Here is a 144,179-nt window from a genome sequence, read left to right as displayed (position 1 = left end):
GTAATGTGTTTGAAAATCACTATATCTCTTCTTTTTTAGTAACCAGAGTATAATCCTGATGTTGAGGTCATGTCCTGGTTAAGACAGGCATTGACTGAATTTTGCAGGAAGGTTGCTGCCTCCTCTTTTAGGCATAGTGTTTTGTATACTGTATAAAGTTTAACCTTGGTTATTCAAATGTTGGTTTCTCAGCCCTTGTGTCTTCTTTCAAGGTGGGCATAGCACCATAATGCTTATACCAAGAATCTCCTATCTCAAGTTTGTGTAACCAGCTCATACCATTTATTGCCTGCCATGTCAATAAATACTGATTGCCCAGCAGCTGGGCATAAATAGAGAATAGGGTAGATACTACTTTATGCCCTGGACTGCCTACAGTATGACACTAACTAATTTTGGGGATTTGAGATGAGATGTTGTGGAATCAATGGCTCAGATTCCAGGAACCAATGAGAAAGCTGCAACAAACTCTTAGGAACTCCACCACGAGTTTGTTCATTAATCCTCAGGGGTGCCCTTTATACCTTCCACCCTTGTTCCACTGATCCCAAGTAAGTATTTCTTCAAGTCTGAGTTGCCATTATTTAGGTCTTCACTTAGCTCCTCATGCAGGAGTTGCCTCGTAGGTTGAGCAGTTCCCAATATTTATGTGGAGGCAGCCATGTTGGTTCCTCCTACATTTCTACTCTTTTGTTTTTGTATTTTGACAGGCTAGTGGGAGCAGTGGTGACATTGTCTCAATATTGTTTATCCCACCTTAAAGGTTTCTCAGTATACTGGACTGTGCCTGTGTTAGGATGACCAGTCTTCCAGGATCTTACCCATCAACAAATACCAACCCTCAAAAAGACATCACTCTGGAGACATGTCCCACAAGGAAGAGAAGAGGAATAGCTTACATGCTGCTCTTACAGATCTCTACCTCCAGGCCTTGATCACTTCCTTAGGAGGTCTGCAATCAGGATTTTCAAGAACAATCAGCACCCAGAGGGTTACTTTTTATGGAGCACTGCCTGGAAATATGCTGTGCAAGACACTTAAACAAAATAATTATTAGTATAACAATTCCTCCCATCATAGAATAAGTGGCTTTCCACAGGGGACAAAAAGCCTCTTAATAATGTCCTACCTTTTCCCAAGAACCCATCTTCCAGGGAAAGCACAGATACTCTGGTCATATTGAGGTTGGCTATATTCTCCCTTAACAGCACAGAATAGTTAAGGAATTTTTCTGACCAGATACCTTTAAAATATTGAGCCGTTTTCAGGGTTCAGTGGTGTTATATACCTGGTAATGGATTAGGCAAATTGAGTGTAGCCTGGGGTCACATGGCAATACAGATATGTCTCTAACAAGGACCAACTCTTCTGCCAGTAAGTAAAATGTTGTAAAATGTGTATGGCTTGATAAAGATGTTAATTTAATCTCTCCTGTGTCTGTAGCACCTCAGGTGACTCAGAGACTACTGCCTGGACAGTCTCTGGCATTGTGGCTGTCTGGGTCAAGGCTACAGCAGCTGTTGCTATCCTGGCAATGCCTGCAATGATTGCCACACTGTTGGCAACCATAATAACATAATCTCTCTTTTCCCCAGTGTGGAGCTTGCAAGTGAGTGTGGGCCATCAGAATGATGGCATGGAAGTGAGTCATATTTATCACAGGTACTCAAATGGTGCCTGATTCCCTCATCAAGACAGCCATTGTTGAATACACATTCCTACAGGCAATCAGGAGACACTCTTCATTAAAGCAGTTAAGGCTGTCTCTGATAATGGAGGCAATGGAGACCAGAAAGAAAAAGGGAGGTCGAACATAGACTGGGATTGCTTTCCTGCCAATATGGCTGCTAATGGTCACTTTTACAGGGGTTGCTCTAGTCCACATTTTTGCTGATCAGTTTAAATGGAAATATGTTCCTTTAAAGAAACTGCCACCTTTTAGGAGAGTGAGGGGGTGTAAATAAAGACAATTAAAGGGGCCACATGAATCTCAATGGCACATAATAGTGTCATATTGGAATCAAATGGTATCCCTTTTCACATAGGGAGTAATATTGTAAGCATCATGCGAGGTAAACTTCCACAAGCCAAGTGTGAGGTTAGATAACAATATTGGGTAGTCCTTAGTGAATCTTATACCTAATGCATGCTGGCAGTGCTCCAAAGGGTTAGGAAGTCCCAAGAACATGAGCATTTGAGAGATCCTTGGACAAGGCAGGTGTGGACATGATATGCTTGAGAGATTCTTTGGGGATTTGTAATCAGTAAGAGGAACAATAAGTTCCATGCCTAACATGGTACCATATGTTAGATTACCATGGAAGTCCCCTGTGTATATATTGTATAGGTGGATACAGAGGCAAACAGAGGAGACATTGGTGGTAAAGTGGAGAATTTCCTCCATGGGCTATGTGTCTTCTAACCATCATGTAGTAGTGAATAAGTCCATGAAGGGCAAAACCAAACTCTCTGGAAGAGAAAAGAACAGGGTAGGCTGGGGAGTTCAATGCCACGAACAATAGAATGTGGGGTTGGGGTACCAAATCCCAGAGTTTATCGGCCATCCCAGGCTGAAGAAAAATTAATCATCACAGTATGTTCATTACATCTCCTGGTCCTGGTCTTCTCCTGACTCCTTCCTCGCCCCCTGGTCCATGGTCAGGCAAAGACCTTTTGAGCTCATTAATATTGGTGTGGTTGCATCCTGGGGAAAAACACAAACATAATCTCACCCCCTTGTCAGAAGCAGAAAGAATGGTTGCCTTTGAGAAATTATTGGTTCCCTCTATCTGACCAATGGTGGGGGAGGAGTATCCATCAGCAAAACTGCCCCATTTTGTAAGCAGAACTCATCCCTTTCTAATCAAAGGATGAAATCAGATGAAACAAGACTTCCAAATAGGTGTGGCTTTCTTTTGGATTCCAGTAAGCATCCCAAAGTAGTGACTGATCCTCTATGAGGATAAGAAGGTGCTGAACTGCTGAGATGAGTAAGCAAGTCCATTGTCTGTCCTGAGTGCCCACAGCTCTCCCATTTACAGCATTGCTGAGTTCATGGCCTTAATTGCATGAAATAACTTTTCACATGCCATGGCCACACCATGTATGAAGTTCAAGCAAGTATCTACTACAACACATACATTCCTGATTACCAAAGCCTGGGAATTGTGTGACATCCATTTGCCAGATGCTCCACTATGTTCATAGCAGCCTTATTTATAATAGTCAGAGCTCCCAGGGATCAAACCACTACCCAAAGACTATACATGGACTGACCCGTGGCTCCAGATGCATATGTAGCAGAGAATGACCTTGTTGGGCACCAATAGAAGGAGAAGCCCTAGGTCCTGCCAAGGTTGGACCCCCAGTGTAGGGGAATGTCTGAGGGAGGGGCAGGAATTGGGAGTGAATGTAGAGGGGGAACACCCTCATAGAAAAAAAGGAAAGGGATGGGATAGGGGGACTTATGGCCAGGAAACCAGGGAAGGGAATAACATTTGGAATGTAAATAAAAATATCCAATAAGAGAGAGAGAGAGAGAGAGAGAGAGAGAGAGAGAGAGAGAGAGAGAACTAAATGGCCAATGTCCATTACCAGTATTGCTGAATTTATGGCCTTAATAGCATTAGGGGCCTTTTCACCTACCATGGCCACTGCATATGCAAAGGCCAAGAAATTATCTACCACAACATGTACATACATATAAAATTAACAAAGGCTGGATAATAAATGACATTCATTTGTCATATTGCATTGGTCAGTAGACTTCTAGGGTTAACTCCTGATCAGCCAAGTGCTCTCAATGGCACAAGAGGTACACACATTGCACATGATCTTGTGAAATGTTAACATTGTGACACAGGCAATTCAGGTAGAAGCTTACATAAATTTTGAGGGTAAAGGTGAAATTGTTGGTGTAACATTCTGGTTTCTTCTAACAACTCCACATCTATGACCATAATCAGGGCATCAGTTCTCTCATTTCCTTCTGCTAATACACCAGGCAATTTAAAATGTGATCTTATGTGTGAGATGAACCAGAAATATGCCCTATTCTCAAGAGCCTTCTGGATAGATTACATACATAGATGTAGTAGGGCTGTCTTGCCTTTTAATACAGGAGGACAGGGTACAAACAACCTGTACTGCATATTGACTGACTGAGAAAATATTGACTGGCTCCTGTTGGCAATACTTAAAAATTTTCAGGAGTCCAAATAATTCACCTAGTTGCATTGAGCCAGGATGAGGGAGAATGTGAGGTGTATCCTCCCCTACCTGTCCTGGACTTTGGATAATAACCCCATATCTGGCTATATTAACATCAGAAAAGGCCATAATTGCCTTGGGAATGGGGTGAGAGCTAGGGATGCTATGGGGTTTAACTATAATGGGAAGCTTGGGGAGATCAGTAAGATGGCTTACATGGTGGCATGTGAGTATCCAATGAGCCTGTGAATCTCACCACCATTACTTGAAAGCTGATGGAATCTGCCCATAATTGTTGAAAATATAATAGGGAGAATGGTAGAATTATTTTATCTGGTCCAATTATAAGTTCTCCTTGTCAAACCTCTCACTTTAAGGGCAAGACAGAAGGCAATGTCAAACTTTGAGATAACCTTAAGTAAATTAGATTGGGACTGGTGTAAACACATAACACACCTAAGACCCTCTCAAGGGACCACATAATTATGGCCAGGAATGGTTTCCTTTCATCATGTCTTTCCAGGGTTGATAAAGAAAGGAATGTCATACTTTTGTAGTAGGTTTCTAACCTCAGATGTTAGTTTAACTGAAGTGGTGGGGCTGCTAGGTCCCTCCAAGATAAAAGAGGTGCCTCATCTCCTGGTCCAGAATAGACAGAAAGAGTTTGAATCATTTGAGGTCTGCACTCAATCCCTGTAACTTTACAAAGGAGTAGGTTACTTTTGTCATGATGGAGAAGGCCAGGAGCTTAATCCTGTTGGAAATGGAAAAGTTCAGGAAGGCACATGGGGGAACTCTAAATACTTTCAGGAGGAAACTTCAAGCTGAGTTTTCTAAGATAATAATTAAGAGGACACCCTTTTAAGATTAGTCAGGCTAGGGTGTAAGCATAATATCATCCATGTAATGGACTACAAAGATATCCCTGGAGACTCCACGTACAGCTCCAGCCACATACAGCTGACAAATGGTCAGGTTATTCTTCATGCTCTCAGGCAGTACTGTCCACTGATATCTATTGGCTGGTGATTCATATTAGGCTCCCATACTGTAAAGTCAAAATGGCATCTATGCTGGGGAGCCAGAGATATCTGGGAAAGCAATCCTTAATATCTAGGATCATCACATAGTACTTGGGCAGGGTAGCACTAGGATGATGCAATCCTGCTTGATTGGTCCCCATTTTATTCCATATGTTCATTAATGGGTCTCAGGTCCTGTAGAAGCCTAGATTTCCCTGACTTCTTTTTAAAGACAAAAATGGTAGGATTATGTCTGCTAGTCAAGGGTTCCAAATGTTCCAAAGCTAATTGTTCCAAGACCAGTTCCTTGAGAGCAGAAACCTTAGTTTCCAAAATGGGCCACTTGTCCACTTATATATCAGCTTCAGGCAGCCAGGCCAATGGTAGACCTTGATGTCAAATGCTATTGGGTGAACAGTGGGTATTAGAATTGGGGGTGATACTCAACTTCAGGATTTATGAGGCCCAGCTGGTCATGTTGTCTAACATCATTAAAAAAGGTATGATTGTCATAAAGACCACACTTTAGTTTTCTAGAATATCTCTTCCCCAAAGATTGTGGGGAATATCAGCCACAACCAGTACGAAAGATCCCTGACTGCTGTCCAAGTCCTGTCAATAGACAGTTTAAGTAGTCATATTGGTGGCCTGTTAGCCACCAACTTCCATGATTGAGGGACCAGGGCAGAATCTCCAATGGAGGAACCACAAAGATTCATTTTTTTGTTATTATAGTGACATCTGCCCCTTTGTCCACCAACCCTTTCATGGGTACACCATCTAAATGTAAAGTCATCATTGGGGAGAGAAGAAACACAGGCCAGTTCCAAAAGATTTCTAGCCAAGTAGGGTTCCCGATTACTTGCAGGGCTGAGGGTGTGTCCCTTTTGGAATTTAAATTGTCTTCCTGTTTTTGAAAATGGAAATCCCTAGCCCAATGGAAACCTTTGTTACAACATGGACATCTGGCCTTGGGACTAGCCAAGAGGTAGTACCACCTAAGGTATTAAGGCTTGCCACAACCCCAAGAGGTGTGGTCAGGGGGTCCTTCAGGAGGAGGTCAGGTCCTCTGTACATGCTCCATGACCAAATCATCAATGGAGGCAGTCAGGAGACAGTGGGATAACACCAGGGTCCAAGTAACAAGTGGCACAACCCATTTATGGATATCATCATTCCTTATGGCTGCCACAGCATTGCAGATGGGAGCATTAAGGCCTTCCCATGTGAACTGCTTGATTAGCATGACCCTATTAGGCCAGTATTGACCCATCTTTCTACTGCCTCAGTCAAATAGGACAGAAAGTCCATGAAGGACTCCTCAGACTGCTGGACAAGGCTGAGAAAGTAAGCAGAGGAGTCTTGAAGGGTGAAGGCCTTAAGAGCCTTAAAAGCAAGACCAGCCACTTGGATAAAGTTAGTATGCAGTCCAATAGAGGCCTGAGTGACAGGGTTAATATATGACCTGATTCTCAAACAAGCCATGATACACAGACTTCCAATTAAGAAACAAGGTGGAGCCAAGAACCACCTTCAGTTGATTATACCAATTGTAATAGGTCTAGAGGTGCATGTCCCATTGCTTCAGTACTTGTTCAAAATAAGAATCTGGGCCAGAATCATTGACATATTTTCTGAATAATTCCAAGTCTCCCAGATGATTGGTAGTCCAGGGCCTAATCTCTGAATCAAGGCCATGTTTGACAGGCCTTGATATACCTGAGGAGGATGAGGCCTGTGGGGGAGAGGCAATCCTGCATGAGGGACAGGCATCTCAGGAGTGACAGAGGAAAGACAAAGTACCCCTAGATCATGTCATGAGTAAGCTGTGGGTGCCGCCAATGGGGCAGGGGGAGGAAGAGCTTGTGACCGAGGGACCCGGAACAGCAGTGCTTAAGGATAGCTTGGAGCCTGACAGTTGGAGGTGGGGCAGGTGCAGAGGCACCCTCTTCCTCATCACTGAGATCAACCTGTTTGCCCAAAAAAATGGAGACAGAGTCAGGAATAGAAAGATGTGTAGAAAACCTGATCTTTGCAGTGTTTGTTATAGGTTGCTGCCACAGTGGAAGAATTCTTAAGACCTGCAATGACTGCAAGGAGTATGGGGGCAAGGAATAAAGGAGGGGTAATCCTAGACTGTATGTTGTGCTTGCAGATGTGGGAGAGAACATGAACCCAGAGGTCAAGGTCCCAGAGATATTGGTGGGGGGCAGGCAAAATAGTAGCCTCCTCCCAAAATTTGTCCAGATCATGAGTTTCAACTTTGAGACCTCATGTCACCAGAACAGTTTTCAGCTGCCTAATCTGGGGGTTCTTGTGGGGGAGGGGATGGAATCCATAATGTCAAGCATAAAGAAAACAAAGGATGAGCAGACACATATGACAGGCTAGGCGTCAAAAACCCTGACCTAAGTAGGGGATTCTTTCAGATGTTACGCCGAGGCTGTATAGGTTATATAGATGTCTGCTTGCTTCCTCAGGCAAGGGTTGCGGGTATGGAGGGGAGGGAAAGGCCTTTGGGAGCTGATCCTAGTAACCCTGACTGGGAGACCAATCCCTATTGGAGGAACCAGGAAGAATCCAAAACAAAAGTGAAAGTGAGTAGGTAGAGATGAGCCTACAAAGAAAAGAAGACAATAAACTCACCCTCTAACTGAAACCAAAAGTTTCAAAGTTCAGAAAGTTTGTTCTGACAACGAAAGAAGGAAAGATGTCTATACTTCATTTTTGAACCAAAACCGAAAGTGAAAGTGTGGAAGTAACTGGAGCTATCAGACGAAAAAAGACAAAGAAAACGGAAAAGAGGTCCGCGTGCACACTTTGGTGGAACTTGCAACAGAAAACACTAAGGGAGCAACAGACCAAATAAACAAGCGAAGTGGGCACAATAGCAGTGCCATGACAAGAGCAGATCAGGTTCAACAGGCAGAAACACGACTCCCTCCCCCTCCAAAAAATAAAAGATGGTTAGCAAGCAGCTACAAAATGAGGACAAGTAAGTAGTCCATAGACCATGTTGGGCACGAGATACTGCTTTGTGTCCTGGACTGCCTGAAGTCTGACCCCACCTGACCTTCAGAGTAGAAGATGAGGTGGCTCAGAATCAATGGCTCAGACTCTGGGAGCAGGTGAGAAAGCCATAGCAAGCTCATAAGAATTCCACTGCAAGCTCGTTTAGTAATCCGCAGAAGTGCCCTGTATATCCTCCATTCTCATCTCATCGCACTCAAGTAAGAATGTCTTCCAAGTAGCAGTCCCGATAGGCTGTCATTGTCTGCATCATCAAGATTTAGGCTCTCAGGAAGTCTTCAATTAGATCCTCATGCAGGAGCTGCCTTCATAGCATGCAGCCCCAATATTTATGTGGGTCTGGTCACTACCGTTCCTCCTACAGATGGGAAGTCCACTGTCAAGAGGGAGGAGAGAGGGAGAGGAAGGTGAAAAAGAAGGATGAAGGGAATTTGAGAAGGGATCTGAAGAGCCAAGTCAATAATAATATGCAAATATCATTGTATAGGACTGGGAGATAACCAGATTAGCATAGAAGTTTAAGGTACATCTTTAATTGCTCAGTTATTGAGGTACATTTTAAAACAAATCTTAGTTTCCTATGAAGTTATTGGATATTAATATACATTGAATAAATACAGATTAATTCACCATTTACATTTCTATTAAAAATAAATCATGGTGTCAGCTCTTGGGGCCTTCCCTTGAGCTGGACCCCACTTTGGGCCTGTCGCTGGACCTTCTTTTCCTCAGGCTCTTCTCCATTTCTATCCCTGCATTTCTTTAGGACAGGAAAAAATTATGAGTCAGAATTTTTACCTAGGGATACCAACCCTATCCTTCACTTGATGTCATGTCTTTCTGCTGGAGGTGGGCTCAACAAGTTCCCTCTCCCCACTGTAGGTCATTTCACCTATGGTTCCCCTCTTTGAGTCCTGAATCTCTCATTTTCCAAGTCTCTGGTACATTCTGGATGGTCTTCCCAACATCCTTATGTTGTTATTAGGTTTTCAAGTATCTTGTAACATAGTAACTTACTCTCAATATATAGAGAGTGTTGTTTTGCATATAGAAACTGTTGAACTAATTCAGGAGGATTCCAAATTGACTTCACTGATTATTCAACTGCAATGAGTGATAAGAAATAGAAAATCATCCCTTGTATATAGCACATAGCAGACCCATATGGGTGCAGTGGGCCCTCTAGCCCACAGTAAAATTGATGAATTGGTGAAATTGATTAGCTATTGATAGCAAGTATGATAGAAGCCTCAGAATTTTTTTAAAACCCACAATGTTAACAGCAAGGCTTTAAAGGAAGAATTCTCTATCACTGGATAATACTCCAAGGAAATGTTCTGCTTGTTCCTTTTATAACCAAACTCCATTGTCTTCAGGAAATAACCTTAAAGTTAATCAAAGTAATGAAATTTGGCAAATTGGTGTATTTTATTTTACACAGTTTTGTAAACTGAAATATGTTCACCATACTATACACGTATATTCAGGATTCCGATGGACAACTGCTTTGAGATCTGAAAGCGCTGATCTGCTATTACTCATTAGAAGCTATAACAATTATGTGTATCCCTAGACAAACCAATACTGACAATGCTCCACCATGGTTTATAATAAAATTTAAGAGTTATATATTATAATACAAAGCATATTACAGGGATACCACACAATCCTAGAGAACAAACAGTTGTTGAAAGATTCAATTGTACTTTAAAAGAAATGCTTAATAAACTGACAAGGTATCAAAGACCCCCAGAGATAAATTACATAATGTTTTATTGACTTTAAATTTCTTTAATGCTAATAAAGAAAATGGCCACTGAGTGCCATTGGATTCCAGAAGAAAAAAAAGCCTGCTGAGTTGTATCAGCCTCTTTATTTCCAAGATATATTAACCTTAGAATAGAAAGTGGGAAATATGTTACACTGGGGAAGAGGCTTTACATATGTTCATACAGGAGAAGAAAAATTATGGGTTCTGTCCAAATTGACAAAACTCATAGTTGATAGAGGAAGATACTCTCGACCTGGAGATCTTGGCTGAAAACAGAAAAAAAAAGAATTCAAGAATATCAAACAGAACAGGTAACATGATTTACTGATCCCTCTACATAGGAACAGCCCTGAAACTGACTGAGACACAAAAATGTCTCTAGCCAGAAGTTCAGCTATACATAACCAGTGGATCTTGTTGGCTTCAGAGTCCTCAAGATTCATCATAACTTTTGTTCAAATGACATTGAACGAAGATTTATATTGCAGTTTGATTATATGATCAACCTAAGATCTAATAAAGATAGTTGGCTTTCACCTGCTCAAGTGAAGACCAGGAAATATTCCTTAATTTTTAGGATGGTAACGAAATTTAGTATAGAAATTGAGTTAAGTACAAAACTTTAAAAACACCAAGATAGGATAGATAATAGAATATGTTCTAAAGATGAAAAACACTATGGAATGGTAATTGTGAATGTATAACACACCACATAGTTTTCTCTTCTTTGTTTAAAATTTTATTTATTTATTTATTTTTACACTCCAGATTTTATTCCCCTCCCAGCCCACCCCCTAACTATGCCATACCCCATACCTCCTCTCTGCCATCCCCCCCATCTCCACAAAGATGTCCCCACCTCACCCACCCCACCAGACCTCTAAACTTCCTGGGGTCCCCAGTCTTTTGAGGGTTAGGTGCATCTTCTCTGACTGAACCCAGTCCTCTACTATATATGTGTTGGAGGCCTCATCTCAGCTGGTGTATGCTGCCTGGTTGATGATCCAGGTCTAAGATATCACAGGGGTCCAGGTTAATTGAAACTGCTGGTCCTCCTATATGGCTGCCCTCCTTCTCAGCTTCCTCCAGCTTTTCCCTAATTCAACCAGAGGGGACAGCAGCTTCTGTTCGTTGGTAAAGGGCACATATATGCATCTGACTCTTTCAGCTGCTTGTTGGTTCTTTTGGAGGGCAGGCATGCTAGGTCCCTTTTTGTGAACTCCCCATAGCCTCAGTAATGGTGTCAGGTCTTGGGACCTCCCCTTGAGCTGAATCCCATTTTGGGCCTGTCGCTGGACCTTCTGTTCCTCAGGCTCCCCTCCATTTCCATCCCTGCATTTCTTCCAGACAAGAATTGTGGGTCAGAGCTTTGACTGTGGGATAGCATCCCCATCCCTCACTTGATGCCTTGAATTTCTGCTGAAGGTGGGTTGAAAAAGTTCCCTCTCCAACTGTGGGACATTTCAGTTAGGGTCCTCCCCTTTGAGTCCTGAGAATCTCTCACTTCCCATGTCTATGGTACATTCTAGAGCATCCTCCCAACATCCTTCCTCTCAAGGTCACCTGTTTCCATTATTTCTGCTGGCCCTCAAGGCTTCCTTCCTTTTTCCCATCCCAATACCAGATCACATTCCCCTCTCCTCCAAGCCCCATCACCTTTCACTCCCATGTCCTCCCCTCCCTTCCCCTTATGGTTGCTTTCTTCTCCCTCCCAAGTGGGACTGACATGTCCTCACTTGGGTCTTTCAGTTTGTTGACCTTTTTCAGCTCTGTGGATTGTATCTTGGGTATTCTGTACTTTTCTTTGGGGTGGTGGTGGTAATATCCACTTATTAGTGAAAACATATGGTGCATATCATTTTGTGTCTGAGTTACCTCACCCAGGATGATATTTTCTAGTTCCATCCATTTGCCTGCAAAACTCAGGATGTCCTCTTTCTTAATAGCCGAGTAGTATTCCATTGTGTAAATGAACCACATTTTCTGTATACATTCTTCTGTCGTGGGATATCTGGCTTGTTTCCAGCTTCTGGATATCACAAATAAGGCTGCTATTAACATAATAAAACCTGTGCCCCTGTGGCGTGGTAGGCCATCTTTTGGGTATATTCCCAAGAGTGCTATTGCTGTGTCTTTAGGTAGGTCTATTTCCAATTTTCTGAGGAACCTCCAAAATGATTTCCAGAGTGGTTGTACCAGTTTGCAATCCCACCAACCGAAAAAGTGTTCCTCTTTCTCTATATCCTTGCCAACATTTGTTGTCACCTGAGGTTTTGATCTTAACCATTCTGACTAGAGTAAGGTGGAATCTCAGGGTCATTTTGATTTGCATTTCTCTGATCACTAAGGACTTTGAACATTTCTTTATGTGCTTCTCAATCATTCAAGATCCCTCTGCTGTGAATTCTAGGTTTAGTTCTCTACCCCATTTTTTTGATTTGGTTGTTTGGGTTTTTTGGTTGTTAGCTTCTTGAGTTTTTTATATATTTTGGACATTAGCCCTCTATAGGATGTAGGGTTAGTGAAAAAATTTTGCCAAATCTGTAGGTTGCCAATTTGTCTTATTGACTATGTCCTTTGCCTTCAGAGCCATTCCAGTTTCATGAGGTCCCATTTATCAATTCTTGATCTTAGAGCATGAGCCATTGGAGTTTTGCTTAGGAAGTTTCACCTGTGCCAATGAGCTCAAGGCTCTTTCCTACTATCTCTTCTATTAGATTCAGTGTATCTGGTTTTATGTTGAGGTCCTTGATCCACTTGAACTTCAGCTTTGTGCATGGTGACAAATATGGGTCTATTTTCATATTTCTACAGACAGACAGACAGACAGGTAGACCAGCACCATTTATTAAAGATGCTTTCTTTCCATTGTATAGTTTTGGCTTCTTTGTGAAAGATCTAGTATGCATAAGTGTGTGGTTTTATTTCTGAGTCTTCAAATCTATTCCATTGATCAACCTGTTTATCTCTATAACAATACCATGCAATTTTTATCACTATTGCTCTGTAGTAGAGCTTGAGGTCAAAGATGGTGATTCCCCCAGACATTCTTTTATTGTCAAGAATTGTTTTCACTATTCTAGATTTTTGCCTTTCCAGGTGAATTTGAGAATTGCTCTTTCCATGTCTTTGAAGAATTGTGTTGGGGATTTTGATGGGGATTGCACTGAATCCGTAGATTCCCTTTGGTAGGCTGGCCATTTTTACTGTGTTAATTCTACCAGTCCATGAGCATGGGAGACCTCTCCATTTTCTAAGATCTTCAGTTTCTTTCTTGAGAGACTTGAAGTTCTTATCATACAGATCTTTCACTTATTTGGTTAGAGTTACCCCAAGATAATTTATATTATCTGTGGCTATTGTGAAGGGAGTTGTTTCCCTAATTTCTTTCTCCACCAGTTTATCATTTGCACAAAGGAAGACTACTGATTTGAGTTAATTTTATATCCAGCCACATTGCTGAAGTTGTTTTTGAGCTGGAGAAGTACTCTGGTAGAAATTTCGGGGTCACTTATGTATAATATTACATTATCTTTAATTTTTCTTTGCCAATTTGTATCCCCTTGATCCTTTTTGTTGTCTTATTGTTCTAGCTAGCACCTCGAGTACGATTGAATAGATATGGGAAGAGTGGACATCCTTGACTTGTCCCTGATTTTAGTGGGATTGCTCCAAGTATTTCTCCATTTAATTTGATATTGGCTGTTAGTTTGCAGTAAATAAATTGCTTTCATTAGGTTTAAGTATCAGACTTAAACTCCTGATCTCTCCAATACTTTTAAAATGAACGGGTGTTATATTTTGTCAAATGCCTTTTCTGCATCTAAGGAGATGATCATGTGATTTTTTTTCTTTGAATTTTTATATGGTGGATTACATTAATAGATTTTCGTATATTGAACCAACCTTGCATCCCTGAGAAGAAACCAACTTTATACTAGTAAATGATGGTTTTGATGTATTCTTTGATTCAGTTTGCAAGAATTTTATTGAGTATTTTTACATCAATATTCAAAAGTGAGATTGGTATGAAGTTCTCTTTTTTGGTAGGGCCTTGTGTGGTTTAGGTATCAGAATAATTGTGGCTTCATAGAATGAATTAGGTAGTGTTCTCTCTGTTTCTATTTTATGGAATACTATGAGGAATATTGGTATCAGGTCTTCTTTGAAGGTCAGGTAGAATTCTGAACTAAATTCATCTGTCCCTAGGATTTTTTTGGTTGGGAGATTTTTAATGACTTCTTCTATTTCCTTATGGGATATGGGTCTTTTTTTAGACATTTACCTGCTCTTAATTTAACTTTGGCATGTGATATCTTCTAGAAAACCATTCATTTCATCTATATTTTCCAGTTTTGTTGAGTAAAGGCTTTTGTACTAGGATCTGATGATTCTTTGAATTTCCTCCATTTCTGTTCGTATGTATCCCTTTTCATTTCTGATTTTGTTAATTTGGATACTGCCTCTGTGCCCTTTAGTTAGTTTGGCTAGGGTTTTATCTATCTTGTTAATTCTCTCAAAGAACCAGCTTTTGGTTTTGATGATTTTGTATTGTTCTCTTTGTTTCTATTTGGTTAATTTCAGCCCTGAGTTTGACTATTTTCTGCCGTCTACTTCTCTTGGGAGAATTTGCTTCTTTTTGTTCTAGAGCTCTCAGATGTGCTGTTAAGTTGCTAATGTAAGACTCTCCAGTTTCTATACCAGTGCACTTATTGCTATGAAATTTCCTCTTACCACTGCTTCACATAAGTTTGGGTAGGCTGTGCCTTCATTTTCTTAAATTCTAAAAAGTATTTAATTACTTCCTTTATTTCATCCCTCACCCAATCATCACTGAGTAGACAGTTGATCAGTTTCCACATGTATCTTGGTTTTCTGTTGCTTTTACTGTTCTTGAAGACCATCTTTAGGCCATGGTGGTCTGATAGAATGCATGGGATTATTTCAATCTTCTTGTATCTGTTGGGGCCTGTTTTGTGACTGATTATTTCATCAATTTTGGAGGAAGTACCATGAGGTGCTGAGAAGAAGGTATATTCTTTTGTTTTATGATGAAATGTTCTATAGATATCTGTAAAACCGTTTGGTATATAACTTCTATAGTTTCACTACGTCTTTGTTTAGTTTAGGTTTCCATGATCTGTCCATTGATGAGAGAGGGGTATTGAAATCTCCCACTATTATTGTTTGTGGTGCAATGAATGCTTTGAGCTTAAGCTCAAAAGTTTCTTTTATGAATGTGGGTGCTCGAATTAGGAGCACAGACGTTCAGAATTGAGAGTTCATCTTAGTAGATTTTTCCTTTTATGAGCATGAAGTATCCTTTCTTCCCTTTTTTTGATAACTTTTGGTTGAAAGATGATTTTATTAGATATTACAATGACTACTCCATCAAGGTTCTTGGGATCATTTGTTTGGAAATTTTTTTCCAGCCCTATACTTTGAGGTAGTGTCTGTCTTTGTCACTGAGGTGCATTTCCTATATGCAGCAAAATGCTGGGTCCAGTCTGCCTGTCTATGTCTGGGGAAATGAGTCCATTGATGTTAAGAGATATTAAGGAATTGTGATTGTTGTTTCCTGTTATTTTTGTTGTTAGAGGTAGAATTATGTTTGTGTGGCTATCGTGGTTATTTTCTTTGGGGTTTGTTGAAAGAAGATTAATTTCTTCCTTTTTTCTAGAGTGTAGTTTCCCTCCTTGCGTTGGAGTTTTCCATCTATTATCCTTTGTAGGGCTGGATTTGTGGAAAGATGTAAATTTGGATTTGTCACGGAATATCTTGGTTTTCCCATGTATTTTAATTGAGAGTCTTGCTGTGTATAGTAGCCTGGGCTGGCATTTGTGTTCTCCTAGGGATTGTATGACATCTGCCAAGGATCTTTTAGGTTTCATAGTTTCTGCTGAGAAGTTTGGTGTAATTCTGATAGGTCTGTCTTTATATGTTACTTGGTCTATTTCCATTAGTGCTTTTAATATTCTTTTAATATGCTTTCTCTATTTTGTGTTTTGACTATTATGTGATTGAGAAATTTCTTTTCTGATCCAATCTATTTGGAGTTCTGTAGGCTGCTCCTATGTCCATAGGCATCTCTTTCTTTAGGGAAATTTTCTTCTACAATTTTGTTGAAGATATTTACTGGCTCTTTAAGTTGGGAATCTTCACACTTTTTTATATGTATTATCCATATGTTGGGTCTTCTTATTGTGTCCTGGATATCCTGGATGTTGGGGGTTAGGAGCTCTTTACGTTTTGTCAATGCAGTTGAACCAATGTTTTCTATGGTATCTTCTGCCCCTGAAATTCTCACTTCAATCTCTTGTATTCTTTTGGTGATGCTTGCATCTATGACTCCTGATCTCTTTCCTAGGTTTTCTATCACCAGGGTTGTTTCACTTTGTGATTTCTTTATTATTTCTATTTACATTTTTAGATACTGTTGTTGTTGTTTTAATTCCTCCAACTGTATGGTTGTGTTTTCCTGTAATTCTTTAAGGGATTTTTGTGTTTCCTCTTTAAGGGCTTCTGATTGTTTACCTGTGTTCTCCTGTATTTCTTTTTTTTTCTTTTTTTCTTTTTTTCAGAGCTGGGGACCGAACCCAGGGCCTTGGCTTACTAGGCAAGCACTTTTCCACTGAGCTAAATCCCCAACCCCTCTCCTCTATTTCTTTAAGGGAGTTATTTATGTCCTTCTTAAAGTCCTCTATCATCATCATCATGAGATGTGATTTTAAATTCAAATCTTGCTTTTCCACTGTGTTTGGATATCCAGTATTTACTGTAATGGGAGGACTGGCCTCTGATAGTGCCAAGTAACCTTGGTTTCTGTTGTTTAGTTTCTTGCAGTTGCCGCCTTCCATCTGGTTGTCTCTGATGTTAGTTGGTCTTGCTGTCCCTGAATGGAGGTTGTCCCTCCTCTGAGCCTCTGAACCTGTGATCTTAAGAGTGAAAGCACTCTTGGGAGACCAGCTCTCTCCAGGCAGGTTTTAGTTCCAGATGACTGTGGAACAGCCTTAGCTGTGGGCACAGATGAAGACTGGAAGGGTCCTGTTTCAGAATGCTCTGTGCTTCCTGTGCCTTGTGTGCTCCTGGTAGGTTCCTCTTCAGACAGTTGGTTAAGCTAAAGTGTGGTCTCACCTGTGGACCTAAGAGTGAGAGCACTCCTAGGAGACCAGCTCTCTCTAGACAGGTTTTGGGTCTAGAGGGCTATGGGGCAGCCTTCGGTGCCTTTGTATTTGGAGCACAGATATTTAGGATTGAGAGTTCATCTTGGTGGATTTTTCTTTTGATGAATATGGAGTGTCCTAACTTATGGTTTTGGTTGAAGTCAATTTTATTCAATATTAGAATGGCTACTCCAGCTTGCTTCTTTGGACCATTCAATTGGAAAGTGGTTTTCCAGCCTTTTACTCTGGGGTAGTACTGTCTTTGTCTCTGAGGTGTGTTTCCTGTAGGCAGCAAAATACTGGGTCTTTTTTATGTATCCAGTCTGTTAATCTGTGTCTTTTTATTGGAGAATTGAGTCCATTGATGTTGAGAGATATTAAGGAATAGTGATTGTTGCTTCCTGTTATTTTCATATGTAGATGTAGGATTATGTTTGTGTGCTTCTCTTCTTTTGCTTTTGTTGCAAGAAGATTGTTTTCTTGCTTTTTCTACATTGTAGTTCCCCTCCTTGTGTTGTGCTTTTCCATTTATTATCCTTTGTAGGGCTGGATCTGTAGAAAGATATTGTGCAGATTTTGTTTTGACATGGGATATCTTGGTTTCTCCCTCGATGTTAATTGAGAGTTTTGCTGGATATAGTAGCCTGGAATGGCATTTGTGTTCTCTAAGGGTCTATATGACATCTCTCCAGGATCTTCTGGCTTTCATAGACTCTGGTGAGAAGTCTGTTGTAATTGTGATAGGTTTGACTTTATATGTTACTTGACTTTTTTCCCTTACTGCTTTTAATACTCTTTCTTTGTTTTGTGCATTTGGTGTTTTGACTATTATGTGACTGCAGGAGTTTCTTTTCTGGTTCAATCTATTTGGAGTTCTGTATGCTTCTTGTATGTTTATGAGCATTTCTTTCTTTTTTTTTTATTAACTTGAGTATTTCTTATTTATATTTTGAATGTTATTGATCATCTCTTTCTTTAGGTTAGGGAAGTTTTCTTTTATGATTCTGTTGAAGATATTTACTGGCCTTTTAAGTTGGGAGTCTTCACTTTCTTCTAAACCTATTATCCGTAGGTTTGATCTTCTCATTGTGTCCTGGATTTCCTGTATGTTTTGGTCTAGGAACTTTTTGCGTTTTACATTATCTTTGACAGTTTTGTCGATGTTTGCTATGGTATCTTCTGCCCCTGAGATTCTCTCTTCTATTTCTTGTATTTTGTTGGTGATTCTCATATCTATGACTTCTGATCTCTTCCCTAGGTTTTCTACCACCAGCGTTGTCTCCCTTTGTGCTTTCTTTATTGTTTCCATTTCCATTTTTAACTCCTGATTGTTTTGTTCATTTCCTTCTCCTGTTTGTGTTTTCCTATAGTTCTTAAGGGATTTTTGTGTTTCCTCTTTAAGGACTTCTACTTGTTTACTTGTGTTGTCCTGTATTTCCTTAAGAGAGTTATTTATGACCTTCTTAAAGTCCTCCATCATTGTGATAAAATGTAATTTTAAATCTAAATCTTGCTTTTATAGTACATTTGGATATCCGGTGTTTGCTTTAGTGGGAGAACTGGGCTCTGATGATGCCAATTAGTCTTGGTTTCTGTTGCTTGGGTTCCTGCACTTGTCTCTTACCATCAGGTTGTCTCTGATGTTAGCGTGTCTTGCTGTTTCTGATGGTGTCTTGACCCTCCTGTGTGCCTGTATGTCAACACTCTTGTAGACATGTTTTCCTGTTTTATTTCAGCCAGTTATGGGAAGAGCGTGTTCTGCACTCAGGTTTGTAGTCACTCCTGGTGACTGCCTTTCAGCTCTTGGCAAGGGCAGCAACATTAAGGGTCCCGCCCCTAACGCTCCTAGATCCCTGTGCACAGGCAGCACATATGCCATTAGGCATTTTCCTCTTGAGTCAGGAATGTGGGCAAAGAGTATTCTTCTCTGGTTTCACAGGAATGTCTACACTTCTGAGGGTCTAGCTCTCCCTGCCCCATGGAATATGTATGCAGGGAGCTGAGGGCCAGGATCCGAAAATTTCCAGCCACAGCCAGAAACCAAATTATTTCATTATTAATAGATATTTTGACTAAAAGACAGACACATATGCTCCTGACAGTACCACCATTTCATTTCAAAGATGATGAACCTCAATACCTCCCTATGGAATGTTTTCAATTGTGGAAGCTAGCCACTGGGCACAGAAAATGTCCATTCTTCAAGACCAGACATTTTGTCTGGAAAAGACGAATGGACACATAGAAGTTGACTGCTAAGCTCTGTCAATACAAGGTAAGTAAGTCCTGAATAATTATTGCTTTATTAAAAAGTCTGCCAAATATATTGGGACAAAAAGTTGAAGATAGATGATCCAACAGTATAGAGAATATAACCCCCGTTGAAGGAATCAGAGAAAGAACTGGAAGAGCTTGAAGGGGCTCGAGACCCCTTATGAACAACAACAATGATAAGCAACCAGAGCTTCCAGGGACTAAGCCACTACCTAAAGACTATACATGGACTGACCCTGGACTCTGACCTCATAGGTAGCAATGAATATCCTAGTAAGAGCATCAGTGGAAGGGGAAGCCCTGGGTCCTGCTAAGACTGAACCCCCAGTGAACTAGACTGTTGGGGGGAGGGCGGCAATGGGGGGAGGGTGGGGAGGGAAACACACATAAGGAAGGGGAGGCAGGAGGGGGATGTTTGCCCAGAAACCGGGAAAGGGAATAACACTCGAAATGTATATAAGAAATACTCAAGTTAATAAAAAAAAAAGATGTTCACAAATCCTTTATCTACATGAAGTTTGGGAGAGATGTTATCTTTAATCCATTTATATATAGTTTGAGGGGATGGATCCAGCTTAATTTGCTTCAATAGTTTCTTCTCCAATTTAAGGAGTGGGAATAAGAAACTCAGTCCCTTTCCTTCCAAAATCTCCAACATTTGATCCTTATTCTGATCATTTTCTGGCAGCATTTTCTGCATATTGACCTTGCTTTGTTTAAAAAGTTCAGCTAACCATTCTTGGGCTTGTAATTTAGCTAATTGTTGAAGACAAAATAAGAAGAGAGGGAAGTGGGTGCCACTCTCCAGTGGTTGAGCTAGTTCTGAAATGCTGACCAAATCTGAAATTATAGCACGAGCCATAAATTGTGCCAAGTAAGATTTCACCAAGGGGATGTCAACCTCCAGTTTGGGACACTGCTCCAATACATTCAGGAAAACCTGCATAAAGTTGTCACTTGCGGCTATCCCTTCCTGTTTGAGTAAATTGATCAAAGAGCTTGCTTTTTCTTTAACTTCATCACTTCTATCAAGTGACAGGATGCTCACTTTGCTTAACATCTCAGGAAGAAAGTGTTTTGGAGCTCTCATTTCTCTCACACCACTGACAGCATTATTGGCATTTCCACTGTTCAGATACTCAGTTAAAACAGCTTCGGTCAGTTTAAGTAGTTCTTCCTTTGATGGTGGTGGTTCTTTGCTAGTCTTGGCAGTCTTTTCCTGGATAAGTGGTGGATTAGTTTTGAGACCAAGTTGAGGTGTCTGTCCCACAGGTGGTGTTTGAGTGCGTGGTGGCTGTGCACTGGGAGGAATCATAGTTATCTGGAGATGAAGCTTTGGCACCTGATTTTTATTCATTAGAAACGACTGAGCAGGCCTCAAACTAATCTCAGCTGCATTAAGCTGTCCTTTCTTAGAAAACCAAGGTGGCATATCCTTCGACTGTCCTTGCAGCTGGGATAAGAGTCCCTGACTCTGGTTATGGTAGAACTGGCTTAGCCCCTGGCTTTTCATAAACTTGCCCCCCCCCCCATCTCTCCAACTGCGATTGCGTGGGAGGCATGATATGTTCCCCATGGCCATTGAAGAGCTGATTTGAACGATGACATCCCATTGTAGGTGAAAATCTATCCTGGATAACTCCTGGACCAGTACCAATTCCACTACCTGGCATTTGTCCAAACATATCGGCGAGTCCCCCAAGTGGGTCCCTATCCATTTTCATCATTGGCAGCATGGACAGTCCCTCCAGGAAGAAGTCATTCCTCCCTTGAGCCATAGGAGCAGAAATAAACACTCCTAGATCTTTTACTGCATCTTGACGGATTTGACTGATCGTCTTTGGTCCATTGTCAAGAAAAGCCTTGCGAGAAACCCAATGGTGCTCTTGCAACTCTACAGTATCCTGCAGTAGGAAATGAATCCTGGATGGCAATTCCTTACTTAACATTAAGGAACACATTCTGGCAAAGTACTGATCCATTAAGGACTTGGCTCGTTCATGGTCTAATAGAGGTCCCACTGTCCTCATTATCTGACAGAGGCACTCCAAATCCTCTCCCATATCTTTGAATTGGACTCTCTTCTTTTCCAAAAGTGTTTTGATGCACTTATGAAGGATACATTCATGAATAAGTTCAAGCTTGCCAAGATCTCCAATGAATTTGATGTTCTCCAACATCTTGATCTTAGCAATGGCTCTCTGTTCCTCCTCCTCAGGGAGGAGGGGATTTTCATGCTTATCATAGACATCAACATTTCTAGTTCGGTTTTCAAATTCATCTTACAATTTGGAAATCAAAAGGCGTCTGAATGTTGTACTTTGCTTCTGTCCTGGTTGACCCTCTGCTGCTGGGCCATCAAAGTTTGGTGCATCTTCTGCCAATCACAGACATAGCTGAGCATACAGTGAGCTATGCTTTGGCTCTTCTACGGTTTTGTGCAAAATCAGCAGTATGACCCATTTAAGGATGAATGTAGACTCTATACCCACATTGAGGAGCTCAAGGCATAGCTTGTCAAACTTTTCAGGAGTAAGCTTATTTATTATGCCTCTTACTTTCCTGAAGATTGCATCCTGAAGATTTCATTTGTGGAGCTGTTTGCTGTAGAGTTGTCATCTTGTCTAGTGCTTCGTGCAGGAATCAATTTCTGAGAGTTTTGCCCTGGGGTTTTCCCCAGGAACTCACTGTTGCCAGCATTCTTGGGATAGTGCTGAGGTGCACCCCTACTTTCTCCTCTGCCCGAAGAAGCACTGAAATGAGAAGCACTCCCTTCTGCAATCGCACTCTCCACTTTGGTGGCTTGACAATGAAGAATCTTCAAAAGAGTAATATTAATGGATGGGGTGGGGAGGGGAGGGGATGGTAGAAATGAAAAGCCTTCACCGAGAATTCAGCAGCTGCTACGGCAGCTGCCTCCTCTGGATCCAGTAGTCAGTAGTCGGGGACTGGGAAGAGAGGGGGAAGGGGAACGGAAAACAAAAAAGGGGGAGGAAGGAAACAGGGATGGCTTGAAACCCAGCTCAGAGGAGTAGCTGCTGCAGCCACCACCTGGTACCCCCTGCCACCTCCATAGAGATCGGCTCGATGCTGGCACTGAGGCATGTCTCATGGCTTGTACTCTTATAAGTGGATATTTAGCCACAGAACACTAGATAACCATTCTATACTCCACAGACCCAAAGAAACTAAACAAGAAGGAAAGACCAAGTGGTGATGCTTGAATCCCACTTAAAAAGGGGAATAAAATAGCCATAAGAAGTAGATGGAGGGAGGGAACCGAGTGAGAGAGGGGAATGGGGAGGGAAGTGGGCAGCATTCAAGATCAGGTATGGGGAGGGACAGCAGTGATGACCAGATGGCCATGAAAATGAATGGAAACCTGCAGTTGGTGGAGTTAGGGATGGGGATGGGGGGAATCTCAAGGACATTCCAGAGACATGGGATAGAGGACTTGCCCAAGAATCAATGGGGGTAAACTTCGTTGTGACTCACAGAATTGGGGATATGAAACCTGAACAGATCACCCCTGTAGCCAGGGAAGAACCCCAGTGGAGCAATAGAGGCACAAACCCATCCAGAAAACTTTCAAACACAAATCTAAAGATAAGGAAATGTAGGGATAAGGAATGGAGTAGAGTCTGGAGGAACGGCCAAGCAATAACCAGCCCATATGCAAGCTAAAATCTCTGACACTATTAATGATACTATTTTATGCTTACAGACAAGAGTCTCCCAAGGCTATCCTCTGAGAGGTTTGACCAGGCAGATGACTCATATAGATGCTGACATCCACAGCCTGACTCTGGATGGAGCTTGGGGAATCTTATGGTAGAATTGGTGGAAGGATTGAGGGCCCTGAAGTGGATAGGAATTCCATAGGACCCTAGGATCTCTTTGAGACTGAGCCACCAACTAAGGAACAGACATACACTGGACCTCGGCATCCCTGCACATATGTATCATATGTGTGGTGTGGTCTTCATGTGTGTCTCAAACAACTAGAGCAGGTGCTATCCCAAAAGCTGTTACCTGTTTGTGGGATATGTTTCTCTAGCTGAGCTATCTCATCTGGCCTCAGTGGAAGAGGATGGACTTACTCCACAGAGACTTGTGCCAGGGTTGGGGGATATCCAGGGAAGTCTCCACCCTTTCAGAGAAGGGGATTGTGGGAGAGGGTGACTGGGTGTAGGGGCAGTGATCAGAATGTAAACTGAATAATTTTTTTAAAGATCCCAGATTTCCCCTTGGTGGCAGAACTTGGGTGATGCCCTCCCCCACAGAGGCTGTCTTATCAACCTCTTTAATCCCAGGGGATACTCTGACTCTAGGTTTTTGTTTGTTAGTCACCAATAGTGATGGGGTCTGCTTCCTCTATGCATAATCAAAACTTCAATACAACCCAGCAAAACTACTTGTTCATCTTAGCATTCAAGAATGACCCTACTTATACTTCCTAGACATCAAACAACAACAACAACAACAACAACAACAACAACAACAACAACACTTTCCATTTTTGGAGGGAACACAAGATCCAAAGGAAGAATATGTAACCCTTTTCCTTCCCTTGCCTTCTCTGCCTACTTCTCTCCTGCTCCAAGCCAGCTGCCCCTCAGAGGTTGTCCTGACCAGTCCCACACACCACTACCAGCCCCTCTTCCATTTATACAAAGCCTCCTCCTACACACAGCTCCTCACTGCCTCACCCCTACTGTTCCAAAAGGCCTTACCTTTCAGTAACATTAAAAACCCTGCCTCTTCAAATGGTTGGAACTGGAAAATATCATCCTGAGTGAGCTAACCCAAACACAGAAAGACATACATGGTATGCACTCACTGATAAGTGGCTATTAGCCCAAATGCTTGAATTACCCTAGATGCCTAGAACAAATGAAACTCGAGACGGATGATCAAAATGTGAATGCTTCACTCCTTCTCTAAAAGGGGAACAAGAATACCCTTGGCAGGGAAGAGAGAGGCAAAGACTAAAACAGAGACTGAAGGAACTCCCATTCAGAGCCTGCCCCACATGTGGCCCATACATATACAGCCACCCAATTAGACAAGATGGATGAAGCAAAGAAGTGCAGACCGACAGGAGCCGGATGTAGATCTCTCCTGAGAGACACAGCCAGAATACAGCAAATACAGAGGCGAATGCCAGCAGCAAACCACTAAACTGAGAATAGGACCCCCGTTGAAGGAATCAGAGAAAGAACTGGAAGAGCTTGAAGGGGCTCGAGACCCCAAAAGTACAACAATGCCAAGCAACCAGAGCTTCCAGGGACTAAGCCACTACCTAAAGACTATGCATGGACTGATCCTGGACTCTGACCTCATAGGTAGCAATGAATATCCTAGTAAGAGCACCAGTGGAAGGGGAAGCCCTGGGTCCTGCTAAGATTGAACCCCCAGTGAACTAGACTGTTGGGGGGAGGGTGGCAATGGGGGGATGGTTGGGAGGGGAACACCCATAAGGAAGGGGAGCGGGGAGGGGGATGTTTAACCGGAAACCAAAGAATTATTATTACGTATTAAATAAATTAAAAAAAATTAAAAAAAAAACCTGCCTCTTTCACTTCAGCCATTCCAGGAACTTGCCCAACTGCCTTGCCCTTGCCATACAGTGCCTGTTGCAGTTTAGAGACTTACTTGCTACCATGAAGGCTTCCCATAAAGTGTTAAGGTCATCTGTCACCTAGGCCAGCTACTTCTCAACTTAACCTGTTCCTGTCCTGAATCTTCAGTCCTGCCTGCAGACTACAACACCTCTCAGCTCACAGCCTTTACTATGGGCTTACTCCAAAAGTTATCTCCCTTTCCACAACATTGCTTGCTCTGGCTTTTCCTCTGGCAAAACTCCTTGCATAACTTACACAAATAATTCCTAGATATTCCATATTTTTCTTAAATAGTGGATATTTTTCTTTATTTACATTGCAAATGCTGTTCCCCTTCCCAGTTTCCTGTCCATAAGCCCATATCCCTTCCCACTCTCACATAAGGATGTTCTCTCCCATCCACCCCCACTTACCACCACCCCCAACATTCCCCTGCACTGGGTGTCCAACCTTGCCAGGACCAAGGGTTTCTCCTTCCACTGGTGGCCAACAAGGCTATCCTCTGCTACATGTGCAGTTGGAGCCATGGGTCAGTGCATGGGTAGTGGTTTAGTACCTGGAATCTCTGATTGGTTGCATTGTTGTTCATATCGGATCTCAAGCCCCTTCAGCTCTTTCAATCCTTTCTCTAATTCCTTCAACAGGGGTCCCATTCTCAGTTCAGTGGTGTGCTGCTATCATTCGCCTCTGTATTTGACATGCTCTGGTTGTGTCTCTCAGGAGAAATCTATATCCGATTCCTGTCAGCATGCACTTCTTAGCTTCATCAATCTTATCTAGTTTTGGTGACTGTATATATACATGGGCCATATGTGGGGCAGGCTCTGTCTGAATGGCCATTCCTTCAGTCTCTGCTCTAAATTTTGCTTCCATATATATATATATATATATATATATATATATATATATATATCCCCCTTTTAAGAAGGAATGAAGCATTTGCATTTTGGTCATCCTTCTTCTTGAGCTTCCTGTGGTCTGTGGACTGCATCTTGGGTAACTCGAGCTTTTAGGCTAATATCCATTGATCAATGAGTGCATACTATGTGAGTTTTTCTGTGATAGGGTTACCTCACTTAGGATGTTATTTTCTAGTTCAATCCATTTGCCTATGAATTTCACGAAGTCATTGTTTTTGATTGCTGAGTAGTATTCCATTGTGTAGATGTACCACATTTTCTGAGTCCATTCCTCTGTTGAAGGGCATCTGGGTTCTTTCTGCCTTCTGACTATTATAAATAAGGCTGCTATGAATATAGTGAAGCATGTGTCTTTGTTATCTGTTGGAGCATCATTTGGGTATATGCCCAGAAGTATAGCTGGGTCATCAGATAGTGAAATGTCCAATTTTCTGAGGTATTTCATATTTTTCAATTTTCTACACTTCAGAAGTCTCTTCTCTCCAGTGGCCATTCATTATGTACACACACTCTCTCCATGTAGGACTACCCAAACCTGATTTATGTATGCTGTCATAGTTAAAACATAAAGTCTGACATAGGAGATAGATGATCCTCAAACTCTTCAGAAAGCTGCAGAATATGGCATTTTAAATGTTTAATAACATAAGAGACATACTCATACCTTTAAATAAAAACTTATTGTCTCTTCATGTTCCTCCTTCATCCCACAAAACCCTCTTCCTCACCCAGAGTCAAAGTTCATAGGTAGTCTCCAAACTCATCCAGCCTCCAGCTCAAACTTGCTATTTCAAAGCCTGTTCCTTTTCCCACTCTTCTGCTCATGCCCTAGTGCTCCATTCTCTGACTACAAATAAATATGTTGCCTGTATCTTTTTAAAAAGTGCTTCTTCTGGTTTCAGCCTGCAACTTGAGCTGACCCTGTGCCACAGTTCTTGTACCCAGACCTCACAGAGAGAGAGAGCTGGTCTCCCAGTAGTGCTGACACAGGAGGGTCAAGCCACTGTCAGAGACAGCAAGAGCAGCTAACAGCAGAGATAAGCAAATGAAAAGAGGCAAGGGCAAGAACCTGAGCAACAGAAATGAAGGTACTTGGCATCATCAGAACCCAGTTCTCCCACCACAGCAAGCTCCAGATAGCCCAAAACAGTGGAAAAGCAAGATTTTGATTTAAAGTCATAACTCATGATGATGTTAGAGGACTTAAAGAAGGACACAGAAAACTCCCCTAAAGAAATACAGGATAACACAGGTAAACAAGTAGAATCCCTTAAAGAATTACAGGAAAACACAACCAAACAGTTGAAGGAATTAAAAACAACAACAACCAGGATCTAAAAATGGAAATAGAAACAATAAACAAATCACAAAAGGAGACAACCCTGGTGATAGAAAACCTACTAAATAAATCAGGAGTCATAGTCACAAGTATTACCACCAGAATAAAAGAGATTGAAGAAAGAGTCTCAGGGGCAGAAGATACCATAGAAAACATTGACACAACCATCAAAGAAAATGCAAATCCAAAAAGCTCATAGCACAAAACATACCAGAAATCTAGGACACAATGAGAAGATGAAACCTAAGGATAATAGGTAGAAAAGAGAGTGACAATTCCCAACTTAATGGGTCAGTAAATATCTTCAACACAATTATAGAGGAAAACTTCCCTAACCTAAAGAAAGAGAAGTCCATAAACATACAAGAAGCCTACAGAACTCCAAATAGATTGGAACAGAAAAGAAATTCCTCCTGTCACATAATAGTCAAAACACAAAATGCACAAAACAAAGAAAGGCTATTAAAAGCAGTAAGGGGAAAGGGTCAAGTAACATATAAAGTCAGACCTCTCAGAATTACACAAGACTTCTCAAAAGAGATTATGAAACACGAAGATCCTGGGCAGATGTCATACAGTCCTTAAGAGAATAAAGATGCCAGCACAGGCTACTATACACAGCAAAATGCTCAATTACCATAGATGGAGAAACCAAGATATTCCATGACAAAAGCAAATTTACACGATGTATTTCCACAAATGCAAACCTACAAAGGATATCATGTGGAAAACTCCAACACAAAGAAGGAGACTACACCACAGAAGAAACAAGAAAATAATCTTCTTTCAAATAACCCAAAAGAGGATAGCCACACAAAAATCATTCTACATCTAAAAGCAAATATAACAGGAAACAATAATCATTGGTCCCTAATATCTCTCAACATCACTGGACTCAAAACCCAAATAAAAAGGCATATACTCCCGTGGGAGGGAGAGCTAAACCTTCAGAGAGGCAGACAAACCTGGGAAGCCAGAAGAGACTACACTCTGCCCACATTTCTGACTCCAGAGGAAAACACCAAATGCCATCTGAGACTCTGGTGTATGGGGGCGCCCAGAAAGGGCGGCCCAGGTCCTCCTGGGTGCTGCCCTCGAGGAGAGCTCATCAGCAACACCCCAAAAGCAAACTTGAGCCTCAGGACCACAGGTAAGACCAACTTTTCTGCTCCAAGCGACCTGCCTGGTGAACTCAGGACACAGGCACATAGGAACAGCTGAAGACCTGTAGACAGGAAAAACTACACGCCCAAAAGCAGAACATTCTGTTCCCATAACTGGCTGAAAGAAAACAGGAAAACAGGTCTACAGCACTCCTGACACACATGCTTATAGGATAGTATAGCCACTGTCAGAAACAGCAGAACAAAGTAACACCAGAGATAATCTGATGGTGAGAGGCATGCGCAGGAACCCAAGCAACAGAAACCAAGACTACATGGCATCATCGGTGCCCAATTCTCAAACCAAAGCAAACATTGAATATCCAAACACACCAGGAAAAAAAGTTCTAGATTCAAAATCATATTTGATCACGATGCTGGAGGACTTCAAGAAAGACATGAAGAACCCACTTAGAGAAACACAGGAAAACATAAACAAGTAGAAGCCTATAGAGAGGAATCAAAAAAATCCCTGAAAGAATTCCAGGAAAACACAATCAAACAGTTGAAGGAATTAAAAATGGAAATTGAAGCAATCAAGGAAGAAGACAAGGAAACAACCCTGGAAATAGAAAACCAAAGGAAGAGACAAGGAGCCGTAGATACAAGCATAACCAACAGAATACAAGACATAGAAGGGAGAATCTCAGAAGCAGAAGATTCCATAGAAATCATCGGCACAATGGTCAAAGATACTGTAAAGCGGGAAAAAGCTACTGGTCCACAACATACAGGAAATCCAGGACTCAATGAGAAGATCAAACCTAAGGATAATAGGTATGGAAGAAAGTGAAGAATCCCAGCTCAAAGGAACAGTAAATATCTTCAACAAAATCATAGAAGAAAACTGTGCTAACCTAAAGAAAGAGATGCCCATAAACATACAAGAAACCTACAGAACTCCAAATAGATTGGACCAGAAAAGAAACTCCTCCCATCACATAATACTCAAAACAACAAATGCCCAAAATAAAGAAAGAATATTAAAAGCAGTAAGGAATGCTGCCGCCGTGGAGAGCTCATAGGCAACACCCCACAAGCAAACTTGAGCCTCGGGACTGCAGGTAAGACCAACTGTTCTGCTGCAAGCGACCTGGCTGGTGGCCTTGGGACACACAGAGGCAAAATTCCTCTAGGACCGGACACTTCCGGTTTTTAGTGGGAGTCCCAAACTCGGGCTCCCTTCCTCCAGCTCACTGCTCCCAAACCCCGTGGGAGAGAGAGCTCACCACCGAGACAGGTGGGCACTCCTGAGACTGCAGAGTGGAAGAGACCACAAACACTGTTCACCCCTGTCCACATCCCTGGCCCAAGGGGAAACTGTATAAGGCCTCTGGGTTCCCTTGGATAAGGGCATAGGAGCAGGAAATCCACTGAGTCTGAGACACCGCTGGAACCTGAAGGGACCGACGACATAAACAGTTCTCTGCACCCAAATCCCGTGGGAGGGAGAGCTAAACCTTCAGAGAGGCACACAAACCTGGGAAGCCAGAAGAGACTACACTCTGCCCACATCTCTGACTCCAGAGGAAAACAAAAAACACCATCTGGGACTCTGGCACACGGAAGCTCCCAGAAAGGGTGGCTCAAATCTTCCTGGTTCCTGCCTCCGTGGAGAGCTCATAAGCAGCACCCTATGAGCAAACTTGAGCCTCAGGACCACAGGTAAGACCAACTTTTCTGCTACAAGTGACCTGCCTGGTGAACTCAAGACACAGGCCCACAGGAACAGCTGAAGACCTGTAGATAGGAAAAACTACACGCACGAAAACAGAACACTCTGTCCCCATAACTGGCTGAAAGAAAACAGGAAAACAGGTCTACAGCACCCCTGACACACAGGCTTATAGGACAGTCTAGCCACTGGCAGAAATAGCAGAAAAAAGTAACACTAGAGATAATCTGATGGCAAGAGGCAAGCGCAGGAACCCAAGCAACAGAAACCAAGACTACATGGAATCATCGGAGCCCAATTTTCCCACCAAAGCAAACAAGGAATATCCAAACACACCAGAAAAGCAAGATCTAGTTTCAAAATCACATTTGATCATGATGCTGGACGACTTCAAGAAAGACATGAAGAACTCCCTTAGAGAAACACAGGAAAACATAAATAAACAAGTAGAAGCCTACAGAGAGGAATCACAAAAATCCCTGAAAGAATTCCAGGAAAACATAAATAAACAAGTAGAAGCCTATAGAGAGGAATCACAAAGATCCCTGAAAGAATTCCAGGAAAACACAATCAAACAATTGAAGGAATTAAAAATGGAAATAGAAGCAATCAAGAAAGAATGCATGGAAACAAACCTGCATATAGAAAACCAAAGGAAGAGACAAGGAGCCGTAGATACAAGCATCACCAACAAAATAAAAGAGATAGAAGAGAGAATCTCAGAAGCAGAAGATTCCATAGAAATCATCGACCCAACAGTCAAAGATAATGTAAAGCGGAAAAAGCTAGTGGTCCAAAACATACAGGAAATCCAGGATTCAATTAGAAGATCAAACCTAAGGATAATAGGTATAGAAGAAAGTGAAGACTCCCAGCTCAAAGGACCAATAAATATCTTCAACAAAATCATAGAAGAAAACTTCCCTACCCTAAAAAAAGAGATACCCATAGGCATACAAGAAGCCTACAGAACTCCAAATAGATTGGACCAGAAAAGAAACACCTCGCAACACATAATAGTCAAAACACCAAATGCACAAAATAAAGAAAGAATATTAAGAGCAGTAAGGGGAAAAGGTCAAGTAACATATAAAGGCAGACCTATCAGAATCACACCAGACTTCTCGCCAGAGACTATGAAAGACAGAAGATCCTGGACAGATGTCATACAGACCCTAAGAGATCACAAATGTCAGCCCAGGTTACTCTATCCTGCAAAACTCTCAATTAACATAGATGGAGAAACAGATATTCCATGACAAAACCAAATTTACACAATATCAATATTACACAATAGAAAGATATTTTCTACAAATCCAGCCCTACAAAGGATAATAAATGGTAAAGCCCAACATAAGGAGGCAAGCTACACCCTAGAAAAAGCAAGAAACTAATCGTCTTGGCAACAAACCAAAGAGAAGAAAAGCACACAAAAATAACCTCGCATCCAAATATGACTAAAACAGGAAGCAATAATCACTATTCATTAATATCTCTCAACATCAATGGTCTCAACTCCCCAATAAAAAGACATAGATTAACAAACTGGATATGCAATGAGGACCCTGTCTTCTACTGCTTACAGGAAACACACATCAGAGTCAAAGACAGACAGTACCTCAGAGTGAAAGGCTGGAAAACAACTTTCCAAGCAAATGGTCAGAAGAAGCAAGCTGGAGTAGCCATTCTATTATCGAACAAAATCGATTTTCAACTAAAAGTCATCAAAAAAGATAAGGAAGGACACTTCATATTCATCAAATGAAAAATCAACCAAGATGAACTCTCAATCCTAAATATCTTTGCCCCAAATATAAGGGCACCTACATAAGTAAAAGAAACCTTACTAAAGCTCAAAACACACATTGCACCTCACACAATAATAGTAGGAGATTTCAACACCCCACTATCATCAATGGACAGGTCATGGAAACAGAAACTAAACAGAGATGTAGACAGACTAAGAGAAGTCATGAACCAAATGGACTTAACAGATATTTATAGAACTTTCTATCCTAAAGCAAAAGAATATACATTCTTCTCATCTCCTCATGGTACTTTCTCCAAAATTGACCATATATTTGGTCAAAAAATGGACCTAAACAGGTACAGACAGATAGAAATAATCCCATGCATGCTATCAGACCACAAGGGCCTAAACCTGGTCTTCAATAACAATAAGGGAAGAACGCCCACATATACATGGAAGTTGAGCAATGCTCTACTAAACGATATCCTGGTCAAGGAAGGAAGGAAGGAAGAAAGAAAGGAAGGAAGGAAGGAAGGAAGGAAGGAAGGAAGAAATTAAAGACTTCTTAGAATTTAATGAAAATGAAGGTACAACATACCCAAACTTATGGGACACAATGAAATCTGTGCTAAGAAGAAAACTCATAGCTCTGAGTGACTGCAGAAAGAAACAGGAGAGAGCATATGTCACCACCTTGACAGCACACCTAAAAGCTCTAGAACAAAAAGAAGCAAACACACCCAGGAGGAGTAGAAGACAGGAAATAATCAAACTCAGAGCTGAAATCAACCAAGTAGAAACAAAAAGGACCATAGAAAGAATCAACAGAACCAAAAGTTGGTTCTTTGATATAATCAACAAGATAGATAAACCCTTAGCCAGAATAACGAGAGGAAACAGAGAGTATGTCCAAATTAACAAAATCAGAAATGAAAAGGGAGACATAACTACAGAATCAGAGGAAATTCAAAAAATCATCAGATCTTACTACAAAAGCCTATATTCAACAAAACTTGAAAATCTTCAGGAAATGGACAATTTCCTAGACAGATACCAGGTACCGAAGTTAAATCAGGAACAGATAAACCGTTTAAACAACCCCATAACTCCTAATGAAATAGAGGCAGTCATTAAAGGTCTCTCAACCAAAAAGAGCCCATGTCCAAATGGGTTTAGTGCAGAATTCTATCAGACCTTCGTAGAAGACCTCATACCAATACTACCAAATTATTCCACAAAATTGAAACAGACGGAGCACTACCAAATTCCTTCTATGAAGCCACAATTACTCTTATGCCTAAGCCACACAAAGACCCAACAAAGAAAGAGAACTTCAAACCAATTTCCCTTATGAATATCGACGCAAAAATACTCAATAAAATTCTGGCAAACCGAATCCAAGAGCTCATCAAAACAATCATCCACCATGATGAAGTAGACTTCATCCCAGGCATGCAGGGATGGTTTAATATACGGAAAACCATCAACGTGATCCATTATATAAACAAACTGAAAGAACAAAACCACATGATCATTTCATTAGATGCTGACAAAGCATTTGACAAAATTCAACACCCCTTCATGATAAAAGTCCTGGAAAGAATAGGAATTCAAGGCCCATACCTAAACATAGTAAAAGCCATATACAGCAAACCAGTTGCTAACACTAAACTAAATGGAGAGAAACTTGAAGCAATCCCACTAAAATCAGGGACTAGACAAGGCTGCCCACTCTCTCCCTACTTATTCAATGTAGTTCTTGAAGTTCTAGCCAGAGCAATCAGACAACAAAAGGAAATCAAGGGGATATAGATTGGAAAAGAAGAAGTCAAAATATCACTATTTGCAGATAATATGATAGTATATTTAATTGATCCCAAAAATTCCACTAGAGAACTACTAAAGCTGATAAACAACTTCAGCAAAGTGGCTTGGTATAAAATTAACTCAAATATATCAGTAGCCTTCCTCTACACAAAAAAGTAACCAGCCCAGAAAGAAATTAGGGAAATGACACTCTTCATATTAGTGTTAAATAATATGAAATACTTCAGTGTGAATTTAACCAAGCAAGTGAAAGATATGTACAATAAGAACTTCAAGCCTCTGTAGAAAGAAACTGAAGAAGACCTCAGAAGATGGAAAATCTCCCATGCTCATGGATTGGCAGGATTAATATAGTAAAAATTATATAGTAAAAATTCCTTGTATGATTTCTCTGGCTAGAACTTCCAGAACTATATTGAATAAGTAGGGAGAGAGAGGGCATCCTAGTCTATTTTGGTTCTGTTGATCCTTTGTATAGTCCTTTTTGTTTGTACTTAGTTGATTTCAGTCTGCGTTTGATTACTTCCTGCCTTCTACTCCTCCTGGGTGTATTTTTGTTCTAGAGCTTTTAGGTTTGCTGTCAAGCTGCTGATATATTCTCTCTCCTGTTTCTTTGTGCAGCCACTCAGAGCTATGGGTTTTCGTCTTAGCACAGCTTTCACTGTGTACCATAAGTTTGGGTATGTTGTACCTTCATTTTCAATAAATGCTAAGAAGTCATTATTTTTCTGCATTTTTTGCATCTTTATTAACTTGAGTATTTTTTTAATTTTTTTATCTTTATTAACTTGAGTATTTCTTATGTACATTTCCATTGTTATTCCCCTTCCCGGGTTCCGGGCCATCATCCCCCTAACACCTCCCACTCCCCTTCTATATGGGTGTTCCCCTCCCCAACCTCCCCCCATTACTGCCTTCCCACCAACAATCGGGTTCACTGGGGGGTTCAGGCTTGGCAGGACCAAGGGCTTCCCCTTCCATTGGTGCTCTTACTAGGCTATTCATTGCTACCTATGAGGTTGGAGTCGAGGATCAGTCCATGTATAGTCTTTGGATAGTGGCTTACTCCTGAAAGCTCTGTTTGGTTGGAATTGTTGTTCATATGGGGTCTCAAGCCCCTTGAAGTTCTTTCAGTCCTCTCTAAGATTCCTTCAACAGGGGTCCCGTTCTCAGTTCAGTGGTTTGCTGCTGGCATTCAACTATGTATTTGCTGTATTCTGGCTATGTCTCTGGAGAGATTTACATCCCGTTCCTGTCGGCCTGCACTTCTTTGCTTCATCCATCTTATCTAATTGGGTGGCTGTATATGTATGGGCCACATGTGGAGCAGGCTCTGAATGGATGTTCCTTCTACCTCTGTTCTAAACTTTGTCTCCCTATTCCCTACCAAGGGTGTTCATGGTCCACTTTCAAAGAAGGAGTGAAGCATTTGCATTTTGGTCATCTATCTTGAGTTTCATATGTGCTGAGCTTCTAGTGTAATTCAAGAATTTCGGGTTATAGCCACTTATCAATGAGTGCATACCATGTGTGTTTTTCTGTGATTGGGTTACCTCACGCAGGATGATATTTTCCAGCTCCATCCATTTCCCTATGAATTTCATAAAGTCATTGTTTTTGATAGCTGAGTAATATTCCATTGTGTAGATGTACCACATTTTCTGTATCCATTCCTCTGTTGAAGGGCATCTGGGTTCTATCCAGCTTCTCCCTAGTATAAATAAGACTGCTATGAACATAGAGGAGCATGTGTCTTTGTTATATGTTGGGGCATTTTTGGGGTATATGCCCAAGAGAGGTATAGCTGGGTCCTCAGGTAGTTAAGTGTCCAATTTTCTGAGGAACCTCCAGACTGATTTCCAGAATGGTTGTACCAGTCTGCAATCCCACCAACAATGGAGGAGTCTTCCTCTTTCTCCACATCCTGGCCAGCATTTGCTGTCACCTGAGTTTTTGATCTTAGCCATTCTCACTGGTGTGAGGTGAAATCTCAGGGTTGTTTTGATTTGCATTTCCCTTATGACTAAAGATGTTGAACATTTCTTTAGTTGTTTCTCAGCCATTCGGCATTCCTCGGCTGTGAATTCTTTGTTTAGCTCTGAACCCCATTTTTAATAGGGTTATTTGTCTCCCTGCGGTCTAACTTCTTGAGTTCTTTCTATATTTTGGATATGAGCCGTCTCTCTGTTGTAGGATTGGTAAAGATCTTTTCCCAATCTGTTGGTTGCTGTTTTGTCCTAATACCAGTGTCCTTTGCTTACAGAAGCTTTGCAGTTTTGAGATCCCATTTGTCAATTCTTGATCTTAGAGCATAAGCCATTGCTGTTTTGTTCAGGAAATTTTCTCCAGTGCCCATGTGTTCCAGATGCTTCCCCACTTTTTCTTCTATTAGTTTAAGTGTATCTGGTTTGATGTGGAGGTCCTTGATCCATTTGGACTTAAGCTTTGTACAGGGCAATAAGCATGGATCTATCAGCATTTTTTAAATGCTGAAGTCCAGTTAAACCAGCACCATTTGCTGAAAATGCTATCTTTTTTCCATTGGATGGTTGTGGCTCCTTTGTCAAAAATCAAATGATCATAGGTGTGTGGGTTCATTTCTGGGTCTTCAATTCTATTCCACTGGTCTATCTGTCTGTCGCTGTACCAATACCATGCAGTTTTTTTTATCACTATTGCTCTGTAATACTGCTTGAGTTCAGAGACAGTGACCCCCACCCCCAGAAGACTTTTTATTGTTGAGGATAGTTTTAGCTATCCTGGGTTTTTTGTTATTCCAGATGAATTTGCGAATTGTTCTGTCTAACTCTATGAAGAATTGGATTGGTATTGTATGGGGATTGCATTGAATCTGTAGATCGCTTTTGGTAAAATGGCCATTTTTACTATGTTAATCCTGCCAATCCATGAGCATGGGAGATCTTTCCATCTTCTGGGGTCTTCTTCAATTTCTTTTTACAGAGGCTTGAAGCTCTTATCATATTGATCTTTCACTTGATTGGTTAATGTCTCACCGAGGTATTTTATATTATTTGGGAATATTATAAAAGGTGTCGTTTCCCTAATTTCTTTCTCGGCTTGTTTCTCTTTTGTGTAGAGGAAGGCTACTGATTTATTTGAGTTAATTTTATTCCCAGCCAGTTTGTTGAAGGTGTTTATCAGGTTTAGTAGTTCTCTGATAAAACTGTTGAGATCACTTAAATATACTATCATATCATCTGCAAATAGTGATAGTTTGACTTCTTCTTCCTCAATCTGTATCCCTTTGTTCTCCTGTCGTTGTCTGATTGCTTTTGCTAGAACTTCAAGAACTATATTGAAATAAGTAGGAAGAGAGTGGGCAGCCTTGTCTAGTCCCTGATTTTAGTGGGATTGCGTCAAGTTTCTCTAAATTTAGTTTAATATTACCTACTGGTTTGCTGTATATGGCTTTTACTATGTTTAGGTATGTGCCTTGAATTCCTATTCTTTCCAGGACTTTTATCATGAAGGGGTGTTGAATTGTGTCAAATGCTTTCTCAGCATCTAATGAAATGATCATATGGTTTTGTTCTTTCAGTTTGTTTATATAATGGATTACGTTGATGGTTTTCTATATATTAAACCATCCCTGCATGCCTAGGATGAAGCCTACTTGATCATGATGGATGATTGTTTTGATGTGCTCTTGGATTTGTTTATCAGAATTTTATTGAGTATTTTTGTGTTGATATTCATAAGGGAAATTAGTCTGAAGCTCTCTCTCTCTTTGTTGGGTCTTATTTTTGATTTAGGTATAAGAGTAATTGTAGCTTCATAGAAGGAATTCAGTAGCATGCCGTCTGTTTCAATTTTGTGGAATAGTTTGGATAGTATTGGTATGAGGTCTTCTATGAAGGTCTGATAGAATTCCGTGCTGAACCCATCTGGACCAGGGATCTTTTGGTTTGTGAGACCTTTAATGATTGCTTCTATTTCTTTAGGAGATATTGGGTTTTTTTAAATGGTTTATCTCTTCCTGATTTAACTTTGGTGCCTTGTATCTGTCTAGGAAATTGTCCATTTCCTGACGATTTTCAAGTTTTGTTGAACATAGGCTTTTGTAGTAGGATCTGAAGATTTTTTGAATTTCCTCTGATTCTGTAGTTATGTCTCCCTTTTTATTTCTGATTTTGTTAATTTGGACACACTCTCTTGTCCTCTGGTTATTCTGGCTAAGGGTTTATCCATCTTGTTGATTTTATCAAATCAAACAAAAAGGAACTAGCTTTTGATTATGTGGATTCTTTGTATAGTCCTTCTTGTTTCTACTTGCTTGATTTCAGCTCTGAGTTTGATTCTTTCCTGCCTTCTACTCCTCCTGGGTGTATTTGCTTCTTTCTGTTCTAGAGCTTTTAGGAGTGCTATCAAGCTGCTGATACATGTTCTCTCCTGTTTCTTTCAGCAGGGAGTAAGAGGTATGAGTTTTCCTCCTAGCACAGCTTTCATTTTGTCCCATAAGTTTCAGTATGTTGCAACTTCATTTTCATTGAATTCTAAGAAGTCTTTAATTTCTTTCTTTATTTCTTCCTTGACCAGGTCATTATTGAGTACAGCATTGTTCAAACTCCATGTATATGTGGGCATTCTTCCCTTATACTTATTGAGGACCAGCTTTAGCCCATGGTGGTCTGATAGGGCGCATGGGATTATTTCTGTCTTTCTGTATCAGTTCAGTCCTGTTTTATGCCCAATTATATGATCAATTTTGGAGAAAGTACCATGAGGTGGTGAGAAAAAGGTATATCCTTTTGTTTTAGGATAGAATGTTCTAAAAACATCTTTTAAATCCATTTGTTTAATGACTTCTCAAAGTCTGTCTATGTCTCTGTTTAACTTCTGTTTCCATGATCTGTCCATTGATGAGAGTGTGGTGTTGAAATCTCCTACTATTATTGTGTGAGGTACAATGTGTGTTTTGAGCTTTAGTAAGGTTTTTTTTTTTTTTTTTTTTTTTTTTTTTTTTTTTTTTTTGCGTACGTAGGTACCCTTGTATTGGGAGCAAAGATATTTAGGATTGAAAGTTCATCTTCAATCACTTCAATTCACTTCAAAAGTGAATTTTTCCTTTGATGAATATGAAGTGTCCTTCCTTATCTTTTCTGATAACTTTTGGTTGAAAATCGATTTTATTCAATATTAGAATGGCTACTCTAGCTTGCTTCTTCAGACCATTTGCTTGGAAAGTTGTTTTCCAGCCTTTCACTCTGAGGTAGTGTCTGTCTTTGTCTCTGAGGTGTGTTTCCTGTAGGCAGCAGAATGCAGCATCCTCATTGCATATCCAGTTTGTTAGTCTATGTCTTTTTATTGGGGAATTGAGTCCATTGATGTTGAGAGACATTAAGGAATAGTGATTGTTGCTTCCTGTTATATTCTTATTTGGATGTGAGATTATGTTTGTGTGCTTTTCCTCTCTTTGTTTTATTGCCAAGATTATTAGTTTCTTGCTTTTTCTAGGGTATAGCTTGCCTCCTTATGTTGGGCTTTACCATTTATTATCCTTTGTAGGGCTGGATTTCTAGAATACTATTGTGTAAATTTAGTTTTGTCATGGAATATGTCGGTTTCTCCATCTATTTTAATTGAGAGTTTTGCTGGATACAGTAACCTGGGCAGGCATTTGTGTTCTCGTAGGCTCTGTATGACATCTATCCAGGATCTTCTAGCTTTCATAGTCTCTGGTGAGAAGTCTGGTGTAATTATGATAGGTCTGCCTTTATATGTTACTTGACCTTTTTCCCTTACTGCTTTTAATATTCTTTCTTTATTTTGTGCATTTGGTGTTTTGACTATTGTGTGATGGGAGGAGTTTATTTTCTGGTCCAATCTATTTGGAGTTCTGTAGGCTTCATGTACGTTTATGGGCATCTCTTTCTTTGGGTTAGGGAAGTTTTCTTCTATGATTTTGTTGAAGATATTTACTGGTCCTTTGAACTGGGAGTCTTCACTCTCTTCTATATCCATTATCCTTAGGTTTGATCTTCTCATTGAGTCCTGGATTTCCTGTATGTTTTGGACCACTAGCTTTTTCCGTTTTACATTGTCTTTGACTGTTGTGTTGGTGATTTCTATGGAATCTCCTGCTCCTGAGATTCTTTCTTCTATCTGTTGTATTCTGTTGGTGATGCTTGTATCTGTGGCGCCTTGTCTCTTCCTTTGGTTTCCTATATCCAGGGTTGTTTCCCTTTGTGCTTTCTTTATTGCTTCTATTTCCATTTTTAATTCCTTCACCTCTTTGTGTTTTCTTGGAATTCTTTCAGGGACTTTTGTGATTTCTCTCTATAGGCTTCTACTTATTTATGTTTTCCTGCGTGTCTCTAAGGGAGTTCTTCATGTCTTTCTTGAAGTCCTCCAGCATCATGATCAAATGTGATTTTAAATCTAGATCTTGCTTTTCTGGTGTGTTTGGACATTCAGTGTTTGCTTTGGTGGGAGAATTGGGCTCCAATGATGCCATGTAGTTTGGGTTCTCTTGCTTGGGTTCCTGCGCTTGCCTCTCGACATCAGGTTGTCTCTGGTGTTACTTTGTTCTGCTATTTCTGACAGTGGCTAGACCATCCTATATGCCTGTGTGTCAGGAGTGCTTTAGACCTGTTTTCCTGTTTTCTTTCAGCCATTTTTGGGAGCAGAGTGTTCTGCTTTCGGGTGTGTAGTCTTTCCTGTCTACTGGTCTTCAGCTGTTCCTGTGGGACTGTGTCCTGAGTCCACCAGGCAGGTCGCTTGGAGCAGAAAAGTTGGTCTTATCTGTGGTCCTGTGGCTCAAGTTTCTCGCGGGGCGCTGCTTTTGAGCTCTCCTTAATGGTGGCAACCAGGAGGGCGTGTGCTGCCTCTTCCAGGGGCCCCAGTGCCCTGGTGTCCCAGTTGGTGTTAGGTGTTTTCCTCTGGAGTCAGAAATGTGGCAGAGTGTAGTCTCTTCTGGCTTCTTCATGTCTGTTCCTCTGTAGGTTTAGCTCTCCCTCCCCCGGGATTTGGGTGCAGGGAACTTTTGATCAGGTCCCTTCAGATCTGGGCAGTGTCTGGACCACAGAGGACCTGCTGTTTGGATGCCCCTTTCTTTCTGTTCTCAGAGGCCCTATACAGTTTCCTTTTGGATCAGGGATGTGGGCAGGAGTGGGCAGTATTGGTGTTCTCTCCTGGTCTGCAGTCTCAGGAGTGTCTACATGTCTGGGTGGTGAGCTCTCTCTCCCTTGGGGTTTGGGAGCAGGGAGCCTGGGCCCTGTAGTCCCAAGGCTGAAGTGGCTCCTGCGGGGCTGCTTTTGAGCTCTCCATGAGGGCAGCAACCAGGAGGGCCTGTGCTGCCTTTTCCCTCTTTCATATTTTTTAAAACCTTTTCATTTGTTCTTTGTGAATTTCATGACAAACACTTAAATTCCACTCATCTCCCCTTACCTCATACCCACCTTCTACTCTTGTAACCTCCTTACCAGCAGAGAAAAGAAACATCATTGTGTAAACTGTACTGTGTCACACTGTGTCCCACAGAATACTCTTCTCCACACATCTTTGCTTTAAAATGTTAATAACTCATTAGTCTGGTAAGATATATCTAGCTTCTGTAATGCTGCCAATATGGGCACTTAAATGGGACTCCCTTCAAATATCCTGTTGCTATCCTGTGCCATATAGATCCTGTACTATTGGATTTGTAGGACCCAACCCTTCTTGCACTCCAGCATTTCATTGATTGGGTAGATATTTGGGTCGGGCAATTCAGAGACCTGAAACTAGGACAGAGAGGTATCTAATTTGTCAGCTTGCTGGCTCTTTCACCCTAACACACTCAGGGTTGGCTAACCAGCAACCCCTACAACTAGGGAGGGCCAGCTTAACCTTGCTGCCCAGGTGAGGTTCAGTGTCCTCTCTCCAAAGTGTCTAGCTGGTGAGGTATATAGCCAGTTCTTTCACTCCAAAGACCACTGAGCCCTCCTTTACCACCTACCATAGATAGGGAGAAGAGGAGGGAATCTCTCCCTTATCTGTGCCACTTCCCAGAAGACAAGAGACAGGGATGACACTCCTGAAACTTCAACATTTAAGGCCAGCTCTACTGCACTGCTCAGGAGAGGTACAGGGCCTACTCTCCTAAATATTGTAGTCAGTAAGGTACAGGCCAACCCCTCTCTGTCTCTCATGACTTCAGAGACTGCTCATGGGCCTGTAGTAGGTGACAAGGGGCAAGGATGGAGGAGAACATATCTCCCTTGCCCAAGATGCTGAATGGCAGACAAGTTGCCAAGCCAGCTCTTTTGTATTCACACCATTGGGCTGTCTTACCTGCAAACCCCATATCCACTGTGTTGCCTGAGTTCTGCAGCAAGTAGGGGACAGGACCAGCCCTTCTATCTGCTGTAGGTAACAAGGGGTGGTGTGACATCTCTCGCTTATCCATGTCACTGAAAGGCATCCAAATGGCAGGCCCAGCTTTCTCACATCCCCTGGACATCCTCACTTGCAACCTGCCACCTGTGTTAGCGCTACTGTGCTAATCAGGTGAGTTTCAGGGCCAGCTCATCTGAATGCTGCAGTCTGTGAGGGGAAGGGCTAGATATCCTGCTCTTATGACTTGGGACAAAGTCTCCTGCCTGCCAGGGAAGGTGAGGGACAAGAGCATAAGAGTATAACTCTCCCTCAACCAGGACACCTCGCAGGAGACAAGTGATAGGCCAGCTCTCCCATACTTGTATCAATGAGGACAGCTCACCATCAACTCCTGCAGAAATATTTCTCTTGAGTACTGCAGCTGGCTAGGGGAAGGACAGCACTCTTGCGCTCATGCCTCCAGGACCAGCTTTCCATCAGTGCCCAGATTAGGTGTGGGGCCAGTTCTGTGCATTGATCAGATATCAGTATATCCCTAAATGGGAGATCAGGCTAGAATCTTGTGCATGAATTTGGTGGTAAGAGACTGCTGTTGCTGCAGGGGCACAGACTTGGATATGGAGCCTGGTGGCAGCACAGGTCAGGATCTCACCATGGTCCAAAGTGTTCCTCACTACTCTAAATCTCCAGTTCTGTTTCTTTTCATTGTGCCCACATCCCAAGGACATATTTTAAAATGGAAATTTCACAGAAAAAAATAGAAAAGAAATAGTCACTAGAAATACAAAATGTTGTAGCAGGAAGGAAAGATGGATGTGATACTAACCTGGATGTATTACTTTGAATGAAACCCATTGGCTCTTACATTTGAATACTTGGTCCCCAGTTGGTGAAAATGTTTGTGATGGATTAGGAAGTATGGCCTATTGGAGGAGGTGTGTCACACCTCCCTGCTCTCTGTCTTCCTCCTGCTATAGATGTATGATCTCAGCATCATGACTATTTGCTTCAATGCTCATGGCCATGATGGTCATGGACTCACCCTCTGAATATATAAGCTCCAATAAATAGTTTTTGTAAGCTGCCTTTGTCATGGTATCCAGTTTGGTTTTGTTTGCTTTTGTTTGCTTTTATTGTTGTTTTTGTTTTGTTGTTGTGGTTTTTAAGATTTATTTATTTATTTATTTATTTATTTATTTACTTTATATGTTTATGAGTACACCGTCTTCAGACAAGCAGGAGAGAACATTAGATCCCATTACTCGTGGTTGTGAGCTTCCATGTAGATGCTGGGTATAAAACTCAGGATCTCTAGAGTGGCCATGCTCTTTACCACTGAGTCATCTCTCCAGACCCCAGACCATGGACTCTTAACAGCACAAGAGAAACTGAAACTTATGGAATGAAATGAGAAAAGATTCTCAAGAAGAGAGCCATAGATAAGACCAAAGATACACAGATGGACAGGGAGTCACAGAAAGACAAATACCTAGAAAATAACATACATAGTGAAATGGAAATAGAGGCTGTGCTGGCTAGTTTTGTATGTCAACTTGACACAAGCTGGAGTTATCACAGAGATAGTAACCTTCCTTAAGTAAATGCCTCTAGGAGATCCAGCTGTAAGGCATTTTCTCAATTAGTGATCAAGTTGGGAGGGCACAGCCTATTGTGGTACCATCCCTGGGCTGGTAGTCCTGGGTTCTATAAGAAACAAGCTGAGCAAGCTAGGGGATCCAAGCCAGTAAGCAACACCCTCCAGGACCTCTGTATCAGCTCCTGCCTGCAAGTTCCTGACCTGTCCTGACTGCCTTTGATGATGAATAGCAATGTTCTCTCCATCTTGCTTCTTGGTCATGATGTTTTGTGCAGTAATACAAACCATTACTAAGACAAGCTGGTACCAGGAGTAGAGTATTCTCCTGTGATAACCAAACCATGTTTTGAGGGGGACTGTGGAAGAACTTTGGACCTTTGAGTTAGAAGAGCCATTGGGATGTAAGAGTACTGTGAGATGTTCTGAAGGAGCTTGGAAGTTAATGTTGAGAAGAGTTCAAATGATGAATGTGTGGCTTATGAAATTTCAGACGGAAGATTAAAGATGCTTATCAGTGCCATTACTGTTTTGATTGTGTAGATTCTGTGGTTTTGTTAGCTGGGGCTGAGTAATCAGCTGTGATTAACAAGATACCAGAACTATTAAAGCAAAATCTTTGTGTTACTGGAACAATTGATGCTGATTAGCTGGAGCTAAGAAATTAGCAGAAATAAAGGAGAAACCAGCATCACTAAGGTGAAATCTTCTGGGAAATGTTTTCTGAGAGCACAAAGAAGCTGTATTTCAATGGCTCCCACAGTTGTACCTCATGTCAGCAGACAGACTTGGAAATGTCTAAGAGTCACCCAGGTGGTATTTGTTTTGAAACATAAAGGGTAGCAGCTGGTGCTTGGCACTGTGAGAGGCCAGGAGAGGCCAATGCTGAAGGTGCAGCCTCAGTGGCAATTGAAAGCTGAGGACTGAAGTGGTCATGCAGAGAAGTTGAGGTTTGACCCAGGGAGTGGCACTATTAGAAGGTGTGGCCCTGATGGAGTAGGTGTGTCACTGTGGGTATGAGCTATAAGACCCTCTTTCTAGCTGCCTGAAGCCAGTATTATCTTAGCAGCCTTCAGATAAAGATGTGGAAGTCTTAGCTCCTTCTGTACCATGCCTGCCTGGATGCTTGATTGATTTTGTCAGTCCTATTACTTTAGAGAAGAACCATTACTAATGCAGATATTGATGTGATTCTTGGGAGATCTAAAAAGAATCATAACAGAAGGTAAGGTAAATGTTAAGAAACATGCAGCTCAAGGCTGAGGAGGCTTCTGCCTAGACAGAAGGTGAATGAAGAGGATACTAAGAAAGATCATGAGAAAGGCTCATGAAGGTGTGTGACTATGGCCTGTAGGATATCGAAAACTAATGTGTGAAGTAGACACAAGACAACAAAGTTCATACACTATATGATCCTGTTTACATGAACCATACATACTAGGCAAACCTGTAGACATAGAATTCAGACCTTATACATAGTCCAATAGCATAGATCACAGAGCATGGAGACCTGATAAATGGGGACTGAGGCTGTTGGGAAGAAGTGAGGAATGACTCAGCAACCTTGGGCCTGGTCTCCAGCAGGTCTCCCAGAATCAGAAAAATGGGGCCATTTTGAACAGAAGTGAGTCGGCTGACTGCCTCAGCACAATCAGCGGGCTACAAAGCAAATCTTGTACACTGGGGCTACTTTGGCTAATCCACTCTCCTTGGGAGTCATATCAATGGTGTTAGGATCCACAGGGCTGGACACTGAGTAGTTCTGGAGGATGGTAGTGAAGAAAAGGAACAATTCACTTCGGGCAATGCCTTCTCCAAGACACATACGCTTTCCTGTGGGCACAGAAAATGAGCCATGTGAGCCTCCAGAGAGTATACAGTATATACAGAGTATATAAGTTTGGACTGTCCCATCAGTAAACATTTAGACAACTCTTCCCATCGCAATGAGTAAGAATGAATTTAACCCTTAACATGCATTTCAAATGAGGATGTTAAGAGATTCCCAAACCTTAAAGAATTGATGCAATGGCCAGTGAGATGTCTTAGCTTACATTATGAGTTCAATCCCCTGGACCCACATGCTGGAATGAGAGAATCAACTCCACAAACTGTCTCCAACATAAACACATACACACATACCATAACACACATGTATGCACATGGAATACGTGTGAAATAAATAAATCAGAAAATAAAGAATGGATAATTGGAGGATGTCCCCATGGTCACTTTTGACAGATTTGTAGCTTTTGTTTGATTACCAGAGTCCTTGCCCCAAAACTGTAAGAACTCACTTAGAATAGGTGCAAAGTGTGTTTGTACACATTTTTATAATGCAAGATCTCTAGTGTCCCTCATTTCTCCTGGGAGGAGATTGATACACATATCAAAGAGCTGCCCTGAGGGTAAAGGTACTGTTTAGAAAGTATCCCATATAAGCTCGACCTGTAAGCACATGCCTGTATTCCCAGCACTTGACAGAGGGAGGAAGATGATGGAATCAGAACAGGATGGGCTACAAAGGAAGACCTCTGTGTTTCTCTTCTTTCTCTGCTCGCCCTATCCTTCATTCCCCCCCTTTCTTTCTTTCTTTCTGTCACGTTTTATTCTTCACATTGAGATTAATGAACTTGAAAAAGTAAATTACCAAACACCATTGTTCAGACAATTGAGAAGGGGCAGGTACATGTGATAAGGGGTCTATGGCTCATATTGGGTTCTCAAAGGTATGAGGAGCCTTGATGGTTTGTAATCTCATATAAGGAACACTAGAGAGCAATGGGAGCCTGGATGCCCATGCACAGGCACTACCACCTGCACTGTACCTCAGTGGCTCATTATCTTCAACTGACTGCCTGGGACCTCCAGGTTAAGCAGGGATTTGCCAGAAATGCCTGTGCCCTCCTAGTTGTTGGAAAATTTTACCTGTATGGGTTTATTTAGAAAAAGTACCTGTCTCTTTGCATATCTCCTTTTCAGAATTTAGAGGATGACCTTAAAATTTTGTGAAATAACAGAAATTAGATGATTACCTAAGAAATTTGTGAAGTAGCTCTCTGAGATAGTTCTCCTAAAACTGGTTCTGTGACCTAAATTTGTCCAGAACGGTTCAATGACCTGTCTTACACTCAATACAATATCGTCATGTCTAGAGCTGATAATTTGGACAAGTTTCAACAGTTTCTCCTCCCTCTCTCTTTCCCTCTGCATTTGCATTTGTCTGTCACTCTGCCTTTCTGTCTCTCTGTTTCTCCACCTCTCTCTCTCTCTCTCTCTCTCTCTCTCTCTCTCTCTCTCTCTCTCTCCCTCTCCCTCTCCCTCTCCCTCTCTCCCCATCATAATTTCCCTGAACCCATCTGTACATATTACCACTGTTTGTCTTTTGATCTGCTCTCTCTGCTGACATGTTTCTAAACTCCCTAGATACCATTCTAACTTGCTCCCCCTTCCTTAAGAACAACTTGTCACATATTCTGTATTCCTCCTCTATTTCTAGTTGTGTTCTCCAACTTTCTTCTTTTCTCTCTCATTCTCTCTGGTTCATCACTTTTCATCTGTCTGAAATTTACTCTTTGATTTTTCAAAATGTCTGCTCCTGTTGGAAATGCCCCTCCCCTACCTCCTTCCCTCCCCCTTCCCCTCCTCCCCTCTGTGTGTGTGTGTGTGTGTGTGTGTGTGTGTGTGTGTGTCTTTGTTGGGATCTGTTCCAATATCCTTGCCTCTCTGTTGTTAACTTCTTTTTGTCTTTTTTCACATGTCTTCCTTTCTAATCTTAGTACTGTTATATGAACAAGTCATTTTTTAACTCACTGACTTATGTTTCTCCAACTGTAAAGATGAAATATGAAAAGGGACAGAGCAAAGAACCAGGCTTAGCCCAAAGCCACTGAAGTCACTTACACTCAAGACTAGACATGAGTTCTTAATTGAGACATGGCTCAACAGAAGAGCACTTGCCTAAAACTCTTCACTGAATGAGGAGGGCAGAGAGGCTAACCAGGAAAGGACTTTCTAGAATGCACCATGTAAGGGCCGAAGGTGGGGACTGTTTGCATGACAACCCTGGGTTCCATCTCTAATAAGAGTATTGATGAAAGAGTATGGCTACCAAAGTCTATAGAATTGTTTCTAGAACATCCCTATCTCAAAAACATAAGATATATGAGCACAAAATTTTCATGGTTACATCCTATAGAGTCCATTCAATTGACTGAATTTGACCAAAGGCAGCTTCTGCATAATAACTAAACACAACAGTCAGCTGAATTACCCAATATCTTGAGACTATATTCTTCCAATGAACTACAAGTCTCATTCACTCATAGCAGTTGACAAACACCAGGATGCCAACTACTATCACTCATAGCAGTTGACCAATCACAGCATGCCAACTACTTCTGCATGACCAAGTAAAACAAATAGGTTTTTCCCAATCAAGCTGTGTGTGCATGCCCAGTTGCCTTTTTTGTCTATAGACCTAGCTATCAACACTGGTGGGTGCTATTACTGTGAACTTTCTATGGCTGTAGATATTATCCATCATGAATGGTTTCTTTACTCAAATAAATACTTATGACTTTCATTAACTTTACAATTTGAAAAGCCAAAGAGTATTTAATTCAAACATAGGCATGAGTGTCAAGACATGTGTCAAGGTAAGCATGGCTAGTGTTCACAGATAAAGTCAACATCTCCTCAGCTATCATGACCCTATCTAGCTCATGGAAGTGTTCATAGATAATGTTGGTTGTTCTTGCTGTTGTTTCTTACATAAATGAATATGTATGCTGCTAACCCACAGATTACTCCCTCCAGACAAGCAGATAGTCTGATTGCAGAAATTCATCTGTCCCTCTGTTCCACCAGTATTGGCTAAGAAATACTTAAAGAAATTCTCAACATCTTTAGCCATCAGGAAATACAAATCAAAACTATTTTGAAATTCCATCATTCACCTTTCAGTATGGCTAAGATCAATGACACAAGTGGCAGCTCATGCTGGCAAGGATGTGGAGCAATGGGAATAGTCCTCTGTAGTGACAGTTTTGAAGTTTTTGTTTCCTTGAAAATCACAGAACTATTATTGAATGTATTTTGTTGTTTGTTTGTTTGCTTGTTTGGTTTTTTTTAGTCCAGGTGTGGGATATAGGGATGCTCAAGATTGTGCATACAAGGTGACTGTGATTTGCCTCATGCTTTAGCCAAGGTGTGGTTTTGCCAGCTCCCGATAGTTTCTGTGAATGTGTGATCTTTGGAATTCTGGGGAGTTTTCAGAGGTTATATAAATGCCAGAGCTTCCAGGAGGCAGGTTCACTTGGTGGGTAGTTGTTAAATTGTTGGGTGATTATTGGTTGTTGTTGATTGTTGTTGGTCATAGTTTATTAAGTATTCAGGTGTTAAGCAGAAACAACAACAAGAAGAAATTAGATATCCTGATGGCAAAGATCAAACTTGCCCTAAGGACCTCAATTCCCTTAAGCAGCAGGAGTCAGTCTAAGAATAACTGGCCCCTGACATTATTTAGGGATCTTTTTCATTTCCACTCTATCAAAATCTCTAGTATCTAGTCTTACATGGTTGAAAGGATAGAAATGTCATTAGTAGGGCAGAAGAAAGAAGAACCCACAAAGTGGCAAAAGTCAGCTACACTGCTCTATTGCTGGTGGGAGTACAAACTTGTACAGTCACTATGGCAGATCCTCAGAAAGCTAGGAGTCAATCTACCTCAAGATTCAGCTATAGCACTCTTGGGCTTGTAGCCAAAGAGTTTTTCACACTACCACAAGGACACTTCTTCAACCATACATTTGCTCTTTTCATAATAGTAAAACTTGGAAACAACCTACATGTTTCTCAACAGAAGAAAAATAAAAAATAATATGAGGCAAATATATAAAAAGGAATATTTCTTAGCTGTTTAAAAACGACATCATGGGAGAGAGAGACCCAACCGCCTGGTCAGGTGGGCACTCCTGAGGCTGCAGAGCGGAAGAGACCACCAACATGCTCACCCCTGCCCACATCCCTGGCCCAAGAGGAAACTGTATAAGGCCTCTGGGCTCCCGTGGGGGAGGGCCCAGGAGCGGCAGGACCCCTGCCTGAGACACCGCCGGAACGTGAGGGAAACAGACCGGATAAACAGTTCTCTGCACCCAAATCCCGTGGGAGGGAGAGCTGAACCTTCAGAGAGGCAGACAAGCCTAGGAAACCAGAAGAGACTGCTCTCTGCACACACATCTCAGACGCCAGAGGAAAAAGCCAAAGACCATCTGGAACCCTGGTGCACTGAAGCTCCCGGAAACGGCGGCACAGGTCTTCCTGGTTGCTGCTGCTGCAGAGAGCCCATGGGCAGCACCCCACAAGCGAACTTGAGCCCCGGGACCTCAGGTAAGACCAATTTTTCTGCTGCAAGAAAGCTGCCTGGTGAGCTTGGGACACAGGGAAGCAGAATTCCTCTAGGACCGGGCACGTTCTGTGTTTACCGGAAGTCCCACACCCTCGGATCCCGGCCCACAGCAGCTCTCCCCCCAGACCCTGTGAGAGAGAGACCCAACCGCCTGGTCAGGTGGGCACTCCTGAGGCTGCAGAGCGGAAGAGACCACCAACACTGCTCACCCCTGCCCACATCCCTGGCCCAAGAGGAAACTGTATAAGGCCTCTGGGCTCCCGTGGGGGAGGGCCCAGGAGCGGCAGGACCCCTGCCTGAGACACCACCGGAACCTGAGGGAAACAGACCGGATAAACAGTTCTCTGCACCCAAATCCCGTGGGAGGGAGAGCTAAATCTTCAGAGAGGCAGACAAGCCTGGGAAACCAGAAGAGACTGCTCTCTGCACACACATCTCAGACGCCAGAGGAAAAAGCCAAAGACCATCTGGAACCCTGGTGCACTGAAGCTCCCGGAAACGGCGGCACAGGTCTTCCTGGTTGCTGCTGCTGCAGAGAGCCCATGGGCAGCACCCCACGAGCGAACTTGAGCCCCGGGACCACAGGTAAGACCAACTTTTCTGCTGCAAGAAAGCTGCCTGGTGAACTCAAGACACAGGCCCACAGGAACAGCTGAAGACCTATAGAGAGGAAAAACTACACGCCGGAAAGCAGAACACTCTGTCCCCATAACTGACTGAAAGAGAGGAAAACAGGTCTACAGCACTCCTGACACACAGGCTTATAGGACAGTCTAGCCACTGTCAGAAATAGTAGAACAAAGTAACACTAGAGATAATCTGATGGCGAGAGGCAAGCCCAGGAACCCAAGCAACAGAAACCAAGACTACATGGCACCATCGGAGCCCAATTCTCCCATCAAAACAAACATGGAATATCCAAACACACCAGAAAAGCAAGATCTAGTTTCAAAATCATTTTTGATCATGATGCTGGAGGACTTCAAGAAAGACATGAAGAACTACCTTAGAGAACAAGTAGAAGCCTACAGAGAGGAATCGCAAAAATGCCTGAAAGAATCGCAAAAATCCCTGAAAGAATTCCAGGAAAACATAAATAAACAAGTAGAAGCCCATAGAGAGGAGACACAAAAATCCCTGAAAGAATTCCAGGAAAACACAATCAAACAGTTGAAGGAATTAAAAATGGAAATAGAAGCAATCAAGAAAGAACACATGGAAACAACCCTGGATGTAGAAAACCAAAAGAAGAGACAAGGAGCTGTAGATACAAGCTTCACCAACAGAATACAAGAGATGGAAGAGAGAATCTCAGGAGCAGAAGATTCCATAGAAATCATTGACTCAACTGTCAAAGATAATGTAAAGCAGAAAAAGCTACTGGTCCAAAACATACAGGAAATCCAGGACTCAATGAGAAGATCCAACCTAAGGATAATAGGTATAGAAGAGAGTGAAGACTCCCAGCTCAAAGGACCAGTAAATATCTTCAACAAAATCATAGAAGAAAACTTCCTTAACCTAAAAAAAGAGATACCCATAGACATACAAGAAGCCTACAGAACTCCAAATAGATTGGACCAGAAAAGAAACACTTCCCGTCACATAATTGTCAAAACACCAAACGCACAAAATAAAGAAAGAATATTAAAAGCAGTAAGGGAAAAAGGTCAAGTAACATATAAAGGGAGACCTATCAGAATCACACCAGACTTCTCGCCAGAAACTTTGAAGGCCAGAAGATCCTGGACTGATGTCATACAGACCCTAAGAGAACACAAATGCCAGCCCAGGTTACTGTATCCAGCAAAACTCTCAGTTAACATTGATGGAGAAACCAAGATATTCCATGACAAAACCAAATTTACACAATATCTTTCTACAAATCCAGCACTACAAAGGATAATAAATGGTAAAGCCCAACATAAGGAGGCCAGCTATACCCTAGAAGAAGCAAGAAACTAATTGTCTTGGCAACAAAACAAAGAGAATGAAAGCACACAAACATAACCTCACATCCAAATATGAATATAACGGAAGCAATAATCACTATTCCTTAATATCTCTCAATATCAATGGCCTCAACTCCCCAATAAAAAGATACAGATTAACAAACTGGATACGCAACGAGGACCCTGCATTCTGCTGCCTACAGGAAACACACCTCAGAGACAAAGATAGACACTACCTCAGAGTGAAAGGCTGGAAAACAACTTTCCAAGCAAATGGTCAGAAGAAGCAAGCTGGTGTAGCCATTCTAATATCAAATAAAATCAATTTCCAACTAAAAATCTTCAAAAAAGATGAGGAAGGACACTTCATATTCATGAAAGGAAAAATCCACCAAGATGAACTCTCAATCCTAAATATCTATGCCGCAAATACAAGGGCACCTACATACGTAAAAGAAACCTTACTAAAGCTCAAAACACACATTGCACCTCACACAATAATAGTGGGAGATTTCAACACACCACTCTCATCAATGGACAGATCATGGAAACAGAAATTAAACAGTGATGTCGACAGACTAAAGAAGTCATGAGCCAAATGGACTTAACGGATATTTATAGAACATTCTATCCTAAAGCAAAAGGATACACCTTCTTCTCAGCTCCTCATGGTACTTTCTCCAAAATTGACCATATAATTGGTCAAAAAACGGGCCTCAACAGGTACAGAAAGATAGAAATAATCCCATGCGTGCTATCGGACCACCACGGCCTAAAACTGGTCTTCAATAACAATAAGGGAAGAATGCCCACATATACGTGGAAATTGAACAATGCTCTACTCAATGATAACCTGGTCAAGGAAGAAATAAAGAAAGAAATTAAAAACTTTTTAGAATTTAATGAAAATGAAGATACAACATACCCAAACTTATGGGACACAATGAAAGCTGTGCTAAGAGGAAAACTCATAGCGCTGAGTGCCTGCAGAAAGAAACAGGAAAGAGCATATGTCAGCAGCTTGACGGCACACCTAAAAGCTCTAGAACAAAAAGAAGCAAATACACACAGGAGGAGTAGAAGGCAGGAAATAATCAAACTCAGAGCTGAAATCAACCAAGTAGAAACAAAAAGGACCATAGAAAGAATCAACAGAACCAAAAGTTGGTTCTTTGAGAAAATCAACAAGATAGATAAACCCTTAGCCAGACTAACGAGAGGACACAGAGAGTGCATCCAAATTAACAAAATCAGAAATGAAAAGGGAGACATAACTACAGATTCAGAGGAAATTCAAAAAATCATCAGATCTTACTATAAAAACCTATATTCAACAAAATTTGAAAATCTTCAGGAAATGGACAATTTCCTAGACAGATACCAGGTATCGAAGTTAAATCAGGAAGAGATAAACCAGTTAAACAACCCCATAACTCCTAAGGAAATAGAAGCAGTCATTAAAGGTCTCCCAACCAAAAAGAGCCCAGGTCCAGACGGGTTTAGTGCAGAATTCTATCAAACCTTCATAGAAGACCTCATACCAATATTATCCAAACTATTCCACAAAATTGAAACAGATGGAGCCCTACCGAATTCCTTCTACGAAGCCACAATTACTCTTATACCTAAACCACACAAAGACACAACAAAGAAAGAGAACTTCAGACCAATTTCCCTTATGAATATCGACGCAAAAATACTCAATAAAATTCTGGCAAACCGAATTCAAGAGCACATCAAAACAATCATCCACCATGATCAAGTAGGCTTCATCCCAGGCATGCAGGGATGGTTTAATATACGGAAAACCATCAACGTGATCCATTATATAAACAAACTGAAAGAACAGAACCACATGATTATTTCATTAGATGCTGAGAAAGCATTTGACAAAATTCAACACCCCTTCATGATAAAAGTCCTGGAAAGAATAGGAATTCAAGGCCCATACCTAAACATAGTAAAAGCCATATACAGCAAACCAGTTGCTAACATTAAACTAAATGGAGAGAAACTTGAAGCAATCCCACTAAAATCAGAGACTAGACAAGGCTGCCCACTCTCTCCCTACTTATTCAATATAGTTCTTGAAGTTCTAGCCAGAGCAATCAGACAACAAAAGGAGATCAAGGGGATACAGATCGGAAAAGAAGAGGTCAAAATATCACTATTTGCAGATGACATGATAGTATATTTAAGTGATCCCAAAAGTTCCACCAGTGAACTACTAAAGCTGATAAACAACTTCAGCAAAGTGGCTGGGTATAAAATTAACTCAAATAAATCATTTGCCTTCCTCTATACAAAAGAGAAACAAGCCGAGAGAGAAATTAGGGAAACGACACCCTTCATAATAGACCCAAATTATATAAAGTACCTCGGTGTGACTTTAACCAAGCAAGTAAAAGATCTGTACAATAAGAACTTCAAGACACTGAGGAAAGAAATTGAAGAAGACCTCAGAAGATGGAAAGATCTCCCATGCTCATGGATTGGCAAGATTAATATAGTAAAAATGGCCATTTTACCAAAAGCAATCTACAGATTCAATGCAATCCCCATCAAAATACCAATCCAATTCTTCAAAGAGTTAGACAGAACAATTTGCAAATTCATCTGGAATAACAAAAAACCCAGGATAGCTAAAGCTATCCTCAACAATAAAAGGACTTCAGGGGGAATCACTATCCCTGAACTCAAGCAGTATTACAGAGCAATAGTGATAAAAACTGCATGGTATTGGTACAGAAACAGACAGATAGACCAATGGAATAGAATTGAAGACCCAGAAATGAACCCACACACCTATGGTCACTTGATTTTTGACAAAGGAGCCAAAACCATCCAATGGAAAAAAGATAGCATTTTCAGCAAATGGTGCTGGTTCAACTGGAGGGCAACATGTAGAAGAATGCAGATCGATCCATGCTTATCACCCTGTACAAAGCTTAAGTCCAAGTGGATCAAGGACCTCCACATCAAACCAGACACACTCAAACTAATAGAAGAAAAACTAGGGAAGCATCTGGAACACATGGGCACTGGAAAAAATTTCCTGAACAAAACACCAATGGCTTATGCTCTAAGATCAAGAATCGACAAATGGGATCTCATAAAACTGCAAAGCTTCTGTAAGGCAAAGGACACTGTGGTTAGGACAAAACGGCAACCAACAGATTGGGAAAAGATCTTTACCAATCCTACAACAGATAGAGGCCTTATTTCCAAAATATACAAAGAACTCAAGAAGTTAGACCGCAGGGAAACAAATAACCCTATTAAAAAATGGGGTTCAGAGCTAAACAAAGAATTCACAGCTGAGGAATGCCGAATGGCTGAGAAACACCTAAAGAAATGTTCAACATCTTTAGTCATAAGGGAAATGCAAATCAAAACAACCCTGAGATTTCACCTCATACCAGTGAGAATGGCTAAGATCAAAAACTCAGGTGACAGCAGATGCTGGCGAGGATGTGGAGAAAGAGGAACACTCCTCCATTGTTGGTGGGATTGCAGACTGGTAAAACCATTCTGGAAATCAGTCTGGAGGTTCCTCAGAAAATTGGACATTGAACTGCCTGAGGATCCAGCTATACCTCTCTTGGGCATATACCCAAAAGATGCCTCAACATATAAAAGAGACACGTGCTCCACTATGTTCATCACAGCCTTATTCATAATAGCCAGAAAATGGAAAGAACCCAGATGCCCTTCAACAGAGGAATGGATATAGTAAATGTGGTACATCTACACAATGGAATATTACTCAGCTATCAAAAACAACGAGTTTATGAAATTCGTAGGCAAATGGTTGGAACTGGAAAATATCATCCTGAGTGAGCTAACCCAATCACCAAGACATACATGGTATGCACTCATTGATAAGTGGCTATTAGCCCAAATGCTTGAATTACCCTAGATGCCTAGAACAAATGAAACTCAAGACGGATGATCAAAATGTGAATGCTTCACTCCTTCTTTAAATGAGGAAAAAGAATACCCTTGGCAGGGAAGGGAGAGGCAAAGATTAAAACAGAGACTGTAGGAACACCCATTCAGAGCCTGCCCCACATGTGGCCCATACATATACAGCCACCCAATTAGACAAGATGTATGAAGCAAAGAAGTGCAGACCGACAGGAGCTGGATGTAGATCGCTCCTGAGAGACACAGCCAGAATACAGCAAATACAGAGGCGAATGCCAGCAGCAAACCACTGAACTGAGAATAGGTCCCCCGTTGAAGGAATCAGAGAAAGAACTGGAAGAGCTTGAAGGGGCTCGAGACCCCAAAAGTACAACAATGCCAAGCAACCAGAGCTTCCAGGGACTAAGCCACTACCTTAATACTATACATGGACTGACCCTGGACTCTGACCCCATAGGTAGCAATGAATATCCTAGTAAGAGCACCAGTGGAAAGGGAAGCCCTGGGTCCTGCTTAGACTGAACCCCCAGTGAACTAGACTATGGGGGGAGGGCGGCAATGGGGGGAGGGTTGGGAGAGGAACACCCATAAGGAAGGGGAGGGGGGAGGTGGATGTTTGCCCGGAAACCGGGAAAGGGAATAACACTTGAAATGTATATAAGAAATACTCAAGTTAATAAAAAAAATCTAAAAAAAAAATGACATCATGAAATTTGCAGACAAATAAATGGAACTAGAATAAATCATCCTGAGTGAAGGAACTGAAACCCAGAAAGATAATTGTAGAATGCTTTCACTCATATGTGGATATTAGCCATTAAAGAAACAAGCTACAATCCATAGCTATAATTCAAAGCCCCAGGAATATTATGTATAGACAAATTGCCAAAGTCATGGACCTCCCTTGAAGGGGAAAATATAATAGATTATACAGCGTTACTAGAGGCAGCAAACAAAACAGAAATGGGAGGATCATATGGGGAGGGTAGATGGGTGTAGTACCTAAGCAGCATGGTGGGGGAGCTGGTGGAAGGACTGGAGAAGCTGAGTGGAATTGCAACCCCAATGGGAAGAACAATATCAGCTGGCCAGACCACCCAGTGCTCCCAAGGACTATACCACCAACAAAGAATGTACAGGGAAGGATCCATGGCTCCAGATACATAGGGAGCAGAGAATGGCCTTGTTTGAAATAAATGGGAAGGGAGGGCCTTGATCCTGTGGAGATTTCATGCCCCAGCATAGGGATGCTGAAGGGGTGGGACAGGAGAGGGTATGTGGTGGGGAGCATCCATATAGAGGCAAAGGGGAGGGAGGAGAGGAAGTAGGTGGGATGGGGGACTTTGTGGAGAGGTAACCAGGAAGTGGGATATATTTGAGATCTAAATCAATGGAATGATGAGAAAGAAATAATAACCAAGCTATAATCCATATACCCAGGAATAAAATATAGACAAAGATCCAAAGATATGGATCTCCATGGGAAGGAAAAATAAATAGAATATACAGGTGGACCAGAAGCAGCAGAAGAAACAGGAATGGAAGGATCAAATGGAGAGGGGAGATGAATATAGTCCCTAAGCAGAGTGAGATAAAAATCCATTAAAGTGGCAGCCAGCCCCTCCGTCCCATTCCAGCTATGGGTGCAATGAGATGTCCAGGCAGGAGCTGTCAAAATAGCAACCTCTGTCAGAATCGCAGCATCAAGACATTTCCTCAGCCTGACTCCTTTGGCAAAGCTGTCCAAAGTAGTTGTGCATCTCCTTTCCTGCCTTAGCAGGAAGAACCCACCAATCACAGAGCACAAAAGCCATCAATCACTGAACACAACAACCTACCAATCCCTGAGATAACCAAACTCAGGAATTGAAATCCCACCAATCCTCAATCTCTGGAAATTTCTACCCTGAAAAGCTTTGCCCCCTAAGAAATCCAATATAAGCTTTTCCCTTTGCTCAACTCCCTGATGTCAACTCCTAGAAGCAGAGGGCAGCCATACCTGGATTCATCTTTTCATAACCTGGACCAACCAATAAATCTCTTTTATGAGAGTTGATGACTGGTGTGACTCTTCCATCAGAAGTGAAGAGAAAAAGAAGAGAAATGGTGAAGAGAAAGAGAGTTGAGGCTCCTGAGCTCATCTCAACTGGGGATTATCCACCCCCCTCGCCCAGAGGTGGAACACCTCTACTGAGGAGACCCGCTCTCATAGATGTTCCTGGGCTCTCACATATCAGGATGCCCTTCAACAGGAATACATTTTCCCTCAGAGCTGTGTGCTTCCTCACCTTCCAAATCACAGGATACCCTTTCAGCTGAACACAAACACTTACAGTGGATGTGAGTGATAAAATGTGGGAAGGTAGAATTAAGGGACATTTGGGAGGTAGGAGAGAAACCTAGTACAGTGGAAACTTCCTAAAATATATGATGGTGATGATAATGAAGTCTCCAATAACATAGTCCCACAAGAACATTTCTTGTTACTAAATGAAGATTTTAGTACTAAGACGGAGTACAATCCAAATGAATTGGCAGCAAAAAGGGGTCCCATAGAAATCTCCAAACAACCCACATTTCTGCAAAGACAAAAGATTATTCTCCACACATGATAGCAAGGCACTGTTGCTGAAGATAACACCCACATAACTTATTGAATATGGAGAGGGCAATCTGGTGCCTACATAATACTTTCACACCCATTCCTTAGTATCTTTGATAGGAAAGGCACACTATAAGATACTGAAACATAAATGCATACATTCATCCAGCCATCAGCAGTGTACAGTGCTGTCCTGACTGCAAAATGTGCTAGGGTTCAATGCTGGCACAAAGCTTGAGGGTGTAGCTATGGAATGTCTGGCTTTAATACCTGACATTAAAGCAAAGACTAGAAAGGCCAGAGATCTAGGATAAAATGAAATGCAAGTAATGAAAAAAGTAACAATAAAATGAATATTAAGGATATGCTGCTATTCTCATAGGTCATTGCTCTATTTAGCCATTGCCAGGCAAATTTCCCCCTAAAGCCAAGGGGAACAAATACAAAGACCCACACTCAGACATTACACCCTGTGAGAAATCTTGGAACATTGATGTATAAAAAGGATGTTTCCATCAAATCCCTGTGCTCAGAGCTCAGAGAATTCTGTGGAAGAGGAGGCTGAAGTGTGAGAGACAGACAGATTTGTAGGACAACAAGAGAACTGGCCTCTAAATCAGCATAATAAAAGCTCAGGTAAAACCATGAATGCAAGCATGGGGGTCTGCAACAAATCAAATTCATATATAATAGAGATTTCAGTTTAGTTTTTTTTATGGGATTTATGAGTGTGTAGATGAGTGGGTCCCTAAATCTTGAGCCTTCTCTTGGGCTCTATTACTTTTCCTTCTGTTTGCCCTGTTCAACTTCAATGTGATGCGATTTCTCATATATATAAGTTGAAGATTTTGATGCAAATAAAAATAAGAAATAGCAGTCTGGAACAGGATTGTTCCAGTTTATACCTCCGCCTGGAGCTAATGCTGTGATTCAGCTATCTGAACTGAGATCCCGCTGGGAGAAAGCTGGTCTCCAGGAGAGCAAAAAGCAGGTCTCCAGGAGGACTGAATACAGGCTTACAGGAGGATCAAACCACTATCACAGACAGAAAGACCAGATAACACCACAGACAACCAGATGGCCAGAGGCAAGCTCAGGAAACATAGCAACTGAAATCAAGGCTACTTGGCACCATCAGAGCCCAGTTCTCCCACCAAAGCAAATGCAAAATATCCCAATGCACCAGAAAAGCAAGATTTGGATTTAAAAATCACATCTCATGATGAAGATTGAGGAATTTAAGAAGGACATAAATAAATCCCTTAAAGAAATACAGGGAAACAGAAGACAGGGGCATTTGAGCGGCAGGTCCCCCACAGTCCAGACACTGCCCAGATCTAAAGGAACCGATCAAGAGCTCTCTGCACTCAAATCCCGTGGGAATGAGAGCTAAACATTCAGAGGGGCAGACATGCCTGGGAAGCCAGAAGAAACCACACTCTGCCCACATTTCTGACTTCAGAGGAAAACACCTAACGCCATCTGGGACCCCTGTGCACAGGGGCTCCAGGAAAAGGCAGCACAGGTCCTCCTGGTTGCCGCCCTCATGGAGAGCTCAAAAGCAGCCCTCCCCCACCCCATGAGTAACGTGAGTCACGGGACCACAGGTAAGACCAACTTTTCTGCTCCAAGCGACCTGCCTGGTGGACTCAGGACACACAGAGGCAAAATTCCTCTAGGAAAGGACACTTCCGGTTTTTAGCTGGAGCCCGAACCTCGCTGATCCCGGCCCACAGCTCCTTGCTCCCAATTCCTGTGGGAGAGAGAGCTCAATGCCAAGACAGGTGGGCACCCCTGAGACTGCAGAGCTGGAGAGAACAGCAATACTACCCGCCCCTGCACACATCCCTGCCCCAAGAGGAAACTGAATAGGGCCTCTGGGAACTGGAAGACAGGGGCACTAGAGCAACAGGTCCCCCATGGTCAAGACACCTCCTGGACCTGAAGTGACCTATCAACAGGTCTCTGCACCCAAATCCCGTGGGAGGGAGAGCTAAACCTTCAGAGGGGCAGACATGCCTGGGAGGCCAGAAGAGACTACACTCTGCCCACATTTCTGACTCCAGAAGAAAACACCTAACACCATCTGGGACCCCGGTGCATGGGTACTATGAGAAAAGGTGGCGCAGGCCCTCTTGTTTGCCGCCCTAGAGGAGAGTTCAAAAGCAGCCCCCCACGAGCAACTTGAGCCGTGGGACCACAGGTAAGATCAACATTTCTGCTCCAAATGACCTTCTGGTGGACTCAGGACACACAAGGGGCAAAATTCCTCTGGGACTGGACACTTCCGGGTTTTAGCTGGAGCCCCAACCTCACTGATCCCGGCCCACAGCTCAATGCTCCCAAACTCCTTGGAAGAGAGAGCTCACTGCCAAGACAGGTGGGCACTCCTGAGATTGCAGAGCTGGAGAGACCACCAATACTGCCCACCCCTACCCACCTCCCTAGCCCAAGAGGAAACTGTATATGGCCTCTGGGAACCGGATGATAAAGGCACTCGAACAGCAGATCCCCCACAGTCCAGACACCACCCAGACCTGAAAGGGAACCTCTCAACAGTTCTATGAACGCAAGTCTTGTGGGAGGGAGAGTTAAACCTTCAGAGGGGCAGATATGCCTGGGAAGCCAGAAGAGACTACACTCTGCCCACATTTCAGACTCCAGAGGAAAAGACCTAATGCCATCTAGGACAACGGTGCACAGGGGGACCCAGAAAAAGGCAGCGCATGCCCTACTGAATGCCGCTCTTAAGGAGAGCTCAAAAGAAGCCCCCATGAGTAACTTGAGCCACGGGACCACAGGTAAGATCAATTTTTCTGCTCCAAGTGACCTGCCTGGTGGACTCAGGACAGAGTACCACAGGAACAGTTGAAGACCAGTAGGCAGGAAAGACTACACACCCGAAAGCAGAACACTCTGCTCCCACAACTGGCTGAAAGAAAGCAGGTATACAGGTATACAGCACTCCTGACACACAAGCGTATAGGAAGCCACTGTCAGAAAAAAACAAGGTAACACCAGAGACAACCTGATGGCAAGAGGCAAGCACAGGAACCCAAGCAACAGAACCCAAACTACATGGCATCATTGGAGCCCAATTCTCCCACCAAAGCAAACACTGAATATCCAAACACACCAGAAAAGCAAGATCTAGATTTAAAATCATATTTGATCATGATGCTGGAGGACTTCAAGAAAGATATGAAAAACTCCCTTAGAGAAACGCAGGAAAACATGAAAAAACAAGTAGAAGCCTATAGAGAGAAATCACAAAAATCCCTGAAAGAATTCAAAAAAAAAAAAAAACCACAATCAAACAGGTGAAGGGATTAAAAATGGAAATAGAAGCAATAAAGAAAGGACACAGGGAAACAACCCTGGATATAGAAAACGAAAGGAAAAGACAAGGAGCCACAGATACAAGCATCTACAACAGATAGAAGAGAGAATCTCAGGAGCACAAGATTCCATAGAAATCATTGACACAACTTTCAAAGATAATGTAAAACGGAAAAAGCTAGTGGTCCAAAACATACAGGAAATCCAGGATTCAATGAGAAGATCAGACCTAAGGATAATAGGTATAGAAGAGAGTGAAGAATCCCAGCTCAAAGACCAGTAAATATCTTCAACAAAATCATAGAAGAAAACTTCCCTACCCTAAAGAAAGAGATGCCCATAAGCATACACGAAGCCTACAGAACGCCAAAGAGATTGGACCAGAAAAGAAACTCCTGCCGTCACATAATAGTCAAAACACCAAATGCACAAAACAAAGGAAGAATATTAAAATCAGTAAGGGAAAAAGGTCAAGTAACATATGAAGGCAGACCTATCAGAATTACACCACACTTCACACCAGAGACTATGAAAGCCAGAAGATCCTGGACAGATGTCATACAGACCCTAAGAGAACACAAAGGCCAACATAGTTTACTGTATCCTGCAACATTTTCAATTGACAAGTATGGAAAAACCAAGATGTTCCATGAAAAAACCAAATTTGCACAATAGTTTTCTACAAATCCAGGGATACAAAGGGTAATAAATGGGAAAACCCAACATAAGGAGGCAAGCAACACCCTAGAAAAAGCAAAAAAAAAAAAACTAATCATCGTGGCCACAAAACAAGGAGAGGAAAAGCACACAAACATAATCGCACATCGAAATAAGAATATAAAAGGAAGCAACAATCATTATTCCTTAATATCTCTCAAAATCAATGGACTCAACTCCCCAATAAAAAGACATAGATTAACAAATTGGATATGCAATGAGGACCCTGAATTCTGCTGCCTACTGGAAACACACCTCAGAGACAAAGACAGACAGTACCTCAAAGTTAAAGGCTGGAAAGCAACTTTCCAAGCAAATGGTCTGAAGAAGCAACTTGGAGTAGCCATTCCAATATCGAACAAAAACGATTTTCAACTAAAAGTCATCAGAAAGATAAGGAAGGACACTTCATATTCATCAAAGGAAAAATTCACCAAGATGAACTCTCATTCCTAAATATCTATGCTCCAAATACAAGGGCACCTACATACATAAAAGAAACTTTACTAAAGCTGAAAGCACACATTGCATTTCAAAAAATAACAGTAGGAGGTTTCAATACCCCACTCTCATCAATGGACAGATCATGGAAACAGAAATTAAACAGAGACGTAGACAGACTAAGAGAACTCATGGACCAAATGGACTTAACAGATATTTATAGAACATTCTATCCTTAAAAAAAAGGATATAACTTCTTCTCACCACCTCATGGTACTTTCTCCAAAATTGACCATATAATTGGTCATAAAACAGGTCTCAACACATACAGAAAGATATAAATAATCCCAAGCGTCCTATCAGACCACCACGGGCTAAGGCTGGAAAATAAAGGAAGAACGCCAACATATACATGGAAGTTGAATAATGCTCTACTCAATGATAACCTGGTTGAGGAAGAAATAAAGAAGGAAATTAAAGACTTCTTGTAATTTAATGAAAATGAAGATACAACATACCCAAACTTATGGGACACAAGGAAAGCTGTGCTAACAGGAAAACACATAGCTCTGAGTGCCTGCAGAAAGAAACAGGAGGGAGCATATATCAGCAGCTTGACAGCACACCTAAAAGCTCTAGAACAAAAAGAAGCAAATACACCCAGGAAGAGTAGAAGGCAGGAAATAATCAAATTCAGAGCTGAAATCAACCAAGTACAAACAAAAAGGACGATATGAAGAAAAACAGAAACAAAAGTTGGTTCTTTGAGAAAATCAACAAGATAGATAAACCCTTAAGGATAAAACATTAGAGGACACAGAGAGTGTGTCCAAATTAACAAAATCAGAAATGAAAAGGGAGACATAACTACAGAATCAGACGAAATTCAAAAAATCAGCAGATCCTACTACAAAACTTGAAAGTCTTCAGGAAATGGACATTTTCCTAGACAGATACTAGAGACTGAACTTAAATCAGGAACAGATAAACCATTTAAACAACCCCATAACTCCTAAGGAAATAGAAGCAGTCATTAAAGGTCTCCCAACCAAAAAGAGCCCAGATCCAGATGGGTTTAGTGCAGAATTGGATCACACCCTTCACAGAAGACCTCATACCAATACTATCTATTCCACAAAATTGAAACAGATGGAGCACTACCGAATTCCTTCTATGAAGCCACAATTGCTCTTTTACCTAAACCACACAAAGACCCAACAAAGAAAGAGAACTTCAGACCAATTTCCCTTATGAATATCGACGCAAAAATACTCAATAAAATTCTGGCAAACCGAATCCAAGAGCACATCAAAACAATCATCCATCATGATCAAGTAGACTTCATCCCAGGCATGAAGGGATGGATTAATACATGGAAAACCATCAACATAATCCATTATATAAACAAACTGAAAGAACAAAACCACATGATCATTTCGTTAGATGCTGACAAAGCATTTGACAAAATTCAACACTCTTTGATGATAAAAGTCCTGGAAAGAATAGACATTCAAGGACCATAACTAAACATAGTAAAACCCATATACAGCAAACCAGTCCCTAACATTAAATTAAATGGAGAGAAACTTGAAGCAATCCCACTAAAATCAGAGACTAGACAAGGCTGCCCACTCTCTCCCTACTTATTCAATATAGTTCTTGAAGTTCTAGCAGGAGCAATCAGACAACAAAAGGAGATCAAGGGGATAAAGATTGGAAAAGAAGAAGTCAAAATATCACTATTTGCAGATGATATGATAGTATCATCTTAAGTGATCACAAAAGTTCCACCAGAGAAATAATAAACTTGATAAACAACTTCAGCAAAGTGGCTGGGTATAAAATTAACTCAAATAAATCAGCAGTCTTCCTCTACACAAAAGAGAAACAAGCCGAGAGAGAAATTAGGGAAATTACACTCTTCATAATAGTCCCAAATAATGTAAAATACCTCAGTGTGTCTTTAACCAAGCAAATAAAAGATCTGTATGATAAGATCTTCAAGCCTCTAAAGAAAGAAATTGAAGAAGACCTCAGAAGATGGAAAGATCTTCCATACTCATGTATTGGCAGGATTAATATAGGAAAACTGGCCATTTTACCGAGAGTGATCTACAGATTGAATGCAATCCCCATCAAAATACCAATCCAATTCTTCAAAGACTTAGACAGAACAATTTGGAAATTCATGTGGAATAACAAAAAACCCAGGATAGCTAACACTATCCTCAACAATAAAAGGACTTCAGGGGGAATCACTATCCCTGAACTCAAGCAGTATTACAGAGCAATAGTGATTAAAAACTGCATGGTATTGGTACAGAGACAGACAGATAGACCAGTGGAGTAGAATTGAAGACCCAGAAATGAACCGACACACCTATGGTCACTTGATTTTTGACAAAGGAGCCACAACCATCCAATGGAAAAAAGATAGCATTTTCAGCAAATGGTGCTGGTTCAACTGGAAGTCAGCATGTAGAAGAATGCAGATCGATCCATGCTTATTACCCTGTACAAAGCTTAAGTCCAAGTGGATCAAGGACCTCCACATCAAACCAGATACACTCAAACTAATAGAAGACAAAGTTGGGAAGCATCTCGAACACATGGGCACAGGAAAAAATTTCCTGAACAGAACACCAATGGCTTATGCTCTAAGATCAAGAATCAACAAATGGGATCTCATAAAACTGCAAAGCTTCTGTAAGCAACAGACACTGTTGTTAGGACAAAACGACAACCTACAGATTGGGAAAAGATCTTTACCAATCCTTCAACAAATAGAGGGCTTATATCCAATATATACAAAGAACTCAAGAAGTTAGACCACAGGGAGACAAATAACGCTATTAAAAAATGGGGTTGAGAGCTAAATAAAGAATTCACACCTGAGGAATGCCGAATGGCTGAGAAACAGCTAAGGAAATGTTCAACATCTTTAGTCATAAGGGAAATGCAAATCAAAACAACCCTGAGATTTCACCTCACACCAGTTAAAATGGCTAAGATCAAAAACTCAGGTGACAGCAAATGCTGGCCAGGATGTGGAGAAAGAGGAACACTCCTCTATTGTTGATCGGATTGTAGACTGGTACAACCATTCTGGAAATCAGTCTGGAGTTTCCTCAGAAAATTGGACATTGAACTACCTGAGGACCCAGCTATACCGCTCTTGGGCATATACCCAAAAGATGCCCCAACATATAACAAAGACATGTGCTCCACTATGTTCATAGCAGCCTTATTTATAATAGCCAGAAGCTGAAAGAACTGAGATGTCCTTCCACAGAGGAATGGATCCAGAAAATGTGGTACATCTACACAATGTAATATTACTCAGTTATCAAAAACAATGACTTTATGAAATTCATAGGCAAATGGATGGAGCTGGAAAATATCATCCTGAGTGAGGTAACCCAATCACAGAAAAACACACATGGTATGCACTCATTGATAAGTGGTTATTAGCCCAAATGTTTGAATTGCCCTAGATGAACAGAACACATGAAACTCAAGACGGATGATCAAAATGTGAATGCTTCACTCCTTTAATAGGGGAAAAAGAATACCCTTGGCAGGGAATAGGGAGGCAAAGATTAAAACAGAGGCAGAAGGAAAACCCATCAGAGCCGCCTCACATGTGGCCCATACATATACAGTCACCCAATTAGACAAGATGGATGAAGCAAATAAGTGCAGGCCGACAGGAACCAGATATAGATCTCTCCTGAAAGACACAGCCAGAATACAGCAAATCCATAGGCGAATGCCACCAGCAACCACTGAACTGAAAATGGGACCCCTGTTGAAGGAATCAGGTAGAGGACTGGAAGAGCTTGAAGGGGCTCGAGACCCCATATGAACAACAATGCCAACCAATCAGAGCTTCCAGGGACTAAGCCACTACCTAAAGACTATATATGGACTGACCCTGGACTCTGACCTTATAGGTAGCAATGAATATCCTTGTAAGATCATCAGTAGAAGGGGAAGCCCTTTGTCCTGCTAAGACTGAACCCCCAGTGAACGTGATTGTTGTGGGGAGGGTGTGTAATGAGGGAAGGATGGGGAGAGGAACACCCACATAGAAGGGGAGGTGTTAGAGGGATGTTGGCCGGGAAACCGGGAAAGGGAATAACAATCGAAATGTAAATAAATACTCAAGTTAATAAAAAAAAAAAGAACGTCTGGGGCAATCACCATCCCTGAGCTCAAGTTGTATTACAGAGGAATGGTGATTAAAACTCTATGGTACTGGTACAGAGACACTCAGGTAAATCAATGGAATAGAATTGGAGAACCAGAAATGAATCTATACACCTATGGTCAGTTGATCTTTGACAAAGGTGCTAAAACCATCCAGTGGAAAAATGATAGCATTTTAAACAAATGGTGCTGGTGTAAGTGGAGGTCAGCATGCAGAAGAATGCAAATTGACACACTCTTGCACCTTGTACAAAGTTTAAGTCCAAGTGAATCAAGGACCTCCACATCAAACCAGATCCACTCAAACTAATAGAAGAAAACATGGGGAAGATTCTCCAACACATGGGCACTGGGGAAAATTTCCTAAACAAAACAACAATGGTTTATGCTCTAAGATCAAGAATCAACAAATGTGATCTAATAAAACTGCAAAGCAAAGGATACTGTCATTAGGACAACACAGCAACCAACAGATTAGGAAAAGGTCTTTACCAATCCTACATCTGATAGTGGACTAATATACAAAATATACAAAGAACTCAAGAAGTTAGATTCCAGAGCATCAAATATCCCTATTTTAAAAATGGGGTACATTGCTAAACAAAGAATTCTTAGCTTAGGAATATCAAATGTCTGAGAAGTACCTACAGAAATGTTCAATATCCTCAGTCATCATGGAAATGCAAATCAAAACAACCCTGAGATTCCACCTCACACCAGTCAAAATGGCTAAGATCAAAAACTCAGGTGACAGCAGATGCTGGCCAGGATGTAGAGAAAGAGGAACACTCCTCCATTTTTGTTGGGATTGCAAACTGGTACAATCACTCTGGAAATCAGTCTGGAGTCAGAAAATTGGACATTGTACTACCTGAGGACCCAGCTATACCTCTCCTTGGCATATACCCAAAAGATGCTCCAACATACAACAAAGACACATGCTCTACTATGTTCATAGCAGCCTTATTAATAATAGCCAGAAGCTCAAACAACCCAGATTCCCTTCTACAGAAGAATGGATACAGAATGTGTGGTACATTTGCACAATGGAGTACTACTCAGCTATCGTAAACAATGACTTCAGGAAATTCATAGGCAAATGGATGGAACTAGAAAATGTTATCCTGAGTGAGGCAACCCAATCACAGAAAAACACACATGCTATGCACTCATTGATAAGTAGATATTAGCCCAAAAGCTCGAATTATCCAAAATACAAGCCACAGACCACATTAAGCTCAAGAAGAAGGATGACAAAATGGGGATGCTTCACTCCTTCTTAAAAGAGGAATCAAAAATATTCATAGGAAGGGATATGGAGACAAAGTTTGGATCAGACACTGAATTAATGGCCATTTAGAGCCTGCCCCTCATGGGTATATGACCCATTTATATACAAGCCCCCATAGCTACATAATATTGATGAAGCTAAGAAGTGCATGCTGAAAGGAGCCTTATATAGCTGTCTCCTGAGAAGTTCAGACAGAAGATGTCAAATACAGAGGTGAATACTGGCAGCAAACCATTGAACTGAGAATGGGGTATTTGTTGAAGGAGTTAGAGAAAGGATTGAAGGAGTTGAAGGAAGGGGCTTGCAACCCCATAAGAACAACAATACCAACCAACCATAGCTCCCAGGGACTAAACCACTGACTATACATGGACACACCCATGGCTCCAGATGCATATGTAGAAGAGGATGGCCTTGTTGGACACCAATGGAAGGAGAATCCCTTGGTCCTGCCAAGGCTGGACCCACCCTGTGTAGGAGAATGTCAAAGTGGAGAAGGGGTGGGTGGTTGGGTGGGGGAGCACCCTCATAGAAGAAGGGGGAGTGTGGTTGGCATAGGGGTTTTATGGACATTAAACTGGGAAAGGGGATAAAAATAAAAATATATCCAATAAAAAATCAAATTCAAAATAAAATTTAAAAATGAAAAGAATTGATGGATTATATTGGTCATTATAGTCCTAAAATGAAGAGTCTAGTGTTCATTTGCATAGGAACTACTGCATTGGCTTTAAAGGCTATGAGCTTCCTGAAAAGGAAATACTTTGCACTCCCATCTCCTCTATCAGCTATTTATTTCTGGAGAATGGTTGAATTCTGTCTTTGCACAGAGTTCATTTTTGTTCTCTGGAAAGATACTCTCTAGTTGGACATTTAAACATGATTAAAGACAAATGTTTTCACTGATTTAAAAAGGTTGTCCACATGAAGGAAAGGTCATTCAGAGACTGCCCCACCTGGGGATCCATCCCATATGCAGCCACCAAACCAACTTACTATTGCAGATGCCAAGAAGTGCTCACTGACAGCAGCCTGATATGGATGTCTCCTGAAAGGTTTTGGCAGAGCCTTACTAATACAGATGAGGATGCTTGCAGCTAGCCATTGGACTGAACAATGGGACCCCAATGGTGGAGTTATAGAAAGGACTGAAGGAGCTGAAGGGGCTTACAACCCCATAGGAAGAATAACAATATCAACCAACCAGAACCCACCAGAGCTCCCAGGGACTAAACCACCAACCAATGAATGCACATGAATGGACCCATGATTCCAGCTACATATGTAGCAGAGGATGGCCTTGTCCAACATCAATAGGATAAAAAGCCCTTGGTCCTATGAAGACTCATTTCCCCATTGTAGTGAATGCCAGGGTGTTGAGGTGAGAGTGGATGGGTGGGAGTGGGTGAGTGGGAGCGGGAGCATCTTCATATAAGCAGGAAGGGATGTAAGATGGGGAAAGGGGATAACATTTTAAATGTAAATACATAAAATATCCAATAAATAAGTAAATATAAAATAAAAAGGTTATCTATTTATAAAATCAAAAAACAAGAAAATGATTTTGCTTGTTTAGTTGGAGGCTTTTGAATAATTCCCCAAAGTCCTTCTGACCAGGAGACTCTTTTAATTCAAGACTCTCCTCGTGGGGCTGTGGGCAGGGTGAATGGCAAGGCAGCTGGGACAAACTCAGTATCCTGGAACCTATTTCTGTTTGTGTGTCTGGTCACCTGCCCTCTAGTGTCTGGAAAAGGAATCAAGTATCTCACCTATGGAGAAGGGCATGAAAGCTTCACATTTCTTCAGTGCCCCATTGGCATCCAGGAAGTGCTCAGGATTGAAGGTGTCTGGTTGTTCAAAGTACTGTGGGTCATGGAGAGCTGAACTCAGGATGAAGTACACCTCAGTGTTCTAGGAGAAGTTATGAGATAAAGATGTCAACATACTCTGATTCCAAATGCAAAACAACTTGTCCATAAGAAACATAGTGCTGGAAAACCACAGACAGGATGAGGTTGGTGATTAGGAGAGTGGAGTATGTTCATGGAGTATCAATAAGGAATAACAGTTGGTCTCACCTTGGGGAGCAGGTACCCTCGGAACAATGTGTCTTTGGTGATTCTGCATGGCAAACCCATTGGAGAAACATCAGAAAATCTCTGAATCTCATGGATGACTGCCTCAGTGTATGGCATTTTGGAGCGGTCATCAAGGGTTGGGACCCGCTGTGAGCCGATCACCTGATCAATCTCCTTTTGGACTTTCTCTGCACAGAAACAATAAAGAGTGTCCCCTTCTCAGAGGTGATGCACAGTGTCCATGGTTTCTGGGATCCAATAACCCAGGAACAGTTCAGAGCTAGGAGACTCACTGAAAACGACACATGGCACTCTCTCTCTCTCTCTCTCTCTATATATATATATATATATATATATATATATATATATATATATATATATATATGTATATATATATATATGTATATATATATATGTATATATATATGTATATATATATATACCAATAATAGCAGTGTGTTATGCATCAACAGCAGCAACAGCTTTTCCAGGTTCTGCAGTCATCTGAACAAAACTGTAGAGACATCCAGCACACTCCATTAAAAAAAAAAAGTAAAAAAACAAAACCCGAGAAAACAGCACAGTTCTGTTATTCTTGTGGTACCTGGCACCATTTTTTTTTTAAATTAGCTTCTCAATCATCATCTGGAAAGAAAACATTCTGAGCAACATCATTAAAAACAGCTCTGATAAAGCACGGTCACTACTACGTATCATAAAGCAGGTACAAGCTATTTTACATCCACAGAGGTATGATACAGTACTGTCCTACATCTATAATACTAGAGGATACAATTTAAAAGGCATTATTTGAGACTTGATTCTACTTTTCCAGCAGAGGGCCCAAAGGATGGTGTGACACAGCTTTGTAAAGAAACATACTCTAGACAGGATTTCCTTTCACTAGTGGCACAGTTCTAAGGATTCATTCTCTCCATGAATGTCAGCTAAAACCGTTATTAAAAAAATGAAATATCCCTAGAACAAAACCGTATAACCACCGGATTCACATGAAGATGGCCTAGTGGAGACAAGCTGGACCTCACCTTACCAACAATCTATCAAATCTGTTATGTTTAAACAGTGAGACCTCCAAGGAAGGAGATGCCAAGTAGTGCTTCAAAGCTTCGGACCACAATCAAACACAGCATCCTTTTCAACAGAAGCAGAAGCTCATCTGAATATGCTCAAGGATGCTGACATCAACATTTAATCATCTCCTCACTCATCCAGGAAGAAGGGGAGAGCAGTTACTACTGTACTTTATTGTGTTCAACCAAATCACCATGTTACAAAAATAGCAAGCTGCCATAATAAAAAATAAGGCTCCTCTATCCAGCACCAGATAGCATCATTTTACTTTCAAGCCTAGAAATTGCACACTTGTATATAAACCAACCAAAGATGACGATTGAGAGTTCATCTTGGTGGATTTTTCCTTTGATGAATATGAAGTGTCCTTCCTTATCTTTTTTGATGACTTTTAATTGAAAATTGATTTTATTTGATATTAGAATGGCTACTCCACCTTGCTTCTTCTGACCATTTGCTTGGAAAGTTGTTTTCCAGCCTTTCACTCTGAGGTAGTGTCTGTCTTTGTCTCTGAGGTGTGTTTCCTGTAGGCAGCAGAATGCAGGGTCCTCGTTGCATATCCAGTTTGTTAATCTATATCTTTTTATTGGGGAGTTGCGGCCATTGATGTTGAGAGATATTAAGGAATAGTGATTATTGCTTCCTGTTATATTCATATTTGGATGTGAGGTTATGTTTGTGTGCTTTTCTTCTCTTTGTTTTGTTGCCAAGATGATTAGTTTCTTGCTTCTTCTAGGGTATAGCTTGCCTCCTTATGTTGGGCTTTACCATTTATTATCCTTTGTAGTGCTGGATTTGTAGAAAGATATTGTGTAAATTTGGTTTTGTCATGGAATATCTTGGTTTCTCCATCTATGTTAATTGAGAGTTTTGCAGGATACAGTAACCTGGGCTGGCATTTGTGTTCTCTTAGGGTCTGTATGACATCTGTCCAGGATCTTCTGTCCTTCATAGTTTCTGGCGAAAAGTCTGGTGTGATTCTGATAGGTCTGCCTTTATATGTTACTTGACCTTTTTCCCTTACTGCTTTTAATATTCTTTCTTTATTTTGTGCGTTTGGTCTTTTGACAATTATGTGACGGGAGGTGTTTCTTTTCTGGTCCAATCTATTTGGAGTTCTGTAGGCTTCTTGTATGCCTATGGGTATCTCTTTTTTTAGGTTAGGGAAGTTTTCTTCTATGATTTTGTTGAAGATATTTACTGGTCCTTTGAGCTGGGAGTCTTCACTCTCTTCTATACCTATTATCCTTAGGTTGGATCTTCTCATTGAGTCCTGGATTTCCTGTATGTTTTGGACCAGTGGCTTTTTCTGCTTTACATTATCTTTGACAGTTGAGTCAATGATTTCTATAGAATCTTCTGCTCCTGAGATTCTCTCTTCCATCTCTTGTATTCTGTTGGTGAAGCTTGTATCTACAGCTCCTTGTCTTTTCTTTTGATTTTCTATGTCCAGGGTTGTTTCCATGTGTTCTTTCTTGATTGCTTCTATTTCCATTTTTAATTCCTTCAACTGTTTGATTGTGTTTTCCTGGAATTCTTTCAGGGATTTTTGCGATTCCTCTCTGTAGGCTTCTACTTGTTCTCTAAGGGAGTTCTTTCTGTCTTTCTTGAAGTCCTCCAGCATCATGATCAAATATGATTTTGAAACTAGATCTTGCTTTTCTGGTGTGTTTGGATATTCCGTGTTTGCTTTGGTGGGAGAATTGGGCTCCGATGAGGCCATGTAGTCTTGGTTTCTGTTGCTTGGGTTCCTGCGCTTGCCTCTCGCCATCAGATTATCTCTAGTGTTACTTTGTTCTGCTATTTCTGACCGTGGCTAGACTGTCCTATAAGCCTGTGTGTCAGGAGTGCTATAGACCTGTTTTCCTGTTTTCTTTCAGCCAGTTATGGGGACAGAGTGTTCTGCTTTCGGGCGTGTAGTTTTTCCTCTCTACAGGTCTTCAGCTGTTCCTGTGGGCCTGTGTCTTGAGTTCACCAGGCAGGTTTCTTGCAGGGGAAAAGTTGGTTCTACCTGTGGTTCCAAGGCTCAAGTTTGCTCGTGGGGTACTGCTTAAGTCCTCTCTGCGGCGGCAGCAACCGGGAAGATCTGCGCCGCTCTTTCCTGGAGCCTCCGTGCACCAGGGTTCCAGATGACGTTTGGTGTTTTCCTCTGGCATCTGGATGTGCACAGAGTGAAGTCTCTTCTGGTTTCCCAGGCTTGTCTGCCTCTCTGAAGGTTTAGCTCTCCCTCCCACGGGTGACACATGGCACTCTTAGGTGCACACACCTGTGCTTTTCTCAAGGACTCAACCCTCCAACCATGTATAGAGCCTGTTAAAGTCTCTTCCCAACAAGGTCCAGCCTGATGCACACACCTGTGCTTTTCTCAAGGACTCAACCCTCCAACCATGTTTAGAGCCATTTAAAGTCTCTTCCCAACAAGGTCCAGCCTTGCATGTAAACGTGAGAAAAGAGACACATCCAATATAGGGCCATTTCAACTGTCAATCCAGAATGAGGGATGGATGGGGAAATGGCAAGACCTCCAAGACCTCCCAGACCTCCCAGTGACTAAACCACCAAACAAAGAGTACACATGTGGGGACCCATGGCTACAGCCGCATGTGTAGCATAGGATAGCATTGTCTGGCATCAATGGAAAGAGAAGCCCTTAACCCTGTGAAGGCTCAATTCCCAAGTGTAGAAGAATGCCAGGGTGTTGAGGTGGGAGAGGGGGCATCCTCATAGAAGCAGGGGGAGGGGTTATGGGAGAGGATGGAATATCAAAAGGGGATAATTTGAAATAAAAATACATAGACTATCCAATAAAAAAGAAAATATCATCCTGAGTGTAGTAACCCTGACTCAAAAGCACATGCATGTTTTGTATTTACTTATTCGTGGATGTTAGCCAAAAAGCACAAGATTACCATGCCATACTCGACAGATCTCAAGAAGCCAAATAACAGGGACACAAGGTAGGAAGCTTGAATATTTCTCAGAAGGGGAAACACAATAGTTATTGGAGACTGATGGAAGAAGGGGACTGGATGGAAGAAGGGATAGGGAACATAATGGGGAGGGGTAAGAGCCTATGTAGTGAGAGCAGGGGAGATAGGGTGGAAATCTTCTCTAAAACATGCTAGAGATCTGGGATGGGGAGAGGACCCTGAGGTTCTATGGTGGCAGAGATCTAGCTGAGATTTCTGACAGTGGGAGATATGAATCCGGAAGTGGCCACTTCCTCTATACAGGACTCTCAGAGTAGGGATAGGGATAGTAACCCAGCTGCAAAACCTTTGACCCAAAATGTGTTTTGCCTACAAGAAGGGCAGGGAGAAAGCAATAGAGCAGAGACTGAGGGAATGGCTAACCAATGACTACTCCAAATTGAGACCCATCCCATGGGCAAGAACCAATCCCTGATGCTATTAATGGTATTCTGTTATGCTTTCAGGCAGGAACCTAGCATAACTCTTCTTTGAGAGGACCCACAAAGCAGTCAATGCAAAGAGATGCAGAAATCCACAGCCAAACATTAGATGGAACTCAGAGAATTTATGGAAGAGTTGGGAGAAATATTAAGGAATGCAAAGATCACAGAGAATCTGTAGGAAGACCAACAGAGATGACTAACCTGGACCCTTGGAGGTTCCCAGGGAATGAGCCACAAACCAAAGTGTAAGAACTGACTGGACCTGGGCCCCCTTCACATATGAAATGCTTGGTCTTCATGTGGGTCCCCTGTCAACTGGAGCAAGGGCTGTTGAAAGCTCGCCTGTGATCATAAATGTGTGTTCTCCTAAATGGTCTGCCTTGTCCAGCCTCAGTGGGAGAGGATGTCCCTAGTCCTGCAATGACTTGATATATGGGATGGGAAGTGGCTTCCTCTTCACAAAAGAGAAGGAGAGGGTGGAATAGGAGGAGAATTTTTCTGAGGGGGTACTGGGAGGAGACAGGGGCTGATAAGCAACTGTAAATGGAATAAATGAATTTCATTAAAAAGGAAAAGGAAATCATAAATACATTTTCATCTCTCACCAAAAAGAAATATATGTTATTGGGTGAATCAGAGATGAGTCAAGATTATTAATCTATAGGTATAGAAAAGATGGGCAGATGATTATACTAATGGGTGAATAGACATATAATGGATGGATGGGAAAATTGATAGATGGACAGTAGATAATGGATGGGTGGGTAAATGAATAGAATTAGTAAATGAATGAAGAGATGGAAGGAAAAGAAAAATCAGTGATTGGATAGATGTAAAGACAGGAGGATAAAAGAAAGAAAGGTAGAAAGGAAGGAAGAGAAAGTTGGATGGATGGATGGACAGAGGGTTGGCCTTTCAGTAATAGGAGAAAGAAAATGAGTCACCTGAGTGTTCATTCACACACCACCACAGAACTGCCTTAGTTTAGAAGTAGTTCTCCTTCAAAAAGAAGGGTACTAGAAAATTCCCCTGTAGCACACCTGCAACATGAGGGTACTTGAGCATGAGCAGGAATCCATAGCAGAGAGTGTTGCTTGTAGACTCAGTGCCAGCAAGGAAAAGAAAGAGCACAGATATCATTAGGTTCCAATGATGGAACTCCGTGTAGTGGTTCAACTTCTCCTGGTTCCAGATGGGAGAGAAAAGAGTGGGTCAGGGGTGACTGTACCTTTGCAATAAGAAACAGTCATCTCCGGGTACTGTCCTTTTGTTTTTTAATATCATAGTAAATGGACCTCTGGGCATTACTAGGCCAGAGACAATGTCCTTTGGCCTCCTTCTTCTCTCTCTACTTTGTTCTTTGGTGGTTATATCATGTTCTGTCTCTCAGGCTTTTACTTCCTCTGTGGTCTTTCTGCTGTTTGCCCTTGGTCCTGTGTTTCTTCCCCATTCATGCTCCTCCCCTGTCATTTCCCCTTCATTAATCTGCTTTTCATCTTCTAGATGTTCTGCATCACCTTCATTCTTTTTCTACCTCTCCTCGCTATCCTCTGTCCCCTCCCCTCTTATTCTCCAACACCATCCCCATCCTTAACTTTCACCCACCCCCTCTCTCATCCATGCTGGACTAACCTTCTCCATGTGCAGAAGGAAAGTATCGATAAAGTCTCGGGGAGCATTGGGGTCCAAAGTGGCCCTGTGGTTCTCCACACTATGATCAATGTAGTCGAGGACTTCCTTCAGGTTTTTGTAGATTTCTCTGTGGACACCAGGAAAGTACTTCAGGAAGTCAGAGTAGACCTCAAACATCTATAGAAAGAAGATCACAATAGGTCACCTGGAACTATCAGGTCCCAAGAAGTGGACAGTGCTCTATCTTAATCACTGTTCCTATACTATGGGAGACACCATGACTAAGGTAATATTTACAAAAGGATTTAATTAGGAGTTTTCCTATAGTTTCAGATTATTTCATTAGCATCATGATAGGAAGCACACAAGCAGGTAGACTGATATGGGGGCTGAAGGCTTATGTCCTAATACACAAGCAGTCAGGAAGAACAAGAAGGAACACTGGCCTAGCATAAACCTCAAAGAACATCCCAACAAAACACTTGCTTCAATAAGGACGCCCATGTCTATGCCTGAGGGTGGAATCTATCCCCATTTCTCTTGTCTAGGGATTCTCCATCCCCAACTACCATGACCATAAACCTGAATGTTTCAAATACACACAAAAGGTAGGTAAATAGAATAAAAATAAAAGATAAAATTTCCCAAAACCCCTTAACTTTACATTTGTCTATTGTCCATCTATCCCAAGAGATTAAAAATCAACTTCAGACTGCTCTAGCAACTTGCCAGCCCTAGATTGGCCAATCTTACACATAGCCAATCCTTAAATTCAGATGGCCTCAGAAAGACTGGAAAACAAATAAAGTAGCCTACACTTCCCAACATTGACCACCATGCCAACTTCCTTGGATTCCCTCATCGTGATGCCAGTGTCAACAGGAAGCAGCCAGAGAGAATGACACCCATTTACCCTATAGTTAATGATGCAATAATAAAACCAAGAGGTGAGAATGTAGGGGTCTGACAAGCCCAGGTATGACAGACATGACAAAAAGGCAAACGTGGTGTCGGCAACTTTTTTCTTTGACACTTCTCCTCTTGCTAAATCATAAGATCGTATTTCTAAAGTTCCCGACTCCCAGTTTTAGTTGGGGCCCGAACCTCGCTGATCCTGGCCCACAGCTCCATGACCCCATGGGAGATAGAGCTCACCACACAGACAGGTGGGCACTCCTGAGACTGCAGGGCAGGAGAGACATCCAGTACTGCCCATTCTTGCCCACATACCTGGCCCAAGAAAAACTGTATAGGGCCACTGAGAAGAGGAATATAGGGGCACTCAATGCTGCAGTCCAGACACCGCCCAGATCTGAAGGGACCTGGTCAAACAGCTTACTACACTCAAATCCTATGGGAGGGAAAGCTAGACCTTCAGAGGGCAGACACACCTAGGAAGCCAGAGGAGATTACTCTCTGCCCACATTTTTGACTCTAGAGGAAAACACCTAGTGCCATCTGGGGTCCCATGTGCACAGGGTCCTGGGCAAAAGTAGGGCAGGCCCTTCTGGTTATGGCCCTCACAGAGCTAAAACCTGGCTCTGAAGAGTGACTCCATACTCGAGACAAGAGGTAAGACCAACTTTTCTGCTCCAAGTGACCTGCCTGGTGGACTCAGGACACACGCCCACAGAAACAACTGATGACCAATAGACGGGAATGACTACATGCCTGAAATCAGAACACTCTGTTGCCATAACTGGCTGAAAGAGAACAGGAAAACAGGTTTACAGCACTCCTGATAAACAGGGCTATAGGATGGTCTAACCACAGTCAGAAATAGTGGAAAAAGGTAACACCAAAGACAAAGTAATGGCAAAAGGCAAGCACAGGAACCAAGCAACAGAAACAACGACTACATGGCATCATCAGAACCCAAATCTCCCACCAAAGCAAACACTGAATATCAAAACACACCACAAAACCAAGATCAAGATTTAAAACGACATTTGATCATGATGATGGAGGACTTCAAGAAAGACATAAAGAACTCCCATACGGAAATGCAAAAAAACAAAAAAACAAAAAAAAAAAAAAAACCACAAATAAACAAGAGGAAGCTAACAGAGAGGAAATGCAAAAATCCCTGAAAGAATTACAGGAAAACACAATCAAACAAGTGAAGGAATTAAAAATGGAAATAAAAGCAATAAAGAAAGCACAAAGGGAGACAGCCCTAGATATAGAAAATCAAAGGAAGAGACAAGAAGCCGTAGATACAAGCATCATCAACAGATGCAAGAGATAGAGGAGAGAATCTCAGGAGCAGAAGATTCTATAGAAATCATCCACACGATTGCCAAAGATAATGTAAAACAGAAAAATAAACTGGCCAAAATCATAAAGGAAATCCAGAACACATTGAGAAGATCAAACCTAAGGGTAATACGTATGGAAGAGAGCAAAGACACCCAACTCAAAGGACCAGTAAATATCTTCAATAAAATCATAGAAGACAACTTCCCTAAACTAAAGAAAGATGCCCATAAACATACAAGAAGCCTACAGAACTCCAAATGGATTGGACCAGAAAAGAAACTAATCCCATCACATAATAGTCGAAACACCATATGCACAAAACAAAGAAAGAATATTAAAAGCATTAAGGGGAAAAGGTCAAATAACATATAAAGGCAGACCGATCAGAATTACAACAGACTTCTCACCAGAGAATATGAAAGCCAGAAGATCCTGGACATGTGTCATACAGGCCCAAAGAGAACACAAATGACAGCCAAGGTTACTCTATCCAGCAAAACTCTCAATTAACATAGATGGAGAAACCAAGATATTCCATGACAAAACCAAATTTACACAATATCTTTCTACAAATCCAGCCCTACCAAGGATAATAAATGGTAAAGCCAAACACAAGGAAGGAAGATACACCCTAGAAAAAGTAAGAAATTAATCGTTTTGCAACAAAACAAAGAGAAGAAAAGCACACAAACATAATCTCATACGAAAACACGAACATAACAGGAAGCAACAATCACTATTCCTTAATATCTCTCAACATCAATGGACTCAACTCCCCAATAAAAAGATATAGATTAACAAATTGGATGTTCAATGAGGACGCTGCATTCTGCTGCCTACAGGAAACACACCTCAGAGACAAAGACAGACACTACCTCAGAGTAAAAGGCTGGAAAACAACTTTCCAAGGAAATAGTCTGAAGAAACAAGCTGGAGTAGCCATTCTAATATCGAATAAAATCAATTTTCAACTAAAAGTCATCAAAAAAGATAAGGAAGGACACTTCATAATCATCAAAGGAAAAATCCACCAAGATGAACCCTCAATCCTAAATATCTATGCTCCAAATAAAAGGGCAACTACATACATAAAAGAAACTTTACTAAAGCTCAAAGCACACATTGCACCTCACACAATAATAGGAGGAGATTTCAAAACCCCACTCTCATCAGTAGACAGATCATGGAAACAGAAATTAAACAGAGCCATAGACAGACAAAGAGAAGTCATGAACAAAATGGACTTAAAAGATATTAATAGAACATTCTATCCTAAAACAAAAGTATATTACTTCTCACAACCTCATGGTACTTTCTCCAAAATTGACCATATAATCGGTCATAAAACAGGCCTCAACAGATACAGATAGAAATAATCCCATGCATCCTATCAGACCACAACAGGCTAAAGCTGGTCTTCAATAACAATAAGGGAAGAACTGCCAAATATTCATGGAAGTTGAACAATGCTCTACTCAATAATAACCTGGTCAAAGAAGAAATAAAGAAAGAAATTAAAGACTTCTTAGAATATAATGTAAATGAAGGTAAAACATACCCAAACTTATGTGACACACAGAAAGCTGTGCTAAGAGGAAAACTCATAGCTCTGAGTGCCTGCAGAAAGAAACAGGAGAGAGCATATATCAGCAGCTTGACAGCACACCTAAAAGCTCTACAACAAAAAGAAGCAAACACACCCAGGAGAAGTAGAAGGCAGATAAATCAAATTGAGAGCTGAAATCAACCAAGTAGAAACAAAAAGGACTATACAAAGACTCAACAGAACCAAAAGCTGGTTCTTTGAGAAAGTCAACAAGATAGATAAACCCTTAGCCAGACTAACAAGAGGACACAGAGAGTGTCTTCAAATTAACAAAATCAGAAATGAAAAGGGAGACATAACACAGACTCAGAGGAAATTCAAAAAATCATCAGATCCTTCTACAAAAGCTTATGTTCAACAAAACTTGAAAATCTGGAGGAAATGGACAATTTTCTAGACAAACACCAAGTACCAAAGATAAATCAGGAACAGATAAATGATCTACACAATCCCAAAACTCTGAAAGAAACAGAAGCAGTCATTAAAAGTCTTCCAAAAATCTCACAAAACTGCAAAGCTTCTGTAAGGCAAAGGGCACTGTTGTTAGGACAAAATGGCAACCAACAGATTGGGAAAAGATCTTTACGCAATCCTACAACTGATAAAGGGCTTATATCCAAAATAAACAAAAAAGTCAGAAGTTAGACCACAGGGAGACAAATAACCCTATTAAAAATGGGGTTCAGAGCTAAACAAAGAATTCACAGCTGAGGAATGCCGAATGGCTGAGAAACACCTAAAGAAATGTTCAACATCTTTAGTCATAAGGGAAATGCAAATCAAAACAACCCTGAGATTTCACCTCACACCAGTGAGAATGGCTAAGATCAAGAACTCAGGTGACAGAAAATGCAGGCGAGGATGTGGAGAAAGAGGAACACTCCTCCATTGTTGGTGGGATTGCAGACTGGTACAACCATTCTGGAAATCAGTCTGGAGGTTCCTCCGAAAATTGGAATTGAGCTACCTGAGGATCAAGCTATACCTCTCTTGGGCATGGATCCACAAGATGCCCCAACATATAACAAAGACACATGCTACACTATGTTTATCGCAACCTTCTTTATAATAGCCATAAGCAGGAAAGAACCCAGATGCCCTTCAACAGAGGAATGGATACAGAAAATGAGGTATATCTACACGATGGAATATTACTCAGCTATCAAAAACAATGACTTTTTTACACACACACACACACACACACACACACACGCACACACACACACTCACACAGAGTATATTCTACTTTTATCTTTCTTATTTCCACTTTATTTTTTCTACCATTTGATTCTCCAGTATATAGTAATCTACTTTCTCCTTATCCAACAGTTGTCTTAGGTCTCCATTTTCTGTTCCCATTTGACCTTTTCTATTTTCTTTTTTTTTTTTTATTAACTTGAGTATTTCTTATATACATTTCAAGTGTTATTCCCTTTCCCGGGTTCCGGACAAACATCCCCCTCCCCCCTCCCCTTCCTTATGGGTGTTCCCCTCCCAACCCTCCCCCCATTGCCGCCCTCGCCCCATAGTCTAGTTCACTGGGGGTTCAGTCTTAGCAGGACCCAGGGCTTCCCCTTCCACTGGTGCTCTTACTAGGATATTCATTGCTACCTATGGGGTCAGAGTCCAGGGTCAGTCCATGTATAGTCTTTAGGTAGTGGCTTAGTCCCTGGAAGCTCTGGTTGCTTGACATTGTTGTACTTTTGGGGTCTCAAGCACCTTCAAGCTCTTCCAGTTCTTTCTCTGATTCCTTCAACGGGGGACCTATTCTCTGTTCAGTGGTTTGCTGCTGGCATTCGCCTCTGTATTTGCTGTATTCTGGCTGTGTCTCTCAGGAGCGATCTACATCTGGCTCCTGTCGGTCTGCACTTCTTTGCTTCATCCATCTTGTCTAATTGGGTGGCTGTATATGTATGGGCCACATGTGGGGCAGGCTCTGAATGGGAGTTCCTTCAGTCTCTGTTTTAATCTTTGCCTCACCCTTCCCTGCCAAGGGTATTCTTTTTCCTCATTTAAAGAAGGAGTGAAGCATTCACATTTTGATCATCCGTCTTGAGTTTCGTTTGTTCTAGGGATCTAGGGTAATTCAAGCATTTAGGCTAATAGCCACTTATCAATGAGTGCATACCATGTATGTCTTTCTGTGATTGGGTTAGCTCACTCAGGATGATATTTTCCAGTTCCAACCATTTGCCTACGAATTTCATAAACTCGCTGTTTTTGATAGCTGAGTAATATTCCATTGTGTAGATGTACCACATTTTCTGTATCCATTCCTCTGTTGAAGGGGATCTGGGTTCTTTCCAGTTTCTGGCTATTATAAATAAGGCTGCGATGAATGTAGTGGATCACGTGTCTCTTTTATATGTTGAGGCATCTTTTGGGTATATGCCCAAGAGAGGTATAGCTGGATCCTCAGGCAGTTCAATGTCCAATTTTCTGAGGAACCTCCAGACTGATTTCCAGAATGGTTGTACCAGTCTGCAATCCCACCAACAATGGAGGAGTGTTCCTCTTTCTCCACATCCTCGCCAGCATCTGCTGTCACCTGAGTTTTTGATCTTAGGCATTCTCACTTGTGTGAGGTGAAATCTCAGGGTTGTTTTGATTTGCATTTCCCTTATGACTAAAGATGTTGAACATTTCTTTAGGTGTTTCTCAGCCATTCGGCATTCCTCAGCTGTGAATTCCTTTTTTAGCTCTGAACCCCATTTTTTAATAGGGTTATTTGTTTGCCTGCGGTCTAACTTCTTGAGTTCTTTGTATATTTTGGATATAAGGCCTCTATCTGTTGTAGGATTGGTAAAGATCTTTTCCCAATCTGTTGGTTGCCGTTTTGTCCTAACCACAGTGTCCTTTGCCTTACAGAAGCTTTGCAGTTTTATGAGATCCCATTTGTCGATTCTTGATCTTAGAGCATAAGCCATTGGTGTTTTGTTCAGGAAATTTTTTCCAGTGCCCATGTGTTCCAGATGCTTCCCTAGTTTTTCTTCTGTTAGTTTGAGTGTGTCTGCTTTGATGTGGAGGTCCTTGATCCACTTGAACTTAAGCTTTGTACAGGGTGATAAGGATGGATCGATCTGCATTCTTCTACATGTTGCCCTCCAGTTGAACCAGCACCATTTGCTGAAAATGCTATCTTTTTTCCATTGGATGGTTTTGGCTCCTTTGTCAAAAATCAAGTGACCATAGGTGTGTGGGTTCATTTCTGGGTCTTCAATTCTATTCCATTGGTCTATCTGTCTGTCTCTGTACCAATACCATGCAGTTTTTATCACTATTGCTCTGTAATACTGCTTGAGTTCAGGGATAGTGATTCCCCCTGAAGTCCTTTTATTGTTGAGGATAGCTTTAACTATCCTGGGTTTTTTGTTATTCCAGATGAATTTGCAAATTGTTCTGTCTAACTCTTTGAAGAATTGGATTGGTATTTTGATGGGGATTGCATTGAATCTGTAGATTGCTTTTGGTAAAATGGCCATTTTTACTATATTAATCCTGCCAATCCATGAGCATGGGAGATCTTTCCATCTTCTGAGGTCTTCTTCAATTTCTTTCCTCAGTGTCTTGAAGTTCTTATTGTACAGATCTTTTACTTGCTTGGTTAAAGTCACACCGAGGTACTTTATATTATTTGGGTCTATTATGAAGGGTGTCGTTTCCCTAATTTCTTTCTCGGCTTGTTTCTCTTTTGTATAGAGGAAGGCAACTGATTTATTTGAGTTAATTTTATACCCAGCCACTTTGCTGAATTTGTTTATCAGCTTTAGTAGTTCTCTGGTGGAACTTTTGGATCACTTAAATATACTATCATGTCATCTGCAAATAGTGATATTTTGACCTCTTCTTTTCCGATCTGTATCCCTTTGATCTCCTTTTGTTGTCTGATTGCTCTGGCTAGAACTTCAAGAACTATATTGAATAAGTAGGGAGAGAGTGGGCAGCCTTGTCTAGTCCCTGATTTTAGTGGGATTGCTTCAAGTTTCTCTCCATTTAGTTTAATGTTAGCAACTGGTTTGCTGTATATGGCTTTTACTATGTTTAGGTATGGGCCTTGAATTCCTATTCTTTCCAGGACTTTTATCATGAAGGGGTGTTGAATTTTGTCAAATGCTTTCTCAGCATCTAATGAAATGATCATGTGGTTCTGTTCTTTCAGTTTGTTTATATAATGGATCACGTTGATGGTTTTCCGTATATTAAACCATCCCTGCATGCCTGGGATGAAGCCTACTTGATCATGGTGGATCATTGTTTTGATGTGCTCTTGAATTCGGTTTGCCAGAATTTTATTGAGTATTTTTGCGTCTATATTCATAAGGGAAATTGGTCTGAAGTTCTCTTTCTTTGTTGTGTCTTTGTGTAGTTTAGGTATAAGAGTAATTGTGGCTTCGTAGAAGGAATTCGGTAGGGCTCCATCTGTTTCAATTTTGTGGAATAGTTTGGATAATATTGGTATGAGGTCTTCTATGAAGGTTTGATAGAATTCTGCACTAAACCCGTCTGGACCTGGGCTCTTTTTGGTTGGGAGACCTTTAATGACTGCTTCTATTTCCTTAGAAGTTATGGGGTTGTTTATCTGGTTTATCTGTTCCTGATTTAACTTCGATACCTGGTATCTGTCTAGGAAATTGTCCATTTCCTGAAGATTTTCAAATTTTGTTGAATATAGGTGTTTATACTAAGATCTGATGATTTTTTGAATTTCCTCTGAATCTGTAGTTATGTCTCCCTTTTCATTTCTGATTTTGTTAATTTGGACGCACTGTCTGTGTCCTCTCGTTAGTCTGGCTAAGGGTATATCTATCTTGTTGATTTTCTCAAAGAACCAACTTTTTGTTCTGTTGATTCTTTCTATGGTCCTTTTTGTTTCTACTTGGTTGATTTCATCTCTGAGTTTGATTATTTCCTGCCTTCTACTCCTCCTGGGTGTATTTGCTTCTTTTTGTTCTAGAGCTTTTAGGTGTGCTGTCAAGCTGGTGACATATGCTCTCTCCTGTTTCTTTCTGAAGGCACTCAGCGGTATGAGTTTTCCTCTTAGCACAGCTCTCATTGTGTCCCATAAGTTTGAGTATGTTGTATCTTCATTTTCATTAAATTCTAAAAAGTTTTTAATTTCTTTCTTTATTTCTTCCTTGACCAGGTTATCATTGAGTAGAGCATTGTTCAATTTCCACATATATGTGGGCATTCTTCCCTTACTGTTATTGAAGACCAGTTTTAGGCCGTGGTGGTCCGATAGCATGCATGGGATTATTTCTATCTTTCTGTACCTGTTGAGGCCCGTTTTTTGACCAATTATATGGTAATTTTTGGAGAAAGTACCATGAGGTGCTGAGAAGAAGGTATATCCTTTTGCTTTAGGATAGAATGTTCTATAAATATCCGTTAAGTCCATTTGGCTCATGACTTCTCTTAGTCTGTCGACATCACTGTTTAATTTCTGTGTCCATGATCTGTCCATTGATGAGAGTGGGGTGTTGAAATCTCCCACTATTATTATGTGAGGTGCAATGTGTGTTTTGAGCTTTAGAAAGGTTTCTTTTACGTATGTAGGTGTCCTTGTATTTGGGGCATAGCTATTTAGGATTGAGAGTTCATCTTGGTGGATTTTTCCTTTGATGAATATGAAGTGTCCTTCCTTATCTTTTTTGATGACTTTTAGTTGCAAATTGATTTTATTTGATATTAGAATGGCTACGCCAGCTTGCTTCTTCTGACCATTTGCTTGGAAAGTTGTTTTCCAGCCTTTCACTCTGAGGTAGTGTCTATCTTTGTCTCTGAGGTGTGTTTCCTGTAGGCAGCAGAATGCAGGGTCCTCGTTGCGTATCCAGTTTGTTAATCTATGTCTTTTTATTGGGGAGTTGAGGCCATTGATGTTCAGAGATATTAAGGAATAGTGATTATTGCTTCCCGTTATATTCATATTTGGAAGTGAGGTTATGTTTGTGTGCTTTCATTCTCTTTGTTTTGTTGCCAAGACGATTAGTTTCTTGCTTCTTCTAGGGTATAGCTTGCCGCCTTATGTTGGGCTTTACCATTTATTATCCTTTGTAGTGCTGGATTTGTAGAAAGATATTGTATAAATTTGGTTTTGTCATGGAATATCTTGTTTTCTCCATCAATGTTAATTGAGAGTTTTGCTGGATACAGTAACCTGGGCTGGCATTTGTGTTCTCTTAGGGTCTGTATGACATCAGTCCAAGATCTTCTGGCCTTCATAGTTTCTGGCGAGAAGTCTGGTGTGATTCTGATAGGTCTGCCTTTATATGTTACTTGACCTTTTTCCCTTACTGCTTTTAATATTCTTTCTTTATTTTGTGCGTTTGGTCTTTTGACAATTATGTGACGGGAGGTGTGTCTTTTCTGGTCCAATCTATTTGGAGTTCTGTAGGCTTCTTGTATGTCTATGGGTATCTCTTTTTTTAGGTTAGGGAAGTTTTCTTCTATGATTTTGTTGAAGATATTTACTGGTCCTTTGACCTGGGAGTCTTCACTCTCTTCTATACTTATTATCCTTAGGTTGGATCTTCTCATTGAGTCCTGGATTTCCTGTATGTTTTGGACCAGTAGCTTTTTCCGCTTTACATTATCTTTGACAGTTGAGTCAATGATTTCTATGGAATCTTCTGCTCCTGAGATTCTCTCTTCCATCTCTTGTATTCTGTTGGTGAAGCTTGAATCTACAGCTCCTTGTCTCTTCTTTTGGTTTTCTACATCCAGGGTTGTTTCCATGTGTTCTTTCTTGATTGCTTCTATTTCCATTTTTAATTCCTTCAACTGTTTGATTGTGTTTTCCTGGAATTCTTTCAGGGATTTTTGTGTCTCCTCTCTATGGGCTTCTACTTGTTTATTTATGTTTTCCTGGAATTCTTTCAGGCATTTTTGCGATTCCTCTCTGTAGGCTTCTACTTGTTCTCTAAGGGAGTTCTTTATGTCTTTCTTGAAGTCCTCCAGCATCATGATCAAAAATGATTTTGAAACTAGATCTTGCTTTTCTGGTGTGTTTGGATATTCCATGTTTGTTTTGATGGGAGAATTGGGCTCCGATGGTGCCATGTAGTCTTGGTTTCTGTTGCTTGGTTTCCTGCGCTTGCCTCTCGCCATCAGATTATCTCTAGTGTTACTTTGTTCTGCTATTTCTGACAGTGGCTAGACTGTCCTATAAGCCTGTGTGTCAGGAGTGCTGTAGACCTGTTTTCCTCTCTTTCAGTCAGTTATGGGGACAGAGTGTTCTGCTTTCGGGCGTGTAGTTTTTCCTCTCTACAGGTCTTCAGCTGTTCCTATGGGCCTGTGTCTTGAGTTCACCAGGCAGCTTTCTTGCAGCAGAAAATTTGGTCTTACCTGTGGTCCCGAGGCTCAAGTTCGCTCGTGGGGTGCTGCCCACTGGCTCTCTGCAGCGGCAGCAACCAGGAAGACCTGTGCCGCCCCTTCCGGGAGCTTCAGTGCACCAGGGTTCCAGATGGTCTTTGGCTTTTTCCTCTGGCGTCCGAGATGTGTGTGCAGAGAGCAGTCTCTTCTGGTTTCCCAGGCTTGTCTGCCTCTCTGAAGGTTGAGCTCTCCCTCCCACGGGATTTGGGTGCAGAGAACTGTTTATCCAGTCTGTTTCCTTCAGGTTCCGGCAGTGTCTCTCTTTTCTATTTTCTGTTTCATTTTTTTTATTAACTTAAGTATTTTTTATTTACATTTCGAGTGTTATTCCCTTTCCCGGTTTCCGGGCAAACATCCCCCTAATCCCTCCCCCTCCCCTTCTTTATGGATGTTCCCCTAACCATCCTCCCCCCATTGCCGCCCTCCCCCCAACAATCTAGTTCACTGGGTGTTCAGTCTTAGCAGGACCCAGGGCTTCCCCTTCCACTGGTGCTCTTACTAGGATATTCATTGCTACCTATGTGGTCAGAGTCCAGGGTCAGTCCATGTATAGTCTTTAGGTAGTGGCTTAGTCCCTGGAAGCTCTGGTTGCTTGGCATTGTTGTACATATGGGGTCTCGAGCCCCTTCAAGCTCTTCCAGTTCTTTCTCTGATTCCTTCAACGGGGGTCCTATTCTCAGTTCAGTGGTTTGCTGCTGGCAATCGACTCTGTATTTGCTGTATTCTGGCTGTATCTCTCAGGAGCGATTTACATCCGACTCCTGTCGGCCTGCACTTTTTGCTTCATGCATCTTATCTAATTGGATGGCTGTATATGTATGGGCCACATGTGGGGCAGGCTGTGAATGGGTGTTCCTTCTGTGTCTGTTTTAATCTTTGCCTCTCTATTCCCTGCCAAGGGTATTCTTGTTCCCCTTTTAAAGAAGGGGTGAAGCATTCACATTTTGATCATCCGTCTTGAGTTTCATTTGTTCTAGGCATCTAGGATAATTCAAGCATTTGGGCTAATAGCCACTTATCAATGAGTGCATACCATGTGTGTTATTCTGTGATTGGGTTACCTCACTCAGGATGACATTTTCCAGTCCCAACCATTTTCCTACGAATTTCATAAAGTCATTGTTTTTCATAGCTGAGTAGTATTCCATTGTGTAGATGTACCACATATTCTGTATCCATTCCTCTGTTGAAGGGCATCTGAGTTCTTTCCAGCTTCTGGCTACTATACATAAGGCTGCAATGAACATAGTGGAGCACGTGTCTTTTTTATATGTTGGGGCATCTTGTGGGTATATGCCCAAGAGAGGTATAGCAGGATCCTCAGGCAGTTCAATGTCCAATTTTCTGAGGAACCTCCAGACTGATTTCCAGAATGGTTGTACCAGTCTGCAATCCCACCAACAATGGAGGAGTGTTCCTCTTTCTCCACATCCTCCCCAACACCTGCTGTCACCTGAGTTTTTGATCTTAGCCATTCTCACTTGTGTGAGGTGAAATCTCAGGGTTGTTTTGATTTGCATTTCTCTTATGACTAAAGATGTTGAACATTTCTTTAGGTGTTTCTCAGCCATTCGGCATTCCTCAGCTGTGAATTCTTTGTTTAGCTCTGAACCCCATTTTTAATAGGGTTATTTGTCTCCCTGTGGTCTAACTTCTTGAGTTCTTTGTATATTTTGGATATAAGACCTCTATCTGTTGTAGGATTGGTAAAGATCTTTTCACAATCTGTTGGTTGCCGTTTTGTCCTAACCACAGTGTCCTTTGCCTTACAGAAGCTTTGCAGTTTTATGAGATCCCATTTGTCGATTCTTGATCTTAGAGCATAAGCCATTGGTGTTTTCTTCAGGAAAATTTTTCCAGTGCCCATGTGTTCCAGATGCTTCCCTAGTTTTTCTTCTATTAGTTTGAGTGTATTTGGTTTGATGTGGAGGTCCTTGATCCACTTGGACTTAAGCTTTGTACAGGGTAATAAGCATGGATCGATATGCATTCTTCTACATGCTGACCTCCAGTTGAACCAGCACCATTTGCTGAAAATGCTATCTTTTTTCCATTGGATGGTTTTGGCTCCTTTGTCAAAAATCAAGTGCCCATAGGTGTGTCGGTTCATTTCTGGGTCTTCAATTCTATTCCATTGGTCTATCTGTCTGTCTCTGTACCAATACCATGCAATTTTTAATCACTATTGCTCTGTAATACTGCTTGAGTTCAGGGATAGTGATTCCCCCTGAATTCCTTTTATTGTTGAGGATAGTTTTAGCTATCCTGGGTTTTTTGTTATTCCAGATGAATTTGCAAATTGTTCTGTCTAACTCTTTGAAGAATTGGATTGGTATTTTGATGGGGATTGCATTGAATCTGTAGATTGCTTTTGGTAAAATGGCCATTTTTACTATATTAATCCTGCCAATCCATGAGCATGGGAGATCTTTCCATCTTCTGAGGTCTTCTTCAATTTCTTTCTTCAGAGGCTTGAAGCTCTTATTGTACAGATCTTTTACTTGCTTGGTTAAAGTCACACCGAGGTTCTTTATATATTTGGGTCTATTATGAAGGGTGTCATTTCCCTAATTTCCTTTCTCGGCTTGTTTCTCTTTTGTGTAGAGGAAGGCTACTGATTTATTTGAGCTAATTTTATACCCAACCACTTTGCTGAAGTTGAAAAACAATGACTTTATGAAATTCATAGGCAAATGGAGGCAACTGGAAAATATCATCCTGAGTGAGGTAACCCAATCACAGAAAAACACACATGGTATGCACTCATTGATAAGTGGCTATTAGCCCAAATGCTTGAATTACACTAGATGCACAGAACACATGAAACTCAAGAAGGATGACCAAAAGGTGAACACTTCACTCCTTCTTGAAAAGGGGAACAAGAATACCCTTGGCAGGGAATAGAGAGGCAAAGATTAAAACAAACACAGAAGGAACACCCATTCAGAGCCTGCCCCACATGTGGCCCATACATATACAGCCACCCAATTAGATAAGATGGATGAGGCAAAGAAGTGCAGGCTGACAAGAACCGGATGTAAATCGCTCCTGAGAGACACAGCCAGAATACAGCAAATACAGAGCCGAATGCCAGCAGCAAACCACTGAACTGAGAACAGGACTCCTGTTGAAGGAATCAGAGAAAGGACTGGAAGAGCTTGAAGGGGCTCGAGACCTCATATGAAGAACAACGCCAAGCAACCAGAGCTTCCAGGGACTAAGCCACTACCCAAAGACTATACATGGACTGACCCTGGGCTCCAACCACATAGGTAGCAATGAATAGCCTAGTAGAGCACCAGTGGAAGGGGAAGCCCTTGGTCCTGCTAAGACTGAACCTCCAGTGAACATGATTGTTGGAGGGAGGGTGACAATGGGGGGAGGATAGGGAAGGAATGCCCATATAGAAGAGGAAGTGGAGGTATTAGGGAGATGTTGGCCCAGAAACCAGGAAGGGGAATAATAATCAAAATGTAAATAAGAAATACTCAAGTTAATAAAGATAAAAATGAAGAAAAAAGGAAATGTAAATAAGAAATACCCAATTTAATAAAGATGGAGAAAAAAATAAAGCCAGATCCCAAGGTCCATTCCCTCATTCATCCTCAGAGTCATTCCTGAAACAAAACATCAAGGTCCAACTATCAAAATTCATTATTTGGATAACATGTGCAATCAGAATTTACCAACTGACCCTAGCACATTCCCTAAAAACCTCACTCCTACAAATACACCTTTTAGTTGTTGTTGTTGTTGTTGTTGTTGTTGTTGTTGTTGTTGTTGTTGCTGCTGCTGCTGCTGCTGCTGCTACTTTCTGACTTCACAGACTATCCTACTGCTTGCCTTTCTTGGGTAATAAATCTCCTTTGTGCCAAGAGCCTGGTGTCTGGCTGTGTCCTGTGCAACTTCAAGGGGCCACCCTCTCTTACACTAGGTCCTCATATTTCATTAACAAACACACAAAGCATACACAAAGACAGGAATGCATGCTCATATGTGCACACACACAGCACAAGCACACTCCTCATATATGTACACTATAGACATGCATACTATTGAATTGTAGCTCTGGATCCATCTCTCACCTTTGTTTTTGTCTTGCATTCTCTCAATCTCACTTTTCATTTCTTAGGTTCTCTCCCAATCCCCATTGGTGAATTATCTCATTTGTTTTAATTTCTAAGGTTTTGTCTTATGGGCAAAGAGTCTCATTTTTGTCAAACTGCCCTACAACTCAGCAAGGATCGCCTTGACTTTCTCATATCTCTGCTTTCATGTGCTGGAATTGCCCATGTTGTGGACTGCCTCACCCAGGATAATAAAGAGTGAAAAGCAAGTCTTCTACCCTCTGGCTTTATCATCACCAACTTTATCATTTCACATGTATGTGTACAGCTCTATATTTTCACATGCAGGTCTTACCCCCTTGTTCATCATCCTTCTCACCATGCCTCATTTCAGCCCCCTTGCCTCTCCATGTTGTCTCTGCCTTTCTTTCAGGCCTAAGACACTTTTTTCTTCACCCCAAAGTAGCTTCTTGCTTCCTCTGCTGTGGATGATCCTCTCTTCCCACCCACTCACCTGGCTGGAGAATGAGCTTATGAGGGAAAAGGTCCTATACAACAGGTCGAGCAAGCGCAGGAACTGGCGGTCTCTGTAGTCAAAGCGCTCTCCAAAGACAATGGAGCAGATTATGTTGCCTGTGATGCACTGGAAGAGGAACGTTGGGTCCAGGGAGACTCCTGGAAAATGAGGAGGCAGGATAGGAAACATGGAGCCAAGGACCTGGGGAACATTTGTCATCAGTCCCATCTATGTGAGGCTGCCCCTTTCACTACTCAAAGAATAGAAACACTTGCTACCCCAGTGGCACATAAGATACACAAGCCCCTACACTAAGTAATGCATGTACCATTTTTTTAACTTTTATCAATTCTGTACAGAAGATGTGATGCTATTCATATATACATGCAGGAAGGCTAAATTTACAATGGAACTCAACTAATCATGGCTGAAATGAGGATTCTGGGACTTGGGAATAGAGTGTGTATAGTCTTCATTCTGCATCTCCTCCCTGGTCAACATTCTGACTCTGAACGTATAGTTAACTCCCAGTGGCAGGAAAGGGCTGAGAATGGTTCAGAGATTTCCTGTGTGGATTAATAAGTTCTGAGCACTCCACTCCCATCTGCCTATCCTCCCACATCCCTTCTCAGACTTCTAGGTTTTGTGGTATTTCAGAAGCCATAAGGACCTTCTGTCTGCTGTCTTTGTATGCCAGATTCAGTCATGGACACTGGTAGTTGGAGGGCTGTTTTCTGTTAAACAGTACTGAACACTTGTTGCCTTCTCCTTGGGGCTGGCTTGTCTATATTCTCTGATTCCCTGTAGAGCCGTTCATTAGGCTAGTCAGTTTCACTCTCAGCCTTATAACTCATCTTCCTTTGGATCCTTGATCTCTATGACGTCTCTCTCCAGCCATTCTTCCCACTCTCTGCACCTTTCTTCCACTCCTGCCTCTGCATTGAAATCATCTCAACAAATGCCTGCTATAGAGAAGTAGAGTTGCAAACCAAGGTCCATGTCACTGAGATGCCCTTGTTAGAGTGAATTATGAAGGACCCAGTAGTGCCTCCAAGTTGTATCAAACTAAAACTCCCATCAGCCTCTGTGCTCCCTGATGTTCATCAGCCTAATCACAGCTTTCTGTGTTCTAAGATGACAAGTATGTGCCAATCATTCCTTCTTGGCAAGTAAAATTAATTCAAAAATTGATATTCCTGAATAGAAGAGATTACCATGGTCAGGAAATGATTTGAGTCTATTTTGAACACAATAGACATCATATTTCTTTCCCTGCCCTGGTATTTTTCCCACTCTCACCAACTCTGTGCATATCTCATCCTCTCCACACTGTGTGTTGTGTTTGTATGTTTTTGTGTGCTTGTGGGGGGGTGTGTTTCTAACTTTGAGTGTGTGACTCTCTGTCTTTGGGCACTCATGTCTTCCCTTATGCCCATTCTCTGAGTCTTACCCTGATGATTCTTCAGTTCCTCCACTAAACATTTGGCCTCCTCCTTTATCTGATCCTCCACACTCTGCTTTCCTATCCCAAAGTCTCTCATGGTGGCTACAAATAATCGCCGAAGGATCTTCCACCTTTCTTCATTAACAAAGGACACACCTAAGAAGGGAGGAGAAGCATAGGTGGGTAGGTTACACAGGAAGTTCAGAATCCTGGGTCTTTCCGCAGAGGTTGGGCCTCATCTTTCAAGCTCACTTCATTGGCCCACTTCCTCCACTCCACACTTGTCCCATATCTCACCGTATTCCTGCATAATTGGCTGAAGCACAGCAATTATTCCCCGGCCAGAGAAAGCCTCAGCATGGTCCACCAGAGCCTCCCTTATGGTCTGTGTCCCACACAGCATGACCACAGGCCTAGGTCCAAAGTATACTGTGAACACATCTCCGTGTTTTTCTTGAAGCTGCCAAGCATAAGGGTAATACGGTTGTGATTAGCCAGCACAAAAGTTGATGTCAAACTCTTAAACCACTTAGGAACATATTGGTAAATAGCCACCAGTTGCCATGGCCACCCTTCCCCTTCTGAGGACCTAATCAGTGCACCAGTATCCCAGAGCACAGGATCAAGGGCAGCATATACTTAAAATCCTGGCACTGGGGAGGTAGAAGCCAGATAATCAGTAATCATCTTTGGATACAAATCTAGTTGGAGGCCAGCCTGGGTCACATATGACCCTATCCCCAAAAATATACATATAGATAGATAGATAGATAGATAGATAGATAGATAGATAGATAGATATGTATAAGTATAGATATATAGATATAGACATAGACATAGACATAGACATAGACATAGACATAGACATAGACATAGACATAGACATAGACATAGACATAGACATAGACATAGATATGGGTGTAGATACACATATATGTCCAAGCCCATGCCCTTCACTCTACCCAGAAGTTCCTGTCATCTCATCTAGAAATCATCCTTCCTGTGACCCAGCATCAACCTAATCAATGCCTCCTGAAAACAGTCAAAGGGAATGGCCCTGCCCCACCCACTGGGTTACTTGGGAAGAAAATGGATGATCCCTGGTGTTGGGCCTGACTGTCTACATTACAGACTGTTGGGAAACTACACGGCAGTACAACCATCTCTGGGCATCTCTAGGGAATTGGTACCAGGAATATCAAAACCTTCCAGTGTTGAAAGCCCTTGAATAGAATGGTGCATGTTTGCAAATAACCCACCTTTATCCTCTTGTAACATTTAGCTCACTCTAGATTTCCATCTAGTTAATTGAATTCAGATGCTATGGAAATGGTCAGCACTTGGGTTGTTTAGAGAATAATTCTATGAAAAACAAAACTATACACATGTTGGATTTAGATGTATTTAAGGTTTCAGATGGGTCACTCCATTAAATCTTTTGCAACAATGTACAGTCAACATCTCAGATCAATGATATGAAAGAAACTTGCTGAATAAATGTTAACATGGAAGCAGGTTTTGTTTACATTTTCTGCATCAAGATGAAATTCAAACACAAGACAGTCCACGCACTTATTGGAATGGTGGGAAGGTAGTGACTACAAGGGTGTAAGACAGAATCCAATCTTGATGATAACTGATCTGCACCTGAATGATAAGCCTATACTCATTAAGAAGATACACTGAACTGTGCTCTTTTGGGTGATGACCAACTTCAACAATGTCTTTCCTCAAAAGGTATAGTTGTGGCTGGAAATGTGACTCAGTGGCTGGGGCACTTGTGATAATGCAAGGCACCTGAACTTAGTCTGTCTCCTATGTCACATAGCTAGTGATTGTAATGCCAGATTCGTGGGATTTGATGTTCACTTTTGGCTTCTTCAGAAACCAGGTATGCATTTGTGCACTTACACATTAAGGCACATGCTTATAAACACAATTATGATGACAGATAACAGAGAGGGAGAGAGGGAGAGATGACAGATGAATAGATGAATAAATATTTAGATGATAAAATAGCAGAACTAGAGAGATAATTAATAGATGATAGACAAATATATATTGACACATAGATAAATGATAGATGATAGATAGATAGACAGACAGACAGACAGATAGATGGTACACATTTTTAAATGTAATAGTTGGGACTCAGCAGTTAAAAAGACTTGCTGCACAGCCATGAAGACCAAAGTTTGGATTCCACCACCTATATAACAAGTCAGGGGATTTATATGTGCCTCTGACCATAGATTACAGTATTGGATGGTTAAGATAGAAGATTTCTGGGACTTACTGATTTTCAGACCCAGGTTCAGGGAGGGACCCTGATTCAAAAGAATAGGCAGAGTGATAGAAGGCACATGGTGCCCTCCTCTGGTCTCTGCCTCACAAACATTTATGTGCACCCAGTTTGAAATATATTCACACATTTAAGCATACATACATACACACATACATACATACATACATACATACATAGGACTCATAAATAAGCATATTTTAAAAGTTATAGTTAAGGTTACATTAAAATGGTAGGTATCTTCTTCTGAAAATGCCTTGCTGGTTTCCCTACATCTCTTCTAACATCTTTAAGAAAAGTTTCACCATGACATAAGTCAGTGCATTCACTGAAACCTATATTACTTAGTTCTGCTAGTCTTCCCTAAGCTCTGCAGTGTACCCATGTTTACAAAACTAAAATAAAATTCTTCCATGGTCTACACAGCACTACCTGACCTGACCTGACCTGACCTGACTCCATCAGTTCTCTTGCTGTTCCATTCCTCACTTATTTCACAGTGAAATGAGCCCCATGTTGTTCCCATATCCTCTTTCTCTTCAAGTTCTATCAGCAACAATGCCATCCTGAGCAACCTGTCTGAAACAGCTGCCCTTTTCTTCTTGTGTGGTCCATGTGCTAGGCCTTCAAAATGATGTTCTCCATTGTTTCACATGCTAGAAGCTTGGTCCACAAAGTGGTTGTGTTGAGAAGCAGTCCAACTTTAAAGTACTGGAGCCTAATGAAAGACATGGGCTCCCCCCAAGGCAGTTCCAAAGAATAGCTTAATATGGGTCAAGCAGAGAAGACTGAATTCTTGGAGAATTTATTATAATGAATGAAAATCATCCAACATGGTGAGCGTCAGGTTTTGTGGGACCAAGCTACCAGACAGGAATAAGAACTTGTAAGGTTGAGTGAGCTCAAACCCCAGAAATCTCAGAGATTTGAGAAAAGTCACAGCAGAGTTGCTTCCTACTTGTCTTTGTCTTTGAATGAAACAAGGACATGTCCAATAGCATCAATCCTGGAGTCCTGCAGAGCTCAGGGAAGACTAGAAGAACTAAGTAATATAGGTTTCAGTGAATGCACTGACTTATGTCATGGTGAAACTTTTCTTAAAGATGTTAGAACAGATAATGAGAGATCTAGACAGCCTTGAGACCAGCCAATGATCTTCCTCTCCTGAGTATCCTCATTTCAGTCCCCTAAGAGGAATATAAATCTCCATTTCACTCCAAAAGTGTACATACCCAAACTCTACCCCCAATAAAGCAATATGAACAAGCAAAGATCATCTCTGACAGCTACTTCCTTAAAGATCACCTAAAAGAGCTGTGCCTAAGAGTACTAAAGAAGGATTTTCTATTCCCCCAGTCCTGTTTCTCAGTGCTCACTCCCAATTGAACCAGAGCCTGTTCAACTTGGTCTCACCTTCAACTTTCCTGCCTGGCATGCAGACTCCTCAAGGGGAACCATATACCATAGATCCCTGTTCCTGATATCATCTCCAGGCACTACACTGGTGGTACCTGGTTACTAAGTGAGGAGAATGAAGTACATGGCATTTGTCGCAGACCCCATTGTTCCTCTTTTATTCTGGTATATGGCTGTGTCCTACAGCCCAAAGGAAAACATTGACTGTGGAGTTCTTGTTCCATCCTTCGCTCTGCCTATTCTGGGCCAGCATGCCAGCTGCATCCATATACCCAAACAGTGGTATGACAGTTAGCCTCTTGTGCATGTTACAGATTTTAATTTTCTCTTATATGTTGTGACATGTTAGAGGGATCCTCCCTAGAATCTGAAAAAAATGTACTGCTTAAACTTAGAATGTCAAACTCCTTAGAGAAAATTGATGCAAGTAGTCATTGCATTATGACAGAGTATTATGGGGAAAGTTACAGTACTTGGGGAGAGTTCCACTTTCTTCAGTGATGCAGCTGCTCATAAGTTGCTCGTGTTCCAATAAATAGTTCCCATATCCATACTGATTGAAGGAGCCATAATTGCTTCCAAGTAGGAAGAGGCTTCAGAGGAACAGGTAAACATGATAATGAGAACGGAAGGAATTAGATATTCAGAGAATATTTTAAAAATAACAAATTAAATAGGACTTGACATTTTCAACATGTGGAAAGCACATTTATTTAAAACACTTATAGCCAGATGGACCACACCTACTCTCATTCCAGTACATGAAATATTTAGTCGGTGGGTCATTAGGTTGGAATATGGTGACATTGTCCCAAAACCTACTATTTTTAAAGTGAATAGAGCATTGATACAGGTGCATCATCTAATATAAACCAAGAATTAGCGGAATATGAGGTTGTTGCCAATTGGCTCTACACAGAACACACCCTACAGAAGAGAGTTCTGTGTGGTACCCTGAACTCCAGTGCCTAGCTCTGGACACACTCTTCAGTCCAGAGGAGCTTTTTGAGACCTCTGAGGGAGTCCTTCTTCCCTGTGGGCCAAAAGACTAACCAGTTAGGTCTGCTCAGAAGACAGGCAACAAAGGCGAATTGTGCATGATACACTGAACTCCGTTGTGTAGCTCTGGACTTGCCCTATAGTCAAGAAGAGACTTGTGGGACCCCAAGAACATCCTGCTTCCTCTTTGAGGCATGCAAAGATCCAAGAACTACCACCTTGGAACATGGCCTGAACAGTCCCTTGCCAGTGGGGTCTAACAGCAGAGTCAGGTACCCTGACTTCCATTGTAGGCCCCATGGCTCCATACACCTTTCTAAGAGGTTCTGATGTCCAGCTAACACAAGAGAAAACCAGATGACTAAAGGACAGCATAAGGATGTAATCAACAGGGTTGGGGATTTAGCTCAGCGGGAGAGCGCTTGCCTAGCAAGCGCAAGGCCCTGGGTTCAGTCCCCAGCTCCGGAAAAAAAGAGAAAAAAATGCAATCAACAAAACCCAGGGCAATATGGTACCACCAAAGCCCGCTATTTTACTACAAGAAACCCTGGATATACCTAATGAAGCTGAATCACAAGAGGATAATCTTAAATCCAATCTTATAAAGATAATAAAGGCCTTTAAAGAAGAGATGAATAAATCCCATAAAAATTACAGATAAATACAATCAAACAGGTAAAGGAGTTGAAGGGAACACGGATTGGAAAAGAATGTAAAGTACTGTACTGTAAAAACTTATACAGTTGGTAAACACCTTCAGCAAAGTGTCTAGATAAAAGAGTAACTCAATAACTCAAAGAAATCAGTAGCCCTACTTTATATGAGTGATTAAACAGGCTGAGAAAGAAGTTTGAGAGACAATACCCTTCACAGTACCTACAAATAAAATAAAATACTTTGGTGTAACTCTAAACAAGCAGATGAAAGACATATATGACAAGAACTTCAAGTCACCAAAGAAAGAAATTGAGAGAGGTATCAGAAGATAAACAGATCTCCCATGCTCATGAATCTGCAGGATTAACATAGTGAAAATGGCTATCTTACCAAAAGCAATCTGCCCATTTCATGTAATTCCCATCAAAATTTCAGCACAAATCTATTCAGGTCTTGAAAGATCAATTCTCAACTTTATATGAAAAACAAAAAGCCAAGGATGGTTAATACAATCCTGAACAACAAAAGAACTTCTAGAGGTATCATTATCTCTAACTTTAAGCTGTACTACAGAGCAATAATAATATAAACTGCATGGTATTGGTATAGAAACAAAGAAGTTGAGTGATGGAATGTAATCAAAAACCCAAGAATAAACACACATACCCGCAGATATTTGATTTTTTGACAAGGAAGACAAAGTCACACAATGGAAAAGAAAGAGCATCTTCAAGAAATGGTGGTGGACTAACTGGATGTCTGCATGTAGAAGAATGCAAAGAGATCCATATTTATCACCCTGAACAAAACTCAAGTACAAATTATCAAAATTCTCAACTCGAAACTAGATACACTAAATCTAACAAAACAGAAAGTGAGAAATAGCCCTGAACTCATCAGTACAGGAGACAATGTCAGTGCAGTACAGAATGTCAGTGACTCAGGCACTAAGGGCAACAATTAATACATGGGATCTCATAAAACTGAACAGCTTTTGTAAGTCAATGGACACTATCATTAGGACAGAATAACAGCCTGTAGATTGGGAAAAAAGTCTAACCAACCCCATATCTGACAGAGGACTAATATCCAAAATACATAAAGAACTCAGGAAGTTAGACACCAACAAACAAAATAACCTTAAAATACGGGGTATAGAGCAAAACAGAGAATTCTCAAAGCAGGAAACTCATTTGGCTGGGAAGAACCTAAAGAAATGTTCAATATCCTTCATTAGTCATTGCTAGTCATCAGGGAAATGCAAATCAAAACAAACCTGAGATTCCACCTTATACACATTAGAATGGCTATGGTGAAAACTTCAAGACAGGGCACATGCTGGCAAGGTTGTGGAGCAAGTGGAACACTCCTACACTTCTGGTGAGAGTGCAAATTTCAACAACCACTCTGGAAGAAAATTGGTAATAGTTCTACTTCGAGACACAGCTGTACCATGCCTGGACACATACACAAAAGATGCTCCACCACCCCACAAGGACACTTGCTCAATTATGTTCACAGCATTCTTATTCACAATATCCAGAAACTTGAAGCAACCCAGAAGTCCATAAGCTAAAGAATGGATAAAGAAAATGTGGTTTATTTACATAAAGAAATACTCTTCTGCCATTAAAAACAAGGACATCAGCACCCAAACCTCATGGGAGAGAGAGCTCACCGCCCTGACAGGTGGGCACTCCTGAGACTGCAGAGCGGAAGGGACCAACAATACTGCCCACCCCTGCCCACATTGCTAGCCCAAGAGGAAACTTTATATGGCCTCTGGGATCCAGTGGATAGGGACACTGGAGCTGCAGGTCCCCTGCACCCAAGACACCACCGGAACCTGAAGGGATTGGATCAAAAGTTTCCTGCACCAAAATCCCGTGGGAGGGAGAGCTAAATCTTCACAGTAGAAAAGTTAAAAAAGTTTCAAAGTAGAAACAAAAAAGGACCATAGAAAGAATCAACAGAACCAAAAATTGGTTCTTTGAGAAAATTAACAAGATAGATAAACACTTAGCCAGACTAATAAGAGGAAACAGAGAGTGTGTCCAAATTAAGAAAATCAGAAATGAAAAGGGAGACATACTACAGAATCAGAGGAAATTCAAAAAATCATCAGATCCTACTACAAAAGCCTATATTCAACAAAACTTGGAAATCTGTAGGAAATGCACAATTTCCCAGTCAGATACAAGGTACCAAACTTAAATCAGGAACAGATGAACCATTTAACGCCATACCTCCTAACAAAATAGAAGCAATCATTAAAGTTCTCCCAACCAGAAAGAGCCCAGTCTCAGATGGGCTCAGTGCAGAATTCTATCAGATCTTCAGAGAAGGGCTCATACCAATACTATCTATTCCACAAAATTGAAACACATGGAGCACTACCGAATTCCTTCTATGAAGCCACAATTGCTCTTTTACCTAAACCACACAAAGACCCAACAAAGAAAAAGAACTTTAGACCAATTTCCCTTATGAATATTGACGCAAAAATACTCAATAAAATTCTGGCAAACTGAATCCAAGAGCACATCAAAAAAATCATCCACCATGATCAAGTAGGCTTCATCCCAGGCATGCAGGGATGGTTTAATATACGGAAAACCATCAACGTGATCCATTATATAAACAAACTGAAAGAACAGAACCACATGACCATTTCATTAGATGCTGAGAAAGCATTTGACAATATTCAACACCCCTTCATGATAAAAGTCCTGGAAAGAATAGGAATTCAAGGCCCATACCTAAACATAGTAAAGGCCATATACAGCAAACCAGTAGCTAACATTAAACTAAATGGAGAGAAACTTGAAGCAATCCCACTAAAATCAGGGACTAGACAAGGCTGCCCACTCTCTCCCTACTTATTCAATATAGTTCTTGAAGTTCTAGCCAGACCAATCAGACAGCAAAAGGAGATCAAGGGGATACAGATTGGAAAAGAAGTCAAAATATCACTATTTGCACATGATATGATAGTATATTTAAGTGATCCCAACAGTTCCACCAGAGAACTACTAAAGCTGATAAACAACTTCAGAAAATTGGCTGGGTATAAAATTAACTCAAATAAATCAGCAGTCTTCCTCTACACAAAAGAGAAACAAGCCAAGAAAGAAATTAGAGAAACAACACCCTTCACAATAGTCGGAAGTAATGTAAAATACCTCAATCTGATTTTAACCAAACAAGTAAAAGATCTGTACAATAAGAACTTCAAGTCGGAGACACCGCCGGAACCTGAAGGAAACAGACCGGATAAACAGTTCTCTGCACCCAAATCCCGTGGGAGGGAGAGCTAAATCTTCAGAGAGGCAGACAAGCCTGGGAAACCAGAAGAGACTGCTCTCTGCACACACATCTCGGACGCCAGAGGAAAAAGCCAAAGACCATCTGGAACCCTGGTGCACTGAAGCTCCCGGAAGGGGCGGCACAGGTCTTCCTGGTTGCTGCCGCCACAGACAGCCCGTGGGCAGCACCCCGAGAGCGAACTTGAGCCTCGGGACCCGAGGTAAGACCAAATTGTCTGCTGCAAGTGACCTGCCTGGTGAACTCAAGACACAGGCCCACAGGAACACCTGAAGACCTGTAGAGAGGAAAAACTACACACCCGAAAGCAGAACACTCTGTCCCCATAACTGACTGAAAGAGAGGAAAACAGGTCTACAGCACTCCTGACACACAGGCTTATAGGACAGTCTAGCCACTGTCAGAAATAGCAGAACAAAGTAACACTAGAGATAATCTGATGGCGAGAGGCAAGCGCAGGAAACCAAGCAACAGAAACCAAGACTACATGGCACCATCGGAGCCCAATTCTCCCATCAAAACAAACATGGAATATCCAAACACACCAGAAAAGCAAGATCTAGTTTCAAAATCATTTTTGATCATGATGCTGGAGGACTTCAAGAAAGACGTGAAGAACTCCCTTAGAGAACAAGTAGAAGCCTACACAGAGGAATCGCAAAAATGCCTGAAAGAATTCCAGGAAAACATAAATAAACAAGTAGAAGCCCATAAAGAGGAGACATAAAAATCCCTGAAAGAATTCCAGGAAAACACAATCAAACAGATGAAGGAATTAAAAATGGAAATAGAAGCAATCAAGAAGGAACACATGGAAACAACCCTGGATATAGAAAACCAAAAGAAGAGACAAGGAGCTGTAGATACAAGCTTCACCAACAGAATACAAGAGATGGAAGAGAGAATCTCAGGAGCAGAAGATTCCATAGAAATCATTGACTCAACTGTCAAAGATAATGTAAAGCGGAAAAAGCTACTGGTCCAAAACATACAGGAAATCCAGGACTCAATGAGAAGATCCAACCTAAGGATAATAGGTATAGAAGAGAGTGAAGACTCCCAGCTCAAAGGACCAGTAAATATCTTCAACAAAATCATAGAAGAAAACTTCCCTAACCTAAAAAAAGAGATACCCATAGACATACAAGAAGCCTACAGAACTCCAAATAGATTGGACCAGAAAAGAAACACCTCCCGTCACATAATTGTCAAAAGACCAAACGCACAAAATAAAGAAAGAATATTAAAAGCAGTAAGGGAAAAAGGTCAAGTAACATATAAAGGCAGACCTATCAGAATGACACCAGACTTCTCGCCAGAAACTATGAAGGCCAGAAGATCCTGGACTGATGTCATACAGACCCTAAAAGAACACAAATGCCAGCCCAGGTTACTGTATCCAGCAAAACTCTCAATTAACATTGATGGAGAAACCAAGATATTCCATGACAAAACCAAATTTACACAATATCTTTCTACAAATCCAGCACTACAAAGGATAATAAATGGTAAAGCCCAACATAAGGCGGCAAGCTATACCCTAGAAGAAGCAAGAAACTAATCGTCTTGGCAACAAAACAAAGAGAATGAAAGCACACAAACATAAACTCACATCCAAATATGAATATAATGAGAAGCAATAATCACTATTCCTTAATATCTCTCAATATCAATGGCCTCAACTCCCCAATAAAAAGACATAGATTAACAAACTGGATACACAACGAGGACCCTGCATTCTGCTGCCTACAGGAAACACACCTCAGAGACAAAGACAGACACTCCCTCAGAGTGAAAGGCTGGAAAACAACTTTCCAAGCAAATGATCACAAGAAGCAAGATGGAGTAACCATTCTAATATCGAATAAAATGAATTTTCAACTAAAAATCTTCAAAAAAGATGAGGAAGGACACTTCATATTCATGAAAGGAAAAATCCACCAAGATGAACTCTCAATCCTAAATTTCTATGCTCCACATACAAGGGCACCAACATACGTAAAAGAAACCTTACTAAAGGACAAAACACACATTGCTCCTCACACAATAATAGTAGGAGATTTCAACACCCCACTCTCATCAATGGACAGATCATGGAGACAGAAATTAAACAGAGACGTAGACAGACTAAGAGAAGTCATGAACCAAATGGACTTAACGGATATTTATAGAACATTCTATCCTAAAGCAAAAGGATATACCTTCTTCTCAGCTCCTCAAGGTACTTTCTCCAAAATTGACCATATAGTTGGTCAAAAAACAGGCCTCAACAGATACAGAAAGATAGAAATAATCCCATGTGTCCTATCAGACCATCAAAGCCTAAAATTGGTATTCAATAACAATAAGGAAAGAATGCCCACATATACGTGGAAATTGAAAAATGCTCTACTCAATGATAACATGGTCAAGGAAGAAATAAAGAAAGAAATTAAACACTTTTTAGAATTTAATGAAAATGAAGGTACAACATACCCATACTTATGGGACACAATGAAAGCTGTGCTAAGAGGAAAACTCAAACCTCTGAGTGCCTTCAGAAAGAAACAGGAGGGAGCATATGTCACCAGCTTGACAGCACACCTAAAAGCTCTAGAACAAAAAGAAGCAAATACACCCAGGAGGAGTAGAAGGCAGGAAGTAATCAAACTCACAGCTGAAATCAACCAAGTAGAAACAAAAAGGACCATAGAAAGAATCAACAGAACCAAAAGGTGGTTCTTTGAGAAAATCAAAAAGATAGATAAAACCTTAGCCAGAATAATGAGAGGACACAGAGAGTGTGTCCAAATTAACAAAATCAGAAATGAAAAGGGAGACATAACTACAGAATCAGAGGAAATTCAAAAAATCATCAGATCCTACTACAAAAGCCTATATTGAACAAAACTTGAAAATCTGCAGGAAATGGACAATTTCCTGGAGAGATACTAGGTACCAAAGTTAAATCAGGAACAGATAAACCATTTAAACAACCCCATAACTCCTAACGAAATAGAAGCAGTCATTTAGGTCTCCCAAACAAAAAGAGCCCAGGTCCAGAAGGGTTTAGTGCAGAATTCTATCAGACCTTCATAGAATACCTCATACCAATACTATCCAAACAATTCCACAAAATTGAAACAGATGGAGCACTACTGAATTCCTTCTATGAAGCCACAATTACTCTTATACCTAAACCACACAAAGACCCAAAAAAGAAAGAGAACTTCAGACCAATTTCCCTTATGAATGTCGATGCAAAAATACTCAATAAAATTCTGGCAAACCGAATCCAAGAGCACATCAAAAAAATCATCCACCATGATCAAGTAGACTTCATCCCAGGCATGAAGGGATGGTTTAATATACGGAAAAATATCAATATGATCCATCATATAAACAAACTGAAAGAACATAACCACATGATCATTTCATTTGATGCAGAGAAAGCATTTGACAAAATTCAACACCCCTTCATGATAAAAGTTCTAGAAAGAATAGGAATTCAAGGCCCATACCTAAACATAATAAAAGCCATATACAGCAAACCAGTTGCTAACATTAAACTAAATGGAGAGAAACTTGAAGCAATCCCACTAAAATCAGAGACTAGACAAGGCTGCCCACTCTCTCCCTACTTATTCAATATAGTTCTTGAAGTTCTAGCCAGAGCAATCAGACAAGAAAAGGAGATCAAGGGGATACAGATCAGAAAAGAAGATGTCAAAATATCACTATTTGCAGATGACATGATAGTATATTTAAGTGATCCAAAAGTTCCACCAGAGAACTACTAAAGCTGATAAACAACTTCAGCAAAGTGGCTGGGTATAAAATTAACTCAAATAAATCAGTAGCCTTCCTCTACACAAAAGAGAAACAAGCCGAGAAAGAAATTAGGGAAACGACACCCTTCATAATAGACCCAAATAATATAAAGTACCTCGGTGTGACTTTAACCAAGCAAGTAAAAGATCTGTACAATAAGAACTTCAAGACACTGAGGAAAGAAATTGAAAAAGACCTCAGAAGATGGAAAGATCTCCCATGCTCATGGATTGGCAGGATTAATATAGTAAAAATGGCCATTTTACCAAAAGCAATCTACAGATTCAATGCAATCCCCATCAAAATACCAATCCAATTCTTCAAAGAGTTAGACAGAACAATTTGCAAATTCATCTGGAATAACAAAAAACCCAGGATAGCTAAAGCTATCCTCAACAATAAAAGGACTTCAGGGGGAATCACTATCCCTGAACTCAAGCAGTATTACAGAGCAATAGTGATAAAAACTGCATGGTATTGGTACAGAGACAGACAGATAGACCAATGGAATAGAATTGAAGACCCAGAAATGAACCCACACACCTATGGTCACTTGATTTTTGACAAAGGAGCCAAAACCATCCAATGGAAAAAAGATAGCATTTTCAGCAAATGGTGCTGGTTCAACTGGAGGGCAACATGTAGAAGAATGCAGATCGATCCATCCTTATCACCCTGTACAAAGCTTAACTTCAAGTGGATCAAGGTCCTCCACATCAAAGCAGACACACTCAAACTAACAGAAGAAAAACTAGGGAAGCATCTGGAACACATGGGCACTGGAAAAAATTTCCTGAACAAAACACCAATGGCTTACGCTCTAAGATCAAGAATCGACAAATGGGATCTCATAAAACTGCAAAGCTTCTGTAAGGCAAAGGACACTGTGGTTAGGACAAAACGGCAACCAACAGATTGGGAAAAGATCTTTACCAATCCTACAACAGATAGAGGCCTTATATCCAAAATATACAAAGAACTCAAGAAGTTAGAGCACAGGGAAACAAATAACCCTATTAAAAAATGGGGCTCAGAGCTAAACAAAGAATTCACAGCTGAGGAATGCCGAATGGCAGAGAAACACCTAAAGAAATGTTCAACATCTTTAGTCATAAGGGAAATGCAAATCAAAACAACCCTGAGATTTCACCTCACACCAGTGAGAATGGCTAAGATCAAAAACTCGGGGGACAACAGATGCTGGAGAGGATGTGGAGAAAGAGGAACACTCCTCCAATGTTGGTGGGATTGCAAACTGGTACAACCATTCTGGAAATCAGTCTGGAGGTTCCTCAGAAAATTGGACATTGAACTGCCTGAGGATCCAGCTATACCTCTCTTGGGCATAAACCCAAAAGATGCCCCAACATATGAAAAAGACACGTGCTCCACTATGTTCATTGCAGCCTTATTTATAATAGCCAGAAGCTGGAAAGAACCCAGATGCCCTTCAACAGAGGAATGGATACAGAAAATGTGGTACATCTACACAATGGAATATTACTCAGCTATCAAAAACAACGACTTTATGAAATTCGTAGGCAAATGGCTGGAACTGGAAAATATCATCCTGAGTGAGCTAACCCAAACACCGAAAGACATACATGGTATGCACTCACTGATAAGTGGCTATTAGCCCAAATGCTTGAATTACCCTAAATGCCTAGAACAAATGACACTCAAGACGGATGATCAAAATGTGAATGCTTCACTCCTTCTCTAAAAGGGGAACAAGAATACCCTTGGCAGGGAAAAGAGAGGCAAAGATTAAAAGAGACACAGAAGGAACACCCATTCAGAGTCTGCCCCACATGTGGCCCATGCATATACAGCCATCCAATTAGACAAGATGGATGAAGCAAAGAAGTGGAGACCGACAGGAGCCGGATGTAGATCGCTCCTGAGAGACACAGCCAGAATACAGCAAATACAGAGGCGAATACCAGCAGCAAACCACTGAACTGAAAATAGGACACCCGTTGAAGGAATCAGAGAAAGAACTGGAAGAGCTTGAAGGGGCTCGAGACCCCATAGGTACAACAATGCCAAGCAACCAGAGCTTCCAGGGACTAAGCCACTACCTAAAGACTATACATGGACTGACCCTGGACTCTGACCTCATAGGTAGCAATGAATATCCTAGTAAGAGCACCAGTGGAAGGGGAAGCCCTGGGTCCTGCTAAGACTGAACCCCCAGTAAACTAGACTGTTGGGGGAGGGGGACAATGGGGGGAGTATGGGGAGGGGAACACCGATAAGAAAGGGGAGGGGGGAGGGGGATGTTTGCCCGGAAACTGGGAAAGGGAATAACACTCGAAATGTATATAAGAAATACTCAAGTTAATAATAAAAAAATAAAATAAAATAAAATTTAAAAAAAAAGAGAAATTAGGGAAACGACACCCTTCATAATAGACCCAAATAAGATAAAGTACCTCGGTGTGACTTTAACCAAGCAAGTAAAAGATCTGTACAATAAGAACTTCAAGACACTGAGGAAAGAAATTGAAGAAGACCTCAGAAGATGGAAAGATCTCCCATGCTCATGGATTGGCAGGATTAATATAGTAAAAATGGCTATTTTACCAAAAGCAATCTACAGATTCAATGCAATCCCCATCAAAATACCAATCCAATTCTTCAAAGAGTTAGACAGAACAATTTGCAAATTCATCTGGAATAACAAAAAACCCAGGATAGCTAAAGCTATCCTCAACAATAAAAGGACTTCAGGGGGAATCACTATCCCTGAACTCAAGCAGTATTACAGAGCAATAGTGATAAAAACTGCATGGTATTGGTACAGAGACAGACAGATAGACCAATGGAATAGAATTGAAGACCCAGAAATGAACCCACACACCTATGGTCACTTGATTTTTGACAAAGGAGCCAAAACCATCCAATGGAAAAAAGATAGCATTTTCAGCAAATGGTGCTGGTTCAACTGGAGGGCAACATGTAGAAGAATGCAGATCGATCCATCCTTATCACCCTGTACAAAGCTTAAGTCCAAGTGGATCAAGGACCTCCACATCAAAGCAGACACACTCAAACTAACAGAAGAAAAACTAGGGAAGCATCTGGAACACATGGGCACTGGAAAAAATTTCCTGAACAAAACACCAATGGCTTAGGCTCTAAGATCAAGAATCGACAAATGGGATCTCATAAAACTGCAAAGCTTCTGTAAGGCAAAGGACACTGTGGTTAGGACAAAACGGCAACCAACAGATTGGGAAAAGATCTTTACCAATCCTACAACAGATAGAGGCCTTATATCCAAAATATACAAAGAACTCAAGAAGTTAGAGCACAGGGAAACAAATAACCCTATTAAAAAATGGGGCTCAGAGCTAAACAAAGAATTCACAGCTGAGGAATGCCGAATGGCTGAGAAACACCTAAAGAAATGTTCAACATCTTTAGTCATAAGGGAAATGCAAATCAAAACAACCCTGAGATTTCACCTCACACCAGTGAGAATGGCTAAGATCAAAAACTCAGGTGACAGCAGATGCTGGCGAGGATGTGAAGAAAGAGGAACACTCCTCCATTGTTGGTGGGATTGCAGACTGGTAAAACCATTCTGGAAATCAGTCTGGAGGTTCCTCAGAAAATTGGACATTGAACTGCCTGAGGATCCAGCTATACCTCTCTTGGGCATATACCCAAAAGATGCCTCAACATATAAAAGAGGCACGTGCTCCACTATGTTCATAGCAGCCTTATTTATAATAGCCAGAAACTGGAAAGAACCCAGATGCCCTTCAACAGAGGAATGGATACAGAAAATGTGGTACATCTACACAATGGAATATTACTCAGCTATCAAAAACGAGTTTATGAAATTCGTAGGCAAATGGTTGGAACTGGAAAATATCATCCTGAGTGAGCTAACCCAATCACAGAAAGACATACATGGTATGCACTCATTGATAAGTGGCTATTAGCCCAAATGCTTGAATTACCCTAGATCCCTAGAACAAACGAAACTCAAGACGGATGATCAAAATGTGAATGCTTCACTCCTTCTTTAAATGAGGAAAAAGAATACTTTTGGCAAGGAAGGGAGAGGCAAAGATTAAAACAGAGACTGAAGGAACACCCATTCAGAGCCTGCCCCACATGTGGCCCATACATATACAGCCACCCAATTAGACAAGATGGATGAAGCAAAGAAGTGCAGACCGACAGGAGCCGGATGTAGATCGCTCCTGAGAGACACAGCCAGAATACAGCAAATACAGAGGCGAATGCCAGCAGCAAACCACTGAACAGAGAATAGGTCCCCCGTTGAAGGAATCAGAGAAAGAACTGGAAGAGCTTGAAGGTGCTCGAGACCCCAAAAGTACAACAATGTCAAGCAACCAGAGTTTCCAGGGACTAAGCCACTACCTAAAGACTATGCATGGACTGACCCTGGACTCTGACCCCACAGGTAGCAATGAATATCCTAGTAAGAGCACCAGTGGAAGGGGAAGCCCTGGGTCCTGCTAAGACTGAACCCCCAGTGAACTAGACTATGGGGCGAGGGCGGCAATGGGGGGAGGGTTGGGAGGGGAACACCCATAAAGAAGGGGAGGGGGGAGGGGGATGTTTGCCTGGAAACCGGGAAAGGGAATAACACTCGAAATGTATATAAGAAATACTCAAGTTAATAAAAAAAAAAAAGATCTTCAAGTCTCTGAAGAAAGAATTTGAAGAAGACCTCAGAAGATGGAAAGATCTCCCATGCTCATGGATTGGCAGGATTAATATAGTAAAAATGGCCATTTTACCAAAACTGAGCTACAGATTCAATGCAATCCCCATCAAAATACCAATGCAATCCCCATCAAAATACCAATCCAATTCTTCAAAGAGTTAGACAGAACAATGTACAAATTCATCTGGAATAACAAGAAACACAGGATAGCTACAACTATCCTCAACAATAAAAGGACTTCGGGGGGATCACTATCCCTGAACTCAAGCAGTATTACAGAGCAATATTGATAAAAACTTCATGGTATTAGTAAAGAGACAGACAGATAGACCAATGGAATAGAATTGAAGACCCAGAAATGAACCCACACACCTATGGACACTTGATTTTTTACAAAGGAGGCAAAACCATCAAATGGAAAAAAGATAGCATTTTCAGCAAATGGTGCTGGTTCAACTGGAGGTCAACATGTAGAAGAATGCAGATCGATCCATGATTATCAACCTGTACAAAGCTTAAGTCCAAGTGGATCAAGGACCTCCACATCAAGCCAGATACACTCAAACTAATAGAAGGAAAAGTGGGGAAGCATCTGGAACACATGGGCACTGGAAATAATTTCCTGAACAGAACACCAATGGCTTAGGCTCTAAGATCAAGATGTTAATGGGATCTCATAAAATTGCAAAGCTTCTGTAAGGCAAGGGACACTGTGGTTAGGGCAAAACGGCACCCAACAGATTGGGAAAAAATCTTTACCAATCCTACAACAGATAGAGGCCTTATATCCAAAATATACAAAGAACTCAAGAAGTTAGACTGCAGGAAGACAAATAACCCTATTAAAAATTGGGGTTCAGAGTTAAACAAAGAATTCACAGCTGATGAATCCCGAATGACTAAGAAACAGCTGAAGAAATGTTCAACATCTTTAGTCATAAGGGAAATGCAAATCAAAACAACCCTGAGATTTCACCTCACACCAGTGAGAATGGCTAAGATCAAAAACTCAGGTGACAGCAGATGCTGGCGAGGATGTGGAGAAAGAGGAACACTCCTCCATTGTTGGTGGGATTGCAGACTGGTACAACCATTCTGGAAATCAGTCTGGAAGTTCCTCAGAAAATTGGACATTGAACTACCTGAGGATCCAGCTAAACCTCTCTTGGGCATATACCCAAAAGGTGCCCCAACATATCACAAAGACACGTGTTCCACTATGTTCATAGCAGCCTTATTTTTTTTTTTGGTTCTTTTTTTTCGGAGCTGGGGACCGAACCCAGGGCCTTGCGCTTCCTAGGTAAGCGCTCTACCACTGAGCTAAATCCCCAACCCCCATAGCAGCCTTATTTATAATAGCCAGAAGCTGGAAAGAACCCAGATGCCCTTCAACAGAGGAATGGATACAGAAAATGTGGTACATCTACACAATGGAATATTACTCAGCTATCAAAACAATGCCTTTATGAAATTCATAGGCATATGGATAGAACTGGAAAATATCATCCTGAGTGAGGTAACCCAATCACAGAAAAACACACATGGTATGCACTCATTGGTAAGTGGCTATTAGCCCAAATGCTTGAATTACCCTAGATGCACAGAACACATGAAACTCAAGACAGATGATCAAAGTGTGAATGCTTCACTCCTTCTTTAAAAGGGGAACAAGAATACCCTTGGCAGGGAATAGGGAGGCAAAGATTTAAACAGAGGCAGAAGGAACACCCATTCAGAGCCTGCCCCACATGTGGCCCATACATATACAGCCACCCAATTTGATAAGATGGATGAAGCAAAGAAGTGCAGGCCGACAAGAACCGGTTGTAGATCTCTGCTGAGAGACACAGCCAGAATACAGCAAATACAGAGGCGAATGCCAGCAGCAAACCACTGAAGTGAGAACGGGACCCCCATTGAAGGAATCAGAGAAAGAAGTGGGAGAGCTTGAAGGGGCTCGAGACCCCATATGTACAACAATGTCAAGCAACCAGAGCTTCCAGCGACTAAGCCACTACCCAAAGACTATATATACATGGACTGACCCTGGACTCTGACCTCATAGGTAGCAATGAATAGCCTAGCAAGAGCACCAGTGGAAGGGGAAGCCCTTGGACCTGCTAAAACTGAACCCCCAGTGAACGTGATTGTTGTGGGGAGGGTGTGTAATGGGGGAAGGATGGGGAGGGGAACACCCATATAGAAGGCGAAGGGGAAGGGCTTAGGGGGATGTTGGCCCCGAAACCGGGAAAGGGAATAACATTCGAAATGTAAATAAGAAATACTCAAATTAATTTAAAAAAAAGAATTATCCCTTGCTTTAAAAATAAAGAAAGGACATCATGAATTCCTCAGGCAAATTGATGTAACTAATAAATATCAGTGCAGTAACCAGCAAAAAAGATTACATGTATTGTATGTACTCATTTATAAATGGATATTATCCATAAAGTACAGGATAACCACACTATAATCATCCTACCAAAAGAAGAAAAAACAAAAAAAACAAAAATCCAAAAACAAAAAACAAAAAATAAAGAAGGCCCAAGGGAGAATGCTTGAATCTTTCTCAGAAGAGGAAACAAAATAAATATCATAGTTTGATGGAAGTGAGGATCTGGGTGGTTGAGGATATTTGGGAAGAGTAGAGTGGAGGTATCAAATTTAGGGAAAGCAGCTGAGGGAGAGGAGTAATTAGCAGGTGGGGCAATTTCAGGGACTTACCAGAACCCTGGCATAGGGATGGCCCCAGAGGGTCTATTGGGACAAATCTAGCTAACATTACTAGCAATGTGGGATATTAATCCAGAATTGGCCACATATTTAGCCAGGCAGGAACCCCAATGGAGAGATAAGGACAACTCACTCACAAAACCTTTGACTCGAAATGTGTCCCGCCTACAAAATGTGCAGGGACAAAGATAGATCCAAGATGGAAGGAATGGCCAGCCAATAACTGCCCAAAATTGAGACTCATCCCATGGCCAAGAACCAATCCCTGACACTATTAATGATACTCTATTATGATTGCAGACAAAAGCCTAGTATAAACTACTTCAGAGAGGCTGTATCCAAAGGCCTATGGAAATAGATGCCGAGACCCACAGCCAAACATTAGATGGAGCTCAGTGAGTCTTATGGAGGAGTTGGGGGAAGGACTGAGGGACCCAAAAAGGACATATGATCCACAGGAAGACCAACACACTCAACTAAGCTGGATCCTTGGTAGATCCCAATCAAAGGACAACCATGGGTTGGACTTAGGCCCCCAGGCACATACGTAGCAAATGAACACTTTGGTCCCCAACAACAGGAAATGGGGGCTCTCCCTGAATCTATTGCCTGTCCCTTGAATCTATTTCCTGTTCACCTAACTGAGCTGCCTTGTCTGCCCTTAGTGGGTGAGTATGTGCCTAGTACTTCAGTGAACTGATGTGTCAAGGGAAGGCTACAGGAGGTGATACAAAGAGAGGTGTTCCCTTCTCTCGAAGGAAAAGGGAAAGGAGAAATGAGGGAGAATCTATGTGAGGGGATACTGGGAGGGCAAGGAAACTCATATTGGGATGTAAAGTGAATAAGAAAACAAATAAGAAAATATATAGAAGAAAAGTAACTCTTAACAAAACAAGTTGGGATTATTGCCATTATATCAGCTATCTTAATGTGAACTAGGGCCATGGAAGTTAATTGATTATTAATGAACACTTGATAATAAAACATGGAATCCCACCTGTAAAGACCAGAAAAGATAGTGCCAGGATCATATGCTTGGAGGTTGCATGGTGTTTTGTAATTCATTAACCGTACTCACTTTCATACCTACCCACCTCACCTCCTGACCTGCCTCTCCTCTCCTTTGTCCTGGAACCCCTCAGGCTAATCTCTTTTGATTATTAATGAACAAGTGGTAATTAAACATGGAGTTCCACTTGTAAAGACTAGTAAGGATAGTGCTGTCAACTAGAACACAAATCAGCATCCATCACCAGTCAGCATCTCACCCTCCCCTCAACAATCTGCCCACTTGAACCTACAACCTGAAAGGAGTACTTTGTTCTTCCCACTGAGTGTCCTACAAAGATAAAATTGGGAAGAGCCCACACTAAGACCCCATATAGGTCTCACCTGAATGAAAGACTTACGAAAGCCTCCTCTGTCCATCTGCAAGAGGTTTCCCAAGAGGGGTAAGGGACGGGGTCCTGGTGGAAGATGACCATGAACTTTTGCATGGCCTCTGACCAGGAATAGCAAGAAGCTGAGGAGGACAGCAAGGAGGAGAAGGACACTAGTATCCATGATCCTGGTCTAATCAGACTCTGATTCACTGCACACTCCAGCAGGACTTTTGATACTGAACACACCTCTTCACAAGGTTATGCAACTCCAGCTGTCCCCACCTCCTGTCTCTCGTCGTCCAGGAGTGTGAACACCGTAATTCCTGTTTGGGATGCTGGTGACATGTTCATTTGGTATATCATTACCACAACTATAGATTTTGGCAAGGACACCATGAACCAGATATGCAGGAGAAAAGGGCATTTGGAGAACTGCCCTTCAGTTTCTGGGGGTGGGTATGCACTTGTTAGCTCAATTTTATCTGCATATTTACTGAGACATGGACCTACATGAATATACTGCCTTTGTTAAGGACATTTCTTACATGAAAGTGATTGTGTGTTCTTCTGCATTCTGCTAGATGTTTGTGTGTGTGTGTGTGTGTGTGTGTGTGTGTGTGGTTGTGTGGTTGTGTCTGTGTTTCTGTGTCTGTACTTGGCTTCTAGCTATGGAATTACACAGGCATGCCATAACATCTGGCATATTTTGAGCATTTAATTTCATGTTTGGAAGCCAGCTATCCTTTTCCACATAGTTCTAATCCACTGTGTGACTGTAGTTAATTTTTTCAACCCCTCTGTACTTCTGTGTACCAATAACGAAAGGCAACTGACCTCTCCAAAGTGTAAACACTATATCAGGTACTGCATGGCACCCAACAGAACTCTGGTCTGGAATAATGACCCAAGTTTAAAGTCAGATTACACAGTTTTGCAGGAGCAAGATCCTGGTGTCAGTTGAGCCCTTGGTGGCACTGTATCAAGATCAGCAAAGTAATGAATCTGAAAAATCACGATGTCTTTCTTCCATTCCTCCTTGGTAACCTAATCCTAATGTTGATGCTATGTCTTGGATAAGATAGGTATTGGCTGAATTTCACAAGAAGGCTTCTCTTTTAGGCATAATGATTTGTACACTGTATAAAGTTTAACCTTGGTTATTCAAATGGTGATTTCTCTGCCCACACATCTTCTTCCAACATGGACACAGTTTTGTAATGCTTAAGAATCTCCAGTCTCAAGTTTATGAAACCAATTCATACCATTTATTCTCTGCTTTGTCAATAAAGGCTTATTGCCCAGTCTCTGGGTAAAATAGAGAATAGGGAGGGTACTGCTTTGTGCCCTGGACTGCCCGAAGTCAAACCCTACCTGCCCTTGGGGGTTAAAAATGAGATGGTGCAGAATCAATGGCTCAGACTCAGGGAGCAGGTGAGAAAGCCACAAGTTCTTAAGAACTCCACCACAAGCTAGTTCATTAATATCAGGGGTACCCGTTATACCCTTCGCCCACATCCCATTGTTCCCAAATCAGCATCTCTTCCTTGTAGCAGTTCCTGATTTCCTGGCATTATCTGAGTCACCAATCTTAAGGGTCTTGGTCCATCTTCAGTTAGATTCTCATTCAGGAGTTTCCTCTGAGGCTGCTCAGCCCTCAAATTTTATATGAAGGTCACCAATGCCCTTCCTCCTACACTTCCATCCTTTTGTTTTTAGATTTTGACAGCAGAGTGGGAGCCAGGGTACTATTGCTATACATTGTTGACCCCACTTCATAGGATTCCCACTATACTGGACTGTGCCTAGGTTAGGTTTTCCAGTCTTCCAGAATCTTACCCATCATTGACTACCAGCCCTCAATGAAACATCACTCCAGAGGCTTGTCTCACAAGAGGGAGATGAGGAATTGCTGACATGGTACTCTCATGAATCTCTGCAACCAGACTTTGATCCAGACTTTCTTTGGGGGTCTACAACCAGTATTTTCAAGAGCTATCAATACCTGGAGGGTCACCTTTTTATGGATCACTGCCTTGAAATATGCTGTGCAAGACACTTGAACAAAATAATTATTAGTATAACAATTCCTCCAATCATAGTGTAAGTGGCTATCCACAAGGGGACAAGAGCCTCTTAATATTAATCCCAAGAACTTGTCATTCTGGGGAAACACAGATACCCTGGTCACATTCTGGGGGAACACAGATACCCTGGTCACATTGAGGTTAGTTAAATTCTTTCTTAACAGCACAAAATAGTTAAGGAATTTGTCTGACCGGGTTGCCTTTAAGATATTGAGCCAACTCCTGTTGCACTTCAGTGGCATTATGTAACTGCTAAGGGGTTGAGCAGATTGAGTGAAATGTGGAGGTCACAGGCCAATAGAGATAGATTCCTAAGAATCTTCTGCTAGTAAGCCAATCTGTTTTTATAAAATGTGGATGGCTTGATAAAGATATTGATTTAGTATCTCTTTGTTCAGAGCTATGCCCTTAAGACCCTCCATTATTGATGTTAATATTATAGTTAGAGTTAAGTATGACTGGGTTCATTAAGAGATCAGGACGATGGAAAATTCCCAGCCAGCTGCAGACGGCTAATACAAATCTGGTGGACAGGTTGAAACACTTGTGACCTTTCTGAGAAACCAATATCCTGTTGACATCAGCTGATTGCCTTACCACAAGAGCACTGTGTCCTCAGCTTGCATAGATATTTCCTTCTTCCCCCTTTCCTCTGTTACCCCTGCTATGGTATAAATTCAGCCTTGGGAAAAAATAAAATTTGTCACCTTGATCAGACTTTTGCCTTGGTGTCCATCGCATCTCTTGTCCTCCATTTCTTCTAGGTAGTCCCGAACCTCCACTGACTGTCCTGCGGGCCAGGGCATCTCTGATGAACAGTAGTGCCTCAGCTCATTCAGAGACTATGGCCTTGACAGTCTCCACCACTGTGGCTGTCTGGGTCAAGGCTACAGCAGCTGTTGTTATCCTGGCAATGCCTGAAATGATGGCCACAATGGTGGCAACCATAATACCAAAATCCCTCTTTCCCCAGTGTAGGGATTATAAGAGAGTCTGGGCCATCAATATAATAGCAAGGATGTTAGTGGTATTTACCACAGGCACACAAACGGTGGCTTGTTCTCTCATCATAATAGTCATTGTTGAATACCCCATCCATCAGGGACTCAGGAGACACTTTACATTAAAGCAGTTAAGATCATCTCTGCTAATGGAGTTATTGGTGACCAGAAAGAAAAAGGGAGGTTGAACACACACTGGGGTGACTTTCCAGCCAATCTGGCTACTGATGGTCACATTTATAGGGATTTCACTAGTCTACATTTTCTGATCAGTTTTTTTTCTTTGCTTATTTTTTTAATCTTTATTAACTTGAGTATTTCTTATTTATATTTCGGTTGTTATTCCCCTTCCCGGTTTCTGGGCCAACATGACACTAACCCATCTCCCTCCCCTTCTATATGGACGTCCCTTCCCCATCCTCCCCCCATTACCGCCCTCCCCCCAAGAATCACATCCACTGGGGGTTCAGTCTTGGCAGGAACAAGGGCTTCCCCTTCCACTGGTGCCCTTTCTACGCTATTCATTGCTACCTATGAGGTTGGAGCACAGGGTCAGTCGATGTATAGTCTTTGGGTAGTGACTTACTCCCTGGAATCTCTGGTTGGTTGGCATTGTTGTTCATATGGGGTCTCAAGACCCTTCAAGCTCTTCCAGTCCTTTCTTTGATTCCTTCAACGGGGGTTCTGCTCAGTTCAGTGAATCACTGCTGGCATTCGCCTATATGTATGCTGTATTCTGGCTGTGTCTCTCAGGAGAGATCTGCATCTGGTTCCTGTTGGCCTGGACTTCTTTGCTTCATCCATCTTGTCTAATTGGGTGGCTGTATATGCATGGACCATATGTGGGGCAGGCTCTGAATGGGTGTTTCTTCTGCCCCTGTTCTAAACCTTGCCTCCCTATTCCCTGCCAAGGGTATTTTTGTTCCCCTTTTAAAGAAGGAGTGAAGCATTCGCATTTTGATCATCTCTCTTGAGTTTCATTGTTCTGTGCATCTAGGACAATTCAAGCATTTGGGCTAATAGCCACTTATCACTGAGTGCATACCATGTGTGTTTTTCTGTGATTGGGTTACCTCACTCAGGATGATATTTTCCAGTTCCCTCCATTTCCCTATGAATTACATAAAGTCATTTTTTTGATAGCACAGTAGTATTCCATTGTGTAGATGTACCACATTTTCTGTATCCACTCCTCGGTTGAAGGGCTTATGGCTTCTTTCCAACTTCTGCCTATTATAAATAAGGCTGCAATGAACATAGTGAAGCATGTGTCTTTGTTATATGTTGGGGCATCTTTGGGGTATATGCCCAAGAGAGGTATAGCTGGGTCCTCAGGTAGTTCAAAGTCGAATTTTCTGAGGAACCTCCAGACTGATTTCCAGAATGATTGTACCAGTCTGCAATCCCACCAACAATGGAAGAGTGTTCTTCTTTCTCCACATCCTCGCCAGCATTTGCTGTCACCTGAGTTTTTGATCTTAGTCATTCTCACTGGTGTGAGGTGAAAAATCAGGGTTGTTTTGATTTGGATTTCCCTAATGACTAAAGATGTTAAACATTTCTTTAGGTGCTTCCCAGCCATTCAGCATTCCTCAGCTGTGAATTCTTTGTTTAGCTCTGAACCCCATTTTTAATAGGGTTATTTGTCTCCCTGCCGTGTCAGTTCTTGAGTTCTTTGTATATTTTGGATATAAGCCCTCTATCTGTTGTAGGATTGGTAAAGATCTTTTCCCAATCTGCTGGTTGCCATTTTATCCTAACCACGGTGTCCTTTGCCTTAAAGAAGCTTTGCCATTTTATGAGATCCCATTTGTCGATTCTTGAACTTAGAGCATAAGCCATTGGTGTTTTGTTCAGGAAATTTTCTCCAGTGCCCATGTGTTTGAGATGCTACCCCACCTTTTCTTCTATTAGTTTGAGTGTATCTGGTTTGATGTGGAGGTCCTTGATCCACTTGGACTTAAGCTTTGTACAGGGTGATAAGCATGTACCGATTTGCATTCTTCTACATGCTGACCTCCAGTCGAACCAGCACCATAGGCTGAAAATGCTATCTTTTTTCCATTGGATGGTTTTGGCTCTTTTGTCAAAAATCAAGTGACCATAGGTGTGTGGGTTCATTTCTGGGTCTTCAATTCTATTCCATTGGTCTGTCTGTCTCTTTACCAATAGCATGCAGTTTTTATCACTATTGCTCTGTAATACTGCTTGAGTTCAGGAATAGTGATTCCCCCTGAAGTCCTTTTATTGTTGAGGATAGTTTTAGCTTTCATGGGTTTATTGTTATTCCAGATGAATTTGCAAATTGTTCTGTCTAACTCTATGAAGAATTGGATTGATATTTTGAAGGGGATTGCATTGAATCTGTAGATCGCTTTTGGTAAAATGGCCATTTTTATTATATTAATCCTGCCAATCTATGAGCATGGGAGATCTTTCCATCTTCTGAGGTCTTCTTCAATTTCTTTCTTCAGAGTCTTGAAGTTCTTATCATGCAGATCTTTTACTTGCTTGGTTAAAGTCACACCGAAGTATTTTATATTATTTGGCACTATTATGAAGGGTGTCATTTCCCTAATTTCTTTCTCGGCTTGTTTCTCTTTCGTGTAGAGGAAGGCTGCTGATTTATTGGAGTTAATTTTATACCCAGCCAATTTGCTGAAAGTGTTTACCAGCTTTAGTAGTTCTATGGTGGAACTTTTGGGATCGCTTAAATATACTATCATATCATCTGCAAATAGTGATATTTTGACTTCTTTATCTCTAATCTGTATCCCCTTGATCTCCTTTTGTTATCTGATTGCTCTGGCTAGAACTTCAAGAACTATACTGAATAAGTAGGGAGAGAGTGGGCAGCCTTGTCTAGTCCCTGACTTTAGTGGAATTGCTTCAAGTTTCCCTCCATTTAGTTTAATGGTAGCCGCTGGTTTGCTGTATATGGCTTTTACTATGTTTAGGTATGGGCCTTGGATTCCTATTATTTCCAGGACTTTTATCGTGAAGGGGTATTTAATTTTGTCAAATGCTTTCTCACCATCTAATGAAAGGATCATGTGGTTTTGTTCTTTCAGTTTCTTTATATAATGGATTACGTTGATAGTTGTCCGTATATTAAACCATCCCTGCATGCCTGGGATGAAGCCTACTTGATCATGGTGGATGATTGTTTTGATGTGCTCTTGGATTCGGTTTGCCAGAATTTTATTGAGTATTTTTGTATCGATATTCATAAGGGAAACTGGTCTGAAGTTCTCTTTCTTTTTTGGTCTTTGTGTGGTTTAGGTATAAGAGTAATTGTGGCTTCATAGAAGGAATTCGGTAGTACTCCATCTGTTCCAATTTTGTGGAAGAGTTTGGGTAGTATTGGTATGAGGTCTTCTATGAAGGTCTGATAGAATTCTGCACTAACCCCGTCTGGACCTGGGCTCTTTTTGTTTGGGAGACCTAAATGACTGCTTCTATTTCGTTAGGAGTTATGGGGTTGTTTAAATGGTTTATCTGTTCCTGATTTAACTTTGGTACCTGATATCTGTCCAGGAAATTGTCCATTTCCTGTAGATTTTCAAGTTTTGTTGAATATAGGCTTTTGTAGTAGGATCTGATGATTTTTTTGAATTTCCTCCGTTTCTGTAGCTATGTCTCCCTTTTCATTTCTGATTTTGTTAATTTGGACATACTCTCTGTTTCCTCTCGTTAGTCTGGCTAAGGGTTTATCTATCTTGTTGATTATATCAAAGAATAATCTTTGGTTCTGTTATTCTTTCTATGCTACTTTTTGTTTCTACTTGGTTGATTTCAGCTCTGAGTTTGGTTATTTCCTGCCTTCTACTCCTCCTGGGTGTATTTGCTTCTTTTTATTCTAGAGCTTTTAGGTGTGCTGTCAAACTGCTGATATATGCTCTCTCCTGTTTTTTTCTGCAGGCACTCAGAGCTATGAGTTTTCCTCTTAGCGCAGCTTTCATTGTGTCACATAAGTTTGGGCATATTATACCTTCATTTTCATTGAATTCTAACAAGTCTTTAATTTCTTTCTTTATTTCTTCCTTGACCAGGTTATCACTGAGTAGTGCACTTTTCAACTTCCATGTATATATGGGCGTTCTTCCCTTATTGTTATTGAAGACCAGCTTTAACCTGTGGTGGTCTGATGGGACACATGGGATTATTTCTAGCTTTCTGTATCTGTTGAGCCCTGTTTTATGACCTATTATATGGTCAATTTTGGAGAAAGTACCATGAGGTGGTGAGAAGAAGGTATATCCTTTTGTTTTAGGATTGAATGTTCTATAAATATCTGTTAAGTCCATTTGGTTCATGATTTCTCTTAGTCTGTCTATGTCTCTGTTTAATTTCTGTGTCCATGATCTGTCCATTGATGAGAGTGGGGTGTTGAAATTTCCTACTATTATTGTGTGAAGTGCAATGTGTGCTTTGCGCTTTAGTAAGGTTTCTTTTATGTACGTAGGTGCCCTTGTATTTGAAGCATAGATATTTAGGATTGAGAGTTCATCTTGGTGATTTTTTCCTTTGATGAATATGAAGTGTCCTTCCTTATCTTTCTTGATGACTTTTAGTTGAAAATTGATTTTATTTGATATTAGAATGGCTACTCCAGCTTGCTTCTTCTGACCATTTGCTTGGAAAGTTGTTTTCCAGCCCTTCAGTCTGAGGTAGTTTCTGTCTTTGTCTCTGAGGTGTGTTTCCTGTAGGCAGCAGAATGCAGGGTCCTCATTGCGTATCCAGTTTGTTAATGTATGTCTTTTTATTGGGGAGTTGAGACCATTGATGTTGAGAGATATTAAGGAATAGTGATTATTGCTTCCTGTTATATTCATATTTGGATGTGAGGTTATGTTTGTGTGCTTTCCTTCTCTTTGTTTTGTTACCAGAACAATTAGTTTCTTGCTTTTTCTAGGGTGTAACTTGCCTCCTTATGTTGGGCTTTACCATTTATTATCCTTTGTAGCGCTGGATTTATAGAAAATTGTTGTGTAAATTTGGTTTTGTCATGGAATATCTTGGTTTCTCCATCTATGTTAATTGAGAGTTTTGCAGGCTACAGTAACCTGGGCTAACATTTCTGTTCTCTTAGGGTCTGTATGACATCTGTCCAGGATCTTCTGGCTTTCACAGTCTCTGGTGAGAAATCTGGTGTGATTCTGATAGGTCTGCCTTTATATGTTACTTGACCTTTTCCCCTTACTGCTTTTAATATTCTTTCTTTATTTTGTGCATTTAGTGTTTCGACTATTATGTGACAGCAGGAGTTTCGTTTCTGGTCCAATCTACTTGGAGTTCTGTAGGCTTCTTGTATGTTTATGGGCATCTCTTTCTTTAGGTTAGGGAATTTTTCTTCTTTGATTTTGTTGAAGATATTTACTGTTCCTTTGGGCTGGGAGTCTTTACTCTTTTCTATACCTCTTATCCTTAGGTTTGATCTTCTCATTGAGTCCTGGATTTCCTGTATGTTTTGGACCAGTATCTTTTTCCGTTTTACAGTATCTTTGACTGTTGTGTTGGCGATTTCTATGGAATCTTCTGCTCCTGAGATTCTCTCTTCTATCTCTTGTATTCTGTTTGTGATGCTTGTATCTGTGGCTCCTTGTCTCTTCCTTTAGTTTTCTATATCCAGGGTTGTTTCCCTGTGTCCTTTCTTTATTGCGTCTATTTCTATTTTTAATTCCTTCACCTTTTTGATTGTGTTTTCTTGGGATTCTTTCAGAGATTTTTGTGATTCCTCTCTATAGGCTTCTACTTATTTATTTATGTTTTCCTGCGTTTCGCTAAGGGAGTTCTTCATGTCTTTCTTGAAGTTCTCCAGTATCATGATCAAATGTGATTTTAAATCTAGATCTTGCTTTTCTGGTGTGTTTGGATATTCAGTGTTTTCTTTGGTGGGACAATTGGGCTCTGATGTTGCCATGTAGTCCTGGATTCTGTTGCTTGGGTTCCTGTGCTTGCCTCTCACCATCAGGTTGTCTCTGGTGCTACCTTGTTCTTGCTATTTCTGACAGTGGCTAGACCTTCCTATAGGCCTGTGTGTCAGGAGTGCTGTAGACCTGTTTTCCTGTTTTTTTTCAGTCAGTTGTGGGAACAGAGTATTCTGCTTTCGGGCATGTAGTCTTTCCTGCCTATTGTTCTTCAGCTGTTCCTGTGGGACTGTGTCCTGAGTCCACCAGGCAGGTCGCTTGGAGCAGAAAAGTTGCTCTTCCCTGTAGTCCCGTGGCTCAAGTTGCTCATCGTGGGGGCTGCTTTTGAGCTCTCTGTGAGGGCGATAAACAGGAGGGCCTGTGCCACCTTTTCTCGGAGCCTCTGTGTACCGGTGTCCCAGATGGCGTTTGGTGTTTTCCTCTGGAGTCAGAAATGTGGGCAGAGTGTAGTCTCTTCTCGCCTCCCAGGCATGTCTGCCCCTCTGAAGGTTTAGCTCTCCCTCCCATGGGATTTGGGTGCAGAGAGCAGTTGATCGGTCCCTTCAGGTCTGGGTGGTGTCTCAACCTAAGACTTTTTAAAGAACTCAATCACAGACATCATGAAGGTTCTTTGTAGGCAGAGGACAAAGAGGTTCAGCAAGCCCTCTCACTCATGGAAGGAGAGGGAGGGGTAGGGTGTGAATGATAAGGAAGGAACTAGAGTGCATGATCTTGCCATCATGTGCCTGCTCCATATATTTCCCTTGTGTTGGCCTAAATTCCACAATCCCTAGATTTGATGCTCATATTAATTCCTAAAGGTTTTTCTCAACTCTGAAACCAAAGGATTCTTGTAGGGATATAATTTTCACAGTCTATTTTAATGTGTTCAACCTGTCCTCTAGACCATCACCCACCAGAGGTAGTATAGAAAATATATGTCATTAGGATCTGAGGGAACATATTAGGATATGGACCTGTTTAGAAATAGTACTTTGGGCCAATTCCAGCCCACTAGAGACTCAAGCCATCAGCTGAGTCAATCCAGAAGAATACAGAAGCATCCTCTCTCTTTAGTCTCACTCTCTATATACCACTGGGTGTCTCTGGTTAAATATATTCTCAAGAGTTATGGAACTATTTCATATGATCAATAGTGTGCTCTCCTGGAGAGATGATGAAGGATTGATCATAAGATTATAAGATTCAGAAAGGTACCAAATTCACATGAAAATAGAATCACAAATACTGCCTGTAGGTTGGCAGGAAGCTTCAAGGTTATTTCCTGAGTACTCGTGTTTTCAGTTGGGATTTCAGGTGGTTCAGTCACCCAAGCCCCTGTAAATTAGCTATTGCCCATGCTCTTGTAAGTAATTTCAATAAGCCACTGATCCACCAAGACAGACTCAGATGTGGTCATTTCTTTGCTCTGTCATCCATCACCTATCTATTATGAATGTTTTTTTCACATTTCCCCAGGAAAAGTCAAACAACATTAAATAAGCAAATTTGTGAGAAGATGTGAAGATGTGGAAGAGTGTCCTATATGAAGAAAGTCAGCAGAGGGAACGAGGGAAAGCAGTGTGCATGCATTAGATGTTAGACCAATCAACTACTACTAAAGATATGTCTATGCACCTAGAAAAAGCTTCTGAAAGATACAGAGTCAGCAATATGGGCAAAGTCACCACATCTCCAAGTTTCATGGATGGTGGACTATAAGGCTTTTTTGCCCAGTGTTCAAAGAATGGAAGAATGGCAGCTCCTGATCACACCATCAGGCTCTGCCTGGACTTTAGACTAGATAAATGGACAGAGGAAGCGGCGCATGAGTAAACACTCAAAACAGGATTTAGCAATAGTCTCCAGAATTGACAGTCAAGCCAGACATGGTGGCTCCCATATGTGATCCTAGCATTCTGAAGGGTGAGACTGGAAAACTGTTATGATATTGAAGCTATCTATGGCTACCAATATTTAAGACAGCCTAGACAACACAAACATACACACACACACACACACACACACACACACACACACACACAACCTACTGACAGGGATGAGACTAGAGAACCCTTCACAAAGGAAATGAGAATATGTCTCCAATAAACTACTTGCTACACAAGCCTAGGAACAGAAGTTCAGATCGAGAGGTCATATAAAAGGAAGTTTTGGCTCCCTGTGTAATCCAAACACTTGGAAGGCAGATATGGGATCTCCGGGGAAAGATAGTTAGCCTAGGATCTGGGTCTAGTGGTACTCTGCCTCAGTAAAGTGGAGCACTCTCAAGAAAAACACCTAACATCAACTACAGACCAGCACAAAAAGGTGAATGTGCACATGCACTTTCACACACAGGTATGCCCACATACATGCAAAAACACATATATACATGCAGGTACATGACACACATATACCAAACAAAGAAAAAGAAAATGCAAAAGGAAAGCTCCTCACTAATATACTTGGTCGTCAATCATCAGTGAAGCACCTAGAAGGATGACCCATGGACTCTTTATAGAGACAACTCATCTGGTGTTTGTATTCTGCTTATCAGAGAGATGTGCTTATGGGAAGGTTGGCAGGTAGAAATTAACTCAACACTAGGAGACCTTCCCAGACACCTTGTATTTTACAAATAGAACTGACATACCAGCACTTTTTCAGGATAATCTCTCCATGTGATCTTGGATAAATCACTCTCTCTGAAGATGTTATATTCATTTATAAAGCAAAGGGTTTTGATTGGACAAGGGGTATTCCAAGTCTAGCTTTAAGAAAGAATGAGACTCAAGGAAAAGATTTTGCATTTGTTGAAACTGCTGATCCTTTTTTTAAGGAGTTTATGTGAAGGAAGGAGACAGTGAAGGTTGGAAGAATGCTTGGGTGCAATCTTTACTGGCATCTCTCACATTCTTAGTAGTGAGTTTATTCAGTTCTTTTTTTTCTCCATCTTTATTAACTTGGGTATTTCTTATTTACATTTCAATTGTTATTCCCTTTCCCAGTTTCCGGGCCAACATCCCTCAAACCCTTCCCCTCCCCTTCTACAAGGGTGTTCCCCTCCCCATCCTTCCCCCATTACCGCCCACCCCCCAACAATCACGTCCACTAGGGGTTTAGTCTTGGCAGAACCAAGGGCTTCCCCTTCCACTGGTGCTCTTACTAGGCTATTCATTGCTACCTATGAGGTTGGAGCCCAGGGTAAGTCCATGTATAATCTGGGTAGTGGCTTAGTCCCTGGAAGATCTGGTTGGTTGGTATTATTGTTCAGATGGGGTCTCGAGCCCCTTCAAGCTCGAGATTCCTTCAACAGGGGTCCTTTCTCAGTTCAGTGGTTTGCTACTGGCATTTGCCTATGTATTTGCTGTATTCTGGGTGTGTCTCTTAGGAGAGATCTACATCTGGTTCCTGTCGGCCTGCACTTCTTTGCTTCATCCATCTTATCTAGTTTGGTGGCTGTATATGTATGGGCCACATGTGGGGCAGGCTCTTAATGGGTGTTCCTTCTGCCTCTGTTCTAAACTTTGCCTCCCTATTGCAGTTCTTGAATGTTATTATGCAAGCAAGTATGGGGGCCAGGAAAGTGCAAGATGCCAGAGAGGAGTTCACACACACAAAGGCATGAAACCACAAAATTATATTTGGATCACTTATGCCTGTGCGCACAACAATACAACACTATCTCAAGGACACCTTGTAGGCTTGGGGGATGTGCTGCCAAGTGATTGTAGATGATCATGTGGACATGCACATGCACACACACATACACACACACACACACACACACACACACACACAACCACATCCACAGCTTCAGGCCACCAGGTATACCAAAAATCACTACAACTTTTACAAAGTCTTTTCTCCCAATACCCGTCCCATTTGGGGTGCTTAAAATTTATACCAAACATGTCCTGTTACCTCACTTGGAAGATGAGTTTTGTTCATGAGAGTCTACAAACATGTGAATGGATAAACAGAACCAGAAATTGTATCTCACACATCTGTAAACAAGTAAATAATACATTTCCTTGAGAAAGAGGTAAATGTTGTGTAATTATTTTAGATAGAGTTTCGTGTATTCCAGGCTGCCTCCATGTAAGGAACAGAGAATAGCCTTAATCTTCCAAAACCCTGCCTCAACCTCCCAAATAGTAGGATGACAGGCTTGGCCCAACACTGCCTTTTTATGTGATTCTAAGGCCCAGACCCAGGACTTCATGCATGTTAGCCACACACTTTGTGATCTGAGCATACCTCAGCATATACCCCCTTGATCTAGTCACTATGGATACTGGCAGTTTACCAGTGGAGTTTTACCACACTCAGAAGCATGAAGAGACTGAAATAGTAATTTCCACTCCTCTGAAAATCCGACCTCTTTTGGCTTTCTTGTCTCTTGTTCTGAACAGAAAACACTTGGACTCTATCCAGAATCTGCCAGGAGCCATAATAGGACAAGCTAATAACTATCAGGTGATCTTCCTGATATGGTCTGCCTTAGATTATAATCTAATCTGTGACAGAGTCACTCTTATGTGGCAAGGCCATAAGAGAATTCATTTTAGGAAAGATTCCTGCTATTAATATGCTTTTCCTGTTATTACTAAAATATATAACAATAACTTGGTATTAGCCCACCCTTTTGGAGCAGACCTCTGCAGATCTACAAAGATGTACTGTCTTATAGTGATGATATATAGACAAATAGATGACTTCTTAAGTCTTAGTGATGATCCTATAAGAATTCATAAAATTATATCCGTGATTATTAAGCTCTTTTATAGTGGGACTGCTATTAGGTCCTTTTCTGATAGTCAAAACTGCAATGAGAACTCTGCCAGTCTCCTAAGTGTCACCAGTTAAATTGCTTTTAGATAGTAACCTGACATTCTTCTACTCAGAGCACATTCCAAGAGGTTGTAAAACAGTTAACCTAAGGTCATAAAAGGGGAACTAATGATTTAGTATAGGTGCTAAGACAAAAGATAAAATATTTACTGGGGGGGTTGGGGATTTAGCTCAGCAGTAGAGCGCTTGCCTAGGAAGCGCAAGGCCCTGGGTTCGGTCCCCAGCTCCGAAAAAAAGAACCAAAAAAAATATTGACTGGGTTCATCCATATAAAACCTCACTAACAACTTAGTTATGGTTTTAAATCTTCTGTGAACCTGTGTAGCTGTGACAGGTGATGGATGTTTAGCCAAATAATTACTCCTAATGGATATACATGTAAACATTCTCTGTTGTATACTTTTATTTCAATTTATGATTTTATTTTTTGTTTGAACTTGTGATGAACTTTTTACATGTGATCATGTATTCTGAAAGATGTATAAGTACTGACGACAAAGATAAAAAGAGTAGAATTTTTTTCCTTTCCCCCACCTAGAAGGATTTTTTTCCCTTAAAGAGATTTTCCCCCTTCCCTGCTTAGGATTTTTCTGCTTTTCCCCTAGGTTAACTTTAACAGGAAACTTTTTACAACTTAGTAATAAATGCTTTGATCACTTGTCAAAGTGTCCATTTTTCTTCCTGGAATTTAGAGTCTTGCAGTTCTTGCTGAGATAGAACAAAGGCCACATTGCTTAATCCACTGCTGTTAGGCTGCAATCGATCACCTAAGCCAGCAACCTTTTACCCTCAGAAAGAGCAAGAAAATTTTTAGGAATTTTTAGGCATTTATCATCAGCATTTCAGTACAGTCAGAGAGCTAGAACATTATGAGGCCCTCAGACTTTAAAGATACACCGGAATCCTACTCCATGCCTTTGCCACTACCCTCTCCAGGCTGGAAGGCTCGCAGCAATAATCGACTAGCACTGATTCCTGGTACATTGTGTAATCTCTGACCTTAGATGGCTGTAGAAAATGGTAATGGCAGTCAATATTGGACTCAGTAAACATACAAATTTTGGATGCTGGCAATTAAAACATTCACCAAAAATGATGAAACAGATAATGTTGGCCATGGCAGAGGGAAAAAGACAATGGTGTTCATATAGGAGATGCATCAGAGAGGTCTGGGTGTCCCCTACATTGTCTCTGGGCTGACCTTTCTGGCTGGTGCCATCTCCTAGTTGGCCACTATTCCCACCTCACTGTGTCTATTATTCTCCAGGCATTCATCTTGCTGTGACTCACTGTGAGTCTGTGTCTCCCTTATCTTATCTTAGACTTTATCTTAAAGAGTCTTTTCTCATTTCATACCTTATGTCTTATTACTTTTCTATTGCTCTGCTAAGATACCATGACCAAAGCAGCTTACAGAGAAAAGAATTTATTGGGGGTTACAATCTCAGAGGGTGAGTTTATGACCATTATGGTCATGAGTATGGAAGCAGGAAGGTAATCATGCTGACAGCTTACGTCTCATCCATGGAAGAAAGCAGACAGAGAGCTAACTGGGAAGGACATGGGCTTTTAAAACCTTGAAGCCCACACCAGTGACACATCTCCTCCAACAAATGACATCTTCTAAGTCATGCCAACAATTTCCAACAACTGGTGACTAAGAACTCAAATGTAAGAGCCAATGGGGGTTATTCTCACTCAAATTACCATATCTCTGTTAGCATCACATCAATCTGTCCTTCCCACTGAGACTTTCTGTGTTTCTCTGGACTATTTATTGTATCCACATTTCAGTTCTAAATGTTTTATGTGAGGCTTCTATTTTAAATTGTATCATTGGGATATAGGCACAATGAAAAAATGCAGAACTAGAGACTTGAGAGTAGTGAGGAATAGCCTGATGTGAGTAACCAGTGATGTATGACATCTGGAACTGTGGAGGGATCCTGGCCTATGGTGCCACCAAGAGTCATGTCTGGGACTATGGCCCTACACAGCAGGGTTTGTTACCACCAAAATCCAAGCTGGAGTTTCTGGTCTGGGCTTCTGCCCAAAGACATAGAGATGTTTGAATGCTGTACAAAATGGGCCCCACTCTCTCATCTGAGCATTGTTTGAGAGCTGGCCCTGGAGACATGAGAGCAGGTCCCACACCTAGCCAGCTACAACACTCAGAGGAGTGTTCCCTGCTAAAAGTGGGAGTTGCAAGTATGCTGGCCCCAAGGATACAAGCATGGGGAAGTTGGCCCCATCACTCATCTCCAGTGAGGTGGTGTCAATGAGAGAAACACCCTCCTCCCACCTTGCCTCCCACACTTATGGTAGGCAAGAGATTTAACCCTGGGGTCATGAGAGCAGGAGAACTAGGCCTGCCCTTCATCAATTTCAACACTGGAGAGAGTGGCCCCTTCCTCTCACCTGGGAAGCCCAGTAGAGCTGACTCTGGTGGCAAGGTCACAGGTGAGCTGGCTCAGGGAGTATGAGCATGGAAAGATTGGCCCCACTATTTCTCTGCCTTATGGTGACATAGGCAATGGAGAGTTGCCCACCTAACACATCTTGTCACCTATAACAGGTGGGAGAGCTATTCCTGCCCCTCACCTGCTACAACTCTTGGGAGAGCATTTCCTACAACTTACCTGAGCAGCAGAGTAGAGCTGATGCTGGGTGTGGGAATGGCACATGAGCTAGCCCCAAGGACATGAAAATGAGAGACTTCTCTGTCTCATGTCTGCTGGGGCCAAAAGGGGTGGAAGTGAGGGAGAGATCTCCATTTTGCATTCACTACTGCCAACAAGAGGGAGAAATGGTCCTGATGGGGTCTTCAGAGCAGGAAGGCTAGACCTGCCCCTTCTGCTGTGACACTCAGGAGACAAAGCCTTGTGCCTCACCTGGACAGCAAAGCCAAGCTGACCCTGATGGCAGGTGGACAAATTGACACCATAATGTTTTTTCTATGGGGCAGTGTGGGAGAAGGAGAGAGACTCTCCCTGAACCACACCCTTTGGCATCTACGAGAGGCAGGAGAAATGGCTTTGGAAACATGAAAGCAAGAGAATCCTTCACTGGCTCCATCAAACAAGAGGGCCCTGAACCTTGCCTGGGCAACAGAGTAGACCTGGTCCTTGGCAATGGCTCAGATGAGGAAAAGACAGTCCTCCCTTCCATTTTTGTCACCATTTTTGGCAGCCAGGAGAGCTGTGTCCAACATCATGAGACTGGGAGAACTGCCACTCTCACCAGCTGCTGCACATGAAAGAGCAGGCCCTGCAACTAACCTGGGCAGCACGGTAGAGCTGGCCCCAGTAACAGGGGTTGCTGCTGAGGCAGCACTGAGACATAAGAGTGGGAGAACTGACAGGTTGGCAGATGAAGATACTTCTCAGCCCAGATCTAGGGCTTTGAATTGGTTAACCCCATCAATGAACTGCTGGAGTACATAAAGAGACTGGTCCTACAGATCCAAAACTACATGATCCCCATGACACAGGGCAAAAAAGGATATCTGAGAAGAGGCCCAGTGGGGCTTCAGTATTGATAGAGTAGCTGAAGTCAGAGGACCCACACCAGACCAGCCCATCATTGTAATGAACATTTGAAAGAAATGTGAGGACAAAATTGTATACTGTGGGACAAACTGTGACAAAGTGTGGCTTTCACAGCGAGCTTTCCTCTTGTTTTTCTCTGGGGTGGAGAACATTGCAAAATTGGACGGTGGGTATCAGGGGAGGAGGAGAAAAATAGGATTGGGATACATGATGTGAAATTCACAAACAAAAAAACAATACAAAGTTTAAATAATATTTTAAATGCATCCTTAGATCTTTAATTTTTATCCCACCTCCTCTGCCTTATCTCTGAAACTGTACTACATCACTGTATCTGGACCATTAGCAAACAAACTCACCATCTCTGTGTCCCAATCCTGATGAACCCCTATACAGACCTAGGGTTCATCCCAGGATTTCTAGAGTTACACCACCAGATCCAGGGCCTCCACCTTGATTTGATTATCATGCTCCACTTTCCCATTTAAGGTCCTTCATGGTAGTCAGAAAGAATTACTTGAGACTGTTCCAAGGATTTCCATTGACAAAAGAAAATTCATACCTGGAAGTAGGATTGGGTGGGAAGATTGAGAAGACTCACAGGCTCTCTCTCTCTCTCTCTCTCTCTCTCTCTCTCTCTCTCTCTCTCTCTCTCTCACATCCAAGGGGATATACCATCCACCATTTCCTGGGAGATGGATCAATGATGGCCATGTGCTCATATACCAAGAAAGCCTCAGTCTGATCCACTGAAGCCTTCCATTTCACCTCATACCTACACAGGACTAGAAGAGACTGAGCCCTCATGTAGACATGACAATATCCCATGTCTCCCCTCGAGGTGCAGAAACAAGACCCAGACCTTAAAAGCTGACTCTTTTGATGGGACCTTCCTCTCAAATCTGGATCCCATTCTCCAGTTCTGCCTGGGTCTCCTCAGGGAAGAACACAGACTTGTGGTCTTTGTCTTCACTTGCCCTTACTGAGGTACCAGCCTTTGCCTTTATGGGTTTCACAGACTCCAAATTGTTGCTGCTCTCCACAATGCAGACCACAGTATGTCTACCAGATTCTATATCCAATACCTACTTCTCATGTTTGTTTTCATAGGAATTCTAGAAGCTTCTCTAGTACCACACCACAGTTGGAAGAAGAGAAATCTCAACCTATCCTGGAGACTCCTGCCAAATATGGACTTGAAACCCTTTGCAGCCTGTGAGCACCACTTCCTTTCCTGCTACCTCTGGCCTCCTCACCCTGTCCTTCTGCACATCTCTTGGAATGTGGACTATGGGACTTTTAATTTGTTTACAGCATGTTCTTCAGTAAAGGCAGGAGCCAGGTCCCACCACTCAGGAGAAAAAGGCAGCTGATCTGTGAGTTTAAAGTCACTCTACAGAGCAAGTTCCAGGACAGCCAACCTTAAGTAGTGAAGGATGTGGAAAACAGAAAGCTGAGTAGATGTAGTAAAACAAGGGAGCCATATCCCAGCCTCAGGAAGCAGCAGAACCCAGCATCTTCAGCTATATGGCTATGGCTTTAGAAAAGGTACCTGTGTCCTCAAAGACCTCTGGGGCATCCCCAACATCCTAGAACAGCCAGCTGCCCCCTAGACATCCATTATCCAGACACCTCACTGCCAACTTTCACCAGTGTCCTAGGGTTTCCATTGCTGTGAAGAGATGCCTCAACAAAGACAATTAAAAAAGACAACATTTAATTGGGGCTGGCTTACAGGTTCCGAGATTCAGTCCATTATCATCATGGCAGAAAGCATGGCAACATCCAGGCAGGTATGGTGCTGGAGGAACTGAGAATACTACATCTTCTTCTGAAGGCAAGCAAAAGACAAGGCTCCAGATAGCTAGGATATGGGTCTCAAAGCCTACCCACACAGTGACACACTTCCTCCAACAAGGCCACACCTTCTAATATTGCCACTCACTGGGCTAAGCATATTCAAATCACCACAATCAGACATGCTAATTCAGAAGGATACAGGTCAAACTCCCTCCCTGTACCCATTTCTCTGCCTTCTGAGACCCATAGAGCATGCCCATCTGCCCAGAGTAGCCTTCTGTCCCCCTGGACCTCCACTGTTCAAACACCTCCTAACCCCAATCCACTACTCACTGAGTTACCAGGAACACATCCAACTGCTGGGAGACTTTCACTGACCCGTAATTTCCATTTCCCATCCCAAGGCTACCAACCAGAGGACTACTACATTAGGAAAATTGAGGTTATCCCCCCCTCCTAATAACTGCTATATCGGATACATCTGGGGACAGTCAAATGTCTAAGGGCTACTGTAAAAACAAAAACAACAAAAGCAAGGGCAATATGCCACCTTCAAAGCAAAACTATCCTACTACAGCAAGCCCTGAATATCCTAACACAAACAAAGCACAAGAAAATCACCTTAAATCTAAACTTATAAAGATAATAGAGGCCTTTATAGAAAAATAAATACATTTCTTTAAAAAATACAACCAAACAAGAAGAGCCATTTAAAGAAGAAACAAATAAATCCTTCAATGAAATACAGAAAAAAAATAAACAGGTAAAGGAAATTTTAAAATATGTTTAAGACCTGAAAAGGGAAATAAAAGCAAATAAAACAAAAACGGAGGCAATCCTAGAGATGGAAAAACCTGGAAAGAAAATAGGAACAAAAGACAGAAGCATCACTGACACAACAAAAGGAATGAAAAAGAGAATCTCAGATATAGAAGATACATTAGAAAAATTATACATCAGTCAAAGAAAATGTTAAATCTAATAAATTCCTGACATAAAACATCCAGGAGATCTGGAATAGTATGAAAGGAATAGGAACAAAAGATGAAAAGTCCCAGCTCTAACAACCAGAAACTATTTTCAACAAAATCATAGAAGAAAACTTTTGCAACCTAAATAAAGTGATGCCTCTAAACATACAAGAAGCTTAAATATCAGCAATTACCTTGGACCAGAAAAGAAAATCCTCCTACCATATAATAATCAAAACACAAAATCTATAAAAGAAAGAAAGAATATTAAAATTTCTAAGAGGAAAAGGCCAAGGAAAGCACCCAACTTTTAAACAGAAACTCTAAATCTAGAAGGGCCTGAACAGACATCTAGCAGCATCCAAAAAAAACAAAAAACAAAAACCACAGACGCCCACCTAAACTAATGTAAACAGAAAACCTCTCAAATGAAATAGATGGAGAAAACAAGACATTTCAAGACACAACCAAATTTACATGATATCTATCAACAAATCTAGCCCTTCAGAAAATACTACAATGAAAACTCCAACCCAAGGAGGATAATTAAATACAAGAAAACCCAGGAAATGAGTAATAGCATACCAACAAAAAAAACAAGGGAAGCTTCCATACATACACACACACACACACACACACACACACACACACACACACATATTAACACCAAAAACATCAAAATAACAGGAATTAACAATTGCTGGAAATTAATACCTCTTAACATCAATGTATTCACTTCAACAATAAAAAGATATGGGTTAACAGAATTGATGTGAAAACAGGATTTATCATTCTGCTGCAAACAAGAAACACACTTCAGCAATAAAGATAGACATTACCGGGGGTTGGGAATTTAGCTCAGTGGTAGAGCACTTGCCTAGCAAGCGCAAGGCCCTGGGTTCGGCCCCCAGCTCTGAAAAAAAGAGTTAAAAAAAAAAAGAAGAGAACCTCGCTGATCCCCGCCCTCAGCTCACTGCTCCCAAACCCCGTGGGGGAGAGAGCTCACCACCCGGACAGTTGGGCATTCCTGAGACTGCAGTGCAGGAGAGACCACCAACACTGCCCACCCCTGCCCACATCCCTGGCCCAAGAGGAAACTGTATATGACCTCTGGAATCCCGTAGATAAGGGCACTGGAGCAGCAGGACTCTGTGCCCAAGACACCTCCGGAACCTGAAGGGACCGACCGGATAAACAGTTCTTTGCACCCAAATCCCATGGGAGGGAGAGCTAAACCTTCAGAGAGGCAGACATGCCTGGGAAGCCAGAAGAGACTACACTCTGCCCACATTTCTGACTCCAGAGGAAAACACGAAATGCCATCAGTGACCCCGGTGCCCGGGGGCTGTCGGAAAGGAGGGAAAAGGTCCTCCTGGTTGCTGCCCTTGTGCAGAGCTCATAAGCAACACCCCAAAAGCAAACTTGAGCCTCAGGACCACAGGTAAGAACAACTTTTCTGCTCCAAGGGACCTGCCTGGTGAACTCAGGACACAGGCCCACAGGAACAGCTGAAGACCAGTAGACAGAAAAGACTGCATGCCCTAAAACAGAACACTCTGTTCCCATAACAGGCTGGAAGAAAAGAGGAAAACAGGTCTACAGCACTCCTGACACACAGGATTATAGGACAGTCTAGCCACTGTCAGAAATAGCAGAACAAAGTAACACCAGAGATAATCTGATGGCAAGAGGCAAGCGCAGGAACCCAAGCAACAGAAACCAAGACTACATGGCATCATTGGAGCCCAATTCTCCCACCAAAAAAAACACTGAATATCCAAACACACCAGAAAAACAAGATCTAGATTCAAAATCATATTTGATCATGATGCTGGAGGACTTCAAGAAAGACATGAAGAACTCCCTTAGAGAAACGCAGGAAAATATAAGTAAACAAGTAGAAGCCTATAGAGAAGAATCAAAAAATCCCTGAAAGAATTCCATGAAATACAAATAAACAGTTGAAGGAATTAAAAATGGAAATAGAAGCAATCAAGAAAGCACAAAGGGAAACAACCCTGGATATAGAAAACCAAAGGAAGAGAAAAGGAGCCGTAGATACAAGCATAACCAACAGAATACAAAAGACAGAAGAGAGAATCTCAGGAGCAGAAGACTCCATAGAAATCATCGACACAACTGTCAAAGATAAAGTAAAGCAGAAAAAGCTACTGGTCCAAAACATACAGGAAATCCAGGACTCAATGAGAAGATCAAACCTAAGGATAATAGGTATAGAAGACAGTGAAGACTCCCAGCACAAAGGACCAGTAAATATCTTCAACAAAATCATAGAAGAAAACTTCCCTAACCTAAAGAAAGAGATGCCCATAAGCATACAATAAGCCTACAGAACTCCAAATAGATTGGACCAAAAAAGAAACTCGTCCGTCACATACTAGTCAAAAAACCAAATGCACAAAATAAAGAAAGAATATTAAAAGCAGTAAGGGAAAAAGGTCAAGTAACATATAAAGCCAGACCTATCAGCATCATACCAGACTTCTCGCCAGAGACTATGAAAGCCAGAAAATCCTGGAGAGATGTCATACAGACCCTAAGAGAACACAAATGCCAACCCAGGTTACTGTATCCTGCAAAACTTTCAATTAACATAGATGGAGAAACCAAGATATTCCATGACAAAACCACATTTACACAATATCTTTCTACAAATCCAGCACTACAAAGGATAGTAAATGGTAAAGCCCAATATAAGGAGGCAAGCTACACCCTAGAAAAAGCAAGAAACTAATCATCTTGCCAACAAAACAAAGAGAAGAAAAGCACACAAACATAATCTCACATCCAAATAAAAATATAACAGGAAGCAATAATCACTATTCCTTAATATCTCTCAACATCAATGGTCTCAGCTCACCAATAAAAGACATAGATTAACAAACTGGATACGCAACGAGGACCCTGCATTCTGCTGCCTGCAGGAAACACACCTCAGAGACAAAGACAGACACTACCTCAGAGGGAGAGGCTGGAAAACAACTTTCCAAGCAAATGGTCAGAAGAAGCAAGCTGGAGTAGCCATTCTAATATCAAATAAAATCAATTTTCAATTAAAAGTCATCAAAAAAGATAAGGAAGGACACTTCATATTCATCAAAGGAAAAATCCACCAAGATGAACTCTCAATCCTAAATATCTATGCCCCAAATACAAGGGCACCTACATTCGTAAAAGAAACCTTTCTAAAGCTCAAAACACACATTGCACCTCACACAATAATAGTAGGTGATTTCAACACCACACTCTCATCAATGGACAGGTCATGGAAACAGAAATTAAACACAGATGTAGACAGACTAAGAAAAGTCATGAACCAAATGGACTTAACAGATATTTATACAACATTCTACCCTAAAGCAAAAGAATATACATACTTCTCAGCTCCTCATGGTACTTTCTCCAAAATTGACCATGTAATTGGTCAAAAAACGGGCCTCAACAGGTACAGAAAGATGGAAATAATCGCATGTGTGCTATCAAACCACCACAGGTTAAAGCTGGTCTTCAATAACAATAAGGGAAGAACGCCCACATATATTTGGAAGATGAACAATGCTCTACTCCATGATAACCTGGTCAAGGAAGAAATAAAGAAAGAAATTAAAGACTTCTTAGAATTTAATGAAAATGAAGGTACAACATACCCAAACTTATGGGACACAATGAAAGCTGTGCTAAGAGGAAAACTCATACCTCTGAGTGCCTTCAGAAAGAAACAGGAGAGAGCATATGTCACCAGCTTGACAGCACACCTAAAAGCTCTAGAACAAAAAGAAGCAAATGTACCCAGGAGGAGTAGAAGGCAGGAAATAATCAAACTCAGAGCTGAAAACAACCAAGTAGAAACAAAAAGGACCATAGAAAGAATCAACAGAATCAAAAGGTGGTTCTTTGAGAAAATCAAAAAGATAGATAAAACCTTAGCCAGAATAATGAGAGGACACAGAGAGTGTGTCCAAATTAACAAAATCAGAAATGAAAAGGGAGACATAACTACAGAATCAGAGGAAATTCAAAAAATCATCAGATCCTACTACAAAAGCCTATATTGAACAAAACTTGAAAATCTGCAGGAAATGGACAATTTCCTGGACAGATACCAGGTACCAAAGTTAAATCAGGAACAGATAAACCATTTAAACAACCCCATAACTCCTAAGGAAATAGAAGCAGTCATTTAGGTCTCCCAAACAAAAAGAGCCCAGGTCCAGACGGGTTTAGTGCAGAATTCTATCAGACCTTCATAGAAGACCTCATACCAATACTATCCAAACAATTCCACAAAATTGAAACAGATGGAGCACTACTGAATTCCTTCTATGAAGCCACAATTACTCTTATACCTAAACCACACAAAGACCCAAAAAAGAAAGAGAACTTCAGACCAATTTCCCTTATGAATATCGATGCAAAAATACTCAATAAAATTCTGGCAAACTGAATCCAAGAGCACATCAAAACAATCATCCACCATGATCAAGTAGGCTTCATCCCAGGCATGAAGGGATGGTTTAATATATGGAAAACCATCAATGTGATCCATTATATAAACAAACTGAAAGAACAAAACCACATGATCATTTCATTAGATGCAGAGAAAGCATTTGACAAAATTCAACACCCCTTCATGATAAAAGTCCTGGAAAGAATAGGAATTCAAGGCCCATATCTAAACATAGTAAAATCCATCTACAGCACACCAGTTGCTACCATTAAACTAAATGGAGAGAAACTTGAAGCAATCCCACTAAAACCAGGGACTAGACAAGGCTGCCCACTCTCTCCCTACTTATTCAATATAGTTCTTGAAGTTCTAGCCAGAGCAATCAGACAACAAAAGGAGATCAAGGGGATACAGATTGGAAAAGAAGCATTCAAAATATCACTATTTGCAGATGATATGATAGTATATTTAAGTGATCCCAAAAGTTCCACCGGAGAACTACTAAACCTGATAAACACCTTCAGCAAAGTGGCTGGGTATAAAATTAACTCAAATAAATCAGTACCCTTCCTCTACACAAAAGAGAAATCAGCCGAGAAAGAAATTAGGGAAACGACACCCTTCATAATAGTCCCAAATAATATAAAGTAATAATATAAAGACTGTACCCCCAGTGAACGTGATTGTTTGGGGCAGGGCGGTAATTATGGGAGGATGGGGAGGGAACACCCATAAAGAAGGGGAGGGGGAGGGGTTAGGGGGACGTTGGCCTGGAAACTGGGAAAGGGAATAACATTCGAAATGTAAATAAGAAATACTCAAGTTAATTAAAAAAAAGATAGACATTACCTCAGAATAAAGGGCTAGAAAAAATTTTCCAACAACAAAAAATAGTAACCAAGAAACAAGCTGGAGAAGTCATTTTAATATCTAATGAAATAGACATTCAACAAAAAAAATCAAAAGATAGGTGGACTGACACTTCATACTCATCAAAGGAAAAATCCACCAAGATGATATCTCACTTCTGAGCAACTATGCCCCAAATGCAAGGGCAACTAAATTGTAAAAGAAAACTTGCTAAAGCTTATATTTTACATTGAAACCCACTAATTAATAGTGACAGGTTTCAATACCCAATTCTCACCAATTGACAGGTCATCCAGAAAAATAAATAACAAAGAAGTAATGAAATTAAATGTCATAATGAATCAAATGGACCTATCCATATCTACAGAACATTCCACCCCAAAACCAAAGAATATTTCTTCTACTCAGCATCTCTGAGGACCTTTCTCCAAAACATGCCATATATTCAGTCACAAAGCAAGCCTCAACAGATACAACACAATTGAAATAACATCTTTCATGTTATCAGACTACCGAGGATTAAAGCTGGACTTCAACAGCAACAAAAAGAGCAGAAAGTCTACAGACTAATGGAAAATGAACCACCCAATCTACTCAATGATCTCTGGATCACAGAAGATAAAAAGAAAGAAATAAAAGACTTTCTATGGTCTCCATGTGTTCACCACAGAATTAGCCCTGTGGCACAGCTTTCAAGACCCAAATCCCAACCAGAGAGAGCTGGTCTCCTAGAAGTGCTGCCATGCCTAACTCCATGGGTGAAACATTTTTGCTCCAACAACTGGCCAAAGAGGGACCTTCCAGGAGACCACAGGGCTCAGGAACCACAGAGCAACTAGAAACAGACTCCTTCTGGTCTCCATTGGAATGCCCTTGAGTTAACCCTGTGGCACAGCTCTCCAGACACAAATCCCACCCAGAAAACCTGGTTTCCCACTAACGTTGTCACACCTAAAGTCGCAGGCTCACAGACTCACAGAAGGGACAGGATCCAGTCAGAGACAGCTAGACAAACTAACACTAGAGATAACCAGATGTCGAAAGGTAAGCGCAAGAATATAAGCAAAAGAAAGCAAGGCAACTTGTCATGATCAGAACCCAGTTCTCCCACCCCAGGAAGTCCTGGATACTCTGAGACACCAGAATTGCAAGATTTGGATTTAAAAATCACATGTCATGATAATGTTAGATGACTTTAAGAAGAACATAAATAATTCCCTTAAAGAAATACAGGGCAACAAAGATAAACAGGTAGAAGCCCTTAAAGAGCAAACACAAAAATCCCTTAAAGAATTACATGAAAACACAAGCAAATGGGTAAAGGAATTGAACACAACCGTCCAGGATTTAAAAATGGAAATAAAGCAATAAAAAATGCACAAAGTGAGACAACCCAGGAGACAGAAAACCTAGGAAAGAGATCAGGAGTCACACATGCAAGCATCATCAACAAAATATTAGAGACAGACAAGAGAATCTCAGGTGCAGAAGATACCATAGAAAACATTGACACAACCATCAAAGAAAATGCAAACTGCAAAGCACTCCTAACACAAAACATCCAGGAAGTTCAAAACACAATGAGAAGATCAAATCTAAGGATAATAGCTATAGAAGTGAGTGAAGACTCCCAACTTAAAGGGCCAGTAAATATCTTCAACAAAATTATAGAAGAAAACTTCCCTAACCTGAAGAAAGAGATGCCCATGAACATACAAGAAGCCTACAGAATTCCAAATAGACTAGACTAGAAAAGAAATTCATCCAGTCACATAATAATCAAAACACCAAATGGACAAAACAAAGAAAGAATATTAAAAAATAAGAAAAGGTCAAAGAACATATTAAAGCAAACCCATCAGAAATACACCAGACTTCTCACCAGAGATTTGAAAAGCCAGAAGATCCTGGGCAAATGTCATACAGACTTTAAGAGAACACAAATGCGAGCTCAGGCTACCATACCAAGGAAAACTATCAATTAACATAAATGGAGAAAACAAGATATTCCATGGCAAAACCAAATTTACACAATATTGTTGCACAAATCCAGACCTACAGATGATAACAGATGGAAAACTCCAACACAACATGGGAAACTACACCCTAGAAAAAGCAAGAAAGTAATCATCTTACAACAAACCCAAAAGAGGATTACCACACAAACATAATCCACCTCTAACAATGAAAATAACAGGAAGCAACAATCACTTTCCTTAATCACTCTTAACATCAATGGACTCCATTCCGCAGTAAAAAGACATAGACTAAAAGACTGGATAAGTAAACAAGACCCAGCATTTGACTGCATACAGGAAACGCACCTCAGTGACAAAGATAAAACACTACCTCAGAGTAAAAGGCTGCAAAAATATTTTCCAAGCAAATGGCCCCAAGAAACAAGCTGGAGTAGCCATTCTAATATCAAATAAAATTTACTTTCAACCAAAAACTATATAAAAAGCAGGGATGCTTCACATTCATCAAAGAAAAAAAATCTACCAAGATAAACCCTCAACTCTAAACATCTATGGTTGAAATGCAAGGGTAACAAAACTCATAAAAGAAACTTTAGTAAAGCTCAAAGCACACATTGCACTTCACAAAATAATAGTAGGAGATGTCAATACCCCACTTTCAGCAATGGACAGATCATGGAAACAGGAACTAAACAGAGGCACAGTGAAATAAACAGAATTTATGAACCAAATGGGTTTAACAGATATATATATATATATATATATATATATATATATATATATATAACATTTGATTCTAAAAAAAAAAGAATATAACTTCTTCTCAGCACCTCATGGTACCTTCTTTAAAATTGACCACAATCGATCACAAAACAGGCCTCAACAGATACAAGAAGATTGAAATAATCCCATGAATCCTATCAGATCACCACAGAATAAGGCTGGTCAACAGAAACCCCACAAACACATGGAAGCTGATCATCTCTCTACTCAGTATCTGGGACAAGGAAGAAATAAAGAAATTAAAGACTCTTTAGAATTTAATGAAAATGAAGGTACAATATATCCAAACTTATGAGATGCAATGAAGGCAGTACTAAGAAGAAAACTCATAGCTCTGAATGCCTCCAAAAAGAAACTGGAGAGAGCATATACTATCAGCTTGACAGCTCACCTAAAAACTCTACAACAAAAAGAAGCAAATATACACAAGAGGAGTAGATGGCAGAAAATAATCAAACTCAGAGCTGAAATCAACCAAATAGAAACAAAACGGACAATACAAAGAATCAACAAAA

General features: G+C 41.3%; 1 protein-coding gene and 1 pseudogene across 1 annotated transcript; both read right to left on the bottom strand.

The window, feature by feature from the left end:
• On the bottom strand, window positions 19,912–22,559 carry Eif4g2-ps2 (eukaryotic translation initiation factor 4, gamma 2, pseudogene 2; annotated as a pseudogene).
• Window positions 45,092–115,603, bottom strand: Cyp2b3 (cytochrome P450, family 2, subfamily b, polypeptide 3). Its single transcript, NM_173294.3, is given in 9 exon segments — window positions 45,092–45,531; window positions 70,355–70,496; window positions 70,664–70,851; window positions 76,211–76,352; window positions 76,803–76,979; window positions 92,620–92,780; window positions 94,073–94,222; window positions 94,364–94,526; window positions 115,408–115,603. Coding segments are annotated over 9 exon segments (1,476 nt in total). The 5' UTR covers window positions 115,579–115,603; the 3' UTR covers window positions 45,092–45,349.
• Window positions 115,604–144,179: the final 28,576 nt, after the last annotated feature.

This window comes from Rattus norvegicus, chromosome 1, assembly GCF_021556685.1.
Source record: "Rattus norvegicus strain SHRSP/BbbUtx chromosome 1, alternate assembly SHRSP_T2T, whole genome shotgun sequence".
Taxonomy (NCBI): Eukaryota; Metazoa; Chordata; class Mammalia; order Rodentia; family Muridae; genus Rattus; species Rattus norvegicus.
This window is presented reverse-complemented; position numbering and strand designations above follow the sequence as displayed.